The sequence below is a fragment of the Colossoma macropomum genome, unplaced genomic scaffold (genome assembly GCF_904425465.1).
Source record: "Colossoma macropomum unplaced genomic scaffold, Colossoma_macropomum, whole genome shotgun sequence".
In the NCBI taxonomy this organism is placed as follows: domain Eukaryota; kingdom Metazoa; phylum Chordata; class Actinopteri; order Characiformes; family Serrasalmidae; genus Colossoma; species Colossoma macropomum.
Window position 1 is genome coordinate 4,324,167 of NW_023494806.1, and position 144,179 is coordinate 4,468,345.

Below are 144,179 nucleotides of genomic sequence, written 5' to 3' on the forward strand. Positions count from 1 at the left end.
CTGAGCTCCACAGTTTAGAAGCAGAATAACTGAACGAGTCTCTCCACGTTTTCTGTATTTTACTGAAGGTGTTCAGAAGGTCAGTATCTAAAGATCTAAGATCATAAACAGACAGACCCTCTGTGATGTAAGCGGAGCTTTAAGGTCTTTTAGAGCCTTAAAAACTCATAGCAGAACTTTTCAGAACGATACAGGCAGCCAGTGCAGCTCTTTTAAAACAGGAGTGATCTGATCTCTCTGTTTTGTTTTTGTTAGGATGCTGCTGAATTTTGTACGAGTTGTAAAGGATGTATTGTTTTCCAAGAAAGTCCAGTAAGAAGATCATTACAGTGATCAACTCTGCTGTAACAAACGCATTAACAAGTTTCTCTGCATCGCTCTGAGAGAGAAAAGGCTGAACTTATAGTGACATTTTTCAAATGATAAAGATACTTTAGTGACTGCATTTACATAAAGCAGAGCTCAGAGTCACACCGAGGTTTCGTATCTCAGGTTTTTGTTTATGACGCTAAAGAACCAAGTTTCACATAAAGCAGCTTTCTCTGAGTTTCTGTACCAACGATCAGTATTTCTGTCTTTTCATGATTTAATCGACCAGGAAACTGCATCTGGGAAGAAGACAGAAGTTTCAAGAAGACAATGACATCAAACATACAACCAAAACATTGCAAGACCGGTTCATAAAGAAGGTGAAGGTGCTTGCATGGCCTTGTCAATCCCCTGTCTTCAATCCCATTCAAATTTATGGAGCATTTTGGAATTCTCAGTCCATCACAAGCTCCTGTATATGACTGAAGAAGAGTCAGTCTGAAACCTTATTCAGTTTTGCAAGCTTGTATTCATTGCTGAGCACTGCATAATTCAGTGCGCAGTAAAAAAGTGGGCTAATGCAACATGCTCGACAGCGGTGTTCTAGGAAAGAGATAAACAGCTTTCTAGGAAAAACACACACTCTTTTTCTGATTAAACAAGGCAAGACTGTGGGAGGGAGCCTAATAAGCGCTTGTACGACGATGGTGTTAAAGTTCTATCCTTTTCCTCTCTCAATGCAGTCTCTATGGGAGTAATTAAAACAAAGTCCAAAATAAAAAGTGGTTGTATATTCTTGGCAGATGGAGCAGCCTGATTCTTTATCTTCCTCATCTAAACCCAAGCATGCATGCAGGTATTAACTGTTTCTGTTGACGTGTATTTCATGGCAGTGAGCTGAGCTTACATAGAAAGTTGCAAGTTTTACCCCCTTATAATTTCAGACTTATTACATACTAAGGCTTATTATTCATTAAATACTGGGACTTCAATGCAAACTTATTCTTAGGTTATAGAAGAGTGTCATAAAACTTGGTCTTGGTCCCTTTAACCCCTTAAATGGCCTGCCAGAAGGCCTTGGCCATTTAAGGGGTTAAAGGGAATTCTTTGCAAAGAAAATTTACTGAGTCAGAATCATTCACAGTGGTGGTGATAGGAACCGGACGTCCACCTCTAAAACCTCCCACACAGAAAGTTACTACATGAAATGGTTATGAATTAATGGATTGAAATTAATTAATAACGGATTGAAAAACTACATATTAGACCAAAAACTTGTCTCAAAACTTTCATGAACCAGTGTCTCAGACATCAGGCAAGTTTTGACACAAGTTTTTGGTCTAATATGTAGTTTTTCAATCCATTATTGGTTGAAAGGTACACACTGGGTATTGTGAAGCAAAATAGTCCCCAAAGAAAACAGTTATTTTCCAGATTTATGACTGTTTTACCACCAACATTACATGTAAAACTTAGAAAACATGTAAGTTCACTAGTGGTTTTGGATTGTAAATAAAATGGCTATATTTGTGTTGTAGACACTGTGACGCCTGGTTCCTATCACCACCACTGTAAAGAAGCCTCAGTCTGTAAGTTTCACACCAAACCACTCTGAATGACTTTGTTTAGATTTCACTGATTGAATAAAACAAACCTTTTGAAAAATTGGTGGAAATACACTTTAAATATGATCTGACGCCATGAAACTGTTTATTGGGCAATTCTGTGATGTCACTGCCTAATAGTACTGCGTTCCTGGCCTTTTGGTGATCTTATTAAAAGTCTGGAATTTGTGGTGTAGCTGAGCTCTAATTGGAGCCCAAAAGTGCCGTCTTGAACTCATTAACTAAACATTGATCCGTGTTTACTAAGACCATGAGATTAATGAAGCTCTGCTTGGTTCGGAATGTGCTCCGACTCTCTGAATATGAGGTGGCATTTTTGGACTATTTTAAACTCATTATTCTTTATAGGAGGTGTATAATGAGTCTACTGAAGTGTCTGGGCTGTAAATTCACTACCGATTAGTTAAACTGCGAAAACATTATACTTGGCAAGTGAATTGAGAATATTATATTATTATTCAAACTATTTCTAGGCACTTTTTACATGTTATACCTAAACATATCTAGTGAAATGATCTCTTTCCACTGAAAATAAACATTTTTTTCCAATTGGAATAAAACAATTAAACAATAAAACTTGAGTAATGAACCCTTAATTATGTTCCAGGAACACAGAAAATATAATCATGCTCTGTTTCAACCAATAGCTATTTCTGCTGTCCATTACAATAGATGTTGATTGTAAACAACAGCAACATTGCAATATATATATATATATATATATATATATATATATAATTGCTTTTGGAGTTTTTGTGAGAAAACCTGAACACAATCTGTATTTATAATGATTTTTGCTTTTGAGGAACACAATTTATTTTAAAGAATAAATTGATTCTGTACAACATGGCATACAGTTGTGTGCAAACATTTGGGCACCCCAGTCTACAGAGAACACGTACATTTTATTCTACTGCACTTCTACTTTTTTGGTTGACAATTACTGGTTATTTACTGTTTAATGAACAAGTTGACATATTATGAAAAAAATAAAACCTAAAATGTGGTCTGTGCAACAGTTATGGAATATTATTTATATAAGAATTACAACCCCAGTGCCAAAAAAGTTGGGATACCGTGCAGAATGTAAATAAAAATAGGATGCAATGATATGAACCATATTTTTAAAGGAAAACAGTATGAAGACAATATATCAAATGTTGAAACTGAGAAATTTTATTGTTTTTTGAAAAATATTTGCCCATTTTGAATTTGATGCCAACAACACGTTCCAAAAAAGTTGGGACAGAGACATGTTTGCCACTGTGTTTCATCACCTCTTCTTTTAACAACACTCTGCAAGCGTTTGGGAACTGAGGAGACGCTGCTGTAGTTTTGAAAGAGAAATGTTTTCCTGTTCTTGTTTGATACAGGATTTCAGCTGCTCAACGGTTCAGGGGCTCCTTTATCATATTTTTCATTTCATAATGCACCAAATGTTATCAGTGGGTGACAGGCCTGGACTGCAGGCAGGGCAGTTTAGCGCCCAGACTCTTATAATATGGAGCAATGCTGTTGTAATACATGCAGAATGTGGTTTGACACAGTCTTGCTGAAATAATCAAGGCCTTCCCTGAAAAAGGCAGCATATGTTGCCAAAACATGCATATATTGTTCAGCATTAATGGTGCCTTCACAGATGTGCACATCACCCATACCATGTGCACTAATGCACCCTTATACCATCATGAATACTGGCTTTTGTGTCATGTCACAGTGTCCATGATTTCCCAAAAGAATTTCAAATGTTGATTTGTTGGACGACAGGACAGATTTCCACTTCACCTCAGTCCATTTTAAATGAGCTCGAGCCCAGAGAAGGCGGCGGTGTTGTTTCTGGATCCTGTTTAAATATGATTTCTTCTTTGCATTTTAGAGTTTTAACTTGCATTTGTGGATGCAGCGCTGAGCTGTTTTCACAGACAGTGGTTTTCAGAAGTGTTTCTGAGCCCATGCAGTGATTTCCACTACAGAATAATGCAGTGCCACCTGAGGGCCCAAAGATCACGGCCAGCATATACTGGTGCATACAGAGATTTCTCTGAATCTTTTAATGATATTATGTACTGTAGATGATGAAAAGCAACAGTTCTTTGCTATTTTATGTTGAGAAACGTTATTCTTGAATTGTTGCTCTATTTGATCATACAGTCTTTCACAGAGTGGTGAACCCCTCCTCATCTTTACTTCTGAAAGACTCAGCCTCTCTTTTATAAGTGCTTTTTTAGCATTACACAACTTTACCAGCCTTTTGTTGCCCCCGTCCCAACTTTTTTGAAACATGTTGTTGGCATCAAATTCAAAATGGGCAAACATTTTTCAATAAACAATAAAATTTCTCAGTTTTTAAACATTTGATATGCTGTCTTTGTACTATTTTCAATTAAATACTTTTTCCAATGTGTTAAACTTAGAAAATATATATAAATTGTGCTAATGCACCTGAATATAGCCCAACTACTGCACCATTTAAGATGGAACGGGAAAATTCAACCAAGAAGCTGGCAAAAAACAGGCTGACTTCAGCTTCATCAAGAGATGAAAGGCATGAAACAGATGAGAAGGTTGCTCTGTTTCTGCTTGAGGTGGGTAACATTAACTCATTTTTGCTGGTTCACAGAATCAGGAGGTCAGTAGTGTTTTGTCCTGTTTGCTAATGTTCACCTTCTAACAACCACCTGGAAGACCTGGTAGGCCACCAACACTGTCCCCATCAGATAAACAGCACTGAAAGTTTTTGCAAAACAAGCAAAGTAGCTGCTGGTGTTCTCAGAACAATGGACTGACCACCCCAGAGTCCAGACTTCAGCGTCTCTGAATGTGTTTGAATTTATTTGGCACATGAGAAGCAAAAAAATGCAACCAACCAACTTCTAAGACTGAACCTTGGAGGTGTGGAAAAATATCCTTGCAGATTTCTTTGAGAAACTGAAAGCGAGTCTCCCGAAATGAATGGAAGATGTAATAAAGGTAAAGAGTGGACACACTAAATACTAAATACTGATGAATGAATGGTGGTCTCTGACTTTTGCACAGTACTGTATGAATCATGCTGTATTTTAATAGCTTTATAAAATACAGCTATGTGGTGCAGGGGTGACACTCTAATCATCTTAACACTCAATCAAATACCAAGGTAACATTTTTTAAATGTCAAAAACATTTTTTCTTGTACTTTTGCTCAAAGTCAGGCGATTCCATGCCAACTACCTGCCTATAAATAGGTAATCCGACGCTGGCTGCATCATGGATTACTGAGATTATCCTTGGTAGCTCCTTTCAGGAGCTTGTGTGCCAGTGCAGAGGAGAACGTATAAGAGAAGATCAGGAGAAATTCACGTGTTTTCCGGGAAAATACTCAGCAAATGCATCTTCTAATCACGCCAATTGTTCGCACAGGTGCAGGAACTCTGTGCTCTCTTCTCCTGCCCAATTTAGTCTAATCAGTGCTTTGATGATAAAGAAACAAAGGCAGATCAAGGGAAGATTAAAGTGATGCTGGGTTTGCCTGCATTGTGTGCATTACACTAATAATATATTAATATACTTAATTTTTCCAAGAAGTCAGTCACACAACCCAGAACGCATATTCTATATTGCACCTGTTGCACATGTTCCTTTTTTTTTCTTTCCCTCACTTTCATTTGCAATTCATCTTCCTAAGTAAAAAGTTTTCAGCTGTGGCTGGTCTAAAATATTCAGGACCACCAAAATCCCTCTGGAAGCCCATTACTTATATTGGTTTTTATTTTCCAAATTTAGTTTCCCTTTGAAATGAAAATGCATTCACTTCCCCCCTAAACCCAAGGGCCCTCGTGCAGGTTCAATATGTTCCTGCTTTTTGCCTGCCCACTTTTAGCTGCCCAAAACCCCACAAAGGTGCAGGGAATGGCAAACTTCTGAGTTTATATGTAGTTATGTCATATCTGAGGTTTGGAGGGAGGAGCATGGCTGAAACCCCTCCTTCTCCCAATCTAACGGCCTATAAATTCACATCCTCACCTTCCGTTCCCTTGACAAAGTGTTCGCAATTCCCACCGCCACCCCATCTCCTCCTTGTTCCTCAGTCCGGCATCAGTCCTACTACAGTTCTGAAGGGGTCCGGCCTTCAAACTACAGGCAGAAGCTGCCCAGAACTCCAGCCCAAGTTCTCAGCATTCCCCTGCCTCCGTCAGTCAGTCTTCATTCATACTACCACCGCCATGTTTAAGGCCTGGTCTGAACTCACAAAGTTATACTTTTACTTCATGTATCTGTATAAAAACACAGGTGTTCAGAAATAAAACAGATTCAACAGCAGGAGCACATTTAACCTGCGTCCAAGGCTAAAAATATCTCGATCCGTGGGCTCGCGCCATTCATCTTGTTCCGACAATGAGGCAGTGTAGGTGTTCTTTAGGAAACAGTCATGTGGACACCAGAAACAATGCAGTAGGTTTGGAATCTGGTCGGCTGCCGGCTCACATCACGCGCTCGTGCACGGGCTTCACATTCTGTCAGATTTCACCCCCCTCTGATCAGACTGCAGATGAACCTCTGCTGATTTGCCTTCATCTGAAATGTGGTTCTCTGAAAGTCTGGAAGTTCAAAAGAGGAGAGTTTCCAAACACAGGAAATGAAATCAGCTGTGTCATGAAGGAACTGTCACAAGAGGCAAGGTTTGGTGTGCCGAATCGCACGTCCACTCTGTGCCTCTATTTGGTTGCTAACCACATGAGGAATTCTCAAGAACTCACTCCCTGCTGAGGTTTGACTAATGTTAACCAAATTTAAGGTGGATCATTCTGAGATGTCAAAATCAGGAACCCATCCATATTGGTGAAATGAATTTTCCAGGGTGTGGAGCTGGTCTACTATTACACAAGACTAACAAAGAACCAGTCTTCACATTCTGCTTCGCTTACACAGTGTAAGAAAGTAAGAGACCACCTTTCATTTCTTTCATTTCCAGTCAAAACAGCCATAAACACTGTAACATCCCAGGCTTATTACATACTAAGGCTTATTATTCAGTAACTACAGGGTAATTTCAATGTAAACTTGTAATAAAACTTTGGGCCTGCTGGTGGGCCCTGGCCATTTTAGGGGTTAGAGGGAATTCCACTGTGCATAACTAAAGCATTCTGAATGGTTTGATGTGAAACTTTACCGATAATTGTTCACAGTGGTGATGGGAACCAGACGTCCACCTTTAAAACCTCCCTCACAGAAAGTTATTGCATGAAATGCTTATGAATATGCTGCCTGATGTCTGAGACACTGGCTCACAAAAGATTTAACTTGAGCTTTTGGTCTAAAACGTAGGTTTTATATCCATTCATGGTGGAAGGGTACATGCTGGGCATTGTGAGGCAAAATAGTCCCCAAAGAAAACAATTATTTTCACATATATGATTATTTTTCCGCCATCAACATCATTTTTTTTTTTTAATTAGAAGACGTGTGGAGTCACTGGTGATTTTGGCTTTTAAGAGGTTAAGCACTAAGTCATTCTTGTTTCAGAGGATGTTTCTGAGGAGATTAGATAGAAGATAACCCACTTACATCAGACATAGAACTTCTAATCTAAAATTAAGATGACAAATTGATTTACCAGCCGGACTGTGTACCCCACGCGTGGAGGTTTCTTGCCCCAAAAGAAAATAAGATTTTATTTTCTTTTTGATTTTAATAAGATTTTATTTTCTTTTTGGGCTATAAAAGCCAAACTGTCTGCCGTTCTGGTTTATTTCCGCCAACTGATTGCAGGTTCCTGCGTCATCATCCTGTACATGATAAACTCCTACACAGATACGGTTTAGCTTTACAGTAAATAAACATTGTCCCTAAGGGGGCGAACACTCTGATAAGAGACTGATAAGAATAAAAATGAGGGCTACTCACATACTGCTAATACCCTCTTATTCAAAACATCACTGCAGTGACGCTAAACTAGCAAAATACATACCCAGTTCTAAAAAAGTACAGTAGATACAGTAGCTTGAATACTGATAAAAATAGAAAGTGTGATTTTTAAATCAGTGGTTTATTTAAGCAATAGAACACTGATTTATACATCACGCTTTCTGTTTTTGTTAGTATTTAACCTACTGTATCTACTGTACTTTTTTGGAACTGGGTAAATAAATAAAGTAAGAAATAAATATACTGGGCTGTGAACGTGCCTTTTAATATGTTTTAATGTTAGTAATTCCTTCCACCAAATTATAGTTCCTTAACAAGCAGCTTGTTGCTGCGTCAGAGTAACGAGCTCTGCGCACTCTGCTCAGTCTGCTGTAAGCCTTGCGGACTGAGCCATAAAACTGCTGCAATATCAAGTTTAGCTCAGTTTTGTCAGTTTTTGCCAGATCAGTATTAATGTTGTTTTGTTCTTACAGCCCATTTAGTTTGGCGAATGGTGTTGGGTTAATTTCTGGCTGATTCCAGGTTGTTCAGCTGTTCTTCTGTCACAGCTGCCGACTGAAAAGCTGCTCAGTGGTGATGACAGTTTGGGAATTTAGTGTCGTCTCATCTTCAGAGTCTGACCAAATCGGCTGTCGGTCAAATGTGATCTTAAAAGTGTCCATTTTCTGTTTGTGGCAAAGTAAGAAGTAAAAAACGTTCAAATGGCTTGAGCGTCTCCTACAGCTGTCAAAGTCGTTGCTTAGCAACGCCGTCTCAGCGGAGTGATACAGTGCTCGTGAAAAAAATGTGATGTTATGGTGAAATAACAGCACAGTTAGAACGCCTCTCAGCCAATCAGCTTGCGTGGCCAGAACTAACTGTTGTATAAAAATCCACATTAATCTGTATGTGAAATAAAACAGTACAAAGAAATGATTGTTTTTATTTTTTATCTTAACAACTTTATTGTTTTTTGTATACATGCAAATTAAGACTACTATGCAGTATGGAAGTCATATGTCAGCAGTGTCCAGAAATGCTGCTCACATTTCTGGGCTGGAGCTCATCTGAAACGGACTAAGCATTTACGTTTATGGAATTGGGCAGATGGTTTTATCCAGAGTAACTAACAATTTGATCATTTTACACAGGTAGGTGAAGGTAGTGTTAGGAGTCTTACCCAAGGACTCTTATTGGTATAGTGTAGGGAGCTCAGGCAGAGGATTAAACCCTGGTCTACAGCATAGAAAGCAGAGATGTTACCCGCTACATTATACCAACCACAACCACCAGCCAGCACAGTGGAAATGTGTATTGTGGTCTAACAAGTCAACTTTTCAGATTGTTTGTAGAAATAATGGACGTGGTTCTCCAGGCCTAAGAAGAAAAGAGCCATCCAGATTGTTACCAGTGTAAAGTTCAAAATCCAGCATCTGTCATGTTATGGGGGGTATTAGAGGCAAACTTGCTCACCTGTGAAGGCACCATTAAAGCTGAATACATTTTGCAGCGACATATGCTGCCTTTTAGACAACGTCTTTTTCAAGGATGTCGATGCTTATTTCAACATGACAACAGTTAGCCACATTCTACATGTGTTACAACACATTAAACGTTAAAAAAGCAATGGAGAAAATGACTTCTAACAATCATGCAGGACCTGGTGGACCATCAAAACTTCAACCTGTGAACAATTCCAACTCTAAATTTCCCTAGAACTGAGCATTTCATGCCAAACCACAGTGAAGGACTCTGTTCAGCCATTTAGTTAAGCAGAAATGTAGAAAAATGGTACAATACACCTTTAATTATGTATTACACAACATGAGAACAGACTTGGCACTGTTGAATAAGTGCCAAGAGACGCACTGGTCTAAACAATTATACTACATTAGTGTGTAGTAGGACTGCAGTTCAGCTGTGGCCTCATTATTAGTGTGTAAGCAGCCCACTCTTGTTCAATCTTCGGCCCACACAGGCCTTTTAGAGCACAGGCTGAGTAATTAGATGCTGTAAGCCTGCTCCTCTGTGTCCCATGCTTAGTAAAACATACAGTAATTACCCCCAGGGTAATATAACATATATTTTCTCCTGTTTAAATGATGGGGCCAAATCTAACCTCCAGACATTTAATGAATGTCTGTGATCTAATTTGTTCTGAAATTCAACCTGCATTCCTGACATTTATTTCCCAGAAAGTTTTTGGGGCAGTTGATCTACTTTGTTGATTTTTAAATATTGGTCAATAGTAATCTATGCATTTATACAAGGGGTGTGGGGGGGGTGCTTATATATATATATATATATATAAATATATATAGAAAACCTTGTATCTCCGAAATGCTGACTTTACAGGAAAAGGAAAAAACCTACTTTGCTTTTAATGTCAAAGTCAAAGGAACCAGACTTTTTTCAAATTAATTTTGGGCCATTTCTTTTAGTACATTCATCATGAAATTTACACAAAATATAAAGAGCAACAGTTAGATACAAGGTTTTCTTCTAACAGCAGCGAGATATATATATATATATATATATATATATATATATATATATATATATATATATATATAAACACACACACCGATAGATACATATCGGTGTATATAGATACACCAATCAGGCATAACATTATGAGCACCTCCTTGTTTCTACGCACATTGTAGTCTCAGTACCGCAGTAACACTGATGTGGTGGTGGTGTGTTAGTGTGTGTTGCGCTGGTACGAGTGGATCAGACACAGCAGTGCTGCTGGAGTTTTTAAACATTGTGTCCACGCACTGTCCACTCTATTAGACACTCCTACCTTGTAAGTCCACCTTGTAGATGTAAAGTCAGAGACGATAGCTCATCTGCTGCTGCACAGTTTGTGTTGGTCATCCTCTAGTCCTTCATCAGTGGTCACAGGACGCTGCCCACAGGACGCTGTTGGCTGGATATTTTTGGTTGGTGGACTATTCTCAGTCCAGCAGTGACACTGAGGTGTTTAAAAACTCCAGCAGGACTGCTGTGTCTGATCCACTCAGACCAGCACAACACACCACCACCACGTCAGTGTTACTGCAGTGCTGAGAATGACCCCCCACCCAAATAGTACCTGCTCTGTGAGGGTCCATGGGGGTCCTGACCACTGAAGAACAGGGTAAAAGGGGGCTAACAAAGTATCAGAGAAACAGATGGACTACAGTCTGTAACTGTAGAACTACAAAGTGCATCTATATAGTAAGTGGAGCTGATAAAATGGACAATGAGTGTAGAAACAAGGAGGTGGTCATAATGTTATGCCTGATCGGTGTATTTGGAATAAGACCTAATGATTATGTTTGTGAGCTTTTAGCCAAAATCCTGTCACAGCTTCAGTGGTTGCCGACTGGCATTCCTTTGCAGAGCGAGTAAAACCAGAAACCCAACAATAACAAAAAAGGAACCGTCAATGTCAATGACAAATCATGTGATGATGTAACTCTGTTCATCTCCGGTAAGACAGCTAAAAATATTGCCTAGTTCTCACTAACAATAACAACAGAGAAAGCATGTAACGCTGGCTAATGTTAGGTAGTCAGCGAAACCACAGTGTTTCATATTTATGATGAAATTCTAAGGAAATTATATTTCTGGGGCAACAGGCCAAAGGGCATCTTTTGCCCAGTGTCTTGATGTCCTGGAGGGCCTCTTACCCCAAATGTCAAACTTAGCATTTTCACTTCAGGGGAAAAATATACATCATTGCTTTTGGAACAAAACCTTGTAAATCGAAAAAAGAAGAAAGAAAAACATTCATAACATTTAATGGAAATTATCAGAGAAATGATTTATTCCAAGTGATCAAGTAATTTTGGACCACTTCTATTTTCTATTGGTCTATTCATCATGAATTTTGATATGATGTAAAGCAGGGGTGTCAAACTAAACCACTAAAAGGGCCAAATTAAAAACCTCGAAAAATCTGGGGGCCACAAAATGTCTGTGTTTTTACTTGATTGTTAAATGACATTTTGCTATAACCTGAGCTGGTCATTGTTTATGTAAAAAAAAACACCAAAACACCCAAATCAAAATAAAGGCAGCTGTAGTGAACCTTGAAATATTGCATAATGAATATTTGAAATGTTCAAAAATACAATCAATCAATCAATCAATAAATAAATAAATAAATAGGCTACAGTACACAACATCATGCACATTATAATAGGCTAAATTACGTTACATACATTATGTTGCAGTGCATGCTGGAGATTGTAGGGCATCATGTTGTGAAACGGGCTAATATTAATAGAAAATGAAAATAATTTTGCAGGCAAGATATAATTATGCTACGGGCTTATATATATATACTTTGTTAGCCCCCTTTTACCCTGTTCTTCAGTGGTCAGGACCCCCATGGACCCTCACAGAGCAGGTACTATTTGGGTGGGGGGTCATTCTCAGCACTGCAGTAACACTGACGTGGTGGTGGTGTGTTGTGCTGGTCTGAGTGGATCAGACACAGCAGTCCTGCTGGAGTTTTTAAACACCTCAGTGTCACTGCTGGACTGAGAATAGTCCACCAACCAAAAATATCCAGCCAACAGCGTCCTGTGGGCAGCGTCCTGTGACCACTGATGAAGGACTAGAGGATGACCAACACAAACTGTGCAGCAGCAGATGAGCTATCGTCTCTGACTTTACATCTACAAGGTGGACTGACAAGGTAGGAGTGTCTAATAGAGTGGACAGTGAGTGGACACAGTGTTTAAAAACTCCAGCAGCACTGCTGTGTCTGATCCACTCAGACCAGCACAACACACACTAACACACCACCACCACGTCAGTGTTACTGCAGTGCTGAGAATGATCCACCACCCAAATAGTACCTGCTCTGTTAGGATGGGGGTCCTGACCACTGAAGAACAGGTTAACAAAGTATGCAGAGAAACAGATGGACTACAGTCTGTAACTGTAGAACTACAAAGTGCACCTATATAGTAAGTGGAGCTGATAAAATGGACAATGAGCGTAGAAATGAGGAGGTGGTCATAATGTTATGCCTGATCAGTGTATATATTATACAGAGTGAATATACAATACAATATACACAAATCATGGTCAGAGCTGGCTGTTGGGTTTTTACTCGGTTGCTTGTTAGCTGCATTCACTAACTTTGGGTTTACTAAGAAAAGGGCTTAGACTAACACTCACATCAGCTGTTCATAGTGATGGTCTGAGAGTGTGAATGAGCGAGACTTATAGAAATACCGTTACTGACAGCTCTTTATGTTCCTTGTTTTTATTTTTCTCTTCAGCATTTGGAAGCAATGACACCAGTTCTTGCCATATATTGTTGTTTACGGTAACTTAATGTCAGTAAAAGGTCATATAGTGTTGCTCATAATGCAATTTTACATCCCCAAAATCATCAGCCTATAATAAATTAATGTATTTACTGTGATTTCTCTTGTATCATAGTTTATTCAAATGAAGTGGAATCATTAAGATGTAATTGGTTTCATTTCATAATATCATATATATTTACTTTATTTGATTTATTTTTTAAAATACAAAGGCAATAATTGATTTGATATATAAATTATACTTTCTGTAATTGATTGCAAATTGATGCAAGACTTCTTACCCCATGTATAAAGGCTTCTTGCCCTGATTGTGGAGCAAGACGCTCCTTTTACAGATTTTCTTTTTTTTGTGCTATAAAACCAGAACTGACTGCTGTCCCGGTTAATTTCCCTCTGAACAAGTGGAGGTTCATAAATCATCATCCTGTACGTGATAAACTTGTATACAGATATGGTTTAGCTTTACAGTCAGTACATGAACATTGTCCTTATTGTTTTTATTTCCCCACATTCACTCTACATATCTCTGCTGTCGGAAGAAAACCTTGTATCTCCATTTTTGTCCTTTTTCAGTTTTTGGCATATTTTGAAAATGCCTGTTGCTCTTTATTTTGTGTGTAAATTTCATAATGAATGGACCAAAAGAAACGGCCCCGAATTACTTGGAAAAAACTCTGGTTCCATTGACTTACATTGAAAGTAAATTAGGTTTTTTCCTTCTCCTGTAAAGTTACCATTGTGGAGATACGAGGTTTTGTTCCGACAGCAGTGATATACGGCTTTACGAATAAAAGCGTAGGCTACTCGTTTACTGCTGATACCACCTTATTTAAAACACCACTAAAGTGATGATATGCAAGCAAAGAACACCACAAATGTCTACTTTTGTTAGATTAGCATCAACAGCGAACTGTACTTCCAGCATTCTTCACTTCAAAACTATCCATGTATCTTCTCCTTTTGTTTGAAGTGTGTCATCATCCCTAATTAAGATGTGCTTCACTGAGTCACATGTAGATTGTCTGTCACGTCTATTCTCTGTTGCTCTTGTGTTATTGTTTGCTATCCAGTGTGGAACAGAGGAGGATGGGCTCCCCTTTCCTCTGTCATCACCACGTCTATCACAGTGTGGGGCAGCTCAGCCACCGAGCATGACCTCCACAGACTGCAGCACATCATCAGGTCTGCAGAGGGGACAATTGGGGTTAAGCTGCCCACACTGCTGGAACTGCATGCTTCGAGAGCCAGGAAGCATGCAGAGCAGATCTCCACTGACTCGTCACACCCCGGACACCACCTGTTCCAGCTCCTTCCCTCAGGCCGGAGCGTCAGCCAAATGAGGATCAGGACATGCAGGCTACAGAAAGGCTTCTTCCCACAAGCCGTCACTCTCTTGACCAGTGAAAATATTACACATTAAAGTATTACAGCTTCTAAATATACTGGTATATATCACCAAACTCAACTCCACCCTCTGAAACTACCGGTAAACCAGTGTTTAGCATCTTACTTCCTGCCTGATTACCCCACTTATCTGACTGTCACCTCACTGATCCCTTACTCTGGCACTGTACACCCTTTAACTGCTGCTACACTCAGCACTTTAATATAAGACACATACTTTGCACAATGTAAGGGTTACAGGTATGACTGTGTTTGTGTGTGTGTGTGTGTGTGTGTGAGTGATGGTAGGAATGCATGCTGTATTTTATCTTTATTTTGTTTTTTTGTATTTAATTTAATTTTATTTCATTTTATTTCATTTTATTTTATTTTATTCCCTACATGTAAATGTCTGATACTGTGCACTGTGAGCTCCTGTAACCAAAACCAAATTCCTTGAATGTGTCAGCAAACCTGGCCAATAAAGCTTGATTCTGATTCTGATTCTGATTTTGAGTCTTGGTTCCTCTCAAGGTTTCTTCCTCTTGCTCTGAGGGAGTTTTCGTTGCCACTGTCTCCATTGGCGACGTTCATAGAGGCTTGGACCCGGATTTTTCTGTGAAGCTGCTTTATGACAACGCCTGTTGTAAAAAAAGTGCTATATAAATAAACTTTGACCTGATTTGACATCTGTCATACAATGACAGAGAACACAACACCCATTGTGTCATAGTAATCATTGCTAAATGCATTTGCTGTGTGACTTTAATTTATTTTACACTCTTACAGGTACTTATTCAAATTGCTGATAATGGTAATTTCATTTTGGGGGCACATGCAGTTTACACTCGCAGAAAAAAAGGTACTAAACTGTCTCCGGGGTGGGACCCTCAAGGGTCCATCTCAGTACCTTTAGTCAGGGAACATAACTGAACCATAATCCACTGAAATGATATGTTCTAAGCTGTACTGACTCCACACACCCCGTCTCGTCTCCAGGCTTTTATTCTACTGTTCTGTTTTAAAACATTCGGTTATGAAAAAAGTACAAATACGAACTTTTCACCTGGAAAAACTTATTTAAGGTTCACAATCAGACCTTAAAACCACTGTTGCACCTTTGAGGGAACATTTAGATTATTTGTACCTTGATGAACGAAAAAATATACCTGCACAGAACCTGTATTACTAACTGTGTGTTTGAATATTGGAAAGGGAAATATTGAGCAAATGAAGTGTTTCTCTGGTTTAATATTGTTAGCATAGCTTGACTGCAATATTAGCACAGGCTAACCGTCTCCATAGCAACAATCAAACTTTACATGAAACACAAAGAAACTAGCAAAACACTTCAAAGTGTTCCTCGACATTTCAGACACTTTGTGTAACTTTAATTTACAAGCCCATGTAAATGAAAACAAAATGCAACCATGTGCAAATCATTTAATCTCTATATTTAATTGAAAACGCTTCAAAGACAGCTTATCAAATGTTGAAACTGAGAAATTTTATTGTTTTTTGAAAAATATATAATATTTGATTTGTTGTCTTTGTACTATTTTTAATGAAATATAAGGTTTCAATGATTTGAACATCATTTAAATACATTTTGCGCAGCATCCCAACTTTTTTGGAAATGGGGCTGTATTTCAATGTGGGTCATCGAACATTTATGGGCTTATTTAAGTTTATGCACCCGACTTCATGATGATGATGATGATGATGACCGCTATATTGGAAACAAATGAACTGAAAATGTTGAGTACAGCTGTAACACGTTAAATACCTCCATATTTGTGCCATATTTGTACAGCACATGCATTCCAACACATCAAGACACTGGGCAAAAGATGCCCTTTGGCCTGTTGCCCCAGAAATATAATTTCCTTAGAATTTCATCATAAATATGAAACACTGTGGTTTCGCTGACTACCTAACATTAGTCAGCGTTACATGCTTTCTCTGTTGTTATTGTTAGTGAGAACTAGGCAATATTTTTAGCTGTCTTACCGGAGATGAACAGAGTTACATCATCACATGATTTGTCATTGACATTGACGGTTCCTTTTTTGTTATTGTTGGGTTTCTGGTTTTACTCGCTCTGCAAAGTAATGCCAGTCGGCAACCACTGAAGCTGTGACAGGACTTTGGCTAAAAGCTCACAAACATAATCATTAGGTCTTATTAAGAATATATATTATACAGAGTGAATATACAATACAATATACACAAATCATGGTCAGAGCTTGCTTGTTAGCTGGATAAACTAACTTTGGGTTTACTAAGAAAAGGGCTTAGACTAACACTGACATCAGCTGTTCATAGTGATGGTCTGAGAGTGTGAATGAGCGAGACTTATAGAAATACTGTTACTGACAGCTCTTTATGTTCTTTGTTTTTATTTTTCTCTTCAGCATTTGGAAACAATGACACCAGTTTTTGCCATATATTGTTGTTTACGGTAACTTAATTTCAGTAAAAAGGTCATTTAATGCTGATCATGCCCCCAAAATCATCAACCTGTGTTTAATCAATGTATTTACTGTGATTTCTCTTGTATCATGGTTTAATAAAATGAAGTGGAATCATTAAGATATAATTGGTTTCATTTCATGATATCATGTTTATTTACAATATCACATTTTAGAAAATACAAAGGCAAAACTGATTCCATATATAAATCATACATTCTGTAAAATTAATTGACTGCAAATTGATGCAAGACTTCTTAACCTGATTGTGGAGCAAGACGCTCCCTTTCCAGGTTTTCTTGTGCTATAAAACCAGAACTGACTGCAGTCAAAGTGTTGAACATGTTGTGTTTCTGTAACTTTGTTTTGACTGAGTAAAGCTGTAACACGTTAAAGTTCTCCATATTTGTGCCACATTTGTACAGCACAAGCATGATATCATCCAGTTTGAGTGCGAGAAGCTTCAACTACGTCCACAAATACCAGCAAACGCCTAGTTTGGGGGTGATTTTTCCACTTTCTTACCTCCTTTTCTGTTTACATAGATCCCCCTGCCCACCTGACCATGAAATAAAATGCATATTTCTGTGATCATTGATCTGTCTAATGTGTAATTTTTGTGAAATACAGATAAACGTTTAGGATGGTCAGTGCGGGACAGCAACACAGTGCTGCAGCGTAAATTGCAACTTCTATAGGGTTCTATATAGCACTAAAAAGGGTTCATCTATAGTTACAATGCCAGGCTTGTTACAACAAAAGAACCCTTTTGCTGCTGTATAGAATCATCTACAGCACATTCTCCTTTAATCTGAAGAACCCTTTCACGATGCAAAGACCCCTTGCTCATGGGAAGGGTTTTTGGGTGTTCATGGTTCTACCTAGATCCATCTTCTCTACTAAAGAACCCTTAAAGAACCATAATTTTTAAGTGTGTAAGATATTTTGAAAGCCTAAATCACCCCATCAAAAAAAAAATCTACCAGCACTGAAATGTATAGGATATTTTGATGGCCTGAATCTCCTTATCTGGAAATGTTACCAGCATTGAAAGAATAATTAGGACACTTTGATGGTCTAGATCACCTAATCAGAGGGTAAGTAGTGATATGAAGCTGGACAATACAACAAACTGCACAACAGACCTGAATTTGGGATGATTTAACATTAGAAACACAAGATACTACGGTACAGTAGTGATACGCGCATGCGCAGTAGGATGCGCACACACCTTTTGCGCGGACCAATAGGAGGCGAGAACAGCGATGATGAGGCGGCCCATGGGGTGACGTGCGAGTGGGCGGTAAGTAGTGGCCGACGTCACTCGTAGTGGCTGGAGGAAAAGAGTTTGAAGGCGTCCGGGCGGAAAGAGTGGAGTGAAACTTGAAGAGAAAGAAAGACGAGCCGGCCGACTTTAAAGACAAGAAGAAGTTAACGACACGACCGGGGAAGACATCGGCAATGATAGCCTCGCATCTTCTGGCGTATTACGTTACCGAGCTTCAGCACGACCAGGTGCAAAATGTAAGTAACCGAACTTCAGCTGGAGGAGCCGGCTAAGGTGACTACACCTCGGCCGGCTTCCCCTCTAACGTCTCAGTGTGGTTACGTGGGTCCAAACCGGACCACAGACTTCATAGCTCAGTCGCGGAGTTCGGATGCGCTCATCACCTGTTAGCTAACCTCCCCCAGTGCCCGTCTACACGTGTCTGAGAAGATAGGAAGGAGCGTTGCATCATCATTTAGTCCGGGGAGTCCATGTGTCGAAGACCCCGACGGGGTTGTTGGTACTTTTTATGTGAAAGTCTGGAGTTGGATGTGTATAAAAGGCCTTTAGTCACTGTGTCGTAACGTGGTGGACGCAAGGCAGAGAGAGAGTTTCCGCATTTTTCTTAACCAGAGAGAGAGAGAGATACAGAGAGAGAGAAAGAGAGAGAGAGAGAGAGCGAGAGAGGAGGGCACGGAGAAAGAGAGAGAGAGAGAGAGAGAAAGCGAAAGCAAGAGAGGAGGGCACGGAGAGAGTGAGAGAGGAAGAGTATGAAAGGGAGAATGAGTAGAAGAGAGAGTGAGAGAGGTGGGGAGGAAGAAAGGGAGAGGTGGGGAGGAAGAGAGAAAGAGGGAAGAGGTGTAGGGGAGAGTGCAAGGAGCAGAGAGAGAGAGCGAGGAAAAATATGAAAGGGAGAATGAGTAGAAGAGAGAGGTGGGGAGGAAAAGAGAAAGAGAGGGAAGAGGAGTAGAAGAGAGAGAGGGAGGAGAATGAGTAGTAGAGAGAGAGACAGAGAGGAGGGAGGAAGAGCAGGAGAGAAGGAGGAGGAGTAGAAGAGAGAGAGAGGTGGGGAGGAAGAGAGAAAGAGGGAAGAGGAGTAGAAGAGCGTGAGAGCGAGGAAGAGTTGAAAGGGAGAATGAGTAGAAGAGAGATTGAGAGAGGTGGGGAGGAAGAAAGAGGGAGAAGAAGGAGTAGTAGAGAGAGAGACAGAGAGGAGGGAGGAGGGAGGAAGAGCAGGAGAGAGGGAAGAGGAGTAGAAGAGAGAGGTGGGGAGGAAGAGAGAAAGAGAGGGAAGAGGAGTAGAAGAGAGAGAGGAGGAGAGACAGAGAGAGGGAGAGAGGAGAAGGAGTAGTAGTAGAGAGATAGAAGAGGGAGGAGTGGACAGAGAGATAAAAAGAGAGGAGGAGTAGGAGCAAGATAGGGAGGAGGGAGGAAGAGCAGGAGAGAGGGAGGAGTAGAAGAGAGAGAGAGGTGGGGAGGAAGAGAGAAAGAGAGGGAAGAGGAGTAGGAGAGAGAGAGAGGAGGAGAGGCAGAGAGAGGGAGGGAGGAGGAGTAGAAGGGAGAGAGAAGTGGGGAGGAGGAGAGAAAGAGAAGGAAGAGGAGTAGAAGAGAGAGAGGAGGAGAGACAGAGAGAGGGAGGGAGGAGAAGGAGGAGTAGTAGTAGAGAGATAGAAGAGGGAGGAGGAGTAAGAGAGAGAGAGAGGTGGGGAGGAAGAGAGAAAGAGAGGGAAGAGGAGTAGAAGAGAGTGAGAGCGAGGAAGAGTTGAAAGGGAGAATGAGTAGAAGAGAGATTGAGAGAAGTGGGGAGGAAGAAAGAGGGAGAAGAAGGAGTAGTAGAGAGAGAGACAGAGAGGAGGGAGGAGGGAGGAAGAGCAGGAGAGAGGGAAGAGGAGTAGAAGAGAGAGGTGGGGAGGAAGAGAGAAATAGAGGGAAGAGGAGTAGAAGAGAGAGAGGAGGAGAGACAGAGAGAGGGAGAGAGGAGAAGGAGTAGTAGTAGAGAGATAGAAGAGGGAGGAGTGGACAGAGAGATAAAAAGAGAGGAGGAGTAGGAGCAAGATAGGGAGGAGGGAGGAAGAGCAGGAGAGAGGGAGGAGTAGAAGAGAGAGAGAGGTGGGGAGGAAGAGAGAAAGAGAGGGAAGAGGAGTAGGAGAGAGAGAGAGAGAGGAGGAGAGGCAGAGAGAGGGAGGGAGGAGGAGTAGAAGAGAGAGAGAAGTGGGGAGGAAGAGAGAAAGAGAAGGAAGAGGAGTAGAAGAGAGAGAGGAGGAGAGACAGAGAGAGGGAGGGAGGAGAAGGAGGAGTAGTAGTAGAGAGATAGAAGAGGGAGGAGGAGTAAGAGAGAGAGAGAGGTGGGGAGGAAGAGAGAAAGAGAGGGAAGAGGAGTAGAAGAGAGTGAGCAAGGAAGAGTTGAAAGGGAGAATGAGTAGAAGAGAGATTGAGAGAGGTGGGGAGGAAGAAAGAGGGAGAAGAAGGAGTAGTAGAGAGAGAGACAGAGAGGAGGGAGGAGGGAGGAAGAGCAGGAGAGAGGGAAGAGGAGTAGAAGAGAGAGGTGGGGAGGAAGAGAGAAAGAGAGGGAAGAGGAGTAGAAGAGAGAGGAGGAGAGACAGAGAGAGGGAGAGAGGAGAAGGAGTAGTAGTAGAGAGATAGAAGAGGGAGGAGTGGACAGAGAGATAAAAAGAGAGGAGGAGTAGGAGCAAGATAGGGAGGAGGGAGGAAGAGCAGGAGAGAGGGAGGAGTAGAAGAGAGAGAGAGGTGGGGAGGAAGAGAGAAAGAGAGGGAAGAGGAGTAGGAGAGAGAGAGAGAGAGAGAGAGGAGGAGAGGCAGAGAGAGGGAGGGAGGAGGAGTAGAAGGGAGAGAGAGGTGGGGAGGAAGAGAGAAAGAGAAGGAAGAGGAGTAGAAGAGAGAGGAGGAGAGACAGAGAGGGAGAGAGGGAGGGAAGAGAAGGAGTAGTAGTAGAGAGATAGAAGAGGGAGGAGGAGTAGAAGAGAGAGAGGTAGGGGGGAGGAGTAGAAGGGAGACAGAGGTGGGGAGGAAGAGAGAAAGAGAAGGAAGAGGAGTAGAAGAGAGAGGAGGAGAGACAGAGAGGGAGGGAGGAGAAGGCGTAGTAGTAGAGAGATAGAAGAGGGAGGAGGAGTAAGAGAGAGAGAGGGAGGAGGGAGGAGGAGTAGAAGAGAGAGAGAGAGAGAGAGAGAGGGAGGAGGATTAGAACAGAAAGTGAGAGAGGTGGGGAGAAGAAGAGGGAGGAGAAGGTGCAGTAATAGAGAGAGAGAAGAGGGAAGAGTGGACAGAGAGAGAGAGAGAGAGAGGGAAAAGGAGGAGGAGGAGGAAGAGTAGTAGAGAGAGGGCAGGGGGAGTAGGTGAGAGAGAACCATGTAACAGAGTCTCAGTGTGAAGCAACAGTCTCAGCTAAGCCTGTTGAATAATGTATCCCGGCGGTGACTCTCTGTGTGACCTCATGTCGGGTTCTCTGCTTCTTGTAGTCATGCAGCTTCATGGTCAGCTGTAAAGAGGCCTAGAAACTCAGCGGGCGTGTTGCTGTGAAAAGGCCCCTGAGCGGCCTGTGTAACCTGAACCACAGGTGCTCTGAAAAGTGCGTCACCACCCCGGCAAGAGGCCGTGCCTTCGACACCCGCTGCAGTCTGAATGGGCCTAAACGCCACTGTGGTTACTGAACATGACGTGTGAGAGAGAGAAGGAGAGGCAGATCAAACATCCTTTAGACGGAGATAAGAGAAGGATCCCTGCTAGTGTCGGAATGATTTCAGACACGGTGTGTTTGTATACAGGTCGTAATGCAGGCAGACTTTGGCCCAGTCCCATTTCTTCTTTTCACCTCTACCCCTTGCTTTCGAGTGTCACCCTAACCCCTTTGAACTGAGTTACAGGGTAGTGGTTGAAATCTTCCCTCTGAAATGGGACCCTCAAATAAAAAGAGCATCACTTCATTAACAGCTACTAGCGCTGCTCTGTAGGCGACGCTGCCAGTCTGCAGTGACAGCAGAGGAGGGTAAAGTTCAGCTCCTCACTGCTGGGCTTTAGTTACATTCAGGGCATAATATGCCTTCAAAGAGGGGGGCAATTATTTATTATCACCCACCCCTAATTCTTCAGTGATATGAAGCTGAAGTCAGATATTCACCAGCGTCTTGTTCGAATTTTCCCATTCCACCTTAAATGGAGCAGCAGTTACATTCTGGCGCTTCAGGCGTCAGAACTGCTGGACTATTTAAGGTGGAATGGGAAGTTAGCTAGATAGCTACTGAGACATTAGCATGTTGTTAGTGATTTTTTTATGCTTGTTATGAAGAAAATGACCAAAATACACTGAAACAGCATTAAACTAAGATAATAAGATGGTTATTGTAATTTTATAACAGAGAAAATTCTCACATTTGTGGGTTTTTTTGGTCTCTTGTTCAGCCGTCTTGCCGGTTTTTCTTTTTTTCTCATAACTCTCTGTTTGGAGTCTCTGAAAAACCTCCGTTTGGAGGGCCATGTAGCCCCAACACTTCACCCTACCCCTCTATCTCAACAAGAATCGGGACACCCTACCCCTAGACGTGAACGCAAAACAGAGGGGTAGGGCTAAGTGGTAGGGACGAAGGGTGAAATGGGACTGGGCCTTTGTTTCTATGTGGCAAAATTACTGAGACGTCAAGATATTTTCATGATACATGAAAGTTTGTATGAGTTGTTTAGACCCTGAATGGACACATGTCTAAAAATACCATCAAAAGCTGTGCTTGGGCTGCATGATAAAGCGATATTTATCATTATTGTGATACTTTACATGACAAATTGTGAATATCTTCAGTACTAGGGATTTAAATTGTGGCTAATTCTTTTCACAGACGAATGAATGTTATTAATCAGTGATTGATATGTTGACCGACAAACCTGAAAGTGCTATCATGCCGTCTTTATTGTTACATTTTTTCAAACCGTGGAAGAAAACATGGTCATTTGTACTGAAAACTTTCTGAAATGCTTGGTGTTCCTGAACACATGATGGGCAGTGTAGATATCTGTCCATTCAAAAAGCATCTTTACCACTTTGTAGTGTTACTGCTGCTCCCAGGTCAGTTCTAAGAGTGTAAAAATTTAGTGCAGTATTGAATATTTTACAAATTTAACATTCAAAACAGGTAGAGATACTGAATTTTAGTGCATTTTCTATATTGAAACCTTATTATTGGCCAATACTGATACCGATAGCGAACCTTATAATTATTATCGGCCAATACTGATACCGATAGCGAATCTTATAATTATTATCGGCAATACTGATACCGATAGCGAACCTTATAATTATTATCGGCCAATACTGATACCGATAGCGAACCTTATAATTATTATCGGCCAATACTGATACCGATAGCGAACCTTATAATTATTATCGGCAATACTGATACCGATAGCGAACCTTATAATTATTATCGGCCAATACTGATACCGATAGCGAACCTTATAATTATTATCGGCCAATACTGATACCGATAGCGAACCTTATAATTATTATCGGCCAATACTGATACCGATAGCGAACCTTATAATTATTATCGGCCAATACTGATACCGATAGCGAACCTTACAATTATTATCAGCCAATACTGATACCGATAGCGAACCTTATGTTTATTATCGGCCAATACTGATACCGATAGCGAACCTTATGTTTATTATCGGCCAATACTGATACCGATAGCGAACCTCATAATTATTATTGGCCAATACTGATACCGATAGCGAACCTTATATTTATTATAGGCCAATACTGATACCGATAGCGAACCTTATATTTATTATAGGCCAATACTGATACCGATAGCGAACCTCATAATTATTATTGGCCAATACTGATAGTGATCTAATATTATTTTCTTTAAATACTTCTAAGCTTTAATCTCAGATTCATTCTCTTTATCCTCCAATATTTCAGTCCAGCCTTTTTGGCCGATATCAACCCGACACAGCACCTCCACACTTTTACTCCCCGCAGGTTCAGCCCAACACCACATGTGTAATATAAATGTGTGGGGGGTGAACAGAGTGAAGACACTGAAAATGGGTGAATGCAAAGGAAAAGGAAATTCCTGTTCGAAACCGAGATTCAAGACACACCTGACAGAAAACTAAACTGAAAGTTTGCTTTTAATTTGACATTTAATTTATGCTTTTGGATAAACATTATAAACACAAAAAACAAAGTAATGTAAAAAAACGTTTTAATAAAATACATATTTTTGATCAAATCTGCTTTCAAGACAAATCTGATGGGACAATAAATAAAGTATACATGAAATAAAGTTACTAAAATGATTACAGTATGCAGGCTACAGTGTGTGCCTTCAAATCATAGACCGGTTGGCCCCCCAAGGCATTGAATTCCACTATATATATCATGAATTTCAAAAACTGTATCCTGCGTATCGAGAGAGATGTTGTGTTTTGCAGTCAAACCTGCACTGCAGATGTTCTTGAGTGTTGTATCTCCTCTTGATGCTCGACATGAGCAGGGATTACAAATCTCTTGTTTAATGTCTCGTAGAAATCCGAAAGAAATCAGAGTAAGAGGTTACATGCACTCAATAATCGGATCATAATCAGATTTGTGCAGTTATCTGATTATTCAAATGGTCATGTAAACAGCACACTGATTTCTTAGATATGAGTAAGGTCTAGAAATCCGGTAAAGAGAGCTGGACTTTAGCTCAGTAATCAGACTTCTCAGTGCATGTGAACTCTTACTCTGATTTCTTTCGGATTTCTCAGTCTGCGCGCGTGCGAAATCAGACGGCGGTACCGGAAATAGGTGAGCAGTGTTGCCGCGAGACGCAGCACAACACTTACAGAGCGACACTGAAACCAAATACATGCATGTTATCAGATTATTTCGATTGTTTAGTTCATGTAAACACATTCAGTGATTCTTATTTTTCAAGTTTTAGATTTTGACCCGTCGTTGCAGTCCTAGTTTTTCTCTCCAAAATGTTTTTTGGCACAAATTTCGGTGCGTCCCTGGTTTAAATAGTTCTGTTTGAGAACTTTTATGTGTGCGAGTCAATCCAGTCTGTGTAGGATAAAATAAGAGCGCTGCAGATTCAGGACATTTACAGCACAAGATGTAGAAAATCGTATTGAACCTGAAAATATGTGTACCGTTACCTCCGTAGTGAGCACACAGGCCGGAATCTTCTTTTTGAAGTGATGGTATCACTGCATTTCCTCTCGAGCTGCCTCGGCCTGATGACTGCTCCAGCGCCGTTGTCACAGACATGCGTGTGTCTGGGGAAGCTGATCACATGCTGTGCTGAGGTGAAGCGCTTGAGGTGCCTCAAAGGGTTTCTTGTTAGCCAGTCGTTCTGAGACCTGAGGGTTTCTTGTTAGCCAGTCATTCTGAGACCTGAGGGTTTCTTGTTAGCCAGTCATTCTGAGACCTGAGGGTTTCTTTTTTAACATGGTTGCGTGTATCTTCTTCTTTTTCTTTTTCTTTTTTTCTTTTTCTTCTTCTTCTTCTTTTCTTCTTCTTCATCTTCTTTTTTTTTCTTTTTCTTCTTTTTCTTTTTTCTTTTTCTTCTTCTTTTTCTTCTTCATCTTCTTCTTCTTTTTCTTCTTCTTCTGCTTCTTCTTTTTCTGTTTTTTTTTCTTCTTTTTCTTCTTCTCATTTCTTTTCTTCTTCTTCTTCTTCTTCTTCTTTTTCTTCTTCTTCTTCTTCTTCTTCTTCTTCTTCTTCTTCCCGTTTCTTTTTTTATTCTTATTTTCCAGCCAGATTTGTGCCACATAACTCGTCCTGCAGTTTGTGAGCAATCAACTCCGTTCCAACTCCAGATTGTCCTGTGTGATTGTGTGATTCGGGCTTGTATACAGCTTTTTGATTGGATGGTTTCCTATAGAAATGAATGAGGTGAAAAATTGCATGACAATCTGCGGTACTTCCACTTGACCTCAAGATACTGTTTCGCACATACTATCTCAGAGACGGTCCCCAGGCACAAATTCAATGTTGTTCTGACCCGCACTCATCTGTTTGTCTTTTTTTTCCCCCATCCCTCGCTTCTCCCATAGACTCCCATTCATTTTTGCCACCATACAATCTCCATTACTTCTTTGGCCGACAGCCACCAAACTACATGTACTCACTCGGGGCAGGTCCTCAAGCTCTAATCCACAGCCATACTGACCCGCACTCCTCTATTTGTCGTTTTTCATCCCTCGTTCCTCACATAGACTCCCATTCTTTTTCAACAACACGTAGCTAGCACTTGGCAACTCCCTACAAACAACTAAACACCCCATACATCATGCCAACTGCCTAGCAGCAATTTAGCAACCGCATGGGATACCATAGCAACTGCCTAGCAACGCCTTAGCAACCACCTGGGATACCATAGTAAGCGCCTAGCAACAACCTAGCAGGAAGTGGGAACCATTTAAGCTGTGCAGCTGTTCTGCGTTTCCTTCAGGATTTGCACGTTTCTGTTTTTTATTATAATTTTTAAATAGTCTTATCTCCATATGCGCTCGAGTGCTGCTGTTTGATGTACGATAGTCTGATGACTCCTCTTCCTCCAGCTGATTGCGTCAATTGAGCCCCTTTTGCCTGGACTTAAGCACATAATCGTATACCTATAAACACTTTGTGCAGTCTGTCTCTGCTCCGGTATGAATCTGTACACACTGTCCTTGTCTTATGACCTCTCCTTTACGGTCAGCGTGTGCTTGATTGTTAGAACAGGCTGTTCTGTGAGCCATTTGAAGATATGACCTTCTGTTCTAAGTGGCTCCCAGTGTCTTTTCACCTGTCCACACCATTCAGACTGACTGTGACCATTGCATGCCTACTTCTCCTATATTAAAGGTATAGGGGGAGTTTGTCCTTTTGTGCTGCTATAACAGCCTTTACTCTTCTGGGAAGGCTTTACACTAGATGCTGGAACATTGCTGTGAGGATTTGATTGAACATTAGTAAGGTCAGTTGCTGATGTTGGATGGTCAGTTCTGGATCTCCAACTCATCCCAAAGGTATTGGATGGAGCTCCATCACTCCAGAGAACACAGTTCCACTGCTCCACAGCCCAATGCTGGGGGCCTTTATACCCCTCTAACCCATGCTTGGCATATGGTTACCTTAGCCTCATGTGCAGCTGCTCCACAGCGTCTCATTCTATGTGGTGGTCAATAGAAGCTTTGTGTGCGGAGTTGAAAGCCTGTGTCAGCAATGGGTGCAGCTGAAGTAGCTGAATTTTTTAATTAGAAGAAATTAAAGATTAGAACCTTTTATTCAAATACATTGGTGAAGCCTGATGTAACATGCTTAAAGACAGGCCTGGATTATTTTTACCCAAATTATTTACATTTGAGAGAGCAGTACATGTGGTTTTGAGAGATCGTCACTGTCGGGACAAAACTTCATATCTCCGTATTTGACGTTTTTTAATTTTTTGACATAATTAAAAATTGCTTACTACCCTTTACAATGTATCAAATGTTCATGATGAATGGACCAAAACAATTTGTCCGATAATGTCCATGTTTAGAGCAAAAAAACTGCCGATTTTAAAATATTTTGAAAAAAAAAAAAACAGAAGTACACAGCAAATTATGCACATTTGAGTTTCAGAATATCGCTAGAACTAGAACTAAAATTCATTACCACTGTGTGACATCAGTAGTGGTATACTGATATACAGTCATGTGCAAAAATTTCGGTGCCCCTGCTTAAAAGACACTTGGTTGATTTTCTGAGTGAAAATAAGTGAACACATTCTCTAAATCAGGGGTCACAACCTAAATGTTAAGACGAGCCATTTTGTCCTTTCAACAAAAATCAAACCACTTTGGGAGCCGCAACATATGTCCATTTTACCACCTTGGCTGTAAATATCTCTCAGTATGTGCTGATGTACTAGTACAGGCTAAAAAATATAATGTAAATGCAAACGCTGATTTACTTTGCTCTGCTTTAAGCTTCAGCTCAGCTGTAGCCACTTTTCTCGCATCTCCAGCAGGAAACTTTTCCTCGAAAGTAGAACAGTTTCTTGTAAAATGTCTCTCAATGTTCGACTCTTTACGAGGCTGAAGTCGCTTCTCATTTGCGCGCGGCTTGTTCGAATTTTCCCGTTCCACCTTAAATGGTCCTAAGCCACCAGAATGTACCTGCAGCACGGGGAAATTCGAACAAGCTGACTTCAGCTTTGCACCTTTTTAGTGTTTGACGGTTTCTCACTGCAGATTAAATGTACCAGGAAACCAGCTGAGTTCTTAGAAAAGCAAATAATCTCCAAATTATCGATGTTCGTCTTAAATCTCTCTCTTTGCCGTTTCGTTAACTACTAGCTGGGCGAGATTGTTGTCGGTGTTGCTATGGTGACCAGCAGTCTGCGCTGATCTTCAGGGTTAAAGGGTGAATTAGCAGTTCTACATTAACTCCAGTATTTAAGACCATTTAGTGTTAAACTGTGTTGAACGATCAGCAGAGCTTTATTTTACTGTAAAGGAGGATTATTTTATTATTACCTATAATCTAATTCTGCTGTGGAGCCACAACAGGGCAGTAAAAGAGCCGCATGTTGCTGACCCCCGGTCTAAGACGATATGCTCCTGCTCATTTTAGTGCACAATTACTGTTTGTTTGCTGAATTTAACATATTGGGAACAATAAAACATGAAATGTGGTGGCCTGGGCAAAAGTTCTGGCACATTTAATATTTTATGTTCATTTTTGTCCAAATAAATTGCCATATTTAAGTGTGTTCTCTGTAAAGGATGTGTTCAATTATTTTCACTTAGAAAATTAACAAAATATTTCATTTGGCGAGGGGCGTCCAAACCGGTTTGTGTGGCTTGTCCGTTCTGTTCTGAACTTTCTGGTTCCAACACTGGACTGTTTTTATTATGAATGTTTTATGAATTATGAATGGTGTGGGAGAGTCTTCGATGCGACAGTACGGAGCTTTCCCGTTCTTTGTGAGCGGCAGCGTATTTAGGGTAATGAAACAGGCCGCAAGTTCACACGAAAGGACAGCTTCTGTCCTGATCCTGCAGGCTATTCTGGACTTAGTAGATCCTCAGCACAAATATAGCCAACTGTACAGGTCTGAACTGAACACAGCCTCTTGTTCCTATTAGCACACGGGATATAATTACTGCATACGGTTGTTGCACATTGCCTGGTCTGTTTGCTGTGCCGGGTTGGGAGCCAGTAAAGGGGCGTCGCAGTGCTCTGTGTGTTTTTCCTTCCCTCCTCTGGTGTCATGTCACATGACTGGAACAGCCTCTTGGGTTGCTCAATTCTGGTTACTTGGAGGGTCGTCTCCTGCTAAGAAAGCAGCATGTGTGTGTTAACAAGCATGGAGCAATGAGGAAGTGTTAAAGGGACCTCGTCCTACATTTTCCGTTTTATTTTTTCCTTGAAGTGAAGGTTTATGTACCAAAATCAGTAGAGGTGCACGATGGTATCGGAATTGTCTTGGTATAATAAAAAATAAGCTGTTACTGCCTTTAAAAACAGAAAGGAGAGATCAGATCACTCCCGTTTTGAAAGAGCTGCACTGGCTGCCTGTATCATTCGGGATAGATTTCAAGGTTCTGCTACCAGTCTTTAAAGCTCAGAACAGCCTTAAAGCACCTGCTTACATCGCAGAGCGTCTGTCTGTTTATGTTCCGGCACGTAATCTAAGATCTGCAGATAGTGGCCTTCTTCAGAGACCCTCTGTACAATACAGAAAACATGGAGAGACTCTCAGTTATTCTGCTTCTAAACTGTGGAGCTCAGTTCACCTTTTATTAGACAGTCAAGCTCAGAGCTCACTTTTAAGAAGCACCTAAAAACAGAATTTCTTTCACAATACCAGATTTGTTGATAGGAACGAGTTACAAACCATTAAACTAAGCTAGATTTTGGGTGAGATTTTTTAGGTGCAGGGTCAAAGGTCATTTCTGAGGTGGTTTCTCTGAGTAACCACTGTGGACTAAGGGGGCTGACTGTGTCATTTACATTTTTCATGTAATACTCAGCTAATTTCATTGTTTTGTTTCCATTTTTGTGGCGAAGCTAAAGTCAGTTCTTTGGCTGATGCTCAGCCCAACCCTGCACTCTGTGCACATCCGTTCTCTGTAATGCAAACCCTTCTTAGTGCTGCACTCGGCATATTGTCTTGAGACGAGACGAGCAGCTTCAGATCTGTGCTTCTCCCTTGATATGTATGGTTTTTAGTGTGGGAACTGTCTTACTCTTCTGTCAGCTGACAGTCTTCAGTCTTTACAGAATGTGTGCATTTACAATTGGGTCACTGCCCTGGTCACTTTCACTACCTCGTTTTTATTTCCCTGGATTCCATAACTGCCCTGATCTCCCTCGTAATCCTTTTGACTGCTCTCACTCTCACTGCATGAAGAATGTGATGGTGTGGCTTCTAGCAACAGCCTTACTACCTCCTCTGCACTCATTTTTGTTTTTCCATGATGCGCTCTGGGAAACCACCAATTCTTAGTCATGTGACCAGCTGCTTCACCTACATTCACAGTGGTTGCTAGGCAAAACCACCACATTTTAGCCTTAAAATGAATTAAGATTATATAGAATAAAATGAATATATTAGTTATTTTAATTGTTATTTTGCAAATTCTCATTCTATAGCATGTTATCTACAATTAAAAATACAACCATACATACAAAACCAACCTGGATCACCTGGTAAGCAGTTTTGGACAGGCTCCTTCAACAACCATTCTTGGTCTTTGCTCATTTTCTGTGAAGAACATATAAAATAACCCATTTTCAGTGTCTTCACTCTGTTCAACCCCCACACATTTATATTACACATGTGCTGTTGGCTGAACCTGCAGGGAGTAAAAGTGTGGAGGTGCTGTGTCCTTCACTCTGTTCTCCTCCTACATGGCCTGCTGTTAGTGTATGTCTGTGTGTGTGAGGGTGGACAACATGGACAGGCTGCTGACTGGCTACAGCTGCTAAAGGAGCACCCTACACTGACCACTTGTGATATTTTAAACATCTGCGATTTTTACATAAATTGTTATGGCTGTATTGATTTAATAAAACTATAATGCAGTAACAAAAACATCAATCACCTTATATCTGTATGATTGTTCATAAATGATGAGTTGTGATGTTAATAGTGAAATGAAAAAGAAAAAGTATTGTCCCTGTAAAAGTGGGGTGTGTGGCCAAGGAATTCTGGTTTAGGGATTAAAAAAAAAAAATAAATAAAAAAAAGATATATTTGTAAATGACCTTTCGGCCGCCCTCATTCACAGAACAGTTCGGACAGAAGCGCTCCATATAACTTCAACGTGAGTTGCCGATAGGCTGAGTTAGTGGATGTATGCAAATGTGCTGTTGTTTGTGACATCACAAAAAGAAAGAATTCAAAACGGCTGTTTTTGCCGCTCGGATTCAACATATGGATCGAATGGTTCGCTGTGAAACTTAAACAGCGCGACTGACGCAAAGTTGGCCTTTCAACCTCCCTGACACAAGTAATGGTTCTTCATCTTATGGTACCGTTAACACTCAAAGAACCCTTAAAGCGTTCTTTCCATTGTGAATGCTTTCTTTAGATCTTGATGGAGAACGTGCTGTAGATGGTTATATGTAGAACCTTTTTGGAAAGGGTTCCATATAGCACCAAAAAGGGTTCTGCTCTCAAGTTTGACCTCGAAACAATATCAGAACCCTTTTCAAAAAGGCTCTGTATAGAACCGTCTACAGCACATTTTCTCTCTTCTGGAAGTCTGAAGAACCATTTTATGATGCAAAGAACCATTTAATCATGCAAAGGGTTCTTTGGTTGTTCATGGTTCTATACAGAACTATTTTCTTTACTAAAGAACCCTGGAAGCAGCATTTTTAAGAGTGTAGGGCTTTAGAAAATGATTTTTTTTTCTGTTTTATTTTAAAGGAAAACTTAATTTAAACAAGGAAAACTTAACTTTCTTCATCTGTTTTGGAAATAAGAGCAAACACAACCCGTTTTGACTTAAAGTGAAGTTAAATGGAACATTATTTTTTCCAACTTAATATTTTCAGCATGGCGCTTTTCATATAATAGTCCCAGTTCTTACATACTAAACATATTCAAATGATTGGCTCGAACTTCGTCCTCTCAACACGGAAAACGGGGCCTTTCGGCATGAGGAAGTGAGCTGCGCTGATGTATTTCCTCCCCTGCGACATGCAGCTCGAGTTTCTGCGAGAATTATCAGCGTGTGACCTGTGAGTCTTTTGTATGTGGAGCAATGTGGGGACATTTTAGCTTCTCTGTTCATAAGAGTCATCAAGGAGAGTCACAGTGTGCCTCTGCGATTGTATTACGTCTAGCGTACAAACCCAGTGGTTCTAATGACTCATGGAAAGTGACGGTTGGCCTTTCGAACTCGCTGACCTTTTCCTCAGCCTGTTTGAATGTTACGGTCTATGTTTGTCTATGATGGGCGGGGCTAGTGTGTGTATTTCTACATGCGGTCGTGTTTCTCATGCCTGGCATTGTTCATGAGTTACAGTTACACAGCACAGTGGGGCTGTAAACAAACTGTGTTTTTTACGTTAAGGTGGAAAACCTTCCTCACTTTTATGAAACCAAGGAGTTTGATGTAATATGTAAACGTTAAAGTCTAGAAACAGACTAGACTCCATACATTTATAGGAACTGAGCTGCACAAACAGCCTACTTTGAAAAAAACCCCCACACATTTACATACATCTGTCTATTCAGCCTATAGCAGTTTAGCCCCGCCCACTCACACTGAATCCCAAGAGTTAGGGCCAGAGTTAGGATTAGGTTTTGGATTGAGGTTAAGGTTAGGATTAGGATTAGGGCCAGGGTGAGGGTTAGGATTAGGTTTTGGGTTGAGGTTAAGGTTACGGTTAGGATTAGGGCCAGGGTGAGGATTAGGATTAGGTTTTGGATTGAGGTTAAGGTTAGCGTTAGGATTAGGTCCAGGGTGAGGGTTAGGATTAGGTTTTGGGTTGAGGTTAAGGTTAGGATTAGGATTAGGCCCAGGGTTAGGATTAGGTTTTGGGTTGAGGTTAGGGTTAGGATTAGGATTAGGCCCAGGGTGAGAGTTAGGATTAGGTTTTGGGTTGAGGTTTAGGTTAGTGTTAGGATTAGGTCCAGGGTGAGAGTTAGGATTAGGTTTTGGGTTGAGGTTAAGGTCAGGATTAGGGCCAGAGTTAGGATTAGGTTTTGGGTTGATGTTAGGGTTAGGATTAGGATTAGGCCCAGGGTGAGAGTTAGGATTAGGTTTTGGGTTGAGGTTAAGGTCAGGGATAGGATTAGGGCCAGGGTTAGTGTTAGGTTTTGGGTTGAGGTTAAGGTTAGGATTAGGGCCAGAGTTAGGATTAGGTTTTGGGTTGAGGTTAGGGTTAGGATTAGGATTAGGCCCAGGGTGAGGGTTAGGTTTTGGGTTAGGTTAGGGTTAGGATTAGGCCCAGGGTGAGAGTTAGGATTAGGTTTTGGATTGAGGTTAAGGTCAGGGATAGGATTAGGGCCAGAGTTAGCATTAGGTTTTGGGTAGAGGTAAAGGTTAGGGTTAGGATTAGGCCCAGGGTGAGGGTTAGGTTTTGGGTTAGGTTAGGGTTAGGATTAGGCTCAGGGTTAGTGTTAGGTTTTAGGTAAGGTTAGGTTTTGCGTAATGTAAGTAACATATTAACAACACATCTACTTAATGTAAGTAATGTATCAACAGAACATCTACAAGATGTTTACTTCAGTGTATTCAGGTGCTTCACTACAGCTACTGCACTGATATGTTGTTGATGTGTTACTGATAATCTGTTAAGAGTTTATTAATCATCTACAAAGGACCACTCCAAATAAAGTGTTAGCAAAAAAAAGATTGCTTCTCAGTGAATGTTCAGTAATTAGTTGGTAGTCTATAATATGATAATGCACATTTTTATATTCTCTTACTGTCATCTCTTACAGTAAGAAACAGAACCCAGTGGACTCAACCATTTATATTCACATACACAAATAATTACACATATAATTCATTCTTCTTAAATGCTTCCTCACCTGTCCAGTGCCTCATTTTGGAATCCCTGAAAGGCTCTGCATGGTTTGTTATTGTTCAGTTAAGTCTGTTTTTATTGATCAGTCTTTTTTCAAATTTAAAATGACTTAAAATTATAAAAATAATTGGTAGATTACTGAAATACCGAATATGATTGATTGTTACAGCGCTTCAGCACAGCTGCCCTGCAGGGTGGGCATTGATTTCAGAGCCTTTTTTTTGGGTGTGTTTTTTTTGGGAGTTGTTTGCTGAATTTAAATTCTGTCTGACTCTCAAGCAAACCCTTCAAGTCTGTCTGTCTTGTTGCTGTTGTTGCACTGGTTTCTCAAACCTTTGCTCTAGAGAGACCACTGCCCTGCATATTTTCGCGGTTAGCACTACTTACTGAGTCAAAATTGTTCACAGTGGTGGTGAAAGGTGCCAGACGTCTGAATAGTTTAGTGCCTCTAAAAGCTGCCTCAGAGAAAGGTATTACATTAAATGGTTATGAATACGTTGCCTGAGACATTGTGTTAGTATAATTTGAGAAGGTTTTGGATGGACATATCATGCCCCACCAAAAAAAACACATTTTTACAGATTACATTACAGTACAGAACATTACATATAGACGCTCAGAAGACTCGTGTAGGTTCACTGGTGGTTTTGGATAGTAAATAAAATGTCTGTATTTGTGTTGTAGACATTGTAAAGAAATCTGTAAATCCATAAACCACTGTAAAGAACTCTGGGTCTGTAAGTTTCTCTAGTCAAACTGACTATTTATACACACACACACACACACACACACACACACACACATATATATATATATATAGAATGTGTATACATATGTATATTTCTGAGCTCATTTCCAGGATGAATACGGGCCTGAAAAAGCAGAAACCTCGTAACTCTAATAAGGGAGAGAGAGAGAGGGAGGGAGAGGGAGGGAGGGAGAGAGAGAGAGAGAGAGAGAGAGAGAGAGAAAGAGGGAGAGGGGGAGAGAGAGAGAGAGAGAGGGAGGGAGGGAGGAAGGGAGGGAGGAAGGGAGGGAGGAAGGGAGGGAGGGAGGGAGAGAGGAAGGGAGGGTACAATATTGATAGTATCAGTAAGTTGGCGTAGGGGAGCAGCACAGACACAGTTAGAAAAAAACAATTTGAATGAATGAGAGCGAGAGAGAGAGTGTAAGAGGAAGTACAGAGGAGGAGAGGAGGAAGAGTGTGAGAAGATATATATATATATATATATATATATATATATATATATATATATATATATCTAATATACCTAATATAAGGTCATTTTGGGCCGTTTCTTTTGATCCGTTCATCATGAAATTTGCACACAATATAAAGATCAACAGGCATTTTCAAAATATGTCAAAAACTGAAAAACAACAAAAATGGAGATATCGCTATTGTCAGAGGAAAACCTTGTATATATACGTGTGTGTGTGTGTGTGTGTGTGTGTGTGTGTGTGTGTGTGTGTGTTAAAAATGCTAAATAAAATAAAGAAATAAAATTCCAATTACAAACTCAGGCAGAAGAACTCGATTAAAAAATTGACTGTCATCTATACAAATGGACAAATGTGTGTCACATAGCCAAAAAACTGATGTTGGATGGTCAGTTCTGGGTCACTCCAACTCATCCCAAAGGTATTGGATTGACATTGGGTGTGATAACCTTGGGCTCATGTGCAGCTTCTTCACAGCGTTCTATTGGTTGGTGCTCTTCTATAGAAGCTGTGAGTGCACAGTTGAACACTTGTGTCACCTTCAAGTAGCTGAATTCACTCATTTGAAGGGCTGTCTGGACATTTGTCCAAACTGAAGAAGCAACCATATCCTGGCTGATTTGATTTTTTTGCTGAACTATTGCCTTAATTAGTGTACACCTTTGGATGGACACAGTGTGAGCAAAACTACTGTACCTCTCCATGGTCATTCACCTGTGCCCTCTCTCTTTTCTCAGGTGGACAAGTACCTGTATCACATGCGGCTCTCAGATGAGAACCTCATGGATGTGTCCAGGCGCTTCAGGAGGGAGATGGACAAAGGACTGGGTAAGGACACCAACCTGACCGCCTCGGTCAAGATGCTGCCTACTTTCGTCCGCTCCACACCTGACGGCACAGGTAAGGGGGACCATGTGGATATCCAAACTTATTTTAGTCTTTGCTACTTATATATATATATATATATATATATATATATATATAGATATAGATAGATAGATAGATACACATATATATCTGAGTCTTGGACTCTTCAAATACTATTTGTTTAAGAATGTGAATGTTCAAATAGCAGAAATGGTTAAAATGCCTGTACTCTCCAGTGTTTACAGTAGCGCTGGGCTTTAAGCCATGTAGTAAATGAGTTGTAGTCCTGCTCCAGTAGACACTGCACTGCTGCTTATCTCTTATCTGAAAGGTCACACATTAGGGCTGATTATCTGTAAATGTTTTACCTGCAGACTCAGTCGGCACCAGCTGTCTGAGACTGTATGTTTGGGTCAGATGAAGATGGAAAGTCTGAGATTGATCGTAAGGGTGGGAAAAGATTTGTCCTGCAAGACGGAAGCAGTTTTTATTTTTTTTTAATTAAAGCTCTACTGGAACGTCTCGTTCTCATAGAGAGGTGCTGTTATAGGTATTGATCCATTTTCCTTTTATTGCAGGTTTATTAGTGTCACCAGACTGACCACTGTGTGTGTGTGTGCACACCTGTGTATGTGTGTGTATATCTGTGTGTGTGATTGTGTGTGTGTGTACCTGTGTGTGTGTGTGTGTGTGTGCGGACCTGTGCTGTGTGTTCCTGTGTAAGTGATTGTGGGGGTGTGTGTGCCTGTATGTGTACCTGTGTGTGTCTGTGTGTGCCTGGGTATGTGATTGTGGGTTTGTCTGTATGTGTGTGTGCACAACTCTGTGTGTGTGTGTGTGTGTGTGTGTGTGTGGGTGTGTATGTGACTGTGTATGCCTGTGTGTGATTATGGGTGTGCCTGTGTTTTCCTGTGTGTTTTCCTGTGTGTTTTCCTGTGTGTGTGCCTGTGTGTGTGTGTGTGTGTGTGTGTGTGTGTCTGTGTGTGTGTGTGTGTGTGTGTATACCTCTGTTTGCCTGTATATGATTGTGGGTGTGTCTGTATGTGCCTGTATGTTCCTCTGTGTGTGTTCCTGTGTATGTGTGTGTGTGTGTGTGTGTGTGTGCGCGTGTGTGCCTGTGTATATGTTTATGCCACACTGTGAGGATCAAAAGCTGTTCGTACACTCACATTGTGGGGACTTCTCTTCCACAAACTGGTCCCCACAACATAAATCACTCAGTTTTAGGTTGAACTGAACTGATCAAGAAAAGGCGAAAGTTATGGTAAGTTTAAGGCCAGGGTCAGGCTACGATTTGGCTACGTCTCCAGGAAATGAAAGGCAGTCTGTGTAAAGTCCGTACAATTCACAGAAACAGGATTGTGTGTGTGTGTGTGTGTGTGTGTGTGTGTGTGTGTGTGTTTATTAGGACAGAGCCAGTAAGCAATTTAAATTAAATCAGAACAAAATTGTAGATGAAAATAAAACTATGTATTATTTAAAACCAGGGCTATTTTACATTGACAAAAGTTTGTGCCCCCCTGGTCAAACATATAAGTGAACACATCCTCTACAGAGAAAACACAAAGGCACATTTTAATACAGTTACTGTTTATTTGCTTAATTGAACCTATTGGTAAAAATAATAATACACAAAACGTAATATGTGCACATCTGTGGCACATTTTATATTTTATGCCTTCTATTTTCAAATAAATCGAAACTGCATTCCACACTTAGAAACTCGGCAGAGCATGTAGTTCATCAGACTTTCGCAGACAGCTGTAAAGTGTTGTGGTCATTCCAGATAAGGACGTCACACCCGTGTTCCTGGAACAAGCTCTAGCAGACGGAATTAGTGTGCGTGTGTGAGAGTTCCCGCTAGGTCATGGGGGTGTGTACTGTGTGAACTTGAAGGCCGTACTGTAATGCTGTAATGTGGAGTTGTTAAGTGAGTCTTGGAGAAGTCATGCGGGTCTTTCTGGGACGGTGTCCAAGCCTTTGTTTGCTTTTCTTTATTGACTCAAGCCTTTATTGGCCCGTTACAGTGTAGTCACTCAGATAGCACTGTTTGTTTTGCTGGAGCTATTTCCTCTCTGTTGTCGTCTCTCTTTCGCTTTTCATTTGCTTCTCCTCTGCTTCCTTTAGTTGGCTCGTTGTTGTATTTTCTCACCTCTCATGTGAGACTCACTGAGGCTGCGGTCACTCTGCAGGGCAGTTCGGATTTACTTCTTGTGTCTCACTTTTTAGACGGACTGTTCAGATTTCAAGGGACCAAATCAGATTCGGATGGTCGCGTTTGCTCGCATATCCATACCGGTTGCGTGTGTGTGTGTGTGTGTGGACCTGTGCTGTGTGTTCCTGTGTAAGTGATTGTGGGGGTGTGTGTGCCTGTATGTGTACCTGTGTGTGTCTGTGTGTGCCTGGGTATGTGATTGTGGGTGTGTCTGTATGTGTGTGTGCACAACTCTGTGTGTGTGTGTGTGTGTGTGTGGGTGTGTGGGTGTGTGGGTGTGCCTGTGTTTTCCTGTGTGTTTTCCTGTATGTTTTCCTGTGTGTGTGCCTGTGTGTGTGTGTGTGTGTGTGTGTGTGTGTGTGTGTGTGTGTGTGTGTGTATACCTCTGCTTGCCTGTATATGATTGTGGGTGTGTCTGTATGTGCCTGTATGTTCCTCTGTGTGTGTTCCTGTGTATGTGTGTGTGTGTGTGTGTGTGTGTGTGTGTGTGTGTGTGTGTGTATGTGTGTGTGTGTGTGTGTGTGTGCGCGCCTGTGTGCCTGTGTATGTGTTTATGCCACACTGTGAGGATCAAAAGCTGTTCGTACACTCACATTGTGGGGACTTCTCTTCCACAAACTGGTCCCCACAACATAAATCACTCAGTTTTAGGTTGAACTGAACTGATCAAGAAAAGGCGAAAGTTACGGTAAGTTTAAGGCCAGGGTCAGGCTACGATTTGGCTACGTGTCCAGGAAATGAAAGGCAGTCTGTGTAAACGCCCTACAATTCACAGAAACAGGATTGTGGTTGCCATGTGACATCATGTGTAGGCCAGGAGTCGCAACCCAAATGTTAAGAAGAGCCATTTTGACCTTACAGCAAAAATCAAACCACAATATTTTATGTCCATTTTACCATCTAGGCTGTATGTTTCAGTCTGTAATAATGTACTAGTACAGGCTAAAAAATATAATATAAACATAAACACAGACTCACTTTGCTCTGCTTTAACTTTAGCTCAGCTAAAGCCGCTTTTCTTGCATCTCCGGCAGGAAACTTTTCTGCAAAAGTAGAACAGTTTCTTGTAAAATGTCTCTCAGCATTTGATTTTTGAGGCTGAAGTCAGCTTCTCATTCGCCAGCTGCTTGTTAGAATTTTCCCGTTCCACCTTAAATGGCATGTGAACGTAACTGCGGCATCATTTAAGGTGGACCGGGGAAATTCGAACAAGAAGCTGGCGAATGAGAAGCGACTTCAGCTTCGTTTGACAGATTAAACGTATCAGGAAACCTGTTGAGTGGTTATAAATGCCAAGTCCATTCGTCTCCAAATTATCGATGTTCCTTTTAAATCTCTCTCTTTCTCTTCGTTAGCGACTAGCTAGGTGTGGTCTGTGTTGCTATGGTAACAAGCAATCTGCGCGCCAACTCTCAGGATTAAAGGGTGAATTAGCAGTTCTACATTAACTCCAGAGTTTAAGACCATTTAGGGCTTAAAACTGTGTTGAACGATCAGCAGAGCTTTATTTTACTGTAAAGGAGGATTATTTTATTTTTACCTACTAATCTGATTCTGCTGTGGAGCCGCAACAGGGCAGTAAAAGAGCCGCATGCTGATGACCCCTGGTGTAGGCTGACCTGGTCAGCAGACTGCTAAGCAGCTACAGGCTGTAGTGATATTCAAAGTTTAAATGTTTTAATGAAGCGGTCACTGTAAACTACAGCATACAACGTGAAAAAATATGATGAAAAAACACATTAAATCTGATCTGACTGGTCAAACTCAGCCATATAACCAGCAATCCACCAGCAATTGTGGCCTGAATCTGATGGCGAAGGTCAGATTTCAGTCTCCTCCTTCACAAAGACGTCGTGTCTGTACTGTAAAATGTACCTTTTTTCCAAGCCTCTTTGCAGTGATGACCTTCAGTCCTACGAATGGTCCAGGCTAACTTCACTCTACACATGTACAGCAGTACAGTACAGTAGCGCCGCGGTCGTGCTAGCAGGTGAAACAGAGATGCCCGTTAATGTCCTTGCTTTTCAACATGAGGTGCTGCTGTGATAATAGTGGTCTGACGTCATGAATGCATGACAGAATGGTGTGAGCTGCTGTTTTTTAACATATTCAATCCAAAAGAATTCTTTGATTACACCTCTTATCTTGCTGTCCTGTATGTTTTTATTGAAACGGGCTGACTTTTCAGATGATGAGTGTAAAGTTGGAGGTTGTATCGGATTGTTTTGTGGGGGTGAAGGTCGCTGATCAACCCTGACGTGTCTGAAAGCTGGTGCGGCCTGGTAATAAAGCGCTGCTGTGATGGCACTTTTAAACTGGAAGGTGAAGAGGAATAAGTAAGAGGGGGAAACTGATCAGCTGAATTCACATCATATCCTGCCTGTTTAAAACGGTAAACAAACAAAAATGTCTCAGCCGGTGTTTTTAAAATGAACGGTTAGTGCTAAAAAGTCAGCATTACTGCTACTGTGTGCTGATTGGTTAGCATTACTGCTACTGAGATTTGATTGGTTGACATTACCGCTACTGAGTGCTGATTGATTAGCATTACCGATACTGAGTGCTGATTGGTTAGCATTATTGCTACTGAGTGCTGATTGATTAGCATTACCGATACTGAGTGCTGATTGGTCAGCATTATTGCTACTGAGTGCTGATTGGTTAGCATTACTGCTACTGAGTGCTGATTGGTTAGCATTATTGCTACTGAGTGCTGATTGGTTAGCATTACTGCTACTGAGTGCTGATTGGTTAGCATTATTGCTACTGAGTGCTGATTGGTTAGCATTACTGCTACTGAGTGCTGATTGATTAGCATTACCGATACTGAGTGCTGATTGGTTAGCATTATTGCTACTGAGTGCTGATTGGTTAGCATTACCGATACTGAGTGCTGATTGGTTAGCATTATTGCTACTGAGTGCTGATTGGTTGGCATTATTGCTACTGAGTGCTGATTGGTGGGCATTATTGCTACTGAGTGCTGATTGATTAGCATTACCGATACTGAGTGCTGATTGGTTGGCATTATTGCTACTGAGTGCTGATTGGTTAGCATTACTGCTACTGAGTGCTGATTGGTTAGCATTATTGCTACTGAGTGCTGATTGATTAGCATTACCGATACTGAGTGCTGATTGGTTAGCATTACTGCTACTGAGTGCTGATGGGTTAGCATTACTGCTACTGAGTGCTGATGGGTTGGCATTATTGCTACTGAGTGCTGATTGATTAGCATTACCGATACTGAGTGCTGATTGGTTGGCATTACCGCTACTGAGTGCTGATTGGTTGGCAAGCTGAGTAGAGCAGTTTTTCCCTAATTGACATACTTGAAGCACCATTACAAAGTCCTACAACTTTATTTCAAAAGCACCAAAAATGTTTACCAGTAGTATTGAAATATTTATGATGTTATGGTTTGAATAAATTAGTGCATGTAGCTGTATAAAAATACACTACATACTAAAAGCATTTACCAAATCTCTAGTGTCTGACAAACACAGATAACATTATTGAGTGGCAGTTGTCACCTGAGACTGTATGTGAAGCAAATCACTGCAATACAAAAAAGAGAACGCCAGAATAAGAGTCCTTTTTTCGATACTACATTCATTTATTACTGTGAGTGGAGTTAGTTGTGGGTGATATATTGTTTCTGTCTTTATTATTTTGCTAATTTAAAAATATTTTATATTCACTTCACTTGTTGTTATTACAAGCGAAGAGACATTCCCGAATAATATCCCACCGTCAATCTACAAAATAGATTTACTTAAGCATCCAATATAAATACACTATACACGTGATATATACAGAACGGGCAGTAGTCTTAATTCTACTGTGAGATACATCGTTGGCCGTACTGCCCACTACTAATAAGAATATTGTGCTAAATGATCTAAAACACATATATAATGTATTATAAAGTAGTGAAATTAATTACATTAAAATAACTGATTAAAACTATTGGTTGTTGACATCAGTAATGGCTGCAGTCAGGTGTTAATTGTCGGTCATTGACGTCGGTATCAGTTCTTTCATTATCAGTTATCATATTGGCACAGAAATCTCATAGCAGTGCATCTCTGAATAATCAGCAGTTGGAGACGTGACAGTTGTAGGCTTAACTGCACGATCCTGTCAAGGCTTTTAATGAGTAGAGAGGAGTGTTAATGTTGAGGTCTTATCAGTTCTGACAAATGAAAGAGGAGATAAATCAGGCATGAACTTTCTGCGTTTCTGTCACCTTCGCAGTCAGTATTCTGTGAAATGTGTCTGAAAGCAGTGAATAGTCTTCAGTTAAGCAAAGCGTTGGCTGCTATAATGGGTGAAACGTCTTAGGATTCAGAGGAAAAACTGCATCGATCTCATGTTACTGTCATATTAAGCTGATTTAAAAGTCCTCAACTTCAGAAATGCAAAGAAAGCAAAGGTGGGAGGTTTATAAATATGTACCGAATGTGTTTCCTGCATTGACTGGTTGGCGTTGTTGTGACAGCGAGTCAGTGGCAGCTATTTAAGCTACATTCTCAGCACTGCAGTGACCCTGACGTGGTGGTGGTGTGTTAGTGTGTGTTGCGCTGGTGCGAGTGGATCAGACAATCCTACCTTGTCAGTCCACCTTGTAGATGTAAAGTCAGAGACGATAGCTCATCTGCTGCTGCGCAGTTTGTGTTGGTCATCCTCTAGTCCTTCATCAGTGGTCACAGGACGCTGCCCACAGGACACTGTTGGCTGGATATTTTTGGTTGGTGGACTATTCTCAGTCCAGCAGTGACACTGAGGTGTTTAAAAACTCCAGCAGCACTGCTGTGTCTGATCCACTCAGACCAGCACAACACACACGAACACACCAACATCACGTCAGTGTTACTGCAGTGCTGAGAATGATCCACCACCCAAATAGTACCTGCTCTGAGGGTTCATGAGGGTCCTGACCACTGAAGAACAGGGTAAAAGGGGGCTAACAAAGTATGCAGAGAAACAGATGGACTACAGTCTGTAACTGTAGAACTACAAAGTGCTCCTATATAGTAAGTGGAGCTGATAAAATGGTCAGTGAGTGTATGTTCTCGTTATGAGATCACATCTTCTGATGATCAGAAACTGCCTTTACATGACTTCACCTCTTTTCCTGTATTATTTGGCGCAGAAAGTGGTGATTTCCTGGCTCTGGACCTCGGAGGAACCAATTTCCGTATCCTGCTCGTAAAGGTGTCTGCAAATGGCAAACAGAAAGTGGAGATGGAGAACCAAATCTACGCCATTCCAGAGACCCTGATGAGGGGCAGCGGGACAGAGGTATGTGTGCGGGGGGCTGTACAGTGTATCAGTATAGTTCTACAGTAGATGTCCAGAGTCTGCTGCAGTAACAACCTCTACTCTTCTGTAAAGGCTTTACACTAGATGTTGCACATTGCTGTGAGGATTTGATTGGGCATTAGTGAGGTCAGGTACTGATGTTGGATGGTCAGTTCTGGATCACTCCAACTCATCCCAAAGGTATTGGATGTTGCTCTATCACTCCAGAGTATGGTGCCCTGCTGGTGACATCTCATATAAATAAAAATAATACAAAGCCACGCCTTAGTAACGTGTGGAGACAAGATCCAAACGTGTGGCCACGACATCTTGCCTTACTAAGTTGTGGCTACGCTTTAGGATCTCATTCCCATGCCTTACAAAGTCATGGCCACGCATAAGGATCTCATTCCCATGCCTTACTAAGTTGTGGCCACGCATTAGGATCTCGTTTCCATGCCTTACTAACTCGTGGCCACAACTTAATTGTCTTGTTCCCATGCCTTACTAAGTCGTGGCCACGCATTCGGATCTCATTCCCATGCCTTACTAAGTTGTGGCCACACATTAGGGTCTCATTCCCATGCCTTACTAAGTTGTGACCACGCATTAGAATCTCGTTCTCCTGCCTTACTAAATTGTGGTTATGCATTGGGATCTCGTTCCCATGCCTTACTAAGTCATGGCCACGCATTAGGATCTCGTTCCCATGCCTTACTAAGTTGTGGCCACGCATTCGGATCTCATTCCCATGCCTTTACTAAGTTGTGGCCACACATTAGGGTCTCATTCCCATGCCTTACTAAGTTGTGGCCACGCATTCGGATCTCATTCCCATGCCTTACTAAGTTGTGGCCACGCATTAGGATCTCGTTTCCATGCCTTACTAACTCATGGCCACAACTTAATTGTCTTGTTCCCATGCCTTACTAAGTTGTGGCCATGCATTCGGATCTCATTCCCGTGCCTTACTAAGTCGTGGCCACGTATTAGGATCTCATTCCCATGCCTTACTAAGTTGTGGCCACGCATTAGAATCTCGTTCCCATGCCTTAATATGTTGTGGCCACGCATTAGGATCTCGCTCCCATGCCTTACTAAGTTGTGGCCACGCATTGGGATCTCATTCCCGTGCCTTACTAAGTCGTGGCCACGTATTAGGATCTCATTCCCGTGCCTTACTAAGTCGTGGCCACGTATTAGGATCTCATTCCCATGCCTTACTAAGTTGTGGCCACGCATTAGGATCTCGTTGCCCTGCCTTATAAAGTTGTGGCCACGCATTAGGATCTCGTTGCCCTGCCTTACAAAGTTGTGGCCACGCATTAGGATCTCGTTCCCCTGCCTTACTGTGTTGTGGTTATGCATTTCTATTTATCCAGGATGTCACCAGTGGGGCTCCGTACCAGAGCTCACAGCTCAGTAAATGTGTTGAGATCAGATTTGGCCGCATCATCTGATCAGGAGAGAAAATAAGTTGGGGGAGACATCTTACCATGGGGGGCTTCTTTTTCCAGATTACTCTAATTCTTTCTTCAAAGCAGTCTGGCTGCCTTTACATGAGTTTTTAGCTTAGTTATTAATTCCATGCGAAGTTGAGGGCATATCTTGTATATGTTGTATATGTTTTTGATGAATATAAGACCAAATATAAATATATTAGAGATGCTTTTCTCTCTTTTCAGCAGTTTAATACAGACCATCCAGAGCATTTCAATCAAAATGTTATTTCATTTATTCATTTACGCTGTTGCATTTGAAAAATTGCTCATTTGAGCTTTGAATTATTATGTTTTGCAGTTCGTTGGTGTTTCTCTCACTTTCCTGCACTTGTTTTTCTTTATCTGATTTTTATTTTGTGGTGCAGGTGCTGGAAGAAATTTAAGGAAAAGTTTTCCAATTTCCTAAAAGTTTCTCCTGTTTTCATGTGGAGTGAAGGGCAGCTTAGAGTCCATCTTTTATTATGACCGTAGTCTCCATAGTGAGGATCACAAAGAGATAAACACCACAATGAAAGCCCGCAGCGTTTGAACGAGAAGTGATTTTAGGACAGAGCTCTTCTTGCGTCGTCTGTAGTCAATAGTAAGAAGCTGACCTTTCAGGCAAAAAGGTCTCGAATTTGCATTGATGTCTTTTGAATAGAGATTCATAATTGGAGACTCGCAATGATCATGACCTTCGCAGCCTGAAGGGGATCAGTGTTTGAAAACAAAAGGCATGTTCTGAAAACTAGATATCCACTCAGAATCAAAAGCTGCTCATGTTTTTCTCTTGTACTTATTTGAGTACGACAGTGTGAAAATGTCCTTCTGAAAAACTTTCACCTTCTTTCCCCTTCAAGCTCGAAGCTTATGCGGTCAGAGATTGTGACGGCTGATATTTGTAAAGTCTTATTTTAGAATTTCTTAAACTTCAATCTAAAACAGTACAGCAAATATGAAACATATGAAAATGACTGAATTCACAGTTCTTTCGTAGAGTTAGATGATTGTAATAATGCTTTAGTTGCCATATCCAACGTGGCAAAACACAGTAGATGTACATTACTGATGACTTTTGTTTTGAAACCTAGTATTTGCTTTATTATTAATCCAGTTATACGTTTGCAGGATGTTATAAGGTTCAAGGTTCAAGATGACAAATTTAGCATAGTACAAAAATGAAAGCCGACTAGCAGTTTGCAGAGACGTGCTGGAGGCTCGGAAAAAGCTGACCTTTTTAACCAACTCCTCTCTCCCTGCTGACCAGCTCTTCGACCACATCGCTGAGTGCCTGGCCAATTTCATGGACAAAATGGGGATCAAAAACAAGAAACTGCCTCTGGGCTTCACCTTTTCTTTCCCGTGTCGGCAGACCAAACTGGACGAGGTGAGGAGAAAAAAGCAGAGCACATAAATGATAAAGTGTGGTAAATTCAGACCTCTCAGAATTAACCGTCTGATCAGTGGAACACCGTTCCATATGTGATAAAACGCTGGCTAAGGATATGTTGCATTACAGAGCCGTACATTTTGTCGCTGTCTGAAACAAAACCTCATATCTCTCAGTCTAACTGTACAGGAACAGGAAGTTAATGTAAAAAGATTCTGTGAGAATTCACTGAAGAGTGTTTGTAAGACTATCTACATAAGCCTTATATGACAACTGACATAAACCATACATTTACATTTATTAAGGCTTATTCCACCAAGCATTAGTTGTCATAAAGCTTTAGCCAATTTTGAGGTCATTTCACCCCAGAAAAGCTTTTGATAATTGCTTTGTTGAAAGCCTTTTGAATGTTTCCACAGGTCAGCTGTCATGAAAGGTTAGTGTAGGTGTGATGTAGTTTTATGACCACTGCTCCACAGTTAAATGTAACCCAAGTCATTTTAGACCATTTCTATTGGTCGAATTATCCTGAAAATTTTACACGATGTGTAAATAGAATCTGACATTTGCTAATTATTAAAAAATGGAGCAAAGTTTTCTTTAAACAATGAAGAAAATTCAGGATGAATGGGCCAATAGAAATGACCCTGCTGGTAAATGTGGCCCAAACCTGATTTTTTTTCCCCTTTTATACAGTTACAGTACTGTGCAAAAGACAGAGACCGCTTGTATTGTGTTATTCTGTATTATTATACTGTTCTTTTCAGTTTTTCAACGAAATCTGCAGGAATATTTTCCACACTTCCAAAGTTCAGTTTTAGAAGTTGGTTATACTTTCTCCCGAGTAATCCCAGACACATTCAGTGGTGTTGAGGTCTGGACTCCGGGGTGGTCAGTCCATCGTTCAGCTTCTTTGATGTGTCCGTCTCCTTTTCTCAGTGAGGTTCTTCTTGATCAGCTACACATCCTTTCAGACCCACAGCGCTGAGTCGTCTTCTCACAGTGGAAGGATGGACAGAAACACCTGTGGATGTTTTCAGATCTGAAGCAGCTTGATTTTCTCCTCTCTCTCAGAGATGAAAGCTTTAAGTGCTGTTTATCTGATGGGGGGCAGTTTTGGTGTCTGCCAGGTCTTCCAGGTGGTTGTTAGGAGCCACATTTTCTCTGTAGCTTTTAATCGTTTTTTGGACTTCAGTTCAGAAACTCCTGGTTTTTTACTTATTTACTTACTTTGACTTTCTCTTCCCTTGTGCAAGAGTATTATCTTCTCAGAAATGTCTCCTGAACAGTGAATAACTGGTACTTAATGGCCATTTTCAATGGAAATGAAATAAATAAAGAGTGGTGAATTTTGCAGAGTACAGATTTGTTTTTTGTGAGACGGTGTGACCAGCAAAAACACTGAATCAGATTTTTTTTCAAATTTGATTCTGAACAAATAATGCTTGTACAAATAAGCCTGGCCTTCTTGTATCTAAAGAAATAAAGCCACCAGCTTTATTTCAAGGACACAAAAAAAACAAAGGAGTTAAAGAAGCTTCACGCAGATCAAGTCACTCAGTCTGGCATATAATGCCGTTTTAGCACTGAATGTGCGGCTGTTGTTCTTCTTTACGGAAGGTGTACAAAAGAATCTGCGCTTCCTTTTGTTTGTTCAGCCTCCAAAACTAAAAAATAATACAAATTCACCAGTTTTTTTCTGTGAACATTGTTCAGGGTGGTTGTTTTGGTGTCTCCACATTTAATCCGTTGTTTAGCTCAACTGATTCTGACACGTTTTGCATCTCAATCTCTGTAGAGTTTCCTGGTATCGTGGACTAAGGGCTTCAAGGCGAGCGGAGTGGAGGGCAAGGACGTTGTGGGTCTGCTGAGGAAAGCCATCCAGAGGAGAGCGGTAAGAACAGCGTCAGCTTCATGCCTTATTCAGAACTGAACTGAATGAGCACTGCTAGTTTTTCCGTTATTGCCGTGTCTGCAGTCATCAAAGCTACGTTTCATCACTCAGCGCCACCTGGAGCTGGCTTGGACTGTAGACCTTGTAGAGAACTTTGATAGGAGTGGGAGATCTTTTAGAAGCGCAGCTGAGCTTTATTCAGTGAAACTGCAGTTCTTATTTGATTTTTAGCAACCCGTAAACTGCCTTTGAAACACTCTTACTTTTGGAGAAAAGCATCATAGTGATCCGAAGACGTGCCTTTCAAGAGCCCAGAGTTCTCTGAAAGGTTACCGAACCGTTTCTTTGTGGTGTTTTATTCTGTTTCAGGTTGTAGAGATGAAATGAGTAGCACTCAAACTGTTTCTGTCTTTCTTTACATCTTCGTCTACCAGGACTTTGACATTGATATTGTTGCTGTGATCAATGACACCGTTGGCACTATGATGACCTGCGGTTATGACGACCATCACTGTGAGATTGGCCTCATTGTAGGTTAGTCACCTTCTCTTTCTTGCGGTCTCTTCTTGTTTTTTCTCTCCCTCTCCTCTTACTGTGCATTCTCTCTCTCTCTAAGCGTAAATGGGATGGATGGATGGATCCATAGATGGATGGATAGATGTGCATCCATAGATAGATAGTGAGCCATAGATTGATGGATGGATGGATCCATAGATAGATGGTTAGATGTGGATCCATAGATACATGGATAGATAGATGGATCTGCAGATAGATAGATAGATAGATAGATAGATAGATAGATGGATACATAGATAGATGGATAGATTGATCGATCACTTTATTAATCCCAGAGAAAAAGTCGACCGTTACAGCGGCACAAAGTACAGTAAAGAGCAAAATAAGAGCAAAAGCATTGTTTCTGTATTATACAGACGCATAAATAGAAGAAGTAGTAAAGATGAATAATAAAATGTACTAAAACAACCATAAATTCTAATGTGCAGTACAAAAATAAGTAAGTAAAATCGCATAAATATTATGCAGGTGACAATGCAGTGGTGCATGTCATGTCCAGTGGATGAACCGAGTGACTGTACACTGTAAACAATACCATATCGCTGTAAAACCTCGTATCTCCATTTTTGACGTTTTTCAGTTTTTGACAAAATTTGAAAATACCTGTTGCCCTTTACATTGTGTGTGAATTTCATGATGAATGGACTAAAAGAAATGACCCAAAATGACTTAGAAAAGATTCTGGTTCCATTGACTTACATTAAAAGTAAAGTATGTTTTCTCCTTCTCCTGTAAAGTTACCATTTTGGAGATATGAGGCTTTCTTCCAACAACAGCGATATGATAATAGTTGTATATGCATGGGAGTATAAACAAAGAAGGAAGTGCATTATGCAATATTTATAAATGTATAAACAAAATGGCAGTGCACAGTAAAGAGTAGAGATATATAATGTCCAGCTGGTGCCGAGCGAGCCTGTCCTGTAAGTTGCTCAGTACGCAATAATGTCCCGACACGGTGACGAGGTGCTGTACAGTGCGATTGCTGTTGGTACAAACGATCTCCTGTACCGTTCCTCAATACAGCGGAGCTGAAGGAGTCTGTTGCTGAAGCTGCTCCGCTGTCTGACCTGTTGGTCGTGGAGGAGATGTGATGTCCAGGATAGCAGGATAGTGACGCGATCATTAATAGTCTCTGTCCAAAATGGCGCTACACCCAATTAAGATGAGCTTTTCTGCAGGTACGGGCACGAACGCCTGCTACATGGAGGAGATGCGTAACCTGGAGTTGGTGGAGGGGGACGAGGGCCGCATGTGCGTGAACATGGAGTGGGGGGCGTTCGGAGATGACGGCTCCCTCGAGGACCTTCGCACTGATTTCGACCGCGAGATTGATGCCGGCTCGATCAACCCGGGCAAACAGCTGTGAGTGACACAAGTAGCACACGCATTAGCAACACTGCTAGGCCTGAGCTGTCACCAGGGAATGAGCAGCTCCCTCCTCTCTTGCTCCTGGCCTCCATGTCATTTGTGGGGAGGTATTGATTGAATGGAACTCAGTTCCTGGCTGGATGATTGTCAGTAATGTTTAAAAAGAATAGAGCTCAGTTCCTGCTGTAGAGAGTAACACTGATGGTTTCCTTTCTTAGAGGTCAAAATGACAGACTTTTGCCTGTAACTACTGAATAGGCTGCTACTACAACAGTGCTGGGCAAATTATCATCATTATTGTAGATGTATTGATAAGTAAAATACACCTGGTTAATGTATGTCATTTGCAAGGTGCTGCAAATTCAGACACAATACATACGTTTGAGGCTCCTATGGGCTAGTTGCACAAGATGGCACAGGTTAACCTCCGGTATAAGCAGTGTGTGCATTATGATGTTCACCAGTGTATCAGCTGGTACTACACAATGGCTGTGTTTACATGCAAAGATTTTTCCCGATCCGATTGAATATATTCTGATTATAGATTCAGACTGAGGTGTTTATATCTCACTCTACTCAACCATCTGATGGAAAATCTCTGTTTTCGTGCTCACTACAAGTGTACAATGTGTAGAGAACCACTTAGTGTAGACGTTACCATGACAACGAGCCAGTCAGAGTGAGATGAGCAGCAGTGAGCAGTGCTTGTGTTTTTAACTGCTTTAAAATGATGTCAGACTCAGGAAAACGTCCTTCACATGTAAAGAAGGCCGAGAGGAAGACGTCGCGTTCTGAGACACATAAGCTGATCAGAACGGACTTAAACTTTCTGATAGGGAATGTAATCAGATACAGGCGTTTACACGGATATTATTCTTCTTATTATTAAAATGATAAAATTATTATTATCTTATTATCTTATTATTATCTTATTATTATTAAAATGATAAAATGATATTATTAAAATGATGTCAGACTCAGGAAAACGTACTTCACATGTCCTTATTAAAGAAGGCCGAGAGGAAGACGTCGCGTTCTGAGACACATAAGCTGGACGTCCGTCCCACCGCCGTCTTTTAAAGATCAGAGCATAAACTTTGTCTCCTCTGCAGACCAGTTTCTGCTCCGCCATGTTGAACGGTATAAACTTTCACTATGACTTTCACTATTTACACGGATATTATTCTTCTATTTAACGGATTATTTACAGGATTACCCAGCTCGTTCTGTCTGATAGAAATTGGCTTTAATTAAAATAGTCTATTCCGATTGAGGTGTTTACATGGATGCATTCTATTCCGATTCCTTTCACTTTTGAGCTATATGGATTTATTATATACATACATTTTACCCGGTAACTAAATAAATGTAAGAAAAGTGAGATAAAGTGAACGCTTATCTTTAGAATCCATGGGGAAGGAATTAAACCAGTACACACAAGTTAAACACTGTCCTATGAGGGAGCGTGTGAAACCACCCACTTTCCGTGAAGGGGAGGGGGTTAAGGGGGCCGGTTTTCCCACAGATCTCCCATCGGGCCTGTAAAGGACAATAGAACAGGGCGAGGCTGTAAAAGCTGTAAACAATCACCGGTGAGTGGTTTAACCCGTTCGGGTTTGGTGGGGAAAAGTTTACAGACGCAGCAGGGCTGACTATTAAGGGAGGTTTGAGGGTGGAGAGAGGTCAGACTGAGCAGAGTGGTTCTTCCATGAGAGCAGAGTCCAACAGGGGGTCCTCACCAGCTTCTAGAAACAAACAAATAACCTCAGATCACAACAAAAAACAACAGATTTTAGTAGGTAGTCATTTTTTCCCCCAAAAGTAAACCAGCATTCAGAAACCAGGTGGAAAAAAGAAGTCCACCCTTACTACTTTCACAATTATTAAGAGTACTTAGAAGCACCTTGAAGTACTTTGACCACCATGGAGCTTCCTGAACGCTGAGCAAGCCTTTTCTAATTCTTTTCCATTTTCTGTATCTTTGGCTCCGTTAACATTACCAGGCTGAAGTGGCACAAATCTGATTTTTTGCCCTAATGTGACTCAGATCTGATGTTTTCATAGCTGTGTGGATGCACAAATCTGATCTTTTCAAATCCGACCTGAGCTACTTTCATATGTGGTCCTAGATCGGATACGTATCCGATTCGTGGCCATGCCACCTTAATGTGACGCTCAGATCGGAATTCCTGTGCTTTTTTTCCACTGCGCGTGACCATCATTCAGCGTTACCATGGCAGCAGCGCCGAACAGAAGTTAAAGCCTGTAAACGGTGGAAAAGCAACTCATCTCACCTTTTTCTCCTTCGTCTCGCTCTAATAATGAAGCTGAGAGCTGATCAGAGTTAATGATCTTCTCAGCGAAGCTCGTTCTGCTCGTTAGTTTGTGCTGATGATGCAGTGATTCATTCACGTGACGTTACTGAGTAGGATGTGCGCATGAGGGTCGTTTCAGGACGCCGGCTCGTCACATTAATGACAGATTTGAGTCACTTACTTAAACGAGTGTGAACCATCCTGTCAAAGAGATCGGATTTGGGCAAAAAATCGGATTTGAGAGATGAGGCTCATAATGAACGTCTGTTGTAAAAAGTGCTATATAAATACATTTCGACTTCACTTGAAGACAGTTCTTACTAATCAATTGCACCAGATTAGGTCATCATCAATAAGTTTGACCACCTCTATAAAAGCAGAACTTTTGGCAGTTTGGTGTTCTGGAGCACTCAGGTGTGTCTACATCATGCTAAGAAGAACGGACATTGGCTGTGACCTCAGAGAAGCAGTTATTGCTGCTCAAATTCAGACCAAGGTCCAGGTTGAATACTGAGAAAAATAAAGAAAAACCCAAGAGCTTCGTCACGTGACCTACAGGCCTTGTAAGCACGTAAAATGTTTATGTTCATGACAGCGCAGTTAGAAAAACGACTGAACAAAAACACAAAAACACTGATTTTCTGGTTAGAAAAAAGTCTCTTGTTTCCAAAAAGAATACGACAGCATGACTTAGCTTTGCAGAACGCGTCTCAACAAAGGTTTGGGAACAATGGGCCTCGTTCACCAACCACAGTTTACACCAACCACAGTTTTCATGAGGTTCTGACGTTCACCAATGTTTTCTTATTTGGGGTTTGTTCTTTGGTAAGAACAGAATCTACACACACTCAAGAGCACACAGGTGAGAACGGTTCTGCGCTTTAAGAACACATCATGTAGACTTTTTCTTAGGACCTTTCTGAAGAGCAAATCTAAGAGAAAACTGGAAGATATTAATAAATGAGGCCCAGTGTTCTTTGGACGGATGTAGAGCTGGGCGATATGGCCAAAAACGTTATCACGATAAACGAAATTCATATCATTCGATATCGATACGTATCGCGATAAATGTCAAATCATGATTTCTTTCACGTTTGAAGGCTGATTTTGGTCCTGGGTGGTTAACTGTGGTTTTAAACTATCACTTATGGTCCGATCATGACAAACACTCGGCAAACAGTGGAACATTTCACTAATCTGTCATGGAAGTGTGGGAGAAAGTTTCTGAGCTGTTTTTATTAGCTGGAAAAGCACAGCTGCACTTTTTGTAATAGTCATGATTTAAGAAAGAAAACAGATTATTTTTATCTGTCTGGTGTCGAGCGCTCGGCTACCCCGCTACAAACGCTAAACAAGTGACCAACAACAGTGCTAAACTCTTTAGTTTCTCAACAACGTCAACTCGGTTTGGTAGGTCACTGCGGTCACTCCTACCACATCCATGTCAGAGCAGATCACAGTATTCAGACACCAGCTAGACGGCTGGGTTTCTCTATGCTATCGTAATAGTTTAAGTGGTGAACCGCAGTATATCTGACGCTCGCTGTGTAAAAGCATTATCTGCAGTGTGAATCTCTCACACCAGTCACAGAGTCCTCCTTTTAGGCATGTTTAAGCTGAAAGCAGTGATTTTGTGTCGTGTTTGATCTACAGTTCCAGTAGCCTGGAGAGAGAGCGCTCTCCCGCTCTCCAGTGCCTCACAGCTTCCTCAGTTTACTTTCGAACATGAACCCACTTCTTTCTTTCACTTTCGCTGCTCGAGAATGCACTAATACTAAAATATGACGGTTGGCGCTGTAACACAGCGCTGTAGACGTGATTTAACACTGCTAAAGTTGTTAGGATGTACAGAAAGAGGTGAGTTCACTGTAGGACAGTACAGTTACGTCACTGACCTCGTCACTCACACTCGGTCACAGGAGAACAGATCGCCGGTCGCTCCACTCAAACAGGGAATGTATAACTCCGCGTTTCAGACGTTGCTAAAGTATATATGGCGACCCTTTTTTTACTCGTGGCCCCCTCCCTCTCTAATCAAGTCGAAAAACTCAGAAGTGCGCCCTCTCCTGGCGACAACAGAGTAGTGTCGCTTTCCTTGCAGTAGAAAACGCCACCAAGGCTTTCGCTAAAACGTGGAAGTGTGAGAATGGTGTATTATATCGAACATTTATCAAACCTGTCTTATCGCTCTATCGAGGAAAAGTTATATCGCGATACTTATTGTTATCGTTTTATAGCCCGGCCCTAGACGGATGAGACCAAGGTGGAGATGTTTGGGTCATCATGCACAACGCCATGTTTTAGATGTTACTCTGCTCACAGGGATCAAAGTTTGCTACATTCATGTCAGGTTTAATGTGCTGAGTGTTAGAAGTGGCCGCAGGTTCCGTTCACACTGTGCTCTGGTGTTGGTGTTTGAGGTAGCATGATTGTTGATGAAATTTAGCTGCTGGAACAGATAATAAACTCAGTTGTCCCTGTCAGAGTCAGTGAGTGCATTCAAAATCAGTTCCGTCTATGGGAACTGTATTGTAAACTCTGCCCACGTCAGCCAGCGCATGTTTATGTATTTGTTCTGCGCTGTTTGTTTGGTCGTTTGACAAATTGAATTTGGTTTATGTAGATTAGAGGACGTGTGGAGAAGGAGGGGCTTCCAGTCAGTGTTTTTTTTTCTTTCATCACACTCTCTCACACTCACACACACACTCACACACATGATACACACATGATACACACTCACACACACTCACACACACAACACACACACAGAGTTGTTTTCCTACAGTGTTGAAATGTGGGGTAATACATATGTCTATGTATTATATATACATAAGTACCTATAAATAAAAAAAATATGTCCCATATGTATACATAGGTACCTGTCTGGGGTGTGTATATACATGCGTATACATCTATCTATCTATCTATCTATCTATATATGTATATGTATAACGCACACAGTTACCTATGTTTACATATCAGACATATGTATAATGTCTACCTCTATACTGACATGTCGCGTATGTTTTATATAAATTGGTATTGTGCAAAAGTCTGAGACCACTCTTCATATATCCTTTATGTATACATAAGTACCTGTCTGGTGTGTGTATATACATGCATTTATCTCTCTCTCTCTCTCTCTCTCTCTGTCTCTCTCTCTCTCTCTCTATATATATATATATATATATATATATATATATATATATATGTATATATATATATATATATATAGGTATTGTGCGAAAGTCTGAAACCACCCTTCATATATTTATGTATTTATTTTACAGTCAAAACAGCCAGAACAATTTTTCAGCATCAGGAAAAAGAATCTTAAAAATATATATAAATTTCACAGAAGCCTCAACAATTAAATCTAATATCAGATGTCTGAATATTTGGTGAGTCACTCTTTACCTTTATTCCAGCTTCCATTCTTTTCAGGAGACTCACTTTCAGCTCCTCCAAGAATCTGCAGACACACCTCCAAAGTTCAGTCTTAGAAGCTGGTTGATCATTTTCTGAAGTAATCAAACACATTCAGTGATGTTGAGGTCTGGACTCTGGGGCGGTCAGTCCATTGTTCAGCTCCTTTGTTTGATGTGTCTGTAACACTTTACTGTAGGGTGCTGTTCGTAAAGCTACATGACACCTACTTAAGGCTTATTACAACAGGCGTCATCTGTTATAAAGGCTACTTTAGCTGACTTTGATAAAAACTGGCTAATTTAACCTTTATAGCAAATGACATGTATTGCAATAAGCGTTTATAAACAGTGTAGGGTTATGTCAATCATATCATCATATTATCATAAGAAGATTATGTAGGTGTCATGTAGCCCTATGAACAGCACCCTACAGTAAAGTGTTACCGATGTGTCCGTCTCCTTTTCTCAGTGAGGTTCTTCTTGACAGCTACACATCCTTTCAGACCCACAGCGCTGAGTCGTCTTCTCACAGTGGAAGGATGGACAGAAACACCTGTGGATGTTTTCAGATCTGAAGCAGCTTGATTTTCTCCTCTCTCTCAGAGATGAAAGCTTTAAGTGCTGTTTATCTGATGGGGGCAGTTTTGGTGTCTCCCAGGTCTTCCAGGTGGTTGTTAGGAGCCCCATTTTCACTGTAGCTTTTAATCAAACTCTTACTTTTTGTTTGCTTATGTTAGTTTTTGTTTCTTTTTCTTAATGGCTGTTTTGAATGGCCATGGGTGGTCTCTGCACGGGTTACAGTTCATCCCTGCGCTAAATGGTTCTTCACGTTCTTGTTTGTGTTCTAATGCAGCTTCGAGAAGATGATCAGCGGGATGTATATGGGGGAGCTGGTGCGAATCGTCCTGGTGAAGATGGCCAGAGAGGGGCTGGTGTTTCGGGGCCACACCACAGCAGATCTTCTGGTTACTGGACACTTCAAGACCAGCTACGTCTCTGCCATCGAGAATCCGAAGTAAGGACCCTTCAGTGCTCTGCGTGTGTTTGTGTGTCACGCCTTTTTAGAACGTATGTGCCAGGAAGGTATGAGCGCAGGTTGATTTGCGTCATGTCTGAGGGCTCGTACAGGATGTTTGCTACCCAAAGAGAGGAGAGTGTGCATGTGGAATAATAACCATCATTAATAATAATGTTCCTGCTTGTCAGTGCATGCCAGTGCCCCCTCGTCCAGCTGCCTCATTAGGAGCCGCTTTCTGAAAGCCAGACTTCAACTGATGAGAATTTAATACATGCGGCACGAGGCCCCCCGCAGGCCAAGTAAGGTTAGCCGTCACTCACCACAGACCGCCTGACTTCATAGGCAGTGCCGACTCAGGTCACGATCGGGCCGGAGGAGCTCGGCCCTTCACGTCCTCTGCATTTCATACTTGAAAACTTTGTGGTTTGATCTTCTTCTTCCTCCTCCTTTCTTCTGCCTCTTTTTTTCTTCTAGTGCTTTGTGCTCTTTGTTCTTCAAGTGCTTCTTTTTCTTTTTCCTCTAGTGCTTCTTTTTTTTCTCTAGTGCTTCTTTTTCTTTTTCCTCTAGTGCTTCTTTTTTTTCTCTAGTGCTTCTTTTTCTTTTTCCTCTAGTGCTTCTTTTTCTTTTCTTCTAGTGCTTCTTTTTCTTTTTTTCTCTAGTGCTTCTTTTTCTTTTTCCTCTAGTGCTTCTTTTTCTTTTTCCTCTAATGCTTCTTTTTCTTTTTTTCTCTAGTGCTTCTTTTTCTTTTCTTCTAGTGCTTCTTTTCCTTTTCTTCTAGTGCTTCTTTTTCTTTTTCCTCTAGTGCTTCTTTTTCTTTTTCTTCTAGTGCTTCTTTTTCTTTTTCCTCTAGTGCTTCTTTTTCTTTTTCCTCTAGTGCTTCTTTTTCTTTTTCTTCTAGTGCTTCTTTTTCTTTTTCCTCTAGTGCTTCTTTTTCTTTTCTTCTAGTGCTTCTTTTTCTTTTTCTTCTGCTTTCTCTGTTTTTGCTGCTTATTTTCAACTTTTTATTCTTCTAGTTCTTCGTTTTTTCTGATTTTCTTTTCTTTTAGTACTGCTTCGTCTTTTTGTTCTTCTCCTTTTTGTTGTTGTTCTTCTCTTCCTCCTCCTACTGATCCTCCTTTATCTTCTGCTTCACCTCCTCTTCTTCTTGTTCTTCTTCTTCTGCTTCACCTCCTCCTACTCCTTCTTCACCTTTTCCTCCTCCTTCTTCTTTCCCTTCTTCAGCTTGTGCTCCTCTTCCTCCTTCTGCTTCTTAATCTTCACCTCCTCCTTCTCCTGCTTCACCTCCTCCTCCTCTTCCTCCTTCTTCTTCTACTTCACCTCCTCCACCTCCTCCTTCCTCTTCTTCAGCTCCTCTTACTTCTTCATCTCCTCCTCTTGCTCCTTATTCTTCTTCTCCTTCTTCTGCTTCTGCTACTACTTCACCTCCTCCTTCTCCTCCTACTTATTCTGGTTCTACTCATCCTCCTTCTCCTCCTCCTCCTCCTTTTTCATCTTCTTCTTTTTCTTCATTGTTTTCTCCTCCTACTTTTTTTTCTTCTTGTTCTCATCTTCCTCCTCCTCCTCTTCCTCCTCCTCCTTCTTCTTCAGCTTCTGCTCCTCTTCCTCCCTCTACTTCCTCTCCTTCTCCTCTTCCTCCTGCTCCTCCTCCTTCTTTTTCTTCTGCCTCTCCTACCGCCTCACCTCGTCGTCCTCCTCCTCTTTTTTCTTTACCTTCTCTCCCTCCTTCTTTCTCACCTACTCCTACTCCTCCTCATCCTCCATTTGCTTCTTCTTCCTCTTCTACCACTTTTCCTCGTCCTCCTCCGCGTCCTCCTCTTCCTCCTCCTTCTTCTTCTTCTTCTTCTTCACCTTCTCCTTCTTCTTTGTCACCTTCTCCCGCTCCTGCTCATCCTCCATTCTCCTCTTCTTCAGCTTCTACTCCTTCTCCTTGTCCTCCATCTCCTTCTTCTTCTGCTTCTGCTCCTCCTCCTCCTCCTCTTCCTCCTCCTCCTTGTTTCTCATCCTTTTTCATCCAAGCCAGGTGACTCGGTTTGATTGAACCCTGGATGTTCTGTATCACAGTAGTGATCATGTTTTACTGTTCTGCATCCCACAGCATTAGATGCTGCACGTCTAACCGGCTCCCGGGCAGGTTCAGTTCTAGATTACAGAATGTAAACAACTCTTGGACCAATCCGGCCCGGTTCTCTGGCGGAGGTGAATTCTGGCCCTTTTCAGGTCACATTTTTTGAGAAATGCTGCATCTCATCAGCTATTAATTTGTAATCATGATACCAGATCAAGAAATCAAGAAAAATACCACAGTGTAACGTAACCGTACCCACCCCGCTGTGGTGCTGACAGTCACACCTCTCTGTAGCTGAACTAGAAGTTCTCAAGTGTTTCCTAACAGCCACCTTTTTCACACACGGCAAAAAGTAACTTCACTGTTCTGAGCAGTAAAGGTCCTTTCGGGTCTGTGACCCCAGAAGCCCGTGTTGGTTGTCAGACTCCTCGGCTGCAGCAGGCAGCGTGTTCCTCCCCCCCGCGGTGCTCTGTGACTGTTACGATGATTGCTTTGATTGATGTTTTGCTGGCATTCAGGTGCGACTTGTTGTTTTCATTGCACCACCTAGTGAACCCCACTGCTTTTCTACTCAGACATTCATCAGCGCATCTGATGAAGCCCGGTGACTGTGACATTATTGGAAAGCCTGATGCTGCTGCTGCTGTTGATGTACAGTGATATATAAAAGTAGAGCAAATACACTGAGCAAGACAGGATTCGAGCAAGGGTTTGTTTCTCGTTTTCGACTGTTTGCGTTAGTACAGGCCAGTCTTGACTTATATTGTGGTCAGTTTTTCCTGACGGTTATGATTATAAGCATAAGCTAACCTAATTCACCTCGTGAAATCTTTGCTGATTAGCTAATGAGTTAAATCTGATATGATGATAGGGACGTCCTGATCAAGTTCTTCTGCCCCCGATCCCGATCCGAGTCATTTAATATTGACCATCTTCCGATATCGTGTCTTAATCCGATACTTAGATTTTCCTAGGTAATACTGTTGCACAGTGCACAATTCAAGTACATTACAGTTATTAAAATCAATCCAATGTAAATGCTTCATAACTGAATAGCTCTGCAGTGCATTAAGAAAAAAATTGCCTGCATCCGAACTATGTATTATTATTTTATTATTATTTTTACAAAATAATAAAGTGAACAAACTAAAAGATGTCTTTATAAAGAGCTTGGATAAATTCCGCTTAGTGCAGCAGTAAAGCTAGAACACTCAATATTAGTAATATAATTATGATTCCACTTTAAAGTGTTGTAATAGCTTAACATTCACAGCCATGACAAATAAAAAAAACGAAATTCCACCTACTGCAGCATCGCAGTAAAAATAGTATACTAAAATTAAAAATCAGAGATCTCAATTCCACTTAAGTGGTGTTGCAGCTTAACTTGAACATGTAAAAAACAATATAAGTTTCCACTTATTAGAGTAACAGCATTACAGTAAAACCTGAATGGGAAAAGCAGTTGGAGCTGCTACAGTTTTTCCTTTCTCTGGTTCAGTTATCTGCACTCTGACTCTCACCTCAAAATGAAGTGAAGGGTTTTTTGAGGAAAATCAGATTAGGTGACAGCCGCGGTTCCTCCTCTCATCAGGGACGTTTGAGACTGGACTAAAGAGTCACTCACTGTCCACACTTCTACAGGGGGCACAGAGCAATAGCAATAGCAGCCAGTGAGGGAACCGCACGCTTGAGTCAAAAGTCGAGTCAATCCAGTGCGCCGTGAGGCTGAGTAATGACGGGGAAACATCAGAGCTCCAAATGTCTGTGGTGAAGCTAACAGCACTCACATCTGATAGAAGATCTCGTGCGTGCTCAAGAACCTTGTTGTAAAGCCGTGTCTGATGTAGTGTCGAGAGGGTAGGGCGTACCGTGGCTCCAAAAGACTGCGAAAACCTGTTTTCTACCACAGAGATAGGCTGGTCATCCAAAGCGATGAACTCGACCACTCTCTAGGTAATCTTTTTGGCCACGTCGCTGTCTCGAGAAAGCGTCTGCCCTAGTGTGTGTTGCTCTGGTGCAGCCTTTGCCTGAGTTACCTGAGTAAACTCGCTGTAATCCGCTGAGTGTCACGACACCATGTGACCACTGACGTAAAACAAAGGATCGGGCATAGATTCAATAAAGCCGATACCGATCAGTTAAAAATGCCTTGATCGGCCCCGATACCGATCTTCGAGGGGGCCTATTTGAAAAGATAACGCTCACTAACTAAGCTGCATTGAATTAATCGCTGAATCCATTGTCTTTGTAATCTCACGAACACCTTAGCATGTAGCCGCATACTCAGCCTACAGCAGTTCAGCTGTGGCCATTCATGTTATAAGCAGTGCTTGATCCTGGACTACAGGCCAGCCGGAGCTCATTTACACGCAGCAGTCTAAAGGCCCAGTAACAAAGCCAGCCTGTTTAGTTCTGTGGGGTACAGCGAGGTTGGAAAGCTGTCATGTAAAAGTAAATGACATGTTTATGTTATTGGCACAGAAACCACACAAACACCCTTGGGTGAAAAATCTAATGCAGGAAGAATGTCGGATTATGGCCTGTTTGTGGTAATTACGGTGAAAACCGGACCCCCTCTGAAGCTCTCTTTGTGTTCTGTGTTCTGCAGAGATAAGGACGGCCTGGTGTACGCGGAGCAGGTCCTGCGAGGCCTGGGCCTGGACCCGTCGGCCGAGGACTGCGTGGCCGTCCAGCGCGTGTGTCAGATCGTGTCCACGCGAGCGGCGCACCTGTGTGCAGCCACGCTGGCCGCCGTCCTGCGGCAGATCCGGGATAACAAGGCAGCAGAGAGGCTGCGCACTACGATCGGCGTGGACGGATCCGTCTACAAGAACCACCCACAGTGAGTGTCACGAATACGATGTGCTTTATTTCACTCTTATAATACGGAAGAATTGTTTTAGGCCCAGTCCCACTTCTTATTTTTACCCCTACCCCTTGTTTTCAAGTGTCACATTGTCCCTTGGAACTGAGTTACAAGGGGTAGTGGTTGAAATCTTCCCTCTGAAATGAGACCCTCAAATAAAAAGAGCATCACTTCATTAACAGCTACCAGCGCTGCTCTGTAGGCGACCCTGCCAGTCTGCAGTGACAGCAGAGGAGGGTAAAGTTCAGCTCCTCACTGCTGGGCTTTAGTTACATTTAGGGCATCATATGCCTTCAAAGAGGGGGGCAATTATTTATTATCACCCACCCCTAATTCTTCAGTGATACGAAGCATGAAGTCAGCTATTCACCAGCTTCTTGTTCGAATTTTCCCGTTCCACCTTAAATAATTGGATTATTTTCCTCAATAAATAAATGACCAAGTCTAATATTTTTGTCTTGTTTGTTTAATTTGGTTCTCTTCATGTACCTTTAGGACTTGTGTGAAAATCTGATGAAGTTTTAGGTCAAATTTTTGCAGAAATGTAGAAAATTCTAAAGGGTTAACAAACGTTGAAGCACCACTGTACTGTATATACGCCAGTTTTCTAAAGAATGGCATTTGCATAGGCAAAGCAGGGCGACCTGTAAGAAACTGGGTCAAGTTGAAAAGCCAGTGTTTGAAATCTGGTGGATGTTTTCCTTTAATTAGTGTTCATGTTCATTTTTTTACAGTTTAATGTTTCTTTCTGGTGGGTTTTGTTTCCTTTGTTCATTTTTTTCTTTGCACAAATAGCACAACATAATCCATCTAAACACAAAGCAGGGACCAACTGCAGTGACCAGTGCACAGCTAATCATTTTCGCCCAGCTGCTCTTCAGCTCATTAGGAGCTATTGTGCTGTGATGATCTTAAAGCTCAGCTGAACCAATCAGCACAAAGCAGCGTTGTTATGAAACAATGACATTAATTGAAAATATCAGGCGAGGTGCTGTGAACTAATGAAAGATTAGAGGAGACGCTGCACGTCTCGCGGTGACGGGGTGAGTTCTTCTCCTAACGAGCGCCACATTCGGAACACCAGTTAACCGGTCATGCTCAAAACCAGTGCAGTGAGCGGTGTCCACTCTATAGCGGTGTCCACTCTATAGCGGTGTTCACTCTACAGCAGTGTCCACTCTATAGCAGTGTTCACTCTACAGCAGTGTCCACTCTATAGCAGTGTTCACTCTACAGCAGTGTTCACTCTACAGCAGTGTCCACTCTATAGCGGTGTTCACTCTACAGCAGTGTTCACTCTATAGCAGTGTCCACTCTATACCAGTGTTCACTCTGCAGCAGTGTTCACTCTACAGCAGTGTTCACTCTACAGCAGTGTTCACTCTATAGCAGTGTTCACTCTACAGCAGTGTTCACTCTACAGCAGTGTCCACTCTATAGCAGTGTTCACTCTACAGCAGTGTTCACTCTATAGCAGTGTTCACTCTACAGCAGTGTTCACTCTACAGCAGTGTTCACTCTATAGCAGTGTCCACTCTATAGCAGTGTCCACTCTACAGCAGTGTTCACTCTACAGCAGTGTTCACTCTATAGCAGTGTCCACTCTATAGCGGTGTCCACTCTATAGCGGTGTCCACTCTACAGCGGTGTCCACTCTACAGCAGTGTTCACTCTATAGCAGTGTCCACTCTACAGCAGTGTCCACTCTACAGCAGTGTTCACTCTACAGCAGTGTTCACTCTACAGCAGTGTCCACTCTATAGCAGTGTTCACTCTACAGCAGTGTCCACTCTATACCAGTGTTCACTCTACAGCAGTGTCCACTCTATAGCAGTGTTCACTCTACAGCAGTGTTCACTCTATAGCAGTGTCCACTCTACAGCGGTGTTCACTCTACAGCAGTGTTCACTCTATAGCAGTGTCCACTCTATAGCGGTGTCCACTCTATAGCGGTGTTCACTCTACAGCAGTGTTCACTCTACAGCAGTGTTCACTCTATAGCGGTGTCCACTCTATAGCAGTGTTCACTCTACAGCAGTGTTCACTCTACAGCAGTGTTCACTCTATAGCGGTGTCCACTCTACAGCGGTGTCCACTCTACAGCGGTGTTCACTCTACAGCAGTGTTCACTCTACAGCAGTGTTCACTCTATAGCGGTGTCCACTCTATAGCGGTGTCCACTCTACAGCGGTGTTCACTCTACAGCAGTGTTCACTCTACAGCAGTGTTCACTCTATAGCGGTGTCCACTCTATAGCAGTGTTCACTCTACAGCAGTGTTCACTCTATAGCGGTGTCCACTCTACAGCGGTGTTCACTCTACAGCAGTGTTCACTCTACAGCAGTGTTCACTCTATAGCAGTGTCCACTCTATAGCGGTGTCCACTCTACAGCGGTGTTCACTCTACAGCAGTGTCCACTCTACAGCAGTGTACAGTGCATGTCTAAAAGTGCCCGGCCAGGCGGTCTTTCATTCATTATTTCTTTCTTTGCTCTCTCTCCTTTTTTTCTTTCTTTCTTTCTTTCTTCATTACTGTCTTTCTTTTTCACAACGTCCTTTTGCTCTAATTCTCCCTTTTCTTTCTTTCTTTCTTTCTTTCTTCCTTTCTTTCTTTCTTTATTTCTTCTTCAGAACTTTCCTCCTTTTTTGCTTCTTTCTTTGGTCAAACTCTCAATATTTCTTTATATCTTTCTTTCATTTTCTGTCTCCTTTCTTTCTTTCTTTCTTTCTTTCTTTCTTTCTTTCTTTCTTTCTTTCTTTCTTTTTTCATAACTTTCCTCCTCTTTTTGTTTTTTTCTTTGGCCTAACTCTCCCCATTTCTGTCTTTTCTTTCTTTCTTTCTTTTTTCTGCTCTAACTCTATTAGTCTTTCTTTCTTTCTTTCTTTCTTTCTTTCTGCTTTAATTCCCCCCTTTAATTTTTTCTTTCTTTTTTACTTCATAACTTCATCTTTTTGTTTATTTCTGTGGTCTAACTCTCCCTCCTTCTTTCTTTCTTTCTTTCTTTCTTTCTTTCTTTCTTATTCTTATTGTGTCCTTTGATTTCTGAAGAAATGTTGTGTGATCTGGTGTCTACGCGCCTTTGGACATGTAGTGCATGTAAACAGTGGTAGAAATATGACAGTGTGGCGTCCGGTGGCGTAAATGGACTCAGTTGACAGTTGAACCTTTTGACTTTGTGCAGACTTACAGTTAAATCTTTCTGAGTGAGCATCGAGTCGGTGCGGCTGCACTGGTGACTTAAAGAAGTGCAGAAGTTCGAAAATTAGAGCCCAGAAACGGTCATTATCAGGGCAGCTGAGAGGACATTCAGTGCACATTCAGCCACAGCAGTTTCCTCTAGAGTACCTTTAAAGGGGGAACGATCTGCCCCTTCTTGATTTCTCTCTCTCTATCTCTCTGTCCATCACTCACTTACTCTCACTCTCTGTTACTCTCTCTCTGTCTCACCTTGTCTCTGTATCTCTCTCTGTATCTCTCACTCACTCACTCAGTCACTCTCCCTCTCTGTTACTCTCTCTCTCTCTCTCACTCACTTTGTCTCTGTATCTCTCACTCACTCACTCACTCACTCACTCACTCACTCTCCCTCTCTGTTACTCTCCCTCCCTCTCTCTCTCTCTCTTTCTCTCTCTCACTTCGTCTCTGTATCTTTCTCTGTATCTCTCACTCACTCAATCACTCACTCTCCCTCTCTGTTACTCTCCCTCTCTCTCTCTCTCTCTCTCTCTCTCTCTCTCACTTTGTCTCTGTATCTCTCACTCACTCACTCACTCACTCACTCTCCCTCTCTGTTACTCTCCCTCTCTCTCTCTCTCTCTCTCTCTCTCTCTCTCTCTTTCTCTCTCACTTTGTCTCTGTATCTCTCTGTATCTCTCACTCACTCACTCACTCACTCACTCTCCCTCTCTGTTACTCTCTCTCTGTCTCTCTCTCTCTCTCTCGCTGTGTCTCTGTATCTCTCGCTCTCTGTATCTCTCACTCACTCACTCACTCACTCTCCCTCTCTGTTTCTCTCTCTTTCTGTCTCTCTCTTTGTGTAAATGTTAACTGAAAATGTCCAGATATAGAAGAAAATTGAGTCTTATTAAAAAAAATGGTGACCTTTACTAAAATATTGCCTTTCTTTCTTTCTTTCTTTCTTTGTTTCTTTCTTTCTTTCTTTCATCTCTATAACTCTCCTCTCTTTTTCTTCCCTTGTTCAGGTTTGCGCGACGGCTGCACAAAATGGTTCGACTGTTGGTGCCGGACTGTGACGTGCGTTTCCTGCGGTCGGAGGACGGCAGTGGAAAGGGTGCTGCCATGGTAACGGCGGTGGCGTACCGGCTGGCCGAGCAGCACGCGGAGCGTCAGCGTGTGCTGGACACGCTGCGGCTGAGCCGAGAGCAGCTGCTGGAGGTGAAGAAGAGGATGGAGGGAGAGATGAAGAAAGGACTGGCCAAAAACACGCACGACTCGGCCACTGTCAAAATGCTGCCCACATTCGTCCGGTCCACACCTGACGGCACAGGTGAGAGAGCGAGAGGGTGTAGAGAGAAAGGAGGAGAGAGAGCCAGAGTGTGTATAAAGATAGACAGAGTGTTGAAAGAGAGAGATAGAGGGTGTAGAGAGAGGAAGAGAGAGCGAGATAATGGTAGAGAGATAGGGAGAGTGTGTGGAGAGAGAGAGAGAGAGTTATACAGGGTCAGACAGAATTGTATGTGTGCTCGTTCAGCCTACATTCCCTGAGAAAGAGTCCCTCATTGAGGCTCAGTGGTCCTGGGGTGTTTTATGACCCTCAGAAAGAAGGGGGCTTCAATTGCAGCTTCAGCTTCGAAGGGTTTTAAAACTACATCCCAAATGCTTTCCACATTCTGACAAACAACAGTGAACAATTCAGAACACCCACCGACCAGACAGCCCCTAAATCAGCACAGATCAAACATCAGCTGCTGCTGTTTGAGAACCGTAACTATACAGAGAGTCTAAGGCTGAAAAGCCGGTAATTACTGAAGGTTTAGCAACAATTACACAAAATAAGAACATGCGTTTCACTTTTTATCCGTTGTGCACACATATAATTAGTGCGAAGAGGAAAAGGGGCTGCTGTTTCATTTTCAGTGAACTGTAGCTGTAAGTGAAGAGAGGTGGAAAGTGAGAGAAGCAGAAATGTGAAGAATGAGAGAGATAATGTGCAAAAGATAGAGAGAGAGAAAGTAGCGAGGGAATTAAGAAAGAAAATAAGGTAGGAGGAGAGGGAGGAAGACTGATGATGCGTTCAAAAGGGAGATGGAACGAGATAGCAGTGCTTCTTCCGACATTAGCAGCGAGTCTAAAAAGTAAAAATTCACCGAACATTTTGATCTGGAAAAGTGTGTGTGTGTGTTACGACCACCTCCTTGTTTCTACGCTCATTGTCCATTTTATCAGCTCCACTTACTCTATAGGTGCACTTTGTAGTTCTACAGTTACAGACTGTAGTCCATCTGTTTCTCTGCATACTTTGTTAGCCCCCCTTTTACCCTGTTCTTTAGTGGTCAGGACCCCCATGGACCCTCACAGAGCAGGTACTATTTGGGTGGTGGATCATTCTCAGCACTGCAGTAACACTGACGTGGTGGTGGTGTGTTAATGTGTGTTGTGCTGGTCTGAGTGGATCAGACACAGCAGTGCTGCTGGAGTTTTTAAACACCTCAGTGTCACTGCTGGACTGAGAATAGTCCACCAACCAAAAACATCCAGCCAACAGCGTCCTGTGACCACTGATGAAGGACTAGAGGATGACCAACACAAACTGTGCAGCAGCAGATGAGCTATCTTCTCTGACTTTACATCTACAAGGTGGACTGACAAGGTAGGAGTGTCTAATAGAGTGGACAGTGAGTGGACACAGTGTTTAAAAACTCCAGCAGCACTGCTGTGTCTGATCCACTCGTACCAGCACAACACACACTAACACACCACCACCACGTCAGTGTTACTGCAGTGCTGAGAATGATCCACCACCCAAATAGTACCTGCTCTGTGAGGGTCCATGGGGGTCCTGACCACTGAAGAACAGGTTAACAAAGTATGCAGAGAAACAGATGGACTACAGTCTGTAACTGTAGAACTACAAAGTGCACCTATATAGTAAGTGGAGCTGATAAAATGGACAATGAGCGCAGAAACGAGGAGGTGGTCATAATGTTACGCCTGATCAGTGTATATATATTTAATATTTCTGAGCTCATTTCCAGGACGAATACAGGCCTGAAAAAGCAGGAACCTCATAACTCTAATGAGGGAGATGAGCGTGGGGCAGGAGCGCAGAGGGCTGGAAATCTAAATGTTCTTTCTTCTTGATCTGAGTGCTTTGATGAGAGCCCTTCTGAAAATGAAGCTGAAAGGAACAGAGAGAGCGTTTTACTTCAGGTCACTCTGCCACACAGCGTGAAGTACTGCAGCTTTTCCATTGTCTTATCATGACCGCATTTCATAATGATGGGCAACGTGCTGAATAAAAGCCCTGAATGGTATTAGATGCAATCCTATGACCTTGGCACGCTAGTTTATCTGCAGCTGCTGCCAGTGACTACTTAGTTTAACCGCTGTTCCAACAGCTCATTAAAACAAGTGGGACGTTCAGATACGCCGACTGTCTTCCCACGCAAAACATGAACAGGGCTGAAGTTGTATTGACATTAAAGTTTTTTATTGGCTGTTAAAGCTTTGATTAATTTAGCCTACAGCATGACTACCAGACCATACCATGAGGGAAAGTTAGCTTTGTTGTGGCCATAAAAATTAGCATGTTTATTTTCTCCAGCTTCCACAAACCTCAGTGCCTAAAAAAATTGGCTTCAGGAAGGTGCAGTTTACCCATGCCATGGGCACAAATACAGCCCGTACCATGACAAACCCTGCTAAGGATGTGGATGGGTAACCTGGAGAACAGTGTCCATTATTTCCGAAAGGTTGGCTCAACGGACCACAATACGTTTCCGCTGTGCGACTCCCTAAAAGTATAAAGAAGAAACCAAGACTCAAAACAAGGTCTCGGTAAGAGAATGAGGGAGAACGAATCAGAGGAACTGCTGAGAGGAACCAAGGCTCAAAACAGACTCCCCAGGAGCATAAGAAAGGAAGACTCAGAGGAACCAAGACCCGACAGTAAAAACTCCCTAAGAGCATGAAGAAGAAAGACTCAGAGGAACCAAGACTCAAAACACAGACTGCCTAAAAGCATGAGGAAGAAAGACTCAGAGGAACAAAGACTCAAAACACAGACTGCCTAAAAGCATGAGGAAGAAAGACTCAGAGGAACCAAGACTCAAAACACAGACTGCCTAAACGCATGAGGAAGAAAGACTCAGAGGAATCAAGACTTGATGGTAAAAACCCCTGAAGAACATGACGAAGAACCGCTGAGAGGAATCAATACTCAAAACAAAGAGTCCCTCAGAGCATGAGGAAGAACCACTGAGAGGAACCAAGACTCAAAACAAAGAGTCCCTCAGAACATGAAGAAGAAAGACTCAGAGGAACCAAGACTCTACAGTAAAACTCTCTAAGACCATGAGGAAGAACCTCAGAGCGGAACCAAGACTCTTAACAAAGACTCCCTCAGAACATGAGGAAGAAAGTATCAGAAGATCCAAGACTCAAAACAAAGACTCCCTAAGAGCATGGGGCTTAAAACAAGGAGTCTTTAAGAGCATGAGGAAGAACCTTCGAGAGGAACCAAGACTCAAAACAAGACTCCATGAGAGTATGAGGAAGAACCACTGAGCGGGACTAAGAACCCATCTTCCTTCTGATCCACATGCAGAATGACTTTGCAGGGTGTTCAAGGAAAACCTCCAGCCATGTAGTCACACCTATGAAGCATTATTGAAGCCATATAAATGGGGGTCCGCAGCTGGAGGGGCAGAGGCTACAATAGCCTGACAGGAAAAAAGAGGGAGAATTAGCAAGACTGAGAGTGGAGCTGCGGAATAAAGGAGTGGAGAACCATAACAGAGTCTTCTGTTTGCTGCCTACCACAGCTGGAGCCTTCTAAGCTGATGAAAAGAAGGAGCGCAGGTGAGAGGGTACATAAGAAAGAGGAGAGGGAACAAAGAATCATGCAGGCAGCTGGCTGAAGAGGCGCGAAAGGAAGATGAGACACAAACCACTAAAACAAACAAACAGACAAAAAAACAATTGAAAAAAAGGGCTGGAAAGCAGGGGGAGGTGGAAGGTTCCGGCTGATCGACACACATTTCTACAGGCTTGTAAAACAGTGAATGGAGGAAGAGAGCTGGAATATTGTTTACACTAGAAGTCGAGAGTTATTACTGTGAATTTGCTTTACTGTTTGAAATCGGTCTGAATCAACGGGTTCATGTCGGCGCTTCTAACTTTTTAACTAGGGCTGCAAACTAATTGATTACCTTTTAAACTCCTTGAGACCACCGGTGGATCCAAAACACTTCGTCATATTCTTCATAACTTTCATATTTCATAAGCTACATTCTAAAGGTGGGGGTCGTATGAGAGCTGTAACTGTCTTCTATCCAGTCAAATAGATGGGTGATGTAATTTTAAACCCTTATAATAAAAGAAGCTGAACTCACGATTTTTTTTTTCTACTGAAAGTCGACCCATTTTTCCACAAATCTGGGCTATAAACTATAAACAGATGGCGTCTCTTCAGTGATCTGCTCTGTAAACATTATTTTTATAAAATAATACAAAGAGCGTCTAAGATTTTTGGCTTTCAGCAGTAAATTGTAAGCATATAGCGATATGTGTGATCATAAAACACATGTTCTGTTAATTTGAGGGGAGCTTTTTCAAAAAAAAAAAAAAATAAAATGTACATTTATTTCATGCAGCTACTGAATAATTTGCCTTATGATTTGTTCATGTAAATTCAGACGGAAAAACCAAAATATACCCACGAGAATAAGAGGTTAAAAGATTAATCGGCTTAAATGTGGCCTGTAAATGTGATGTAACAACAACATTTTTTGGCAGAGTTCTGGAAAATGAGGTTCTGTTCACCAACAGCTAATATAATTAGCTATAATTTAACTATAATTTAGCTATAATTTTGAGCAACACCATAGCTCTTCAGGCTGCATCATCATTCAACCGCATTTTAATGTGCTGGTTATCCAGACGAGCCGTGTGAACAGGTTTCCAGCACAAGCAGGTGGCATTTTTTTCATGCGAAAACTCTGTTTACGAAATGAGCTGTACAGGACGAGCTGGAACATTAGCTCATTCTGACCAATCACAGTAAGAACTGCGTGTCCTCTGTGATTGTCAGAGCACTGGCATGGAGGGAAAACTCGTGTTTACTTCAGGGATCAAGGGATCAAGGGATCAAGTCCTGTTCACCAGCTTCTTATTCAGTTTAGCAGCATTTACAGTCTGGCAGCTGTAAGAAGCTTTAGCTTCATCCATTTGCTCACCGTTGTGCTGCTTCAGAATCGACAGCATGTTTTTTTTTCCGGTAGTCAAAGGTAACGTTGTGCTTTTGTGAAAGGCTCAGTCAGACTTTTATCTCCAAACCTCTTATCTCCAAAAACATTTTTGACTTTGAATGGAAGTTAATAGAACTAAAATTTTTTCAGGTAATTTTGGAGCATTTCTACTGGTCCGTTCATCATGACGTTTTAGCATGTTGTAAAGTTTGCGGCTGTAAGTTGTGTAAAAAGTATAAAACATGAAAAATGGAAAAAAAGGTTTCGTTCCGACAGCAGCGTTATGCAAGTCTGACTGGGCTTTTCACAAAAGTACATTACCTTTGACCACTGGAAAAGAAGACATGCTGTCACTGATATTTTCTAGGTAAAAACTGTGATTATTGGTTATATCATCCATCATACAAGCACATTGTTTTTTCTATTTAATGTACTTTTTTTGAACTTTAATTGAACTACATAATAAATAATATAATGCTGAATAAAGTAAAAGCTCAATATACAAAACAAATTCACTCCTCTCCTTCAGAAGCTCCTTGCCTTCAAATTCATGGCATGCGTTGCCAAGATGACCCACACTGGACTTTCTTATGCACCCTCTCACCTGCGCTCCTTCTTGTTTTTTAGATCTTCATGGCCATAAAACCCTTTGCAAACATTGTACTGACAAATACCATGATATAACTTTAGACCAAACAACGAAACAGCAAGTAATGTAGCTAATGTTAGCTCGGTTGTGGGAAGACTGTCGCTACAATTGCTGCTGTGAAATTGACCAGTTGCTGTCACAAGCATTAGTAAACGGGGCAAAACTGTACTGACCTACTGGTTCTGTGAAACAGCAAAAGTAAGTTAATGTTGCCCACCTGTCAAGCAAAAACAGAGCAACCTCCTCATCCGTTTTCATGCCTTTTAACTCTTGATGAAGCTGGTCAGCTTCTTTTTTTACCAGCTTCTTGTGTTTTTGAGTTTTCTTGTTCCACCTTAAATAGGAAGCCAACTTCAGCTTGATCAACTTAGAGGTCTCCCTGCCTGATCTAAGAACTACATTCTTCATCTTGGTTCTTCAGATTGTCTCCTCTTTGGCTGTTTCTCAGCCATCTCTCTCTCTCTCTCTCGACAGTACATGGAGTTCAGTACGTAGTCCCTCCGTCCGTTTCCCCTGTCCTGTGCATGAGCAAGAATACCGCTGTTGCTGATTGGCTGGAATAGTGTTGTGTTGCTTGGTCCGAGACGCTTTGTTTGTTTTCCATTTGTGCAGCCAGGGCTGTGTACGAACACCGAATTTTTTAACAGCCTGCAGAGTGAACAGCAGGCGGACAGTGAGGAGACTTTCGCTGAACTTGTCAAAAAGTGTACTGGATTGAAATCGTGTACTGAAACTTTAATGATCTATAGATCATGGACAGGATATTCTTGTTAAAGCTCCTTTACCTGCTGAGAGGAGCAAGGTGCTGGTGCCTGAATGTGTTAATGTGAAGATGTGGAGATGGAGGTGTGAAAGGTCAGGAAGTTCAAGCTTTGGTTGTAATGGGAATACATTTGACTTGCTTTTGAAAGCACTAAGACCAGGATGAGGAGAAACACTGAATTAGGCGAACTCTCAAGGGCTACTGGTTTTAAAAGCTCTAAATGGTGCATCAGCAAAGCAATGAGAAATAAATGGAAGAAAATAGGACCAACACTGCAGTCATAAGGGTGGCGCTGCTCATCTGGGACATTTTTAGCAGCCTAATCCACATGCATTACACTGAATTCGGGACCTCATCTCAGTCTGTTCTTTCCCAGTTTGGGCATATTTGAGCTACACAATATTGAAAAATACTAATATTGTGACTACATATTGCTGGTGCAGTATATTTTACCTTGCAATATAGTATAAATGCATTGGCAAGTCCATGTTGTGATGCATGGTTAAAGATGCCCAGATTATTGTGATAATAATTTACCATAATACTTACCTGGAACTTCAACTGGTCAGGATTCATAGCATGCAGTAAAAATCCTGTGGTTGTTTAAGGGGCTCATATTGTAGTGTTATCACTACTGGGTAACACTTTACATCAACCCTGTTGCATAACGTTGACATAACTATACCATAAACATGTCATGGCTTGTAGAGTGGGTCGTACTGAAGAGCTCAATGACTTCAAACATGGCCCTGTCAGAGGATGCCACCTTTGCAACATATCAGTTAATGACATGTCTGCCCTTGCTAGATCTGCCTCTGTCAACTGTAAGTACTATTATTGCAGCCATGAGGCAGTAGTCCTCGCAAACTCACAGAGCGGGGCCGCCGAGTGCTGAAGCGTGCAGACTGTAATACTTCAAACTACCTCTGGAAGCGACATCAGCACAAGAACTGTGCATCGGGAGCTTCATGAAGTGGGTTTCCATGTCCAAACAGCTGCACACAAGCCTAAGATCACTATGCGCAATGCCAAGTTTTGGCTGGAGTGGTGTAAACCGTGCCACCACTGGACTCTGGAGTGTTCTCTGGAGTGAAAGATCATCACTCTGTGGCAGTCTGATGGACGAGTTTGGGTTTGGTGGATGTGTACCTACCTACCAGAATGAATTGTGCCAGCGGTAAAGTTTGGTGGAGGAGGGATAATGGGCTGGGGCTGTTTTTCAGGGTTTGCGTTCCTTAGTTCCAGTGAGGGATGATGTTAATGCTACCGCATACAAGGACTTTGTGGTATCAGGTTGGGAAAGAGCCTTTCCTGTTCCAGCATGACTGAGCCCCTGTGCACAAAGCGAGCTCCGTAAACGTCTGTGGCCTGCACAGAGCCCTGACCTCAACCCCACCGAACACCTTCGGAATGTATTGGAACATCAATTGCAAGCCAGGCCTTCTCCAACATCAGTGCCTGACCTCACAAATGCTCTTTTGACTGACTCCAAAATCTTGTGGAAAGCCCTCTCAGAGGAGTGGAGGCTGTTATAGCCGCAGAAGGGGGGGCAACTCTAAATTAATGCCCAAGGTTTTGGAATAGGATGTCCAACAAGCTCATATAGGCGTGGTGGTCAGGCGCCATATACTTTTGGCCATGTAGTGTATCTTCCATGATATGTTTAAGCCATGGTTATGTCGATGTTGTTATGTAGGTGGGTTCAAGTGTTGCAGTATTGCACAAGCCTATTTTATGGTACTGACTAACAAACATAGCCTTGGAGCCCCCATTTGTGTTGTGAGTGAAGATGGTTTGAAAGAATCACGTAGAATATAGCAAGTTATTATTAGTTTAGGGTGCTTAAATGGACATGAACCTTATCCTGGTCTACCTGCTTTTAAAAAGCTCATTTAAAACACCGGAACCTCTGAAATAAATGTGGGTCAAGTCTCATGCATCGTTCCAAACTCACTTCATATGTTTTATACAGTAAATTAAAACCTTTTAGCTCATGTCAGGGACTCTGTTTCATATTCAAGGCTGCACAAATAAAAAAGTGACCCTTTTTTTGTGGGTGGATCTGTTTTGATGTCTTTCCAACCCTTTCAGACTGCAAAGTATGGAGGGCAGATAAGTCACATTTGGAGGTATTTTTTACGTGCTGTCTTGAGTTGCAGGGAAACATAAAAACGTTTAGATTGGAAAGTTGCTGGGAGCGAACATGCCCGGATTGATCTTTACCTCATTAAGATATCACATCAAAGATAAAGTCAAGCTCTAAAAGAATCAGAGAGTCGACGATCACCTGGCAAGGCAGAGGATTAGCTCCAGCTGAGGGGTTTTGGCTGCAGAATTCTCTCTATATGAGCCGGGCTTGTGTTCTCTTTAATTAGTTCTGTGCACTTAAGTACAATTCTGATGGATCTGTACTTTCCTGAGTATTTTCACAAATGACACTTAATTCTACTGTGGAACATTAATGAGAAACTTACATTTTAGTCATTTTTGTGTTTATTTTCTGGTGACTGCTTTGCAGTTGCTGACATTTCTCACTCGGGAGCGCCATTATTTTATTTTAGACCTATAAAGGGTTCAATAAAAGAGTATACACATGTAGGCATACATATCTATACATCTAATGTATAAACATTTCCTGTAATAACTTGTGAGAGACCTTTTAAGAGGCATCTGGTTCTAGTGTAGCAAGAGGCCCCATATCCTACATTTTTTCTTATATTTAGTTGTTTTTTTCTTTGAGGTTTTGTATATGAAAAAGTAGTGATAATTCATAGTTACATGATCACATTTTTTATTGTGCCTTTAAGACTAATAAATGTAAATGAGCTCTTTTCTGTTTGACTCCCCTGTGTTGAGCCTTGTTCCAAAAGCAAGCAGGCTGAAACACTCTTTATAACTTCAGTGTCAGTGGGCGGGGCTAAACTGCTGTAGGCTAAATAGGTGGATGTATGTACATGCATTGGTTTTTGTGACATCTTAAAAACGGACTGTTCTTTGCAGCCCATATGTGAACTGTGGGGATTGAATGGTACATTTTAAAACTTGGACAGTGTTTACAAACTATATCAAGCTCTTGTTTTAAAAAAGTGAGCAAAATTCAGTTTTCTATGATGTGGTCAGTTTAAGGTGCATCCTTGAGCTGTTTTTGCGGTGACCAGGAGTTGACTGGAACTGTTTGAGGACCCTTGAAGCGTGTGTTTACAGCGATGAGGACCACGAATAAACAAAGGGTGGACAAAATGACAGAAACGTGCTCTGTATCTATGTACTTTGAAGGTTTACAGTTATAGAACGTAGCCCATCTGTTGCTACTCAGTTTGTCAGCCTTATAAGGGAATGGGCAGTACATTTTAAAGCTTTAACAATGTTTAATTAATACATCAAACTCTTCTATTTAAAAGCATGGTATCGGCTCTTTAAAGCCTCTCTCTGTAATCTGCCTGTCCTGTAGAGCGAGGAGACTTCCTGGCACTGGATCTGGGCGGAACGAACTTCCGGGTGTTGCTGGTCCGCGTGCGCAGCGGGAAGCGGCGCAGCGTGGAGATGCACAACAAAATCTACGCCATCCCACAGGACTTCATGCAGGGCACTGGGGAAGAGGTAAAGTCACGTTCACTCTCTGCCTCTGGGTCAGCCTGACCTGGCACTACTAAAATGGAGCACTTAGAGCAAATTTTTCAGCTCGGCAGAAATAATGTACACAATTCGTACATAATGTACCTTAAATTGTGTTGAGTTGTTAAGTAATGACTAATAGACTTGCTTGTGTGGTTGTTTATATGGAGGTCTATTGATGTTTAGGAACTATAAATACATGTCTGTAATTTTTAGTTCGTTTTCATTTAATACAGTCATAATGCTTCTCCAATCAGGATTTTTCCGCTGTGGTAGCCAGGCGAGCTCTCCCATAGGTTAGGACTTCAGGAGTGCTTAGATTAACAAGTGACGGAACAATGAACCAATCACATTTTGTTTTACAGTGGGTGGGACCAATGTTGATGTGCACCATCGTTAGCCTAGCTCTAGTAGAGCTCTAGCAGATGTCGGCGTTATCGTAGAGGTTTTGTTTTTTCCTTTTTTTTGACTGAACTGAAGACCTGGCTAGTCACGTTTTACCACTGAGTATGTCATACAATGCATGTCATAGCATGCCGCCTGTGTGATGTTATTTGGTGGGAAGCTTCTGTTGCTTGTTTAATGACATTAGCTTCATAGCTCTAGAGCAAAAACTTAAGAAGCAAACTTTCAATACCAAAAATGTGAGGTTCCAAACAAGCTCTGGCATAATGCATAACAGCAGTCCTCAATTCCCATCCTGGGTAGACCATGTGCTGCTCGTTACCGTGTCCAGCCCACATCACTGAGCTCCCGAACAGCGTTATAATTACTTGGTTAATTTAATCAGGTTTGTGATTTGAAAGTGTGAAACTGCACAGCAGCATGAGGGCAGTGATTGTGAAGAATGGATGGAGGGGTTAATTGGAATAGAATTCTCGTTATTTGAGTTAGGTTATATATTACGGCGTCTTGATTCAATGCTCCTGCCGTAGTTGTCCTTCATGTGTTTCACCTCTTGAACACCTCTTGAAAGTCCATTAGTGCTACTCTCCGATGTAAATTATGTTGCAACTTCGTCTTTTGTAATTAACCAGTAACGGTTCACTCCAAAACGCGGTGTGAGAGCAGCTTAACCACCTGCTCCGGCCCAGAGGGGCCACTCGTGATGAAATTACACTCGTAGTGGAGACTCTGGGTGTGAAGTGCTGATTGATACGTGTTCTGCCATGTGAAAGCACACTTGCCTCTTGGCTGGTTCTGTATTTATTGACCCTCTCTGGATAAAAGTACTGGCCTCAGATGAGGCCCCTCTTGCCCCTTTAATTATGCTCGTCACAGTATGAATGGCAAAAGATGTTCGTAGATTAGCACTCTGTGCTGTTAGGGATTTGATAACCAAGTGGGGCTTAATTATAATAAATCTGAGGGTGATAAGACTGATCTGATGTGAATTTTTCTTATTTCAGTCTAGGGCTGCACGATAAATCATATTGGTATCATTATTGTGATGAGTTTCTGCGATAAACACATCGGTAGAGCAGCGATGACAGAACAGATCTAATTACCTCATACACACAGAGCTAGAGAGATGTCATTACATTACCGGCACAAACCTTTGCAAACCTGCTTCTGTGCGCTAGAACTGAGCCTGCTTTCCCACGGAAGCCGAGAAACTTAACCATTCAGCCAGACGGCAACTACGAAATACACACACTGTGACCTTAAAATGTTCCCATAACTCAGCTTTAATGGAAGTTCAACCACAAAACACAATCAGAGGCCTTAAAATGTCCCCATAACTCAGCTTAATGGAAATTCAACTACAAAACACAATCAGAGGCCTTAAAATGTCCTCATAACCCAGCTTTAATGGAAGTTCAACTACAAAACACAATCAGAGGCCTTAAAATGTCCTCATAACTCTGCTTTAATGGAAGTTCAACTACAAAACACACTCAGAGGCCTTAAAATGTCCCCATAACTCTGCTTTAATGGAAGTTCAACTACAAAACACACTCAGAGGCCTTAAAATGTCCCCATAACTCTGCTTTAATAGACGTTCAACTACAAAACAGACGTTCAACTACAAAACTCACACTCAGAGACCTTAAAATGTCACCTTAACTCAGCTTTGATGGAAGTTCAACCACAAAACACAATCAGAGGCCTTAAAATGTCCCCATAACTCAGCTTTAATAGACGTTCAACTACAAAACACACATTCAAAGACCTTAAAATGTCCCCATAACTCAGCTTAATGGAAGTTCAACTACTCTCAAAGATGAAAGCTTTAAGTGCTGTTTCTCTGATGAGGACAGTTTTGCTGTCTACCATGCCTTGTGCAGTTATTTAGAGACACTTTTTTCTGTATCTTTGGGTCAACTTTGAAAAGTTTTCCCTTTTATCCAAATTATATATGTAACTTATATCAGACCTCCTTAGAAACATCTCCTGAAAAAAAGCCTAAGTTTTACTTAACAACTGTTTTGGCTGGCCAGTGATTATAAGTACAAGGTAGGTGCGGCTCAGCGTGTTGTGCAGCCTTGTTCAAATCTCACTTTGTTTTTTAACGTTTCGGGAAAGTTTTCAAGGACATCATTGTAAGAGCTGTTGTAAAAAGTTTTACCCTGACTGTTGTGAAAAACTATTGATTGTTTGGTTGCATTCAGTGTGTAGGTGGTATGTACATAAGTGTGGCCTGTGGCCTTCAGTAACTGTATGCTATCGGATTTTGTGTGTGTGCATGTTTTCTGTAGCTGTTTGACCACATTGTCCACTGTATTGGCGACTTCCTGGAGTACATGGGAATGAAGGGGGCGTCGCTGCCGCTGGGCTTCACTTTCTCTTTCCCCTGCAGTCAAACCCGTCTGGACGAGGTCAGTGTATATATATTTTCTGCACTTACAAATGTTCTTTCTTACAAATTCCTCCCACCAGCAAGAAAATGTGTTTTAAAAAATACGAATTTCTGATGTGTTTATTTGTGTCCAGCTCATGTCTTGTTTTCTCAGCATAATTACTTATGATGTTGATGTAATCATGTTTCTCGATGAATAATAATTCCTTTTTAGTCATTATTCTGACTTACTAAATCAAAATCTTGAGAAAATAAGTCATGGAGTGTGTTTACATGCACTCAATAATCTGATCATAATCAGATTTCTGCGGTTATATTTCTTAGATTAGAGTAACGTCTAGAAATCGGATTTCTTAATCAGATAAAGAGGCTGGATTTTAGCTCAGTAATCAGATTTCTCAGTGCATGTGAACTCTTACTCTGATTTCTTTCGGATTTCTCAGTCTGAGCATGTGCGAAAACAGATGGTGGCACCAGAAATAAGCGAGCAGCGTCGCCGCGAGACGCAGCAAAACACTTTTGGTGCGATGCTGAAACCAAATACATACTTGATGAAACAAATTATATAAATATACAAATATTCTTCATCTTCTAGATGATGTATGTTCATATTTTTAAATAAAGTAGAGCATTTTTTTTTTTTAAAAAGGTTGCTGCATGAAATTTGAGTTTATGTTATGTTTGTCACGTCTTCTTCTGTGAGTTTATTGGCTGGTTGCAAAGCAGAAATCTGATTACTGTCTGACTCATGTAGACCCAGACTTTCCCCATTATTTGATTACTCAAGTGCATATAAGCACGTTGATCAGATCACTGATAAAATGTGATTTTCTGCAGTTATCAGATTATTAAGTGCATTTAAATACACTCATTGTTTTAGCCTAATCAGTCTGAATTTCTGCTTGGCAGAAAAGGGCTTTTGTACAAAAATCATGTGAGCCAAACGTGATTATAGTGTGCTGATAACCTGCTAAATTGGCTGCCCAAATTAGCGCCTCTCTTAGCCTCTAATTAGCTCCTGCAGTCCTCCCAATTTTGCAGACAAGAACTGTTAGACTATCCAGCTGATTCTTAGCCAGATATGTCATTGCTTGAGGTGTACCGATACACGTCTTCAGGTTCAATATGTTGTTAGATTCTGAGGTCACGATTTGATTTTAGATATAGATTGATTTTGGCTCAGATTAATAAAATTTATCAAATATGACTCTTTCACAACACCTAGAATATATAAAGACAGAGCAACAGTCCCTCCCCATGCTTTACTCTAATAGAATGCACCTAGATTACTGACAAGCCTCAAGAACAGAGAGCTGCATTATAGTCTACATATAAGAAACTGTATCACTCCTCTGAACCACTCATCTTTACTGATGATAGAACCGGATCACTTGTCTTTATTGGTGGAACTGGATCACTCATCTTTATTGATGAATGAACTGGATCACTCATCTTTACTGTTGATGAAGCTGGATCATTTATCTTTATCGGTGGAACCGGATCACTCATCTTTATTGATGATGGAACTGGATCACTTGTCTTTATTGGGGGGACTGAACCACTAATCTTTATTGATGAATGAACTGGATCACTCATCTTTATTGGTGGAACTGGATCACTCATCTTTACTGTTGATGGAACTGGATCATTTATCTTTATTTATCTTTATCGGTGGAGCCGGATCACTCATCTTTGTTGATGATAGAACTGGATCATTTATCTTTATTGGTGGAACTGGATCACTCATCTTTACTGTTGATGGAACTGGATCATTTATCTTTATTGGTGGAACCGGATCACTCATCTTTACTGTTGATGGAACTGGATCATTTATCTTTATTGGTGGAACCGGATCACTCATCTTTATTGAAGATGGAACTGGATCACTTGTCTTTATTGGTGGAACTGAGTCACTCATCTTTATTGAAGATGGAACTGGATCACTTGTCTTTATTGGTGGAACTGAGTCGCTCATCTTTATTGATGATAGAACTGGATCACTTTGTCTTTATTGGTGGAACTGAGTCACTCATCTTTATTGATGATAGAACTGGATCGCTCATCTTTACTGTTGATGAAGCTGGATCATTTATCTTTATCGGTGGAACCGGATCACTCATCTTTATTGATGATGGAACTGGATCACTTGTCTTTATTGGGGGGACTGAACCACTCATCTTTATTGATGATGAAGCTGGATCATTTATCTTTATTGGTGGAACTGGATCACTCATCTTTACTGTTGATGAAGCTGGATCATTTATCTTTTTCGGTGGAACCGGATCACTCATCTATATTGATGATAGAACTGGATCACTTTGTCTTTATTGGTGGAACTGAGTCGCTCATCTTTATTGATGATAGAACTGGATCACTTTGTCTTTATTGGTGGAACCGGATCACTCATCTTTATTGATGGGACTGAATTACTCATCTTTAACAACAATGTAACTGAATCTTTTATCTTTACTGATAATTTAAAGTGATCACTTGATGGTGCTGGATCACTCAGCTTTATTGATTAAGGATACAGATCACTTCTTATCTGATCATAAAACTGGATCGCCCATGTTTGTTGATAATGAAGCCAGATCACTTGGTTTTATTGAAATTGGGATTGGATCACTCATCTTTTGGTGGATCACTCAACTCAACTGTATTGATGATGGAACTGGATCACTTGCCTTTATCGATGATTGCACCAGATCGCTCATCTTTTGACAATGGAACAAGATCACTTGTCATTATTGGTAATAGAGCTGAAGTGCTGGTGTTAATGATGATTGTACCAGGAACTGGATCATTTGTCTTTATCAGTGATGGAACTGCATCACACTCTGTATTGACTGTGTGAACTGGATTACTGTCCTTCACCTATGATGGAACTGCATCACTCATCTTTGCTGATGATGTGATTGCAGACAGAAACATCTAGATGGATTATAAGGTCTAGATAAGCCCCTTAACTGCTCGAATGCAACCACACCCTTAAAAAAGACTGGGCAGTCTTTGACCAGTGTTTGAACTGGACAATGGCCCAAAACCTAAAGACTCTGTGGAGTTCAGTATTTTTGCCTGAACAACCTAAGGACCTGACCTGAACACACTGAGCAGGATTTCACTTTACTGAAGACAAAATTGCAAAACAATCAGGAGCTAAAATTGCCGGCCTGCAGACCATCAGCAGGGAAGATAGCCGGAGCCCAGTGATGTCTATTGCTCGCAGATTTCAAGCAATCACTGATTTCAAAGCATTTGCTACCAAATAGGTAAATACGCCAATTTCATGTTAATTTGCCAGATTGCATTTGTTCTCATGAACAAAAAGGCCTGTGATTCATCTTTGATTCGCCCAGCATGTACATGTACCTTCAAATTAGAGCTGACATTTGACCTCATAGTAATTGTTTCAATTCACATGTAATGTGCTGGAAAACAAGTGTTACGACTATCCAAATGGCATCTGCAAAGATATTGAAAAGAGCTCATTGGTCAGCCTATCCCACTGTTCACCGTGGAAGCTGACGGCTTTACAGAAACATTATAAGCAACAGTTAACCTTAGTGACCACTGTGAATAGTTTTCTTAGACCTACAATACAAATAACTTACAGTTTTTAGATCTAATTTCCCATCACCACCAGACCCGTAGGATCCAAAACATATTGCCTCTCATTTACAAATAAAGACGTGTATGTGTTGTGTGTTTGTGGTGATGAGATGTGTGTTGTTGTGCGCCGGTGCAACTGAAAATGAAGTTCACCCTTTATTTCAGCACACGCTGTCTGGGTAATAGTTTTTACTTAGCGCCTGAAAGAAAAGCTGAGTCGTGTTGGGCGGAAAACGCTGAGGTTGTGAGAAAACGATTCTCCTGTCGTTCCTCGCTTTGCGTCTGAAGCCTGTCATAGAGCCTTGAAAAATGAGTTGCATCAAAGCTCAGCTCTTTTTGATTGATTTTATTATGTTGCTGTTATGTGTGTTTTGAATGGGCTTCTGTTTTTATTGTGAAGCCTAAATGAGGAATCCAGCGTCGTCCTTTGTGCGTATTGTTTGGGATGCGTGGTAGTCGATCTGATGAGAGATCTAATACAGACAAAGGTTGGGGACACCTGGCTTTTCAAAGCACTTTTCCTAAACAGGTTTACAGTTTCTTAAATCTTTGCCACTTTTCTTTGGCAAGAAATGCAAAACTGTGGAAACAGCTGATGAAAGGGCTACCTTGGGAATTTCACCTTGGTGGGACTGCTCTGTTACAGCAAGACCTCAATATTGACCAAATACAGAATGACCCATCATCTCCTCTTAGCAGACATTCTGCTGCAAACTACAAATGAATTCCTGTTGTTATTTTGACATGTGGATGTGTTTAATCATCTCATGAGATTATAACCAGACACATCAATTACATTACACTGATCAGCCATAACATTATGACCATGTCCTTGTTTCTACGCTCATTGTCCATTTTATCAGCTCCACTTACTATATAGGTGCACTTTGTAGTTCTACAGTTACAGACTGTAGTCCATCTGTTTCTCTGCATACTTTGTTAGCCCCCTTTTACCCTGTTCTTCAGTGGTCAGGATCCCCACGGACCCTCACAGAGCAGGTACTATTTGGGTGGTGGATCGTTTCTCAGCACTGCAGTGACACTGACGTGGTGGTGGTGTGTTAGTGTGTGTTGCGCTGGTCTGAGTGGATCAGACACAGCAGTGCTGCTGGAGTTTTAAACACCGTGTCCACTCACTGTCCACTCTATTAGACACTCCTACCTTGTCAGTCCACCTTGTAGATGTAAAGTCAGAGACGATAGCTCATCTGCTGCTGCACAGTTTGTGCTGGTCATCCTCTAGTCCTTCATCAGTGGTCACAGGACGCTGTTGGCTGGATATTTTTGGTTGGTGGACTATTCACAGTCCAGCAGTGACACTGAGGTGTTTAAAAACTCCAGCAGCACTGCTGTGTCTGATCCACTCAGACCAGCGCAACACACACTAACACACCACCACCACGTCAGTGTTACTGCAGTGCTGAGAATGACCCACCCAAACAGTACCTGCTCTGTGAGGGTCCATGGGGGTCCTGACCACTGAAGAACAGGGTAAAAGGGGGCTAACAAAGTATGCAGAGAAACAGATGGACTACAGTCTGTAACTGTAGAACTACAAAGTGCACCTATATAGTAAGTGGAGCTGATAAAATGGACGATGAACGTAGAAACAGAGTTTCAGAGAGCAGAATTTCATCATTTTCTGAATGCAATAAGCCACTTGAAGCAGTGATTTGATCCCTACTTAATTGAAAAGCAGCAGCCAAAGCAAGTAAACATCCAACAGGTTGCAGGCTAGTGTGGGCAGTCTGTTTTTGCTTGGTAGGTTTCCATGAGTAACGGAGGCTGCCTCTTTAGATGAGTTAACACTACGGCTAAGTACAGTATTAGTGCTAATAAAAAGTCATTGTCTTAATCACAGGGTGTCGTCTCCTCAGTGGACGATGTCCCAACCTATTAATTTCTCACAGGAATAGTTTTTCACTGTTACTGGATCTAGTTATCACCACTATGAGTGGTCAGCATATATCGTTCTTTTCAGTTACGCTCTTAAAATGCTCATATTTAATATTAAATAGCTGCTTGCCTGCAAATATGAGCAACACTGCCACAGTTTACAGCCCTGTTAAACCTTTAAGAGTGAAATTGTGCCTGTATATTTTCTCCATCTTTTCTGAAACGTAACAAAAATATCAAAATAGTGATGTCATTATTCAGATAAACACACCTCAAATGGGGAATTACATTGATTTTTCCAAATTTCTATACAATTAAATGGTTAAGATGTAAACGGAGTCCTTTAGAGTGGTTTGATGTGAAATGCTCTGTTGCAGTCAGAATGGTTCACAGTGGTGGTGATAGGAACCAGACGTCTGACGAGTTTAATGCCCCTAAAATCTCCCTCACAAAGTTGAAATAGGTGCAACTGCACTGCCTGATGTCTGAGACGTTGTTCTACGATAGATTTGAGAAGGTTTTGGCCTAAAATCTGTCCTTAAAACCCTTTCATGGCATAGGGGTACATGCAAAATAGTCCTCAAATAAAAATGTATTTTTTTTAGATTTTCCACTATTTGATTATCGTCAACATTAAATATAAAAGTCAGAAGACTCGTGATGGTTCACTGGTGGTTTTGGATAGTAAATAAAATGTCTATATTTGTGTTGTAGTCATGGCGACCCTTGGTTCCTATCACCACCACTGTAAAGAAATCTAAGTGTATATGGTTCCATACAGTGAACCATTTCACATCAAACTGCTCTGCCTTACTTTATGTCTTAACAATTTAATCCTATGGTGAAATTCCCCTTTTCTCAGGTGCTCATGCACATGCTTATGGTTCTTAATTCTTATTTTTATTCTAATTTAATGTAAGAGCAGACCAGTGTGGATGGTCATGTGCCTGAAGTGGATGGATGCAGGCATCAAAAATTGAGGCTGCATGTTCCTCTACTGTACATTTCTAGAAAGAAAAATAAAAAGATGTTATCATGTCACAGTGCACATGTGCTCTTTCACACATACAACACACACTCAGAAAATGAGCCCTCAGAAAAAGAGTGTAATCATCTTCTGATTCCTCCTCTGTTTTCCAGGGTATTTTGCTGAAGTGGACGAAGGGCTTCAAGGCTACAGGCTGTGAAGGCGAGGACGTAGCGTTGCTCCTGAAAGACGCCATCCATCGCATGGAGGTATGTGTGAGCAGCCAACTCCGTTATATAATAATAATAATAATAATAATAATGTTTATTTATATAGCACCTTTCATACATTAAAAATGCAGCTCAAAGTGCTTCACAGTACAAAGTAAAAACAACAGAGGAAGAAAAGATAATCAAGAATAAAAACAAAATGTAATAAACAAACAATAAATAACAGAAAATGGATATATTAATAAATACAATTAAAAAGCACAGGATAAAAGTGTAAATAAAGAGAAAAAGACAATCAAAAATGCAGGTAACAAGAACATAAAAGTACTAGTAATATTCCAGTAAAAACTAAGGAAACAATAAAAATACTAGTTAAACGCTAAAGTAAAGAAATGAGTATTTAACTGTTTTTTAAAAACATTTACAGGAGCCTGACGGAGGTGTATTGGTAATGCGTTCCAGGTCTTTGGTGCATAAAAACCATATTAGTAATGTTTAAGTAAGGTATAAGTAACCTTAATAATAACTGGCATTAATTACTGATGATAATCTAAACTGATCAGTTTAAAATGTACTCATATTGGCAGTGGCTTGGTGGATATCAAAGAACTTCAGCATGAATCCAAATAGAAACAAAACCAATTAAAAATATATCAGTTTTTGCACAAATCATACACACTTCAGTAGCGCTAAATAGGATCTTTTTAATAGTGATCTTTTCTGACTGATATTGATTTTGAGGAGCTGAAGCTTATGATAATCGACGATAATGAATAATGAAAAAAAAAACGTAAACAGGCTCTAAAACATTTAGCTAAACAGTGCTTTACTAAGTGATCGATTGTCGCTTCTCAACTGATTGGGTCCTCAGTGTATTTCATTTTTTAAAACTGAAATAAACAACATAAAGTCTTAACCTCTTCAACTCATTGGGATCACCAGTGGTTCCAAAACACACTTCGTCATATTCTTCATAACTTTCATATTTCATAAGCTACATTCTAAAGGTGGGGGTCGTATGAGAGCTGTAACTGTCTTCTCTCCAGTCAAATAGATGGGTGATGTCATTTTAAACTCTTATAATAAAACAAGCTGAACTCACAGTTTTTTGTCTACTGAAAGTCGACCCATTTTTCCACAAATCTGGGCTATAAACTATAAACAGATGGCGTCTCTTCAGTGATCTGCTCTGTAAACATTATTTTTATAAAAAAATACAAAGAGCGTCTAAGATTTTTGGCTTTCAGCAGTAAATTGTAAGCATATAACAATATGTTTATGATCATAAAACACATTTTCTGTTCATTTGAGGGGAGCTTCTACAAAATAAATAAATAAATAAGTGAAATAAAAAATTACATTTATTTCATGCAGTTACTGAATAATTTGCCTTATGATTTGTTCATGTAAATTCAGACGGAAAAACCAAAATATACCCTGGTGACGGGGCATTCTGACCTAAAACTAGCTTATTTTTCATGTTATGTTATATTCTATAGCATTTGCATCCCTCAGCCTCCTCATTTTGACAGAATTAAAAATGTATTATCCTTTTTCCATATCTTTTTGTCCATCAGTGTTCTCACTACAATACCCAGCATGCAGTGCACAAATACATCATATAACCATCAGGACTAAGAGGAAAGTAGGCGTGTAGGCTACAGTTTTCATTTTGGCCAGATTGTCTTTAAATTATTTCTGTTATGAAGCTCTTTCATCATTTTTTCACCTCAATTTTTTGTGCTAAAGGAAGTTTGGATGCATTTTAGATGTTTTTATTATTTTAACTATGATGGTGTTTTACGTTCAAACTAGTTGTTCTGTCAGATGAGCAGCTGGTGACTGTAAATTTTTAATATCAAAGCATTAAAATGTCAGAAAAAGCGACTGTTGGAGGTTTGCATTCGTTATAATATAAAACAGCTGACTTCAAAGGATTTTAGGCAATGCCGGTGAATTATAACCTTAATTTTAATAGCCAACTGATACATCGGTCAGGCTCCAGTACTGACCCAGAGAAAATCCCACCACCAGAGTTCTAAAAGACGCAGTCACTGAGGTTTGTGAGCTGGAAGTGCTGCAGTCAGTTCCCTGTTTAAACCAATCAAAACACCAGACGCCCGTGTGGCTCTGCACTGTGGGAAATACAGGCTTTCAGAAACAGGCAGACTGAGTTTATTCTCCTGATACCCGACTGTTTACATAATCAGCTAAATTCTACCTCAAGGGAGTGCAGGTTTACATTCAGACTAATCTCGGCTAATTTATTGTTTGTTTTTTCTTTTTCTTTCTGTTTCACTCTTTTTTTTCTTCATTCTTTTTGTTCTCTTTTATTCTGTTTCTTTCATCCTGTCATTTTCTTTTGGTTTCATTTTGAATATTTTCCATTCTTTCCCTTCTATTTTTATTCTGTTACTTTCTTTTTGTTTCTTTCTGTTTTTCTGCTCTTTCCTCCCCGTTTTCATTGTCACTTTGTCTATTTATTTCTACATATTTTCCTTTTTTCCATCCATATTAATTCTGAAATTTTCATTCTGTATGTTTTCCATAATTCTTCTCCATTTTCATTTTACTATTTTTTACTTTTCTATTTATTTTTATTTATCTTTCTACATATTTATACTATATATTTATATATGCCTTCACTCCCATTTCTGTCCTTTCACTTTGTTGTTTTTTTACGTATATTTTCATCCTTTCCCTTCCATTTTCATTGTGTCCCTTTCTTTTTGTTTCTTTCTGTATGTTTTCCATTATGTTTTTCTTTATTTCTATACTTTGTTTTTCTGTATATCTTTTATTCTTTTATTTTCTTTTCCTTTTTGTTTGTTTTTCATCTTTCTCTTCTTCTGTGTTTCTCTCTCTGTCTCTCTCTCTCTTTCTCTTCTTCTCTGTCTCTCTCTCTCTCTTTATCTCTCTCTCTCTCTTTATCTCTCTCTCTCTCTTTCTCTTCCTCTCTCTGTTTCTCTCTTACTCTATCTCTCTCTCTTTCTCTTTCTTTCTTTCTCTCTCTCTCTCTCTCTTTCTGTCTCTTTCTCTCTCTCTCTCTCTCTCTCTCTCTCTCTGTCTATCTCTCTCTCTCTCCCTCTCTCTCTCTCTCTCTCTCTCTCTCTCTCTCTCTCCCCCCTTGTGTGGTCAGGAGTTTGATCTGGACGTGGTTGCCGTGGTGAATGACACGGTCGGGACGATGATGACGTGCGGTTATGAGGATCCGCGCTGTGAAGTGGGGCTCATTGTGGGTGAGTGTGTCTGACCGCCTGCTCCTCGCACACAATTCGTCTCGTCCAGACATTTGTTGAATGGCTCTGACCTTGAAGGTCCTGAGAGTGTTTATTTAGTCTGTGAGTGAGCGACTGTGTGCACCCACGTGTGTGTTAATAACACCTATTTCATACCCTCAAGTGTGTGTGCATATGAGTCAGTGTGTGCACGGGTACATGTACGCACGCGTGTTTGCGTCAGGTGACTGGGTATGTCCCATCATCATCATCATCATCATCATCATCATCATCATCAATTTCTTTTTAGCACATTTCTGAGTAATACTGAGTATCTGCGGATACAGTATTGGTATTTTCATAGATAATACAGCTGCATATTGCTGGATATAGCTAGATTGCCAAACTGCCAATTACCCAAATTAGTTAACAGAACTCAAAATGAAGGCAAACAGTTCCAAACCTTAATATTTGAAGGCAGCAATCAGATATTAGCTGAACAGGTTTAGGGTTATTTACACGTATATTTTGTTTGAAGTGTGTGAAGTATATTCATTTCACTCTGCATCACAGTTAAAAACTGAACTGAGCATCTGATGGTACATAATAGACATTACACTAATCCTTTTAGTTTAAAAATGCAAAATCCTGGACATTTCAGAGCCAAATGGTAAAATACTATAACGTTTATATGGCATACCAGTGCATAACAATCCACAATGCTCATAATTCACATTAAAAAATCTATTATTTGCATTTGACTTAAATTATTAAAGTGACACAAATATTTTCCGTTGATGCAACAAAAAGGGCCATGTCATGCCAGCAGTTTAGCCCCGCCCCCTCACAATGAAGTTATAAGGAGTGTTTCGGCTTGAAATGCCTTTTAAATCAAGCTCAATACAGGACAGCCAGTCATAATAGAGCTCATTTACATATATTAAAAAACAAAACCAGCCTGTTTAATTGTAAGGTTGGAAAATGGGCATAGTAAAATGAGTTATGACCATTTTTGGAACATAAAACCACACAAATGTAATAAGTGGACTTAAGGAAAATATAGGATTTGGGCCCTTTAAAATGTTTTATCACTCAAAGTAATTAAGTCGGTGTAATTAAACACTTAAAGTGATTACATCTAGGGCTGGGTATCGTCAGCAGCTTTACGATATGTGTCACAAGTGTGACAATACGATATGACACAGTCAGTCCAGATGTACAAGAGACAGTTTCGTAACATGTTTACCTTAAAATTTGTGTTAAAAAACTACCCTAACCAGGCGGAGCGCCAAAAAAATGTTAAAAAAAGTTGCAAAATGTTCTATTTGCCTACATTAAACGACCTATTTATGTTTTACCTTTTACTAGTCCATCGTGGTTTAAAACCCAGATCTGTCGCTCACTTATATTCTTGATAAAAAGCAATATCATACACTTAATGTCTGCATGGGCCATTTAAAGGGCCCAGACCCCTCCATGTCTACTTCTTTATTCTAGATTGGTTGTATTATGCTTGTTTGAATTCAGCCAGACAGGTTGGCGATGTCTGGCCCAGCATATCAATAAATTTGTGCTCTGTGTGAGACAATGTTATTGCTCATCTGCCGTTATTAGCAGCAGCTCAAGCTGGAAAAATGATACGAGCTTCTGTGAAGAGTCACATATTAAACAGGCTGATTACACAGACAGTGGAGCGCAGATGTGCGCTGAGGAAAGAAAGCCCTGATTTTGAATTCCCTCATTTGATGTAGACCCCATGTGTCAAACACGAGGCCCGCGGGCCAGATAGGACCGTGTGGTGGGTCTGATCTGGCCCGCGGGCCTCGTGTTTGACACATAGGGTCTACATCAAATGAGGGAATTCAAAATCAGGGCTTTCTTTCCTCAGCGCACATCTGAGCCTGTTTAATATGTGACTCTTCACAGAAGCTCGTATCATTTTTCCAGAAGTATTTCCAAAAGTATTTTAATTTTCTTAATATTAGCCTGGTTCACAATACGCTGCACTACAGTCCCCAGCATGCACTGCAACGTAATGTGTGCTCTGACTCTCCTACCCCAACAACAGTCTATGGGACAGTGGTTACACCTTAGTTCTACACAATTCCACACCAGTCATACCACCAAATGCATTTCAGCTGCTGTTCAGTCAATATAAACACTTAACGTTTAGCTCAGTTGAGCCCAAGCATTAATGAGCTTGCAGCAAAAAAGGATGCCAGGTGTCTGTTTCAAGCAGATAGGTAGGTTTAAAAGACTGAGCTCCCGAAAACACTTAAATTTAGAATATTTCAAGCATTCATGTAATTTTTCAAGGTCTACTACAAGTGTCTGTACTTTACTGTTGATTTCTTTGCATATTTTGAATGAAGGCCAGTTCGGGTTATTGCACAATGTTAATTAAAAATAAAATGAAAACATTTTTTTCTCTGGCCAACAGATTTAATTACATTTTTTTAATATGGCCCTTTTTACTGGACGAGTTTGACACCCCTGATTTAGACCGTCGAAAAAAGCGCTCCCACCAGCAGCAAATTGAACCACAGAGACCTGTGATTGTGGTTCGTTTAGTGCGCACTCCAGTACGGGTGGAGTGTTCACACCTGTCAAACGGAAGGAAAAGTTCAGTTGGTCCGCACAAAACAAAGTAGGTGTAAAACGCGGGTGACAGCAAGTCTTATGTGCGCTCGAACTGTTTCTTTAGTTCAGTCCGTTTCGACAGGTGTGAACGCGTCACCCACACTCGGGTGCGCACTAAGCAAAAGAACTGTGGTCCGGCAAAAATCGCGGGTCTCTTTCCTCTTCCAGATGAACCTCGGTTCAGTTCACTGCTGGACTTCACACAGACGCTCATATCGTTGTTGCTGCTAATATCGGTAGACCAGCAATGACATTAATAAACTAACAGCGAAGCCTTGGTTTTGATTTTGGCCTTTGGATCGCAGATTGTGTTGCTTCAGAAACCTGATTGGCTGCATTCAAACTGACAAAACAATCATAAAGAAGCGGGAAAGGTTTATTATTATTGTCATGACTGTGATACGCGCAGATGTTAAGCATCTCTATTTCCATGCAGAGTTTGTGTTTTTTGGCCGATGTGAGAGTAACAGAGCGCCGCTGTCTCTGCAAAATTTCTGACCAATGAAAAAGCACTCGTGTGTAATTTGGTGCAGTTTAGCCATTGCAGTGTGAAAACAACAACCAAACCAAATGAAAAAGATGCAGTGTCACAAAAACCCAAACTGTGGTTCAGACTTTAGCAAACAAACTAGGTGTAAATTCAGCCTTAATATCACATCTTGTCTGATTTAGCATGTAGCTCCATGTTTGTCAGCACCAGCACCCCCCGCCCCAGACCCCTGGTAATCACATATCGTCACCGCCACAGCTATAGGTATAGCACCCCCTTCACGTTTCAGCACCAAAAATCCTGGAGCCGGCCCTGACCTTAACACCTAATGAATATATAATTAAGTAGGTGGAATGACATTTTAATTTTAATAGAAAAGTTAATATTAATATTTGGATGTGTCAGAAATTCAACCAATGAATCAGTAATGCTGGGGGAGCTTCTAAGAACCGTATTATAGGTGCAGTTCAGTCTGGGGTGCTGGTCAGTTCGGGGCTTCGCTGGTGTTGATAACCCTGGTCTGGGCCCTGCAGGTACGGGTACGAACGCCTGCTACATGGAGGAGATGCGGAATGTGGAGCTGGTGGAGGGAGACGAGGGTCTGATGTGTGTGAACATGGAGTGGGGAGCGTTCGGAGACGGCGGGGAGCTGGAAGACTTCTACACAGAGTTCGACAGAGCTGTGGATAAATGCTCAACAAACCCAGGCAGACAGAGGTGAGGCTAACGCACCAGCACACTGCCTCTTTTGGCTTTCACACACCTGGACGTCTGTTAGCTGCCAGTGTCGTTACTGACCACTCACCGGGTCAGCTGAATCCTGACTAATGACGATTTCATTACTGCAATGAAAAATCTTTAAACAAGCGTTCCAAACAGTGAGCGGACACTTGAAACTATCGCTGACACGCCCCTCGCTCTCTTCTGAGCGCCTCTCTTTTACCGTCTTTCATGGAAACCACTGACAGTGAACAAAGCTAGACACCTGGGTACAGCCTATCAGAGGAAAGTGGGCGGAGCTTATGACTTTCGAAGTGAAGATAGGTATACGTCCTCTACAGAGAACACACTTCTGCACTTTTAATGCACAATTGGTGTTTACGTGCTGAATTTAATGTATTGGGGACAAAATAAAACATAAAATGCATCCTGTGCAGAAGTTATGGCACATTTTATATTTTGTTACATTTTTATATGTAACATTTATGTAGCATTATGTTAAAATTTGCAGAAAAATGCCATATTTAAGTGTGTTCTCTGTACAGGATGTGTTACTTATTTTCACTTAGAAAATGAACTAAACATGGAATTTGACCAAGAGTGTTCAAACGTTTCCATATAAGGATGCGTTTTATAAACTAAGAGCTCTGTAGACTCAAGACATTTTTAAAACCACAAAAAAATCATGACCTCAGAATCAAAAATAGCATCAAACCTGAATGTACATTGTTAGGCAATCTGTTAGTCAGAGCCAAGTCTCTCACATGATAAGAGTATCAAACAAGCATGGCTAATTCTGAATGTTTTTGACATTAAAAACTGGTCAGAGAGTTAATTTCACTGTGTTGTATTTTTCAAATGCCATGAGAGTCAATGTCAATGCTGTAATTTGCTGAAAGTGAAAATCAATGCTGTAATTTGCGGTGCAACAAGATAACATGAACACAATGACCACAAGCCACCAATTAATATCTTCAGAAACAGTGTGGGGGCAGTGAAAATGACCTTTTGTATAAATGTCTTCATAAAATCAGATGTCTCATTGTGTTTGTGTGTGTGTGTGTGTGTGTGTGTTAGGTTTGAGAAGATGATCAGTGGGATGTACCTGGGGGAGATTGTGAGGAACGTGCTGCTGGACTTCACGGCCAAAGGCCTGCTCTTCCGCGGAAAACTCTCTGAAAGACTCAAAACCCGCGGCATCTTCGAGACCAAGTTCCTTTCCCAGATTGAGAGGTGTGTGTGTGTATGTGTGCGTGTGTGTGTGTATACACCGACCTGGTAGGAGCACTTTGTAGTTCTACAGTTACAGACTGTAGTCCATCTGTTTCTCTGATACTTTTAAGACACTGTATCCACTCTCTGTCCACTCTATTAGACACTCCTACCTTGTCAGTCCACCTTGTAGATGTAAAGTCAGAGACGATAGCTCATCTGCTGCTGCACAGTTTGTGTTGGTCATCCTCTAGTCCTTCATCAGTGGTCACAGGACGCTGCCCACAGGACGCTGTTGGCTGGATATTTTTGGTTGGTGGACTATTCTCAGTCCAGCAGTGACACTGAGGTGTTTAAAAACTCCAGCAGCACTGCTGTGTCTGATCCACTCAGACCAGCACAACACACACTAACACACCACCACCACGTCAGTGTCACTGCAGTGCTGAGAATGATCCACCACCCAAATAGTACCTGCTCTGTGAGGGTCCATGGGGGTCCTGACCACTGAAGAACAGGGTAACAAAGTATGCAGAGAAACAGATGGACTACAGTCTGTAACTGTAGAACTACAAAGTGCACCTATATAGTAAGTGGAGCTGATAAAATGGACAGTGAGTGTAGAAACAAGGAGGTGGTTTTAAAGAAGTGCTGGTTGGTGTATGTTTCTATATAAAGGATCTATAAACGCTCTATGGGAAATATTGTTATTACAAACAGGTACTTCCCTTTCGCTCAGCTGGCTATGCGATGCACCTGGTCTTTACCCAGTTACTGGCCCTATTTAGTGCCTATTTTGTTCCTTTGTGAATTTTGTATGCGCAGGGTTCTTTACATCCACATGGCCTTCTGACCGCTCAGCCTGAAACGTCATAACCAAAGGAATTTTTCCTTCATGTCTCTGCAGGTGTTCCGGATATTAGGCTCATGTTTCGGATAATCGTTATATTGATAAAGGTCACCAGGAAGCTTAATTGGACTTGTGAAAACTAGCAAGCACAATTGGACTTGTGAGAATATTGTTTCGCTCTGATTTTCTCAGCAAATATTAGAAAAAAAATTTACACTGCCTGATTATGAATAATATCCTTTTACTGTAAAATTAAACTCAAGGCACATTTATGAGTTGCATGATACATAAAACAACATGCACTCATCTGTGATACAGTAAATTGGAATTCATATGTTACAGCACAAAAAAGGAAAATCCTGTGCGTCGTCATCATAACATTCAATATTTAATTTATAGGAGCAACTGAATCAAAATCACAAACAATTGGAGCTCATAACAGTACAGGTTATTAATTACAGGACGGTGTATTAATACTATTGCTGATTACAGAACAGTAATGCTAGCTGTGAAACTACAAAACCTTCTGCATTTATGATGAAAATCTAAATCATATTTTTGGAGCAATGTGCGAGCCAGACTGAAACACTCCTTATAACATCAGGCTGAATGGGTAAATATATGTAAATGCTTTGATTTTTGTGACACATCATAAAAACAACAAAGAGATCACCGTTAATCTGTTTAATTTCCAGCCAAAGCATCCACTCAGTGCAATTTGGTCCTCAGTGTCAGGAAAAGCAGAAAACATTTGTATATGTAACAGAAAATTACTCAGAAGCCTCAACTCTAATCTCAGCTGCGTTCAGTGGTCAGTGAGTCACTCTTTACCTTTATTCCGGCTTCCGTTCTTTTCAGGAGACTCACTTTCAGCTCCTCAAAGAATCTGCAGACACACCTCCAAAGTTCAGTCTTAGAAGCTGGTTGATCATTTTCTGAAGTAATCAAACACATTCAGTGGTGTTGAGGTCTGGAATCTGGAGTGGTCAGCTGAATTATTATTGAATATCAACAAAACAAGAACAAACAGAATAAAACAGCATTTTTCTGCATCAGGGGTTCCCAAACTTTTGCATCTAGTGGTCCACACAAACAACCACAGCGATGATTAACTGATTATTATTTGATTGTTGAGGTTCATTGGTTCCAAAATTCAAACGTCCCCTGAGGGCAGATCAGAATGTTATTACGATATTTTCATTTAATAATAAAAATGGATGCAGTTGAGTTTGTTTGATTGACTTCAGGTGGTGATTGTGAACAAGTTTTAGAGAAGAAAGGTCTTGGTGGTCTTGACTACAACACTGCCCATAGCGCTGAGTCGTCGTCTCACAGTGGAAGGATGGACAGAAACACCTGTGGATGTTTTCAGATCTGAAGCAGCTTGATTTTCTCCTCTCTCTCAGAGATGAAAGCTTTAAGTGCTGTTTATCTGATGGGGGCAGTTTTGGTGTCTCCCAGGTCTTCCAGGTGGTTGTTAGGAGCCTCATTTTCTCTGTAGCACTTAATTTTTTTGAACTTCAGTTTTGGAAACAGAATTTTTTCCACTCATTTTCCTTTAACTTTCTCCTTCTGTATAAATAGTGGATTATCCTACATCTAATCTCCTCACAAATAACTTCTGAAAATGTCCAACTTGTACTTCAGAGCTTTTGGAAATCAACCGCTTCGACTCCCAGAGAGTGCGACTGATGCTAACTGTGTTGTGATGGATGTATTGGTATCGTTTCTTATTTAGTTACAGTGAAGAGTTTTGTTTACAAGATAAAACAGTATTGTGTTCCAAAACTGTGAACATCCACTGTGTATGGTTGTTTTGGAGGAGGTGTTTCCTTTTACAGTAAAAGAACTCTGAATCCTGAATGTTAGTGTGACACTTGGGGAAAAATTGAGCAGAAGGTAATAAGCCCCGAGTCCGATGTTGTTTTGGAAGGATTCGGAGCTGAGGATCGGAATGCTTGAGATAAGAAGAACAGAGAAGAAGAGGTTTTCGCTCCCGTGTGTGTGTGTGTGTGTGTGTGTGTGTGTGTGTGTGTGTATGAATGACTGAGTCTGTATTCTGCTGAGAGGTAGTGCAGCGTGTTGTGCTCTCTGATAAAGTGAACATGAGGCTGCAGTCTCATCACCTGAATGGAAAACTCTGAATGGAGTGTTTGGCTTTGGCTCCCGACAAGAGTCATTTTAAAAAGGGTCATTTAAATATGGATATTATCTGGATATGAATCATAATTACCGCAGCCACTGTAATGATTTCTCTAACCTGGTCGACGGTTTCTCTGGTTACCTTTTAATAAATACGGGCCATTAGCGCGACCCAGTCCACCCCTTCATACGAAAAAAGGGTGTTTCGTACCATTATGCACTGTAATTGAAGCAACTTATATATAATCTTATAATAATATCTCTCTCTCTCTCTCTCTCTCTCTCTCTCTCTACATTATTTTTTCCCTTCTTTTTTCCTTCTCTTTCTTTATTTTTTTTCTTTTTTCTCTCATTTTCTCTTTTCTTTCTCACTCCCCCCTCTTTTGTTCTTTCTCCCTTTCTTTATTTCTCTCATTTTCTCTTTTTCCTCACTTTCGTCTTTCTTTTTTTTTTGCCTGTTCTACTTTTCTGTCCCTCTCACTGTCTCTCTACTTCTGACTTTCCTCTCTCTGTCCCTTTTTCTGTCTTTCGCTCTTCCTTTTCACTGTTTTTCTTTCCTTCTCCTTCTTTTTGTCCTTTTCTTTCTTTTTTCCTTCCTCTTTCCCCTCTTTCTCTCACTCTTCGTTCTCTCTGCCCCTCTAATTTTCTCCATCTGTTACCTGCTCTTTGTTTTTCTTTCTTTTTTTCCTCTTTGTCTTTTTATTGCTCTCTCTCATTCTCAATCTGTCTTTCTTACTCTTTTTTTTCTTTCTTTTACTCTCTCCTCTCTCTCTGTCTCTTTCTGTCTCTCTCTCTTTGTCTTTGTCTGTCTGCCTCTCTTTTTCCCTCTCTTCCTCAACCCCAATCCTTTCTTTCTCAGTGACCGCTTGGCTCTGAGGCAGGTGCGGTCCATCGTGCAGCACCTGGGTCTGACCACCAGTACGTGTGATGACAGTATCCTGGTGAAGGAGGTGTGCACTGTGGTGGCCCGCAGAGCCGCCCAGCTATGTGGTGCTGGACTCGCAGCGGTGGTCGACAAAATCCGGAAGAACCGTGACCTCCAGCAGCTCTCCATCACGGTGGGAGTGGACGGCACACTCTATAAACTCCACCCACAGTAAGTGTCTTGGGGTCATTTTGTAGTGGAGACACATTACACTGTGAAATGTATCCCCCTAAACCCTAGGCTTATTATTAAAGGGGAATTCCACCAATTTTTTCAAAATTTCAATCTGACTAAGCTAAAACATATTTTTAAAAATCCATTCATGGTGGATGGGTAGATGTAGGGTAAGCCCCCCCCCCCCTTTTTTTATTCTTTTTCAGCTGTTTTACTATCAGTAACATTTCATATAAAAACTCAGACACGTGTAGGTTATCTGGTGGTTTTGGATGGCTAATAAAATGGTCATATTTATGTTGTCATCACATCCCCTGGTTCCTATCAGCACCACTGTAAAGAAGTCAAACTTACACCGTTTCACATCAAACCACTCTGAATGCCTTTGTTTACATCTCAGTGAGTGAAATATGCAGAAATTTAGAAATATCAGTGGCATTCCCCTTTCAGTCTTTCATATCGAGAGTTTTTACTCATTAACTTTGTAGTTATGAGAGTGATGAATTAACAGTCCTTAGAGTTCAAGCGGTTGATTTCACACTTCCGCAGACACACCAGCTATTCCCTTTATACCGTCTTTATTCTAGCTGAAATGCTCCTCCTGTGCTGTGGTGTCATTTTAATTTCTCAGAAGAACAAAGTTTTGGAGTTTTGCTTGTGAGAAACCATTTAAGTTTTCTGCTAATTTACTGCGTCTACAATTGGCTTGCGTTTAGAACTCTCCTGATTCTTCAGATCATTATCGGTTCATAATTAAAGGCACTTTGATATAATTTAATTTCACAATTTTCCACGTACACAAACTCAGGTAACGTAAGGTTGAGTTTGGTTCAGAGAACCACTAGTTTTCTGCTAATGAATTAATCTTTCTCCTGAACCTACAGACCTTAATCAGTAATGTTGCGCCGATACTGTGCCGATACTGTACCGATACTGTATCGGTATCGGCACCAATACTGGCACTTAAACGCAGTATCGGTATCAGTGATCGGATACCGATACATATGACCGATACCACAAAGCAGTTTTTGACGTGAGCATGCGTGCCAGTAGACTGAACGTAACAACACATTGGCGGTGTGGGGCGACAAGCAGCAGGAAAAATGCTCATGGCAGAACCTGTAACGGCAGTTTTTGGTGTGAAAAACACGCTAAAGGAGTCGCTTACCTGAACGGCTGAGCTGCTTCTTTCAGTAATCACTCCTCTGCCGCTGTGTGGTCACTCACAGTCTGAGTTAATGTTTTTGAGAGAGCGGACGGAACCACAGGACTCTCAGCCTAATGATAGGACTCTTAGCCTTCAGCCTCAATTTATCCTGTAGCATAGCAGCCTGCTGTGCGTCCACTGGCCCCGACTGGAAATTCCATGCTATTTCCTCCTTTGGTCAGCTGTATTACTCAGCAGCGGGGTCTTGTGGCCCGTCGCTTCAACCAAGACAGAAAAACGCTCTCGTCATGGTTGCTTGGCAACGATACCATCCTCTAAAGGAACTACGTTTCTTGGCGGAATAGTTGTTTATGTAGATTATTATTAATAATAACTTTTTATAAAAGCAATAAGCCACTCTGCTGCGTGTTGTGCCTAAGAACACCCTTCCCGTGATAAAATCGCAGTAACACACGGCCTCTCGTGGCTTATTGCTATTGATATTAAATACTAAATATATACAGTAAATAAACGAAAGTAAGTATTATTAAGCATCTAATAAATATAATCCGACGCGTTAATGCCGTCTAGCCAAGCTCAGTTGTGACGCAGAACAGATTTTACTAAGATAAAATATTGTAAAAATGTAATTGTATAAATATCAGGACTTACAGGTGAGTTAGATTAGAAAGACTAGGTATCGATACTTTGTATCGGCCAGTAATAAAGGATCAGGTATTGGTATTGCAAGGTAAAAAGTGGTATCGGTGCATCTCTAGTAATCAGTTCATAATAAAGGCTGTGCAGTATGTAGATTTATGGCTGTAATTGAGCTGAAATCCGGGCATGTCTGCTGCCAGAGGAGCTGAGAGTGCGAGTGGGACTGTAGCAGTGAAGGACCATGAAGGGCAAACAAATTGAAAGTTGTAGGCAGAATTTTATACATGTTGCATGAGGAAAACAAGTAAAAGGTCTTTCAAATGTATCCTAAAAGCTACAGGGAGCAGCACCGTTCTCTAAAAATAGTGGTGCTGTGAGCTCTCTCTTTCTTTTTTGTCAGGATTCATGCAGCTGCATTTGTACAAGTCATAGGGGGTGTATTGCTTTATTTTGGAGCTCAGTAAACAGAGCAATATCCAGTGCTGCTCAGAAACAGGGAAGTGCTGTCCTTTTGAAAACAACTACAGGAGCCTCATTTTAGGCTGTTAACTCAGTGGTGGTTTGTCTCGGAGTCTCTGCATCTGTATGTATCGACCTGATTGTACGTTTTTAGTGAAGATTACGCTGCTCTACAGGCCCAACCAGCCACAGCTTGCATTTAATAATCCTATCCTCTGAAGTGTGTGGATCAGCAGTGTGAAATAATCTGTTAAGTTTGTTTGTTCCTTGTGAGCTCACCTTTTGGGTTTTTTCCACTGTAAAATGTACCAGAACCTTCTGCAGCATCACACTGGAGCTGGGCTTTTTCCGTTGGCCGTCTGTCCAGTACTGAAGGTTCCAGTTATATGGTTTTTGGTACCTGTTTTTTAGTATTAATGCTCTGTATGTAGTCTGCTAAGGTGACATAAGCTAGTTGGGAAGTTAATGCTATTAGAATTCATACTGTCCTCTACCAAATGAATGTCTCACACTCAGCTAGGGGTGGGATAAAATATCGATACAGCGATATATCATATCGCTTTCTTTTGCTAGAAGTTATCAATACACTGCGGACTCCCCCTCCAATTTGATTTACCAGATTCACTACCTCATGGCTCCACATGGTGGCGCTAATCAAATGAATAGTGTAAAACTGCGGTGAAGAGAAAGAAACTCACAGGGTAGAAATGGTGGACAATGGTGGGGGTGGGGGGACAAATCAGACAGGCACCGTCCTCTTTTAAGTCGAAGTTCTGGGCCCAGTTCAGCTTTTACAGCATTGAAGGGACAAATAAAATAGATAAAGACGCTGCGATTTGCAAGAACTGTCTCATTAATTACAGACTGTAGTCCATCTGTTTCTCTGCAGACTTTGTTCGCCTCCTTTTACCCTGTTCTTCAGTGTTCAGGACCCCTATGGACCCTCACAGACCAGGTACTATTTGGGTGGTGGATCATTCTCAGCACTGCAGTAACACTGACGTGGTGGTGGTGTGTTAGTGTGTGTTGTGCTGGTACGAGTGGATCAGACACAGCAGTGCTGCTGGCATTTTTAAACACTATGTCCACTCACTGTCCACTCTATTAGACACTCCTACCCTGTCAGTCCACCTTGTAGATGTAAAGTCAGAGACGATAGCTCATCTGCTGCTGCACAGTTTGTGTTGGTCATCCTCTAGTCCTTCATCAGTGGTCACAGGACGCTGCCCACAAGACACTGTTGACCAAATATTTTTGGTTGGTAGACTATTCTCAGTCCAGCAGCGACACTGAGGTGTTTAAAAACTCCAGCAGTACTGCTGTGTCTGATCCACTCAGACCAGCGCAACACACACTAACACACCACCACCACGTCAGTGTTACTGCAGTGCTGAGAATGATCCACTGCCCAAATAGTACCTGCTCTGTGAGGGTCCATGGGGGTCCTGACCACTGAAGAACAGGGTAAAAGCGGGCTAACAAAGTATCAGAGAAACAGATGGACTACAGTCTGTAACTGTAGAACTACAAAGTGCACCTATATAGTAAGTGGAGCTGATAAAATGGACAATGAGTGTAGAAACAAGGAGGTGGTCATATATATATATATATATAAGCCATTTTCTTAAGCTAACTGGCAATCTAAACTTCTCTTGCAGTCGTTTTTGATTTGCAACCACATTTAGTCTGCTGGCAAGGTGCCAAGAGAACTAATCGAGTCAATACTTTTTCCAATTATGTGTAAAAAAGTACTGTCTTGTTATGTTTTGCAGTCGGCTGCGGGCGTCTTTCGCTCAGATAATGAACATTGTTCTGCTCACTCTGCTTCATTATACTGAACCGTTAATGACAGATCTCAGCCACACAGTTCAGTCTTGCTAAATTGAATCATCACAAGTCACTCTGCATAAACGTTGCCTATTTGAAGTCTTTGGCCTTCAGCAAAGTGTTTCCTTCAAGAAAAACCATCATTTTTAATTTAGCCCTTTAACTTATTTATGTCCAGTAACTTAATGTAGTATTATGAGGGTGAAATGTCACAGAATGTATGATTGGCCTAAAGCACATGTGTCAGGCTCCAGTCCTTGCGGGCCTCATTAAACACACTTGATTCAGCTCATCAGCTAATTAGCAAGGCCTTCATGAACTGAATTTGGAGCGTTAGATACAAGTAAACACTTGTCTCCACAGCACTTTGGCCTGGAAGGTGCCCAGTTTGACATGCCTGGTCTAAAGTTATGAAATATTGTGTAGTTATAGTTCAGATGAACATCTATCTGTAGTATGATCAGTTTGAAAAATATCTTCAGATCTTTGCTCAGTTTAGCTTTCAGGCAAGCTCGTAGAACATATGGACCAAAGGAAAAAGAAATAGCAGTAATATTAGCCTAATGAAGCGATGAGCTGTTCGCTGACCGTTGTTTTACACCACTCTCAGGCTGTGAGGTTTTAGGAGACTGGTCAGGTAACTGGGAAAACAACGGAAATGGTGTCAGAAGTTGAGCACCCTTTATTCCTCCCGTTTACATCCTTCTTAAAGGCGGCTCCTCCTGCTGCTGACCAATCACATGCAGGTCTCCTCCCACAGATCTGTAATTAACATGAGAAGAAGACGACAAACACTAAACAGAGAAAAATGAAGTCACACATTATGACCCGTAGTGTTGTAACAGTGAGTTAATACTGAAGGGGAATTTCATAGATTTTTCAAAATTTCAGTATAACTATGTTGTAGAGATGTAAAGAAAAGCATTCAGAGTGGTTTGATGTGAAATGGTTTATTGTAGATGTCCGCAACACAAACATAGCCATTTTATTTGTTCTACAAGGTGACTGGTGAGCTGGTATGTTTTCATAAGCATTGTTGATAATCAAAGAAAAGTGGTAAATATGAAAAAAATGTTTACAATGCCCTGCATGTGCCTCCGCTATAAATATCCATCCATCCATCATCTATCCTTCTGGGTCGCGGTGGGGTGCTGGAGCCTATCCCAGCTGTCATTGGGCGGAAGGCAGGATACACCCTGGACAGGTCGCCAGTCCATCGCAGGGCAGACAAACAGACATACACATTCACTCACACCTAGGGGCAATTCAGCACGTCCAATCAGCCTGACTGCATGTTTTTGGACTGTGGGAGGAAACCGGAGTACCCGGAGGAAACCCACGCAGACATGGGGAGAACAGGCAAACTCCACACAGAAATGACCCTGGTCACCCAGCTGGGACGCTATAAATATGAATGGATTTCAAAAAAAAAAAAGGTTTAGGCAGAAAGCTTCTCAGAGCTGTCATCAGGCAGTGAATGCATAACCATTTCATGTAGTAACTTTCTGTGAGGGAGCTTTTAGAGGTGGACGTCTGGTTCCTATCACCACCACTGTGAACAATCCTGACTCTAAGTTTCTCTGGAACGGAGCGTTTCACACCAAACCCCTCTGAATGACTCTGTTTACATCGTAATAACTTAATTAATGTACTTGCACAGCAATTTTGAAAAATCAGCTATAGAAGTGAGGAATGGCAGTCTGGACCCACCTGTTCATAAATGTCCAGCCATTGAATGTAGTGTGAAATTAGAGTGGGCGAAAAATATAGCACAGTAATTAAACTTTCACAACACATAATTTGCATTTCTGAGGTTTGATAAACAGACATTGAAGAACCAACATTACACAATGAAAAACTTTGAATGTAATTGGTTTTATTTAACATTTCATATACTGCGCTGTATGAAGTCCAGTCAAACAGGTCTGATTATGCCCTCTTTGTAAGGAAACATATGACTGGTCAGCTTTTTGTGATGTTAATGTGACAAAATTTATACATCTAAAATAAATATTGGGTCTCATTTTATTTGGATAGTCCACTATAGTCCCCTATAGATTCTCTACAGATGTTCAAACTATCTGTTGAAACTCTGATTCTAAACAGTGGTGGGGTTAGGGTTAAGATCTGGACCAGTGTGAGGGCTGGGTTCAGGTTTTGGGTTGAGGTTAGGGTTAGGATTAGATCCAGGTGTAGAGTTTAGAAAATAATGGTCAGTTTAGTAGATATTTAGTTGAATGTAACTTGATACTAAATAAAGTATCTACGAAGCATCTAAAGTGGACTGTCCAAATAAAGTGTTCCCAAATATTGTTGTATTGCCCGCAGAAGCGTCACCTGACTGTCTTTCTCTCTCCAGTTTCTCCACCGTCATGAAGGAAACCCTGCGGGATCTGGCGCCCCAGTGCGACGTCACTCTGGTCCAATCAGAAGACGGCAGCGGGAAGGGCGCCGCCCTCATCACAGCCGTGGCCTGTCGGTTGAGAGATGGCAAAAAGTAGCGCGAGTGGACCGAAAGGATGAATAAGGGATGGGAATCAAAAGGGAAAAGAAGAAGAAAGAAAAGAAGGGAAAGAAACGTCCTTCCAGAGATTTATGTTGTCCCGTAATGTTACTGTTAATCAGTTTTTTTTCTTGTCTGAAATTCTGTTTATTTTGCCTACTTTTACATTACTTACTCCTCGTTTGATATTGAGCGAGAGGGTTATTTATATGGGGTTTGTAAGTGTAGTGAGAGAGAAGGAGAGGGCTGTGTTGTTGAATCCCCTTGTTGCTAATTTATTTTTGCTATGTTATGAAGTTTACTCTAGCAACACAAAGAGCCACAAGAGAATTTATTGAGCTGTTGAACTTGTAGGTGGATGTTGTTATTTTATTATTTTTTTTTGCTTACTTGTCTAAATATAGAAGCAAATGTAACGCAGGAATCAGGGTCTTTAGGCGAGTTTTCAAAGCGTTACACCTTACTGATAACCCCTAAAACCCTTCAAAGGGTCCAGACTTTTCATTCCTCACCCTTACAACTCCATAAGTTACTCAATAGTTTAATTGTAATTAGTGTGTATTAAGCCTTACGAAAATAACGAAGCAATAATTCTGCTGTTTAAGGGGTCAGCGGAGGACCTAATCTAAATTAGCAATATGAACTGACATCAGTATTCCTCCTGTTAGGGCTGTATTCCAGCTTCAGCTCTGCTCCTGGTGACCACCAGCAGAGTGTTTAGATGTTGTTCAGGCTCTTAAAAATAAAAGTTCCTGATTAGTTCTTGGCTTGGATGTATGATTCTAGGAAAAACATATTTAAATAGTTTCAACTTTTTAAATGGTTCTTCTCAGCATCTCATCTCATTTACAAAAATGAGTCTTTGAAGAACTAGCCATTGAAAGGTTTGTAGCCCTCGGGGACCCCCTGGTGGTCCGTGTTGGATTCGCATCGATCGTCTAGGGTTCCTGAGGACAGATTTGAGAACCGCGGCTTTAGTGAACCAAAAGTGTTTTTTCTAGGGCATCACTCGGGAAGAACCCTTCTTGGCACCTCTGTTTTTAAGAGTGTAGCTGGATAAGACTCCTAGAGTTTAAACTAGAACACGGCCTGATTGTTTTATAGGCTTTAAATACTCTGTTTGATGAAAGATTAATCATTTTTATATCAAAACCGAGAGCAATTTTCAAACCGCAATTTTTATTCTGGCCTGTCTAAAGTTTTAAGTGAGGAAATCCAACCTAATAACACAGAGCTGGTCAACTGACTGTAAATGAGTTAGACCAATCCAAGGCATCCAAACCTCCGTGTGCTGTGACATGACGACCACAACCAACTGGCAGTCAGGCACATGTTCAGTGTTCAATCCTCAAGACTGTGTGTTGGAACAGATGCGCTGGATGCCATCAAAATGCGAACCTATGCTTTTTTGGCACTTGGGCGCAATGAAACACCATAGAGAGCCAGTCAAATCCCACCCACCCACTTTCTACAGCTTTCTAAACTATATTTTAAAGCAATAATTTTTCATTGGTGTGAAAAAAACTCATTGGTGTGGTAGTTTCAGAGCAGCTCCTGCGCTGTACTAACGATGTGCTGGAAGAGGCTCTTCTCTGATACAGCGACAAAAACCTCTGATTGTGATTTTGTCACAATAAACAGATCTACTCTTTGTGCAAAACCTGTTTAAACCTGCTGTGAAACTGTTTAATTAGAGAAGATGGGGAGAAAATAAAGGTGATGCTACTGCCTGAAGTGTTTACATGACAAAGCTGGTACTGAATTACTGTCTTACGCATTTAAAACGATTTGTCAAATTTGTGCTTCCATCGCATTTATCATAACTTTTGCACTAAGAATCGTACATAATGGAATGGCTTTGGTGCATTCAGTTAAACAAGCGTTTTAAAATATTTTCTGTATATTAACAATAACTATAAAAGCATTTTCAGACATTTTACGTCAGGCTAAAATTTTTGAGGTCTAGAAAAAGGCGAAGCTTCTGTGTACCAAATAGAGAGGCGAATGCCAACGTAATAAACCAGCAATCGAGTGTTCAAATTATGTGGGGCAAGTAAAGCTTCCAAAGCAGGGCTGAGCACTCCTGTCTTATTCAGTGAGTGTGGAAAATGGCAAAACCAAGCAATAAATAGCACTCTTTCTCCCAGATGAGGTATAATGATAGACTTTGGACTTCTCTACAAGAATCCCTGAAATGCCTTGATGTTCTCCGCTGACGGACTAGCCTGATAAAACCATCCTGAGCCAAGCTTTCGCTTTACTTTGCTCTCCGCATTCAGTCTGGCGTCAACCCAACGGGGAGCCGTTTGTTTTTGGCCAGCCAGAGTCTGCAAGTGAATTAAGTGGACGTTTCAATTGATGAGAACATATGAAACAAATAAAAAGCTTAGAAAGTGAAGGAGAAGCCATGTCAGTGGTTGAAACTGTCATTAATGCCACCTCCTGTTTGCACTAATGCTTCACAATTGCACTACTGGCACAATGCCAGCCTACGTCTATCTCCAGCGCTCCTCCTGGAGAGATTAGTTCCTACCTGCAGCCAACATGCTGCCCCTCCCCCTTGCCTACACCAGTCCAGCCAATCCAGTCTGAATCAGATCGCAGATTAGGACTAAATTTTACAGTAGAAAGACTCCATCAACACTGAGAACCTAAAGTTAGCGCAACTCCACTGAGGACTTTTTAATCAGGCCGGGTTTGAGAACATGGCTCCAGCCTACACTCCTAAAAAAGATGGTTCTCACAGGGTTCTTTAGTAAAGCTATATAGAACCATGATTAAAGAGTTCTTTGCATTGTTAAAGCGCTCTTCAGATGGATGGAGAACGTGCTATGGATAGTTCTATATAGAACATTTCTGAAAAGGGTTCTATGTAGCACCCAAAAGGGTTCTTCTATTATTACATGCTTGACGTCGTAACAATAGAACCCTTTTTGGTGCTATACAGAACCATAAACACATTCTCCATCAATCTGAAGAGCCCCTATAACGATGCAAAGCACACTTTAATCATGCAAAGGCTTCTTTCAATGTTCAAGGTTCTATATAGAACCATTTTCTATAATAAAGAACCCTTGAAGAACCATCTTTTTTAAGAGTGTAGGCTTTGACTGTGGTTTCTAACCTTAACTCTGTCTGCTGCATCTGTCATTTACAGTTGATCAGCACACGGTAATTTTGACATACTTCCCTGTACGTAGCTTCAGCCCCTGAACACCGACTCCTACTGTAAGTAGTGATTCAGAGAAATGAAAGTGAAACTGAAATTCAGAACATAATCAGCCAAAAGCCAAAACTGTAATTTGAGTTTGTTTTTTTTTTTTTTAAATCGGTCCTCTTTATAGGATAAAACTGATCTGACAATAAGTACAAAAAAAACGAAAGTATTACAATACAGACCAAAATCCAGCGTCCTCAACAACAGTGAGCAGTTGATCATCCAAGGCCGTGAATTCCATCATTTGTTTTGTCATATTTTGGCTCTTTGTTTGTCGTTTATGAATTTTTTAATAATGTCCTTTTCGCTTTGGTTGTTTAGCTACATTCTGTTTGACCTGGATGTCAGATTCCCAAGTGGTATCAAACCTGTAGAAGAGGAGTTGGAGAACTTCTTGGGTGTTGCATCTCCTTAATATGAAAGAATGAAAAGAGATTATGAATCGCTTTACTAATCTCAGTTCCAAATGGCTGAAATTTTCCCTCTTGATCTGCTGCCACAAACAAAAAAACAGCGATTTTATTACTGTTTCTCATTTCCAGTTTCATTAGCTAAGTGTTAGATGTTGACATGTCATTGGAGACCTATGAATCTCATGTTTTGGTTGGGTTTTTTTTGGCCTTTTCTCTTTTGAATGAAAACCAAATTGCTAATTTTGACCATTTTTGGCTGAAAATGTCGAGTGGCTGAAATTTCAATGCGTCCCTGATTATAATTTTGTTTCAGTGATGAAATTAAAACGATTATCTGTGGTAATTGACCCTTTACCACAGCTGCGGCTGATAGATTAGGTTGAGAAACGCTGGAGTTCTCCTATAATTCGGGTCCATCTAAGCCACTCTGTCAGGTGACACAGGTGAAACTCATCTTAGATAACCTGGGGGTGTCATTTCTCCGTAGGAGCAGTATTTGACTTCAGATCGTTATGCCTTTTCCACAGATGATCATACAGCCGCTCTCTTACCCCGACACTCTGAATAACTCCTGGATAAAACCCAATGAATGAAGGACTTCTATTCAAACGACTAAGTACCTCTTCAGTACTGCCCCCGAGAGATTATGTCGTTATTTGATTACTGATCAACTGTTTTTTTGTTTTTTTTTTTTCTTTTCAAAATCAGTGGATTGCTTTCCATGTATCTTCTGTGATCTACATGCACTTACATATACAACCAGGCTAAACACCAGCAGATACAGTACTGTGCAAAAGTCAGAGACCACCCTTCATTCATTTAATTTCCAGTAAATCTGCTGGGTTATTTTCCCACACCTCCAAAGTTCAGTCTTAGAAGCTGGTTGATCTGGTTGGTCTGGACTCTGGGGTGGTCAGTCCATTGTTCAGCTTCTTTATCTGATGTGTCCGTCTCCTTTTCCCAGTGAGGTTCTTCTTAACAGCTACACATCCTTTCAGACCCACAGCGCTGAGTCGTCTTCTCACAGTGGAAGGATGGACAGAAACACCTGTGGATGTTTTCAGATCTGAAGCAGCTTGATTTTCTCCTCTCTCTCAGAGATGAAAGCTTTAAGTGCTGTTTATCTGATGGGGGGACAGTTTTGGTGTCTACCAGGTCTTCCAGGTGGTTGTTAGGCGGTCTGACTTTTGCACAGTACTGCATACCTTTAGTTGAAGGAAAAGGGCTTATTTTCATAGAAAGACATGAAGTGCATTGTTTATATGATCTTATGATTGTGGCAGCAGCACTGTAATGAAACAAACCCTTGTAGCTAATGGAGTGTCTCTCGGTTCAACCCAGCACACTCTACATCTGTGTTTTCCTGCTATATGACCGTATTCAGCTCAAGGAGGACACTGATTTCTCTACTCAACCTGTTTCAACAAATTATCAATGCAGATGGACTGACACTGAGAAGCTCGAAGCTAATGCATGCTGGAGATTGAGGTTTGTGTAACCTGAGTGCCTTCAGCCTGTTCGTCCTGCTGTACAGAGCACCTTCTCTGCATGGAAAACCTTGTACCTGTATTTTTTTAACCATTTCAGTTTAACACAATATTTTTGAACTCTCCTGGTAGTTTGTTGCTTTTATTTATTAAATCAGTCAAGGCCTTAAGTTAATGATCTCTCTATACGCAAAAGTACCGCTTTATTGATTGAACAAATAAAACTTATGGGTTGTCTCTACTTGCAGGTATCGATATCTCTCATGAAAAGTTACTTGTGCCATTTTTTATTTATTATGGGATGTATTTAAGGGACATACTGTTCAGATTTTTCCCTTTTAGCTGGTTCACTGCAGACGGAATGAAATGGATTTTTAAAAGCTCATAATTGGCTCCCAGACAAAATAATGGAATATATCTTCAGAATAACCCACATAATAATGTGCCGCTGCCACGAGAAACATGAAAAACATCCCACCAAGGCAGCATCAAAAGCCCAAAAGAATAGTTAATAAATATTAAGTGACGTTTCTAAATTGCTGTTGCTACACCATTGCTAAGTGGGTGCTATGGTATGTGGTAAGAGGGGTGTTTACTGAGTGGTTGTTAGGGTGCCAAGCGGTTGCTAGGTGTTGTTGAAAATAAATGAGTCTACGAAGGATGACGATGAACGAAGGATGAAAACACATAGAGGGGTGTTGGTCAGTATGGCTGTGGGTCAGAGCTTGGTTACCTGCCCTGAGTGAGTACATGCAGTTTAGTGACTGTCGGTCAAAGGAAATAACAGGGCTTGTGTTGGGGTAAAAATGAATGGGAGTCTATTGAAGGAACATAATTGGCTCCCAGACAAAATAATGGAATATATCTTCAAAATAACCCAAATAATAATGTGCCGCTGCCAACAGAAACAAGAAACATCCCACCAAGGCAGCATCAAAAGCCCAAAAGAATAGTTAATAAATATTAAGTGACGCTTCTAAATTGCCTTTTTCAAAGCCTTATTCAGCATGCCTCTCAAGCCCTGTTCCTCAGATGTTTCGTTGGCGGGCGAGCTGGTGATTATGCAAGCTCAAATATTCTTGTGATTTCTGTGGAGAAACAAAAAACTATAATTAACACATTTTTAAAAATTGGGTTGGAAACAAAGAGGTTATGATCTTGAAATGCCGAATGGAAAATTGTCCAATCAGGATTTTTCAGCTAAGAGAGCTCTCCTGTTGATTGGGAATTCAGGAGCTGAAGTGAAGGCCTTACATGTTGGATTAACTATTAACATAATTAGTGACTGATAGAGTAATCGATATTTCAACTTAGAATGAATGGAACCAGTTTCATGAGAAAAACATCTCTTAAGACCTTCTATGAGTTTTGGACTGTAAATACGATTCGGTTAGTTGTTAGAAATAGAAAACAGTGGCAGAAGCTCTGTGGCAGGGTCTTCACTGTAAGGAGCCACTGTAAAACATACAACCTCAAATCTGTGTTAACAAGCTCAACATAAATACAATATATATAAAAATGTATATATATATATATATATATATATATGTGTGTGTGTGTGTGTGTGTGTGTGTGTGTGTGTGTGTATCGCTGCTGTCAGAAGAAAACCTCGTATCTCCATTTTTGTTGTTTTCCTGTAGTTGACATAATGTGAAAATAACTGTTGCTCTTTACATTGTCTGTAAATTTCATGAAGTATGGACCAAAAGAAACGGCTCAAAATTACTTAGAAAAACGTCTGGTTCCATTGACTTACATTAAAAGTAAAGTATGTTTTTTCCTTCTCCTGTAAAGTTACCATTTTGGAGATATGAGGTTTTCTTTCAACAACAGCGACATATATATATATATATATATATATATATATATATATATATATATATATATATATATATATATATATATAAATTATACATGGCCTTTACTTGCCACTAAGCTGTTGCTACACCATTGCTAAGTGGGTGCTATGGTATGTGGTAAGAGTGATGAGTCTACGAAGGATGACGATGAACGAAGGATGAAAACACATAGAGGGGTGTTGGTCAGTATGGCTGTGGGTCAGAACTTGGGTACCTGCCCTGAGTGAGTACATGCAGTTTGGTGACTGTCGGTCAAAGGAAATAACAGGGCTTGTGTTGGGGTAAAAATGAATGGGAGTCTATTGAAGGAACAAGGGATGAAAAAATAACATACAGATGAGTGTAGGTAGTATATGTGAAACGTTACAAGCTTGATATCACAATAGAACCCTTTTGAGTGCTACCTAGAACATTTTTCAGAAGGTTTTCCTGCTTTATTACAACCACAAAGAGGAAAATTAAAATAATACAGGAGTGAATTCTGTGACTTATCCACACAGCTCAGTGATCAGAAACAAATCACTGCTGTCGGAACAAAATCTCGTATCTCCAGAATGACAACTTTACAGGAGAAGGAAAAAACCTACTTTACTTTTAATGTAAGTCAATGGAACCGGACCTTTTTTCAAAGCCATTTTGTGCTGTTTCTTTTGGTCTATTCATCATGAAATGTACACACAATGTAAAGGGCCACAGGTGTTTTCAAATTATGTCAAAAACTGGGAAATGACAAAAATGGAGATACGAGGTTTCGTTCTGACAGCAGCGAAATATGAAAAAAGTTACTTTCATAGGACAAAAACTGTCTTCAGTGAATCTCGAGAAACATCTGTCTGTCAGGTGATCAAAAGTATATTCTACTTGAACCTATTTAACACCATAAAAAGTCTGTTAGATTTTACCCTGTTAGTTTGTGCCCCGCTCTCCTACCTAATAAAGTGTCCAGTGAGTATATATAAAATACACTCTACATTTATATTCTACAGTTCCAGCATAAATACTGCATATGCTGAGCCCTGTGTGGTCCTGGACCTTCTGAATAGCTCCACTGTAAAGGATCTGTGTGCTCTGCATTTCAAATGCTTTTGTTCACTTCGAGGGCAGCTTAAGGAGATTCTTGCAGCACTGACAGTTTTCGCTTTCAATTTTCTTGGCTTTGCTGTGCCCTTGAGCTCAGACCTCTGTGTGGAAGATTCTTTTGAAACATATTGCCCTCTTTTTCACTTCTGAAGGCGAGAGTTATATCTTATTTAGTCCATTAAATGCTCATTTAATGTTATAAAAGGTGTGATTATAAAGTGATATTAAAAGCAATTTCCTGTCAATTTTAAGCAGGGCATGATGCATCTGAAATATTAAATTGTTGTCTACAATTTAAGAAATGAATACTTTTTTTTTTCCACTTAAATACATCAGAGCCAGTGCTCTACAGCCAGGATCATCTGCAGGGCCTTAAGCAGCTCTTTTGATAATGTAATGCCTGCCCGAGCTCTCGGTGCATGCTGAGAAAGATAAGCTTGAGGCTGGAGAACGGCACAGCGAAGGTCCTGCAGAAGAATGAGCTCTTGCCGCCACGTAAAAGCGGTCTAGAGGTCGAGTCCTGGTGTGCTCATTGTTAGCCATGCTCATTTTCTCCTCCCCACCAGTCTGCTGTTCTGAACTATGCCGACGACCCCTGGCAGCTTTCTTTGGCAGTTAGACAAAGAGACGCCGTGTAGTGCCGTCAGGCCTGTGTGTGCTGGGGGCAGTGGCTTTGATGGATTTCTCAAAACAGGTGACCCTCCTCCTGACAGAGGTGGAGATGGGATGGAAGTCGTCTGAGTGTGCGCCACTCAGGTGGACTGTTTGTGGTCAATATTATATCAGAGTTACAGTAGCAGAGTTGGTATAGCTGAGGTTGTATGGAATCACTGTAATGTTCTTCACCCTTCACACTGCTGGTTTGCCTGTTCTTTTGTGGAATGTCACAATGTTGTGGTGTACAGTGAATGTGTTTTGTCAAGAATGTTGGTGTTTGGTGGAGAATGATGGTGTTTGGAGAATGATGGTGTTTCATGGAGATTAGTTGTGTTTGAGAATGTTGGTGTTTGGAGGAGAATGATGGTGTTTCATGGAGATTAGTTGTGTTTGAGAATGTTGGTGTTTGGAGGAGAATGATGGTGTTTCATGGAGATTAATTGTGTTTGAGAATGTTGGTGTTTGGTGGAGAATGATGGTGTTTCATGGAGATTAATTGTGTTTGAGAATGTTGGTGTTTGGTGGAGAATGATGGTGTTTCATGGAGATTAATTGTGTTTGAGAATGTTGGTGTTTGGTGGAGAATGATGGTGTTTATTGGAGATTGATGGTGTTTGAGAATGTTGATGTTCAGTGGAGAACAATGGTGTCTTTTGGAGATTGTGTTTGAGAATGAAGGTGTTTGGTAGAGAATGATGGTGTTTGGTGGAGAATGATGAAGTTTATGGGAGATTAATGGTGTTTGAGAATGTTGGTGTTTGGAGGAGAATGATGGTGTTTGTTAAAGATTGATTATGTTTGAGAATGTTGGTGTTTGGTGCAGAATGACGGTGTTTCATGGAGATTGATGGTGTTTGAGAATGTTGGTATTTGGTGGAGAATGATTATGTTTGTTGAGAATGTTGGGCTTTGGTGGAGGATGATGGTGTGTGCTGAGAATGATGGTGTTTGTTAGATATTGATGGTGTTTGAGAATGGAGGTATTTGGTAGAGAATGATGGTGTTTGTTGAAGATTGATGGTGTTTGAGAATGTCAGTGTTTGGTGGAGAATGGTGGTGTTTAATTGAGACTGATGGTGTTTAAGAATGTTGGTGGAGAATAATGGTGTTTCATGGAGATTGATGGTGTTTCAGAATGGATGTATTTGGTGGAGAATGATGGTGTTGGAGATTGATGGTGTTTGACAATGTAGGTGGCATGAAAAACATTGTTACTAAGTTTCTTGGAGAATGTTGATATTTGTAGGAGAATGATCGTGTTTGTTGAGAAGCTTGCTATCCGGAAAAGTGATGGTGTTTATTAGAGAATTATGGTGTTTGGAAAGAGCAGATGCTTGTTGGAGAGTGGTGGTATTTGGTAGAGCATGGTAGTATTTGGGTGCAGATTGATGGTGACTGCTGTTTGTTGGAGAGTGACTTTTTATAGAGAATGTTGGTGTTTGTGGGATAAATGATGTTTAGTGTTTGGTGAAGAATAACAGTTGGTGTTTGATGGAGAATGTTGGCGTTTGGTGAAAAATAATGGTGTTTGTAGGAGCATGTTTGGTTTGATGAAGAGCAATTGGATTAGTAGGCATGGGTCTAACCTGACCTGGTGTTTTGGGGGTAAAGCCCTGAATATTTTCGATCTTCTAAAATCTTACAAAGTCTTTCTGGTCATTTGATGGACTTTGTTTGTTTACACTGAACCAGATATGGCTCTAAAACATGAACTTGCCAGCCACAACTTTATAAATGGCCTTTGTTTACCGCCTCTAAGATAATGCTAATTTCTGATAATGCTGTTATGGTATTTGCAACAATATGTTACCATGTTTGACTCTGAATGTAATTAACCATAAGAACTTTAACTGTATTTCGGAAATGAAGAGCCTTTCTTGTTATGGTCCACTAATTTAGGGGGTATAATTAAGCAAATGGTCGTTTTACACAATCCTTGTAAAAAGGATTTTATATGGTACCAAAAAAAAGGTTCTTTGACTCAGAACACTTTGGTCCTATATAGAACAATATACAGCAGGTTTTCCATCAACCACTTAATGCAAAGAGCCATTTGTGCATTCAGACAGTTCTTTGAGTCATGCTTCTATATCTAACAGCTGCCTTTATTAAAAGCTCTTTTTTAAGGGTCTATGGATTGATTTGCACCAGCTTACCTTCAGCTGAGATGTAAAAATAAGAAGATTATATTGTTTTGTGTCAAATGCCTGATTCACCTTGATCGTATGGCTGTCTTTCAGTCTTCAAGCTTCACTCAGAGGAAGCTTGCTGAGCGTGAGAACTGATGGCTTTGTGGAAAAAGCCTTGCCCCATGCCTGTGAGGTTGCCAGGTCAAATCCAGCAAAGTCTCAACCTTGATCATGATGTGATGATACTGGCAATGGGATTCAGGTCAGGAAAAAAGGTGAAGCTTAAAAGATGTGAGAAAGAAGTACTCTTCATTCCAGAAAAAAGCCCGAAGTAGGGGTGATGGGTTTTAAAAACAAACCTGTTCATCCCTCTTGTCTCTGCCCCATAACCCCTGCTCATCTTCTCTCTGGAAGACCCAGGATTTCTCCCTCAGTCTTGGGTATTGCCCTCTAGACCTCCTTGCATATTTGCATCTCATGTATCTGCAACTGTGACCTGAGTTCCTGATTGGTATAATAAACCGATATCCTCCTGACCACGGAGGCAAGCTGTCTGTGTTTTTTGTCTCCCGGAGGGCATAGCTTCACAGTCAAGGCATGCAAAACCTGTAGTTTGAACAGAACGTGAACCAACAACCACCCGATCATAGAGGCATGATATCTACCAATGAGCCACAGGACATCCTCATTACCTTTGTACCTCATTTGACTTTGAGATTCCAAGGTTCTGTTTCTGCTCGTTTTTAGGAGCATCTTAACCCAGGATCACTCGAGGAAGAGATAACTGAGCACCTGTTCTTGATAAGAGCACCACATGTGCGTAAGGTGGTCTCTCTGCAATCTGTGGTAGTTTTTAAATGGGGGGTCTTCCTTCCAGCTGGGAAGATTATGTATCACCCTTTATCTCTCTCATAACTAATATAGACATGGGAATGTTGCTGTAAGTACCTATTGAAGGAAGGTCAGATGGAATGTTGGGAATAATGAATTGTGTGCAGTACTGTAGCATTGTTTAGACTGTGTTACACTTTGCTGCCTGAAGCTCTTTGCTCAGCACCTCTTTCCTCTTCAAAAAATAAGGCTATTGATCTTTTGAACATTTAGGTCAGGGGTCGGCAACATGCAGCTCTGAAGCCGCTTGCGGCTCTTTTACTGTCCAGTTGTGGCTCCAGAGCAGAACTAGATTTGTAGGTAAAAATAAAATAATCCTCCTTTGCAGTAAAATGAAGCTCTGTTGATCATTCGAACACAGTTTAACACTAAATGGTCTCAAACGAAGGAATTAACGTATAACTGCTAATTCACCCTTTAACCCTGAAGGTTGGCGCGCAGACTGCTGGTCACCATAGCAACGCAGACAGAATCTCACCTAGCTAGTAGTTAACGAAAAAGCAAAGAGAGAGATTTAAGACGAACATCGATGATTTAGAGATGAATGCACTTATTTGTATTTGCATAAACACTCAGCTGGTTTCCTGATACGTTTAATCTTCAACAAGAAACTGTCCAACACTAAAACGTCACAGAGCTGAAGTCAACTTCTCGTTCACCAGCTTCTCGTTCAAACTTTCCCGTTCCACCTTAAAAGGTGCCGCTGATACATTTTGGCACCTCAGGCACCATTTATGATGGAATGGGAAGCGACTTCAGCCTCAATCAAACGTTGAGAGACGTTTTACAAGAAACCGTTCCACTTTTGAGTAAAGGTTCCTGCTGGAGATGCGAGAAAAGCGGCTGTAGCTGAGCTAAAGCTTAAAGCAGAGCAAAGTAAGTCTGCATTTTTGTTTATATTATATTTTTAGCCTGAACTAGCACATCAGCCCATATTGAGACATATTTATAGCCACAATGTTACAATGGACATTAAATATTGCGGCTCCCAGAGTGGTTAGATTTTTGTAGAAAGGACAAAATGGCTCTTCTTAACATTTGGGTTGCCGACCCCTGATTTAGGTAACGTGCCAATGCAGCGCCAGTGATGCCAACTATCATCAGCAATGGAGAAGCCAGTGGAGAATTTTAATAATTGAATCCATTAAAGCAGCACATATTTACTTCAGACTCAAACTCCAGACCCTCTGGAGTAGAAACAACACCAGTGTTACAAAACATAGTAAACTATGCAAAACTTTGAAGAATCAAGATGAAACTGGTGAAGCGTATTGCTTACAGGCACAGCATCTGCTTTATTTATTTAGCAACAATGTGCATCTCTACAGTTTCAAATGGATTTTAAAGGCTTTGAATTGTTAAATTGCTGCTTGCATGTGATCAGGAAGCTGATTCCACAGGAGCGGAGCAGCAGAAGAGAAAGTTCTATAACCCGTAGAAGGAAGCCTGGCCTCGAGTACTCCTAGCGATCAATAGCTCGCTGAATGGAGGGAGCGAGGCGGACAGTAAGGAGATAACATTTCAGATATGAGTTCAGGAGCAGTGACTTGTAGGACTTTTTAAGAAACAGTACCTTATAAATAATCTGGTGAGACATGGGTAAGCTACAGAAGTCTGGAGAGGCCATGAGCTATAATTTGCTGGGTTTTTATCTTGAGATCATGACTTAATTGTGTTATAATCTCAAAATAACAACTTTTATTATTTTAAGATCACAAGAAAAGCTAGTTATCTTGTGATCTAAAGGTAACAACTTTTGTTATCTTGAGATCACAAGATAACTAAGTCATGACTTATGACAACTTTGTTATCTTGAAAATACAAAATAGTTAAGTCGTGATCTCAAGATAACAAGGCCATGAGCTGTGGCTGTATTTTTTGGATTGCTATCTTGAGATCATGACTTAACTGTGTTGATATCTTAAAATAACAACTTTTGTTATCTCAAGATCACAAGATGATTAAGTTGTAGTCTCAAAATAGCAACTTTATCTTGAGATCACAAGACAATTAAGTTGTTATCCTTCGATAACAATCCTGAGTTATCTTGTTAAGTTGTTATCCTGAGATAACAATCCTGAGTTATCTTGTGATCTCAAGATAACAACTTTTGTCATCCCGAGATCACAAGATCACTAAATCATGATATTTAACAACTTTGTTATGGTGAAAATACAATAATTAAGTTGTAGTCTCAAAATAGCAAGAAGACAGTTGATCTTGAGATTACAAGACAGTTAAGTTGTCATCTTGAGATCATGATTTAGTTGTCTTGTGATCTAAAGATAACAACTTTTGCTATCTTGAGATTACAAAATAACTTTTGTTATCTCGAGATCACAAGATAATTAAGTTGTGGTCTCAAAACAACAACCTTATCTTGAGATTACAAGACAGTTAAGTTGTTATCTTGAGATCATGATTTAGTTGTCTTGTGATCTAAAGATAACAACTTTTGCTATCTTGAGATTACGAAATAACTTTTGTTATCTCGAGATCACAACATAATTAAGTTGTGGCCTCAAAACAACAACCTTATCTTGAGATTACAAGACAGTTGTTATCTTGAGATGACGACTTGTTCTTTCAAGATCACAAGATAACTAAGTTTTGTTATCTTGAGATCACAAGATGGTTAAGTTGTGATCATTTTGCACAAGTTGCAGTTTATTTAGAGTGAGATGGGAGACCAATAAGTACAACAATACAGTAACTGAGATGTAAGTACAAACAATATATATATATATATATATATATATATATATTGTATATATTCTATATATATTCTATATATATATATATATATATATATATATATAAAATATATAATTTATATATATATATATATATATATATATATATATATATATATATATATATATATATATATATATATACGTAAGAGTTAAACCAGCAGCCCTCACCTCCAGTGAATCAGTCCTGGTTTGCTGTCCTGGTTTCCTACAGTGGACAGGTGGAGATTAGGTGAAGCTGAAGTTAACTTCTTATTCTTATTTTCTGTCCCACCTGAAATGATGTAGCATTTACATCCAAACATCTGTTGCTAGTGTGTAACTGCTGCACTATTCAAGGTGGAACAGAAATTCTGATAGAAATCTAATATCAGCCTCGAGAGATGATCAGATTAAGTGCAATGACGTGGTACTGGCTAACTACACAGACAGTGCTCCACATTAATATAGTTTATTGCTGTTTTTGCAATTTTCCTACATGAATTATGTGAAGATGGACAGCAGCGGCAATACGTGCCATTTCCGGATGGTCAAGTGGCCGTTTCCTGCTGCCAGATGCCAATTAGGGACTGAACCGAAGGTGAGAAGGTTGAAACCAAGGTGTGAAAAAGCTAGTTAAGGAGGGTGAGGATGTCTGAGCAGGCAGGCAACAAGAAACCTTGACAGGACTTGAAGTTATTCAGCTAATGCTAGCATTGTTTGTAGTATATTGTTTGTCATGATTCACATTTAAGGCAAAAACTAGTCACCTTGTTTATCTCAGTATAGCATGTAAATAACAAGTATAACATAGAGAGAAAAGAAGAAGATGAAAATGCAAAGATTTAAAAAACTATATGTTGGATAAAAGCAATGCTGTGTGTGTGTGTTTGTGTGTGTGTGTGTGTGTGTGTGTGTGTGTGTGTGTGTGTGTAGCAGGAGAAATCATACGACTCCCAGTCTGAAAACAAGTCTCGCTCCAGTCCTGGTTGTAGCCAAGATGATTTATTTCCATTTGTACAGATGAAGTAACCTCATCATTGTCAACAGACAGGCTAACATGGCAAGCTGAGTCAACAATAGACTTGGGGCCAATCAGAATTACACCAGTTTTTATATGAGGAAACTACAGTCCATTTCAAAGGGTTTTCAAAGTTTTTCTCCAAGGTTACATAGATCAACTAGATCTGGTGGTAACTGAACTAAGACCATTAGGACACTGGTGCAGTTCACAGAACCACTTATGGCCTTCATTACAACTTTGAACACATAATAACACCACAAATATAGTAGCTGTAGTCCATCTCATCTGTGGAGACAGTGTGCTTGTAGATATGTTATGCCGACACCACACACGTTTCAGTTTTCACATTCTAATTAAAATTTTCCAGGTTTATTTTGCAGTTGATTAAAAGTTTCGAGTCATTTTACCTGCACTTTTTCAAAAACGCCATAACGAAGATGTTCACCTCCCCACCAATCTTTGAATGTGTTCAAGCCACTTATTATAAAACATCACTCTCCCTAACACAAGCACACTGAATTATAAGCTTGGGGGCAGTTGTGGGCTGGAGGTTAGAGAACCAGCCTTGTGGTCAGAAGGCTGCCAGTTCGATCCCCTGAGCCTACAGGACATGACTGAAGTGCCCTTGAGCAGGGCACCTAACCACTGACTAACTGCTCCCCAGGTGCCGTTGATAGGGCTGGCCACTGCTCTGGGCAAGTGTGCTCACTGCCCCCTAGTGTGTGTTCACTAATGTGCATGTATGTGGGTGTTTCACTGCATGGATGGTATGCCGCCCATTGATTGGATGCGAGACTCCGGTTCCTTTCACAGATGTTTATTGACAAAACATCAACAGCGTAGAACTAAATGTTCAAGTAAACAAAATAAAGACAACATTAGTTATTGTAATCATTACAAAAATAGCACTGCTTAGCATTGTAGCTGGTACCAAAATAATACTCAGAGTAATACTAACCACTTTAGCCTGCTTCTCAACCAACGGCAGAGTCATTCCCCAGAGGCAATCTTCACGGTCAAAAATACAATTCTTCAGCTTACACTTCTCCTAACATCACGTTCACAAGGCTGTAGCAAACGACACGAAGCATGGAGTAATACAAAGAAAAAAAACAAACTGGCAGGTAACATCACCACTACAGGTGCTCCTCGGTCTCTGTGAAGCTCACGGAGTTACGTCCTGTTTTTACTCGTTTCAAAATAAAAGCGTGTATTTCAAAATAAATTCAAAAACTGCTGCATTTACAGATGGGTTAAATGTGGGGGTCTAATTCCTCTGTGTGCAAACACGGTTGGTCAATGGTTCTAAATTCTGAACAGGCAAACTCAGCAGCAGAGCCAATTAAAATCTCCATTTCAGCAGAGGGGCAGGATATTTCCCCAGCTGTGAAACCTGGAAACCTGCATGTTCAGTAGAGGCTGCAGAGCTCATTAATCTGGTAAACGTTTTAAGGGTGATGGACAAACGATTGGTCATACAGTTTTTGTCACCACACAATGCGAAGTTTACTAAATGTCAGTTGCAATACTGCTTTTTACTACTGTGCTGAGCTAGAAGTTAATGTTCTTCAGAGGTGTGGGCTAACAAAGTGAGCTATTTGACCAGAGCCCAGTGGAGCTGAAGGGTAAAAAAAAATCACTGACACTGTTCATGAAAACATTTTGTTGTGATGGGTTTAGTTAGCCAGTTAGCTACCCAATTATCTTCTGTTAGTCAGAAAAAGTGACCTTTAATTAGTTAGCTAGGCGCTGATCCACTATTTTGCGTTTATTTAACCAATAAATTGTACATTTTACCCAGCTTATAATACATCTAAACAAGAATGAGTGTAAATTCATGGATATGTGTTAAATATAAACACCCTAGGGGTCCGTTAGGACCAGTTTGAGAACCGCTGCTACAAGCAATGATTACATTAATGTGAAACCAACTCCACCATGGTCAACATAACAAAAACATGTAAAATGCAAATGTAATCATTAGTGTGAGGATAACGTGTAAAAACACAAAAACATCACGTAAAAGGAACTGCTGATGGAAAAACACAGTAATTAACACACTAGGACTCCTGGGAAGCCCCACCCCCAGCACTATGATACAAATACACATAAAGGACTCATAGATGGGGAGGAGTTTAGCCTGAAGAGGTGAGCTACTGCAGTTGGTCTGTGTTATTGCAGGTGAAAATCATTGTGTTGCTGTTGAAGGCTGTGAGAGGCAAAGATGGCTTTTAAGGTCAAATGGATTCATTACATATCAATTACAATAGTCATTATTGCCAAACAGCTTAATGGACATCTAGATCGAAATCCTAATGGCTGCTGCCTGGAGCGACAATAGCAAGAAAACTTTATGAACATGGCAAGGACTGCAGACGGGACAGCACTAATAGGAAGATACCACAACTACCGAAATGTTGATCGCTGCTCTTTCGCTTTCTGATAACGACACATTGTTAATGTGGTTGGTATAGTGTAGTGTAGTGGGTAACACCTCTGCCTTCTACGCTGTAGGCTGGGGGTCAATCCTCACCTGGGTAAGCACCCTATTTATACCAATAAGAGTCCTTGGGCAAGACTCCTAACACTACATTCAGCCACCTGTGTAATAATTATCAAACTGTAAGTCGCTCTGGATAAGAGCATCCACCAAATGCCATAAATGTAAATGTAAAGACATGTTTCTCTCCATATGCAAAGCCCCCTCACATGCTTGGAACTGAAATAGCCAGAGCTAGAATTACAAATGTGAGACTAGCTCTGTATGCCCAACCTGGTGACCACACAACAGCTGTAAAATGGAAAAAAAGAGACTGGCAAAATAAATAAATAAATAAAAATGATCTGCAGCAACAGTAAGTAAAACATCCTCTCTCAGTGGATGTGTTGGCAATCACACTTTTGTACGGAGCCCCACTGGTGACATCCTGTATTAATAAAAATAATGTGTGGCCACGACTTAGTAAGGCATGGGAACAAGATCCTAATGCATGGCCATGACTTAGTAATGCACGGGAACAAGATTCTAATGTGTGGCCACTACTTAGTAAGGCATGGGAACTAGATCCTAATGCGTGGGAACGACTTAGTAATGCACGGGAACGAGATCCTAATGTGTGGCCACGACTTAGTAAGGCATGGGAACTAGATCCTAATGCGTGGGAATGACTTAGTAATGCATGGGAACGAGATCCTAATGCGTGGCCACGACTTAGTAAGGCATGGGAACTAGATCCTAATGCGTGGGAACGACTTAGTAATGCATGGGAACGAGATCCTAATGTGTGGCCACGACTTAGTAAGGCATGGGAACTAGATCCTAATGCGTGGGAATGACTTAGTAATGCATGGGAACGAGATCCTAATGCGTGGCCACGACTTAGTAAGGCATGGGAACTAGATCCTAATGTGTGGGAACGACTTAGTAATGCACGGGAACGAGATCCTCATGTGCGGCCCAACTTAGTAAGGCACGGGAACGAGATCCTAATGTGTGGCCATGACTTAGTAAGGCATAGGAACTAGATCCTAATGCGTGGGAATGACTTAGTAAGGCATGGGAACGAGATCCTAATGCGTGGGAACGACTTAGTAAGGCACGGGAACGAGATCCTAATACGTGGCCACGACTTAGGCATGGGAACAAGATCCTAATGCGTGGCCATGACTTAGTAATGCATGGGAACGAGATCCTAATGTGTGGCCACGACTCAGTAAGGCATGGGAACTAGATCCTAATGCATGGAAACGACTTAGTAATGCACGGGAACAAGATCCTAATACGTGGCCACAACTTAGGCATGGGAACAAGATCCTAATGCGTGGCCATGACTTAGTAATGCACGGGAACGAGATCCTAATGTGTGGCCACGACTCAGTAAGGCATGGGAACTAGATCCTAATGCATGGAAACGACTTAGTAATGCACGGGAACTAGATCCTAATACGTGGCCACAACTTAGGCACGGGAACGAGATCCTAATGTGTGGCCACGACTTAGGCATGGGAACAAGATCCTAACGCATGGCCATGACTTAGTAATGCATGATCATTCCCACATCTTGCTAAGTCATGCCGCTCATTATTTTTATTTCTATACAATGCCACCAGCAGGGCTTCCTACTTTTGAGAAGTCTACAGTAGGAAGTAATTTTAGCTTTTAGCAGCATTGTGGGTCAATTTTGACACATTCTTCTGGGCAAACTGGCTTCAGTCCAGTTTCAAAATTCTTCACAAATGTTCAATGGAATGCAAGGAGGCCTTGAGAGCACCCTCACCTTCTTGAGTTCTTTTTGGGTTGTTGTCTTGTTAAACATTTATCTTTCTAGGCTGATAATATTGAATTCTGCTCTAATATCATTATGATGCTCCCACCTTCGTACTTCACTGTGGGCATTCTTAGGATCATACACACAACCCTTCTCTCTCAAAGCACGATGAGATAAATTATTGCCAGAGTTTTTGATTCGTCTGATCAGAGAACAGTGGGCCTCATTCGCCAACCTTTCTTAAGAAGAAATTTCTTCTTAAAACCCACTTACGCAGTTTTCACGAACATTCTGACATTCACTGATGTTGTCTTATTTGGGATTAATTCTTAGGTACACACATAAACAAGATGGTTCTTCAAGGGTTCTTTAGTACAGAAAATTGTTCTATATAGAACCATGAATACTCAAAGAACATCTGCATGATTAAATTGTTCATTGCACCATTAAAATGGTTCTTCAGATTGAGAGTGTGTTTTATATGGCTCGATATAGAACCTTTTTGTAAAGCGTTCTATATAGCACCAAAAAGGGTTCTTCTGTTGTTACACGCTTGACATCATAACAAGAGAAGAATATAGAACCATCTACAGCACATTCTCCATCAATCTGAAGAATGCTTTAATGATGCAAAGAACACTATAATCATGCAAAGGGTTCTTCGAGTGTTCATGGTTCTGTATAGAACTATTTTCTTTACTAAAGTACCCTTGAAGAGCAATAATGTTTAAAAGTATGCAAACACAATCTACACAATGAAGAGCACAAAGATGCCAATAATTCTGCAGTTTAAGAAAATGTCATAAATCTGACGTAGACTTTTTCTTAGGACTTTTCTCCAGAACAAATTTAAGAAAAGAAACTTGGGAAGATATTGGAGAATGAGGCCTATTGTTGCTCAAAAGTTCTGATTTGTGTAGATGCTGGAGTGCAAAGTGTTTTGCACTCCAGCATTTACAGAGGAGTTTTGTGTGGGGTGTACTAACAGAGATAATTGCAGTCCAGAGCGTTGCTTATTTTTCCGGTGCTCCTGCAGCTCTTTTTGAGAGACTGCTGGTTTTACTTTTAACTTTCATACCATTAGAGAGAAATCATGCATGAGGCACCTGACCGAGCACAGTTCATGTAATTCCATGAACTTTCCGACTGCCTATTATCAAACCAGTTGACAGCAGCTGGTGTTTTATGACCACACAACACAATCAAAACACTACATTTTGCTCATTTCACTTTTTTTTCTTCAAATGTTGTGACGTTAACATTGTAAATATTTTCATATCTGGCCAGTAGACAGAGCAGTGCACCTCCTTCTCGACCTCAAACTCCACCTATGAGGACAACCATTGGCATAGGATGTGATAAGTACTTTTTTAATTGGCTCACTGTTGAAACATCTGCATGAATTAGGGAGTGCCTTATTTAGATTATATGCATATGAATGCAAATTGGGTTTTTTGTTGCAAATGATATGTAAGTGTGGGGGTGTTTGATTTCATGCACTGATACTGGTTCATCAATAGTGTTCAAATCACTGCTTGTTTCCTTGTTGCATCACTGGTTCCTGAATCAGACGAGGAGTAATTCATATATCATTGAGGACGGTCAAATCTGCGCTCATTTCTATGTGTAACATCCTGTCTTTCTCTTTTTATGCCTTTGTTTTCTTGTGTCATGTGCTTATCTTGTTGTGTTAGCTCCACCTCTGTCCTGCACTGACTTCAGCCTTCACCTGTTCCTTGTTTCCTAGCCCCACCCTCTCATTAGTCTCAGGTGTTCCTTGTCTTCGGTGTTAGTATATATAACCCTGTGTTTCCTTTGTCCCCCAGCCAGCGTTGTGGTATGTTCCTGGTTTATGTTTGTGATCTTGTTTTCTTGGTCATGCTTTCTTGGGGTAATACTTCACTGAAGTGCACTTATAAACATTTATGAAGGGTCATGTCAGCTGTCATGACAAGCTTATGTAGGTGTGGTGTAGCCTTATGAACAGAACCCTACAGTAAAGTGTTACGTTTCATTAAGTTTAGCCTCAGAGTCTCATTGTTTTCTTAGTCAGTTTATATTCCTAGTAGTTCCTTTTGTTATTGTGTGTTGGTGTGTTTTCAATGGATGCCAATACTATTTATCTACCTGCCTGTTGCTGGGATTATCCATGTAAGGACTGAAATAAAGGACACTTACACTCGCACCCTGCCTCCTTATCTGCCTTGTTGCACTATGCAACTTTGATAACTTTGAATGAAGCCTATTAAGCATGTAGATTTGTGGATATATGCACTAGCACTAGAAAAACAAAGTATCACAATTGTTTTCCTTCACTGTATGGATGTGAATTGAGTATGGGAATCAGTCAGTGCGCCTCTGTTTGACTGAATATTTAAAAGACTTCTTTGAAGGTACTAAGGGGCAGATATATAAAAAAAGGTGCATTTGCACAAATGTGTAAATGTATGTTATGTACGCTGAAGGGTTTACTAGCTGCATGGTGAAGATCAAAGCTGGCTTGTAGTGCTTGGGGACTAAATCACAGTTGCTGCGAGAGTTCAATAGTCTGCCGCTAGTTGGAGAGGAGGGCAGCAGGGCAGTAAAGTGGAGATGGATCGATAGGGGTCTTCTGTCTGTTAGGAACAAAACATTTGGAAATAAACTGTTCAGAGTCCTGCTGCTTCTGATTTTCCACATGCCTGGAGCAGCTACTCACTGTGGAGCATTCGCAAGGTGGAGCATTACTGGGAGAAAAAATCTCACTAAAGAACAAGCAATCATGTAGTTTGGTGCAAGAGTGGGATTACTCAGGCTGTGCTATCAGGTGCAAATAAACTGTGTAAACAAAGTTTATGAGAAACTGTACAGCCAAGTCACAAGTGAAGCTGCAGTTGTCCTTCTCACTTCATGCTCTCCTGTAGAGAGGGGTTCCTGGATCCAGTCTCTGGAGAGCGAGCTGTGGTTACTTGTTCGATATCTGAGAAAATTCAATCACATGAACACTTACTGGCTTTTCCATCTGGTACAACATCATATGGTCATGAATCCACTTCTCCGTGTTCATGTGCCGGGTTTCATCATCTTCCACACCAATCCTGTTGTAGACAAATGAACAGTATTAGAGCACACAAAGCTCCAGTCACGCTGGGCACACTGAGACTATTACATAGCCTTTGAAGACAGAAGTGTTGACAAGAGTGAAGTACTTCCCTTGCTTATGTAACTGACAGTGGCTTTCACTAAGATGCCAAAGAAAAAATAAAAAGTGGAGTTCTATGCTAATATGTTCTATAATTCTATGCTAAAACTCATTTCCAGGAGGTTGTTGGTTCAAGCACATCACTGTTTGCATTTCCGGGAGGCTGTTGATTCAAGCATGATATTACAACATGCATTTCCGGGAGGCTGTTGATTCAAGCATGATATTACAACATGCATTTCCAGGAGGCTGTTGATTCAAGTTTGATATTACTACATGCATTTCCAGGAGATTGTTGGTTCAAGTCCAACATAACTGCAGGCATTTCCAGGAGGTTCTTTGTTCAACTCTGATATCACTGCATGCATTTCCAGGAGGCTGTTGGTCCAAGTCATGCTGCATGCATTCCCATGAAGGTTGGTGGTTTAAGTCTGACATCACTGCATGCATTTCCAAGAGGTTGGTGGTTCAAGTCTGACATCAGCATTTCCAGGAGGCTTTTGATTAAATTTTGACATCACTGCATGCATTTCCAGGAGGTTGTAGGTTCAAGTCTGACATCACTACATTCATTTCCAGGAGGTTGTTGGTGCAAGTCTAACATCACTGCATGCATTTCCAGGAAGTTGTAGGTTCAAGTCCAACATAACTGCATGCATTTCCAGGAGGTTGTTGGTTCAAGTCTAACATCACTGTATGCATTTCCACAAGGTTGTTGGTTTATGTCTAACATCACTTCATGCATTTCCAGAAAGTCATTGGTTCAAACTCTCTGACATCACTGCATGCATTTGCAGGAGGTTGTTGGTTCAAGTCTGACATCACTGCATGCATTTCCAAGAGGTTGCTGGTTCAAGTCTGACATCACTGCATGCATTTTGTTTTCCTTTACTGAATGAATGTGAATTGAATGTGTGGGAATCAATCAGGAGGTTGTTGTTTCAAGTCCAACATCACCACACGCATTTCCAAGAGGTTGTTGGTTCAGGTTCGATATCACTACATGCATTTTCAGGAGGTGGGTGATTAAAGTCTGACACCACTGCATGCATTTCCAGAAGGTTGGTGGTTTAAGTCCCACATCACTGCATGCATTTCCAAGAGGTTGGTGGTTCAAGTCTGACATCAGCATTTCCAGGAGGCTGTTGACTCAAGTTTGACTTCACTGCATGCATTTCCAGAAGGTTACTGACTCAAGTCTGACATCACTGCATGCATTTCCAGGAGGTTGTTGGTTCAAGTCATGCTGCATGCATTTTCAGGGGGTTGCTGGTTCAAGTCCAACATTACTGTATGCATTTCCACAAGGTTGATGATTCAAGCCCGACATCACTGCATGCATTTGCTAGAGGTTGTTGGTTCAAGTCTAACATCACTGCATGCATATCAGAGGTGGAAACAATACAGAAAAACTATATTTAGGTCAATGTATGGGTACTTTGTCCAATCTTACTCAAATAAAAATGGAAATGTGGAGACAAAAATATACTTGAGTAAAGAATTTCAAATGTATTGACATTTAAACACTTTTTTAAAGAAAATGTAAATGTTTTAGCCAATAAATTAAAAGTTTTCTATGTTTAGTGGTCTGTGGTGTGGTGACTAATTGTCAGTACTAGTCCTCACACAAAGACAAATTAGCATGGTCATGAGCAGTATCATTTTATGTTTGGGTGTTTGAATAAAACACCATTACTCTTGCTCCTGTCCTCACTCCTCTCCTTTGCATTCTTCTAGTGTAGGAGAGGAGCTGTAGCAAAAGTTTTAGTCCAGCTTTATAAGTCCTCTGGAGGCCAGATGCACCAGCAGGTCTTGCATTCTAAAAAGGCCAGAGCTGAAACTGAATGCTTAGAAATAACTTTATGTCTGGTACACCAACCAAAGTTTTGGCACAACTAAGACTGATTTTAGCAGTGTGCATCTAACATATATGGCAATGACTGTTGCTAAGCAGCCTGCATTACTAAGCAAATTGCTCTGCATGCAGCTACTACTGACTAGTAAACAACAACAAAATAAGCAACATAATACATTTTTAAAAACAGTAAATCATGGAAAATAAATAATATAAATCATAAATGAATGTATAGCATGCAGCAAAAAAAAAAACTGAATAACCTGACGTTACAGGTATCAAACTCTACAGACAGTAAACCTTACATTCACAGCCTCCAAATGGTGTAAATACCAGTATAGAACCTTTCTACTAATTAGTGAGAACAGCTGTTTGACCAGCTTTGATTTTCTTTACTGTCATATAATCCTCTGGTAATCTTAGTGATTACTTTATACACAATCAGAAATGTATTTTTCATTTATTTGACAGTTAAACAGCTAAACAGCCTCCCATATTAAATTAAATACACATTTACATAACATTTTTATTCTGGTGAGTGATGTGATATGATGTCTGCTTTCTATACCCCCACCTAAGAGTGTAACTTTGGGTTGAATATGGGAGTGGGGGTGAACTCAAAACTCTATATATAACAATCAAATATAACAATCTAATTTTAAAATTAAACCAAAAAAGAATTTTTTAAATTAAAGCTCAAACTACCTTATACTAATATCACATCTGCCAAAACATTACGGAAATCTCCATGTATGTGAACACTGTTTAAGAAGTGAAACCTCAATAAAGAGCACAGTTAATGAAAAATCCCTACAGTATGTCTCACTCCCAGCCTATTATAAAGCTATTCTCACCTCATGTCTGTCAGCCTCTGCATCTCCCTTTTCTTTTTTTGGCCTACCATAAGAACACAGATTGATATTTGAACATAGACACAGAGCTAACATCACCCTCACTCACTAATGCTTTAATACCTAGAAGCACATCATGTTAGCATAGGAGCAACATAATATAGGTAAACTTGTGTAAGTACGCTGGCGCAATATGGCTGCCACTTTACATCGTTTTTTCATTTGTTCTGTATTGTTTGTGTGCATGTTTTGATGTCTCCCTGCTGGCTGAGGAGTTTCCCATCATATCCACTGAGACAGTGGCCTAGAGTGATTTTCCACCCATGGTTTAGAGGCTTCTTGGGCTGTTTGGGTGATGCTACATCACAGCTATGATGCAGCCTGAGTGGCGCTGTATCGTGGCTATTAGGCTCTCTGGTCTGGGGACCTGATTGACGTGACATCGCAGCGTGGGCTGGCGGCTTGGTTGATGCTGCACAGCAGCTGTGGGGCTGCCTGGACTGGTAGTGTTCAGCTGCAGGAAAAATGCTACCCCTTCGTGGCTAAGGACATTTATGGCCTTCGAGGCTTCCTGGGCCGGCCTCCTGTGTGATGCATGGTAGGTGAGACTTTCCCCCACGGCTAAGGACTCTTTCCGGGCTAGCTAAGTGACCCTATACCGTGGTCAGTGAAATCCCCTCCTGCTAGCTGTGGGAACCATGGAAGCATGTGTGTGTGTTCTGTGTTATGTATTGTTGATTATGCATTAATTGTAAAGTGTCCTTGAGCGTGGGAAAGGCGCTATATAAATAAAAGTGATAATGATAATGATTATGATAAACCTAAATGACCATGTTTAGTGCCTTAAACATCTTTTTTATACAGCAGTGTGTCATCTGTGCTAATCTGTGCTAAACACATTTAAAAGGCACTGTTACCCATAGCAACTCTCTAGCTTAATATGACAAGCTCGACAAAGGAACTTGGAATCCGGAGAATGCTTAAGCTCAGCTGTACGTGGATCGCCGGTTGCTAGGTAACAGACATGACAGTTAATTGTCCACTTTGATTGAAGAGGTTAAGATTTCCTAACTGATAAGATAAGATTAAATTTGTAAATTAAGATAATACTTGCTTCTGTTATATACATTTATGAAAAATCTTATCTTGACCGGTCAGATCTTAACTTCAAAAAGACAGAAAGTTTCTGTAAAACGGCCCCTGGTCTTATTCTTGTCTTGGTCTCGGCCTTGACTCGGATTTGGCTCCAGTGGTCTTGACTACAATCTTCACCTACTCAATTCAAGTTGACAATCGACTGTCATGTCTGTTACCTAGCAACCGACATACATGCACAGCTGAAACATAAAACACATCATCAAAATAATGTTAAAATGTAAGTTACAGCTGCTGATACCCATTGTGTCTGCAGTGTCTGGGGTTTTTAGAAAAAAAAATTCTCACAAGTGAAACAACCGTTTTGCAATAGAGAAATATGTAACATCGTTAGCTATGCTAGTAGTGAACTGTGCACGACATAAAATGATAGAAATGGATGGTTAAAACAGAAGTTAGGACTCTGTTGGCGTTTATCCTAAAGTTAGGACAGTATTTAGGAGCTTTAGTCTAGTTAGGATGTTCCTGTAACACTGTTTTCTTATCCGAAATTAATGATTAAAATTATGAACTTAAGAACTGTTCTGTATCAGCTTCTGCCCTAATTTCAGTCCTAAGTTGGTCATGGTGATGATTGGTCACAGATATGATTTTGAAGCTAAGATGTTTCTGTAATTTTTTCAGAATATTAAAAAAAGCATTATTAATTATTATTATATTATAGTGCTAGTTAAACTTTGCATTGGAACCGAATGCCGTGGTGAGGTTACCTGTTTCTTTCTTCTCTAAAACTTATTCACAATCACCACCTGAAGTCAACTGAACGTAAACTAAACTACATCCATTTTTGTTATTAACTGAAAACATATTAATAAAAACATTCTGATCTTCTCTAAGGAGATGTTTGAATTTTTTGAGCCAATATACATCAACAAACAAATACTCCTCAGGTAAGCCAGACTGGAAAGATCAATTAGATCAATTACATCCTCAACCAACAGATTTTATTTAACCATATATAACAGTCATTTTCTACCTGTGGGTTGTAGCCCCCCAGTGGGCTGTGCTGGTACTGCGGTTTTTCTGTTTTTTTTTATTTTTTTTTTCAAGCTTGATTGTTCTGACACAATGCTAGCTAGTTATGTGTATATTTTCATACACAGCAGTGAATACACAGTGCTGGGCTTTACCTGCGTGAGAACTGAAAACGAGTAATTACAGCTCCTTGCTGTTTGCTCAGGGGTCTTTACAATTGAAACGTGAAAAACTCAACAATTTACACCGTCACTTGGAGACTAACCATGTAAAATATGTATCTAGTCTCAAATTGAGCCAGAGATCCTCAGCTTTCCTCTCTTCAGCCTGACGTCCAGCACCCAGTAGCTGCCAAATCAGCTCTGATTAAGGTGAGCCAGCAAAAGATGATCTGATTGCTTAAATCTGCAGAGGCTTTTGTGGTCATTTGTGTGTGTCTGAGCCTTATGTGGCCATTTACCACTAAAACTGCAAGTAAAAAACATGTTTTATATAGGCAACATGTATGGTTGACACCTATGTGCTGAAGAAGGCGAGAAAAGAAAGTATTAGCTTGTGAAGCCCATCCTGCAGATGTGGGTCCCCATTCAAAACCATGCAATAGTCCAGAATTTGACTTTGCTTTTGCAGTTCTTGCAGGGGTCATAAATTCACACCTAGAACTTCTCTTACTAAGCCTGTGCTGCTTGCTCTGGAGGCCTGGGTGTCTCTTGGTTTACCTTCCAGCATTCATTGTCCAACTGGTTCCATATTACACAAGCATGTATGTGACCTTCACCACCAGGCATAGAACACACACATGAACCACAGGACCTGGACATTTGATCTTCAGATTCTGAATCATGAGTCGGTGGCACTCAACCTTGAGTTCATGACAGAAAGGAGGAAGATACAGTATGGTGTTCTTAGGCTTCAGCATTGACCTTGATCTGCTGCATTGCTGATGGGCTTACTGGTTTGAATCTCTCAGGAGACGCCTGGCAGAGCACGCATGATTCTGAACATATACCCACAGGTCTTATATTTCAATCCAGCTCGAAGCTCCTCGATTTCCACCCTGTAGTGTCTGTAATCAGCATAGACTTTGAACCAGATTCCTTCTGTCTGGTAGGAGTAATCTAATATCCTTGTGAGCAAAGCTAGGACACATGTTATTCTCTCAACAACTGATCTGAAGACATGCATGGAGGGAGCCGGTTTTGTTTAGGCAGAAGTTTTTGAATTAAGGTTCTAAAGGCTTAGATGTATTTTGCTTGCAAGGCACGATGGCTTAGAGTCCTCTGCCTTGGTATCACAGTCAGAATCAAATATTTTCACTGCTGTGTTGCCTCTGATCATTAACATATAATTGCGGTAAACAAGACAATCAGAATGACATTTATATCAGAATCACATTATCTCGCTTTGCTGGTGTGCAGGTAGACGACAGCTCGATTTCAAGAGCATGAGCTCTGATGATGGATGTTTTAATTCAACATGTCTGTCTAATCAATCACAGTGATTTTGGCTTATTTTGGTTTAATCATATCTCTTTTTTGTACAGCATTGTCCTTTCAATCATCCATGTTACAACAAGCAGAAAGCAGAACAGTATAAATGCTAAAGCAGCATTCAAAAAAGTACATTCAGTAGAGCAGACTCAATTGCTTACACACACACACACACACACACACACACACACACACACACACACACACACATATATATTCCATATATGCCAAAGTTCATTCAATATATATCAATGTTAATTCCATATATCTCAGTAGAACAAAGATTGATATATATTGAATGAACATTGATATATATGGAATGAACTTTGATATATATACAATGAACTTTGATATATATACAATGAACTTTGATATATATGGAATGAACATTGATATATATACAATGAACATTGATATATATATGGAATCAACTTTGATGTATATGGAATCAACTTTGATATATATACAATGAACTTTGATATATATTGAATGAACTTTGATATATATGGAATCAACTTTGATATATATACAATGAACTTTGATATATATTGAATGAACACTGATATATATATTAAATGAACATTGATGTACATGGATCGAACATTGAGATGAAAAAATGAATAATATAATTCATAAAATGTTTTGTTTAGACAGAGAGGGACTTTTGGGGTTGTGTGTGTTGTAGCCTTGCACAAAACAGACTGTTTACATTGTTATGTAATGTTGCTATGTTGTTGTTCTTCAGTTACAGTGTGTGTATGTGTTTACTATATATATACATATATATATATATATATATATATATATATATATATATATATACACATATACATATATATATATATATATAAAACATGCCTAATCCATCTGTTATTTTAACCCATTAAGTGACCAGGACCAGCCAACAGGGCCAATTACACACATCTATTACCTAAGAATAGCTCAGCTAGTTTGCATTGAAGTCCCTGTAGTTACTGAATAATAAGCCTTAGTATTTAATAAGCCTGGGATTTTATGGGGTTAAATACTTGTTGAACTGAATCAGATGTGTTCGGGAAGGTAGAAAAGCAAACAAAAAACTGCCCAAAAATGTGGAACTCACAACTAGAACCTGCAAAACTCTACCAGCACTCACCATAGGATTTGTACCAGTGACCCCGCAGGCCTCTGTGGGCAATCAGAATCCTTTACGCCACCACCACCTGTTTCTCACCACTAACTGTTTTATTGTGGTGATTCACTTAATTAAAAAACTTTGCCGATGCAAATGAGGTGTAAATGGGGTCAGAAAATGAATAAATTCATGACTCATTGTTACAAACCACACAAAAGTGCCAACTGTGCCTAGAATTCTTTCTCATGTCAAAATCTTTCTCCTTTTTATTCTATTTCAATGTGAGCAAAACTTTTTTTTTGGTTCCTATTATTCACTATAACAGGTGCATATTTGAACACTTCTCTGTGTTAACCAAACCTACACTGCAGAAAAGTCCTTTGCAAGTGAAATCTAACTCTAGTCAATACATATAATATGTTTCATTATGAGGTTGTCATTAGAATATTGTAAGATTATTTCACTCGTTTCTTGACAGGTTTTAAGCAGTTTTATGTGAAGAAAGTATTTTATCCCATTCTTAGATAATTGTGCTTGTTTGAAGAAATGACACGCAGTTTTTAAATAATTTAATTCTTACAACAGTCAAATTATGAGCAATTTTTAGATATATAGACTAAATTTAAAGAGGAATTTCATTGATTTTTCTACATTTCTGAACAGGTTTCTGGTGAATCGGAGAGGAGAACCTTCAGGGATTCTTCAAGGAAAGCCTAAAGATTTCTACAATAAAGTACATCTGTAATTTGTGGTCTATATTTATTTAGTAGAAGATATACCATTATTTCATTGTTGTTTTGGTTTGAAACAAAATTGTTACATTTTTGAAACAGAACATTTTCCAATTAGAATAGTTCTCAATATGGTGCCAAGGTAGATACAGCCAAGGTAGATACAGCCAAGCAAACTCTTCCACTGGTTAGGACTTCAGGAGCTGGACTGAAGGACTTACACGTCAGATCAACCACCAGCATAATTAGCAAGTAACAGAATAATCAACTAATCTAAAAATGACTGGGACCAATTTTGTGAGAAAAAAATGGCACTCTAGTCATTCTGGAAGTTCTAGATATGTCACTGACTGTGAATATGAGCCATAGTCTAAGCAAGTTTCAGTTAGTTGTTAGGACTGGAAAACAGCGGCAGCAGCTCTATGCCAGCACTCTCTACTGACTCACTGTAAAACTGATACAAATATGTTAATATCTGTTACAAGCTATAAATAAGATATGGAATGTCTTTTACAAGCTTTACATTCTGTGTTTAATCTAGAACGGCCATGACATGTTCATGTGATTGAGGTTAGCTTAGCGTTAACATACTACTAGAATCCCATAGGGGCACTAGCAGAAATTAACATTATCAAAGAGGTTTTTGACCAACTGGTAAGTACTGATAGAGGTTGTTGATGAGAAACTGTCCAATTCACTTATTATTGAATTTATTAATCCACTTATTAATCATTAATCCATTTTGAAAGGTTGATGATGTCAAGCTTGTACCAATAGCAGAACCCTTTTTGATGCTATACAGAGCCCTTTTCAGAAAGGTTCTATATTGAACCATCTACAGTCTATTCTCCATCAGTCTGAATAACGCTTTCATGGCAGTAAACCCTTTAATCATGCAAAGGGTTCTTTGAGTGTTTATGATTCCATATAGAACCATTTTCTTTACTAAAGAACCCTTGAGGAACCATCATTTTTAAGAGTGTAGAGGCTAACAAATACAAATGTGATATTCAGATTCTGAACATTAAGAAGTATCTCCCCCAAAACGCTTGTCGCTTTTCCAAAGTTCCTCCCGCCTTCAAGACGCATCATCAGAAGGGGGTTTTCCTGCTCTTTAAACTGGAAGATCTCACTCGAGAGACTAGTGTAGGAGGCAAACAGGCATGTTTTCAGCAGATGTGATGATTACATTTTTCATTTTTATACCCAGAGTGCTCCTCTAAACCTAGTGGATATATCTTCACTCTTAAAAAGGAGGTTCTTCAAGGGTTCTTTAGGAAAGACAATGGTTCTATATAGAGCTATGAGCGCTCAAACAACCCTTTTCATAAGTGATAAAAATTTAATTCACTTATTATTGAACTATTTTTGATCCATGTTTTTCTCCATAGGGATCTATTTTGGTCACAGCCATTTTTTTTCTTGAAATCCAGCATGAAATGTTTTTTTCATATTATTCTCTAAAGTTTTTGTACCTTCACCAAGCAGACTTGACCATCAACACGGATCTGTCCTTCCTGTTAGTCAGCCAACCCATTTGAAGTCAAAGGCTAAATTGAAACACAGCATGCGCACAGCTTTACACAAAACCACTGGCACATTTCAGATGCATCCTGACGTGAACTCAAGTGTGACCAAAATGCTGAAATCGTGTTAGCTTTAAAGCTGCAGACCGTGGAGAAAGCGCTCGCCCCCTGGCAGACTTCGAAACGCACTCTTACCCAACGTTGTCACTTTCAGGGTGCAGATGGTGCCACACTTTTCACCACTGCTGATAGGGCAGCAGTTATAATTTTCACTTGTAGATGTTCATCTCGTGTCTGTAGTACTCACTGCCAGCTGCTTGCTTCTCGTCATTGCTGTGCTCGACAAGAGTGTTGGAAATTCGACGCCACAAGACAGATTTAGCAATTCCTTTTCACACCCTGCTTGTCTTTCAGTGCCCAGTACTGAATGAACAGTCATATACATCATTTGCTTTGTAGCAGGTAGCAGCATCTCCTGCAGAGGATGTCAAACAGTCCTACAGGGCAGATGTTAAATCGGTTCTCCTGTGTTTAATATTCTAGGCAAGGCCAGGGGAGGTAAGTTTATTTGTGTAGCACCTTTTATTCACAGCAGCAATTCAAAGTGCTTCACAGCAACACAGACAAATAAGAAAAGAGAAAAATAAATTCACTCGAATGGCAAAGGATGCAAGAATGTGACAAAAGAACTCACATCCAGGAGTGATTAATTTAGCTTCACGCTGAGTTCACCCAACCCACGGACCTTGGAAGCGCAAGCTGTGTAGAGGACTAGCCGAAATAACAGGGTTCACACCAGACCAGAATCAGATAAACAAGCGAGGGTTGTAACCAAAGAGCAAATACACAGGTAGACGTAGCCAAAGGGACCAATCCGATAATCAGAACAAGGTCATAAACAGGGTAGCTACCAAACAAGAGACCAGCTCGGTATTCATCGACCGAACAGACCAACTTCGCAAAGAAAGAATAAGAGGTTTATCTACACAGGAACACAGGTGTTGATAATCAATACTTAGGTGACTGAGATCTGCTGGTTGGCATGTGATTGGTTAGTGAAGTCACATGACAAACTGAGTGATTCTGGGAAGTGGAGTCATGGAATGATAGCCCGACTGAGAACTGGGAAGCACGTCAAACTTTAACGTTAACGTTAATGCTAGTGAACTATTCATTCCCTCCAAAAATATATAATATCAGGATCATCCATCCTCGATTTTTGTTCCACTGCGGAAAGAATAAAATAGTGTGGTGACAGTGAAGTCCAGTAGATGATGTAGTGAAATGACTTTTTTCAATTTTTCATTTTGGGCCCTTAATTAGTCAGTTAGTTGGGTTTATCATGGTCAAACTCAACACTCTTAACACATACATGTGTCAACATAACCCAATATCCATGCATTAAATAAGCATAAAAACTCCTTCTTAGTGTTTTTAGCAGCCTGGTAAACTGAGGGAATAAAACTGTCCTTAACCTTGTGGTTCAAGTCTGAATACTACAACATCTGTTACTTGTTAAAACAATCTAAATGCAGAATATAAAGTACCTCTTATGATATGATTCCCAGCCAGGCAACCAGGGTCCTTTCTGTGTGGAGTTTGCATGTTCTCCCCGTGTCTGCGTGGGTTTCCTCCGGGTTCTCTGGTTTCCTCCCACAGTCCAAAGACATGCAGTCAGGACAACTGGACATGCTAAATTGCCCCTAGGTGTGAATGTGTGAGTGAGTGTGTGTGTCTGTCTGTCTGCCCTGTGATGGACTGGCAACCTGTCCAGGGTGTATCCTGCCTTCCGCCCAATGACAGCTGGGATAGGCTCCAGCACCCCACCGCGACCCAGAAGGATAAGCGGTTTAGATGATGTGTGTATGTGTGTGTGTCTTATGATATGTTGTGAAAAACTGAGATAACAGGTCAGTGCCTGCTAAATGAGAAGCAATCACACTCCAAAAAAGTGACATCTTGGCAAGTGAAAGAACGATACACAGCCTAAAATTAGAGGTTAGCATGTTATTTGTTGTGTTATCGTTTTTGTTTTGTTTTGTGATGTTTTGTCATGCAGGAATCGCCCCCTCAGTCTCATCAGTTAGACAGAATTCAGGATTTTGTATCCTTTTTATATTTTCATTAATTCAGTATTCTCTCACTACAATACCCAACATGCATTGTGCAAATATGTCACACAACTATTGGGAATCCTGCTGCCCCCTGCACAGATGTGCACTTTTAAAAATGATGGTTCTTCAAGGGTTCTTTATTGAAGAAAATAGCTATATAGAACCATTAACATTCAAAGAACCCTGCATGATTAAATGGTTCTTTGCATCATGAAATGGTTCTTCAGACTGATGGAGAATGTGCTGTAGATGGTTCTGTATAAAACCTTTCTGAAAAGGGTTCCTCTACTGTTACAATGCCAAGCTTGTACCAACAGAAGGACCCTTTTTGGTGTTAAATAGAACCCTTTTCCAAAAGGTTCTATATAAAACCATCTACAGCACATTCTCTATCAGTTATAACATAAAATGGTTATATAAACACTTCCTGATGTCTGAGACTTTGTTTTACTATAATTTTTTTGAGATAAACTTTTGGCTTAAATAAATATTTTTCCCATCACATAGAAAACCAGAAGACACATAGATTTACTGGATGGCAAATTAAAGTGCTATAATTGTGTTGTAGTCATGGTGACCCCTGGTTCCTATCACCACCACTGTAAAGAAACCAGAGTCTATAAATCTCACATCAAACCACTCCGAATGAAGCTTTATATACATTATCAGAAATGTTGGAAAAATCAGCAGAATTCCCTTTTATGATCTTTTGCAACACCTTACTTTCTGACCCGGTAACGTGGCTATAGTGTAACACACAAGTTTTCCCTGATCGAGCACATTAGCTCATTCTCAAGCCCTTCATGAAATAGATTAGGGATGTTAGAGTGGTGCCGCATCCCCATGAGAACCGGATGACACATCTGTAGGCATAACGGTCCTCAGATCCCCACTGAGCTACATTTATAGCTCGTTGAATTATGCAGTATTGTTGTTTTGCCGCTGACAATTATTAGGGCATAATTTATGAAGAACGCATTGCTCTGCTGTGCCTCTTTAAGTGACACTACTCTGGCTGCCATGCAGAGGCTGGTGGAGCACACATGTGGAGGTGGTGGTGGGGGTGGTGGTGGTGAAGGAGCAAAGCTCTGTCCTCCGGAGATTCACATGCAATGATCATCTCCCACTCTCTTTTCTCCTTCTCTCCACTTTGTTGTGTACTGGATGTTCTGAAGGCTCCACTCATCCACTTATCTCTACAGTGTCTAGTACATGATGGAGTGTGTGCCTTAGAGCTCTATAGGGGAGAGAGAGCACACGTCTCGCTAGATAGATGTGAAAATGCTTTTAGACTTTATGTATTCTATACAAGGAACCTACACATCTCTGCTACAAATAATAAAAAAAAAAAAACATACATTTTGTTTCTAGCGCTTTCACACGTTTGCTGTAGACGGACAAGGTTAAACTGGATATTCCATTGATGTCAATGTACAATATACAAATCTGCTTCCAAAAAAGTTGGGACGCTGTGCAAAATGTCAATAAAAATAGAATGCACTGATATGCAAATCATTTAAATCCTATATTTAATTGAAAATAGTACATATTGTCGCAGTCCAATGAAAAACAAGTATCTGCAAAAAAATATTAACATTACAGGAGAAGGTAAAACACTCTTACCTTTCAATGTAAGTCAACATGAAAAGATTTTGTTCCAAGTGATTTTAGAGCATTGCTATTGGTCCATGCATCATGAAATTTTTGCACAATGTAAAGGACAAGGTCTGTTGAAATGATGTAGAAAACAAAAAAAAAAAAAATGACAAAAATGGAGATACATGGTTTTCTTTGGACAGCGCCGATATGAAAGGTTGAAACTGAGAAACGTTATTGTATTTGAAAAATATATGCCCATTTTGAATTTGATGCCAGCAATACGTTTCAGAAAAGTTGAGACGGGACAACAAAAGACTAGTAAAATTGTGTAATGCAAAGAAACACCTGGAGGTTGATTGGCAACAGGTCAGTAACATGATTGGGTATAAAAAGAGCATCTCAGAGAGGCGGAGTCTTTCAGAGGTAAAGATGAGGAGGGGTAACATGGGCGCCTTGTCCTCCGGGCTAAAGACCATCTGGCTTGTTATCAGTGCACAGTTAAAAAGTCAGCATCTGTGATGGTTTGGGTGTCCATTAGTGCACATAGCATGGGTGACTCACACATCTGTGAAGGCACCATTAATGCTGAATGACATTATTGCAGCAAAACAATGCCGAACCACGTTCTGCATGTACTACAACAGCGCTGCTGGCATGAAACTTTTTTCGATTAAATATATGGTTTACATGTTCTGCATATCATTGCGTTCTGCATATCATTGCAATATATGTAGCAAATGATAAAAACAAGAGTTGCCAAAAATGGAGTTAAAAAAATGATTAAAATCTACATAAAAAATGAGACTCCTATCAAACACCATACAAGACCTGGTAGGTCACCAAAACCCTCGCCAACAGAAAACTAGAACTTAAAGCTTTCATCTCTGAGAGAGAGGAGAAAATCAAGCTGCTTCAGATCTGAAAACATCCACAGGTGTTTCTGTCCATCCTTCCACTGTGAGAAGACGACTCAGCGCTGTGGGTCTGAAAGGATGTGTAGCTGCCAAGAAGAACCTCACTGAGAAAAGGAGACGGACACATCAAACAAAGAAGCTGAACAATGGACTGACCACCCCAGAGTCCAGACCTCAACACCACTGAATGTGTTTGATTACTTCAGAAAATGATCAACCAGCTTCTAAGACTGAACTTTGGAGGTTTGTCTGCAGATTCTTCCAGAAACTGAGAGTGAGTCTCCTGAAAAGAATGGAGGCTATGGTGGTCCCTTTTCCAATGATCAATGGTGGTGGTGGGGTGATGAATGTGCAGCAACAGATGAGCTTCAATCAGTAACTGTAATCCTACAAAGTGCACCTATACAGTAGGTACAGGTAATGACCAATGAGTGTAGGTGCAACATAAGGATTTCTAATAAACTAGATCACTAACTATATATCACTGTATGTATATCTACATATATTTGGTTTCAGGTACTGATATTGATGTCAGAAAAAAATCGCCAAAAAGTCTGGTTCCATTGACTTACATTGAAAGTAAAATAGTTTTTTTTCCTTTTCCTGTAAAGTTATCATTTTGGAGATTTAAGTTTTTATAGCAATATACTATAAATACAGATCTTACCACACTGTTTTGCTTTTCACCCAATGCCCACCCCCCACCCCATTCTAATTCATTATTTATGTTCAGTGCTATGATCTGTACTCTATAAACCCCCTATATATGTAAGCACTGTCCTATTTCTTTAATCATGTTCCATCTCTCCACACATACAGCTGAGCTTTTCCCAGCATTTCATCGTGTTGTTTTTGACTGTTTCATCTTCCAAACCCTTTTGAATTAGCCCTCAAAATTTAACAACGCTTTCACAAAAGACATAATGATCATTTACAGCTGACTGATGTCTATTTAACTGGAAAACTGAGAAATCCTGCTACTTCTGATATGATTAATTACCACAAAAAATGGAAACATTCAAGCAATCCAGAAATGAAAAGCAGTCTCTCCACATTGTGTCTACTAATAGCCCTTCTTTGGGCAAACCTATTGAACCTAGCCAACACAAAAAAACAGCACTCACTCCATCACCAACAACAATAAGATAAGTCTTTAGCAACAAAACAGGCTTAGATCTAATGGAGGGGTGGAGGTGTGAACATACAATACCTAGATATGACACACTACCAGTTTTCTTTTCAGACACCAATGGTATAATTTCAACCATCTGTAGCATATACACTTTTCTAGCCTGATAGTATAAATCTTTATGTGTTGATATTAAAACACAAAAGAACTGACATCAACGGGAGTTACGTATGTGGACACTTTGTAGGGTAGAAAGAAAATAATTATTAATGTTGATAATAAAAAGGTGGTGAAGTTAGACATTAGGTTACATGTTGGCGCAGCTTATTCTGCACACGGCACATGACGATGCAAATTGACGGGCGTTAAAGATTTGATGGAAAATATTCTCAATAATATGGGCCACAATGAGAAGTGTGCGGACACCTGACCATCACAAGTATTTGAGCTTGTTGGACATTTCATTCCAAAACCATTAATAGGAAGTTGCTCCCCTTTGTGGCTATAACAGCCTCCACTCTTCTGAGAAAGCTTTCCACAAGATTTTTGGAGTG

The 144,179-nt window shown here is 40.7% G+C and overlaps 1 protein-coding gene across 2 annotated transcripts; it reads left to right on the plus strand.

Annotated features, from left to right (window-relative positions):
• Window positions 1–18,315: 18,315 nt before the first annotated feature.
• hk2 (hexokinase 2) lies at window positions 18,316–107,632 on the plus strand. 2 transcript variants are annotated; one of them, XM_036598047.1, is made up of 18 exons: window positions 18,316–18,525; window positions 36,254–36,416; window positions 43,754–43,902; window positions 46,651–46,770; window positions 48,572–48,667; window positions 49,102–49,201; window positions 50,425–50,608; window positions 57,211–57,372; window positions 62,052–62,285; window positions 66,513–66,817; window positions 76,602–76,750; window positions 79,465–79,584; window positions 86,211–86,306; window positions 89,407–89,506; window positions 93,149–93,332; window positions 94,413–94,568; window positions 98,399–98,635; window positions 105,091–107,632. In XM_036598047.1, the coding sequence occupies exons 1-18, from the start codon at window positions 18,463–18,465 to the stop codon at window positions 105,230–105,232; spliced, it is 2,760 nt and encodes a 919-aa protein (XP_036453940.1). In that variant the 5' UTR covers window positions 18,316–18,462; the 3' UTR covers window positions 105,233–107,632. The 2 variants fall into 2 exon arrangements, with proteins under 2 accessions (XP_036453940.1, XP_036453941.1); XM_036598048.1 differs by lacking the exons at window positions 18,316–18,525; window positions 36,254–36,416 and adding an exon at window positions 40,675–40,990.
• The last annotated feature ends 36,547 nt before the right edge of the window (window positions 107,633–144,179 follow it).

Coding starts and splice junctions, on each gene's coding strand:
- hk2 (XM_036598047.1), top strand. CDS start 18,463: ATGATAGCCTCGCATCTTCTGGCGTATTACGTTACCGAGCTTCAGCAC. Junction 50,609..57,210: donor ATCAACCCGGGCAAACAGCT/GTGAGTGACACA, acceptor GTTCTAATGCAG/CTTCGAGAAGATGATCAGCG. Junction 86,307..89,406: donor ACGCCATCCATCGCATGGAG/GTATGTGTGAGC, acceptor TTGTGTGGTCAG/GAGTTTGATCTGGACGTGGT.